The 107,515-nt window shown below is 38.0% G+C and overlaps 1 protein-coding gene across 3 annotated transcripts; it reads right to left on the reverse strand.

The window, feature by feature from the left end:
• Window positions 1-18,713: 18,713 nt before the first annotated feature.
• Window positions 18,714-86,624, reverse strand: LCA5 (lebercilin LCA5). Of its 3 annotated transcripts, XM_070223508.1 has the most exons (9): window positions 86,112-86,293; window positions 81,119-81,206; window positions 65,746-66,136; window positions 59,482-60,011; window positions 27,676-27,813; window positions 26,619-26,715; window positions 25,752-25,894; window positions 23,465-23,597; window positions 18,714-21,559 (listed from the first exon to the last, which is right to left on the reverse strand). In XM_070223508.1, the coding sequence occupies exons 3-9, from the start codon at window positions 65,942-65,944 to the stop codon at window positions 20,700-20,702; spliced, it is 2,100 nt and encodes a 699-aa protein (XP_070079609.1). In that variant the 5' UTR covers window positions 65,945-66,136; window positions 81,119-81,206; window positions 86,112-86,293; the 3' UTR covers window positions 18,714-20,699. The 3 variants fall into 3 exon arrangements, with proteins under 3 accessions (XP_070079609.1, XP_014589381.1, XP_070079608.1); XM_014733895.3 differs by lacking the exons at window positions 81,119-81,206; window positions 86,112-86,293 and adding an exon at window positions 86,401-86,624; XM_070223507.1 differs by lacking the exon at window positions 81,119-81,206 and having other exon boundaries at window positions 86,112-86,314.
• Window positions 86,625-107,515: the final 20,891 nt, after the last annotated feature.

Genomic DNA, 107,515 nt, shown 5'->3' on the forward strand with positions numbered 1-107,515 from the left:
CACCAGTTTGCATCCCCACCAGCAGTGTAGGAGGGTTCCTTTTTCTCTTCAACCTCTCCAACATTTGTTACTATTTGTTTTAGTTATTTTTGTCATTCTAATGGGTGTAAGGTAATATCTTAGTGTAGTTTTGATTGCATTTCCCTGATGATCTGTGATGATAAGCATCTTTTCATGTGCCTATTGGCGTCCGTATATCTCCTTTGGAGAAATGTCTGTTCATGTCTCCTGCCCATTTTTTGATTGGGTTGTTTGATTTTTTTGTTGTTGAATTTTGTGAGTGCTTTATATATTATGGAGATTAACCTTTTGTTGGATATATGACTTGCAAATATTTTTTCCCAATTAGTGGGTTGTTTTTTTGTTTCAATCTTGTTTTCCCTTGCCTTGAAGAAGCTCTTCAGTCTGATGAAGTCCCATTTGTTTATTCTTTCTATTGTTTCCCTTGTCTGAGAAGGCGTGGTGTCCAAAAAGATCCTTTTAATACTGATGTCAAAGAGTGTACTGCCTATATTTTCTTCCAGAAGCCTTATGGTTTCAGGTCTCACCTTTAGGTCTTTGATCCATTTTGAGTTTATTTTTGTGAATGGTAAAAAAGACTGGTCAATTTTCATTCTTTTACACGTGGCTGTCCTGTTTTCCCAGCACCATTTGCTGAAGAGACTTTCTTTTCCCCATTGTAGGCCCTCAGCTCCTTTGTTGAAGATTAGCTGTCCATAGCTGTGTGGTTTTATTTCTGGGCTTTCAATTCTGTTCCATTGATCTGTGCACCTGTTTTTGTACCAGTACCATGCTGTCTGGATTACTGGAGCTTTGTAGTATGTCTTGAAGTCAGGGATTGTGATGCCTCCGCCTTTGTTTTCTTTTCTCAGGATTGCTTTAGCAATTCGGGGTCTTTTGTTGCCCCATATGAATTTTAGGATTCTTTGTTCTATTTCTGTTAAGAATGTCATTGGGATTCTGATTGGAATGGCATTGAATCTGTAGATTGCTTTAGGTAGTATGGACATTTTAACAATGTTTATTCTTCCAATCCATGTGCATGGAATGTCTTTCCATCTCTTTACGTCGTCATCAATTTCTTTCAGCAAAGTCTTGTAGTTTTCATTGTATAGGTCTTTCACTTGCTTAAATTTACCCCGAGGTATTTTATTCTTTTTGTTGTGATTGTGAATGGTATTGTGTTTTTGAGTTCTTTTTCTGTTAGTTCATTATTAGAGTATAGAAATGCTACTGATTTATGTAAGTTGATTTTATACCCTGCAACTTTGCTGTAGTTGTTGATTATTTCTAAAAGTTTTCCAGTGGATTCTTTGGGGTATTCTATATATAAGATCATGTTGTCTGCAAACAGCAAGAGTTTCACTTCTTCTCTCCCTGTTTGGATTCCTTTTATTCCTTTCCCTTGCCTAATTGCTCTGGCCAAAACCTGCAGTACTAGGTTGAATAAGAGTGGTGACAGTGGGAATCCTTGTCTCGTTCCTGTTCTCAGAGGGATGGTGCTCAGTTTTTGCCATTGAGTATGATGTTGGCTGTGGGTTTGTCATATATGGCCTTTATTGTGTTGAGGTAATTTCCTTCTATACCCATTTTGTTCAGAGTTTTTTTTTTATCATAAATGGCTGTTGGATCTTGTCAAATGCTTTCTCTGCAGCTATTGAGATGATCATATGGTTTTTATTCCACAATTTGTTGATGTGGTGTATCACATTGATTGATTTGCGGATGTTGAACTATCCCTGTGTCCCTGGTATGAATCCCACTTGATCATGATGTATAATCCTTTTGATGTACTGCTGAATTCAGGTTGCCAAAATTTTGTTGAGAATTGTTGCATCTATGTTCATCAGCAATATTGCCCTGTAGTTCTCCTTTTTTGTGCTGTCCCTGTCAGGCTTTGATATCAGCGTGATGTTGGCCTTGTAGAATGCGTTAGGCAGTGTTCCATCCTCCCTAATTTTTTGGAATAGCTTGAAAAGGATAGGTATTAAATCCTCTCTGAAAGTTTGGTAGACTTCCCCAGGAAAGCCATCTGGTCCTGGGGTTTTATTCTTTGGGATGCTTTTGATTGCTGTTTCAATCTCCTTCCTCGTGACTGGTCTGTTCAGATTGTCTGTTTCTTCTTGACTTAGCTTTGGGAGGTTGTAAGAGTCTAAGGATTTATCCATTTCCTCTAGGTTATCCATTTTGTTAGTATATAGTTTTTCGTAGTATCTCTTATAATCCATTGTATTTCTGTGGAGTCTGTAATTTCTCCTCTTTCATTTCTGATTTTGTTTATTTGAGCTTTCTCTCTTTTTTTCTTTGTAAGTCTGGCTAGGGGTTTGTCAATTTTATTTATCTTCTCAAAGAACCAGCTCTTTGTTTCATTGATCCTTTTTACTGCCTTTTTTGTTTCAATAGCATTTATTTCTGCTCTGATTTTTATTATTTCTCTCCTGGTTTGGTTGTTCTTGCTCTAATTCAGTTAGGTGTAATTTGAGATTGCTTATTTGGGATTTTTCTTGTTTCTTAAGGTGTGCCTGTATTGTGGTGAATTTCCCTCTTAATACAGCTTTTGCTGTATCCCATATGAGTTGGTATGGCATGTTATCATTTTCATTTGCCTCCAGATATTTTATTTCTTCTTCAATTTCTTCAATGATCTATTGGTTGTTCAATAGCATATTGTTTAGTCTCCATATCTTTGTCCCTGTCTCAGCTTTTTCCTTATTAATTTCTAGCTTTATAGCATTATGACTGGAGAAGATGCTTGTTATTATTTCAATTTTTTAAAATTTACAGAGGCTTGCCTTGTTTTCCAACATATGGTCTATGCTTGAGAATGTTCCATGTGCACTTGAGAGGAATGTGTATTCTGCTGTTTTTGGATGGAGTGTTCTATATATGTCTGTTAAATCCAACTGTTTTAGCTTTTCATTTAATTCCACTGTTTCCTTGTTGATTTTCTCTCTGTATGATCTGTCCAATGATGTGAGTGGGATGTTGAGGTCCCCTACTATTATTCTGTGATTTTGGGTATCTTCTTTTAGGTTTAATAGTTGCTTTATGAACTTTGGTGCTCTTGTGTTGGGTGCATAGATATTTATAAGCGTTATTTCTTCTTGATGTAGTGTCCCTTTGATTATTATATATTGCCCCTCTTTGTCTCTCTTTACCTGCCTTATCTTGAAATCTACTTTGTCTGATATAAGTATTGCGACACCTGCTTTCTTTTGTTTGCCATTAGCTTGGAGGATCGTCTTCCACCCCTTCACTCTGAGCCTGTATTTGTCGTTGGAGCTGAGAGGTGTTTCTGGGAGGCAGCATATTGTTGGATCTTGTTCTTTAATCTATCTCACCACTCTGTGTCCTTTTATCGGAGAATTCATTCCATTTATGTTTAGGGTGTTTATCGATATATGAGGGCTTAATGTTGCCATTTTATCACTCATTTTCTGGTTCTCCTTTCCTTTCTCATCCTGTGTGTTTTCGTGTACTAATTGAGTTATGTAGTTTATGTTGAGTTTTTTTGTTTTCTCCTTATGTATTATTTGTGTCTCTGTTCTGCTTTTTTGTTTAATGGTTACCATGAGGTTTGTATTCAAAATCTCATGGATAAGATAGTCCATTTTCTGATGGCCTCTTATTTCCTTAGACTAAACTGATTCAGGATGCAGTCCCTTTCCTCTTCCCCTCCTAAGTTGTTTTTCTCACATCTTATTCCATCTTTTGTTGTGAGTAGTTAAAATGACAGGATTATCTTTGTTTTCAGTGTTTCCTTCCCTTTATCTTTAATGTTATACTTCAGTATTTGCTAACCTGTTCTGATGTATAGCCACACTTCTCTGATTTTGTCTACCTATTTATCTCCTTACTCTGTGCTATGTAACCCCTTTATCCTTTTTTATTTTTCATGTATGAGGGCCTTCTTGAGGATTTCTTAAAGGGGTGGTCTTGTGGCTACAAACTCCTTTAGCTTTTATTTATCTGGAAAAGTTTTTATTTCTCCATCATATCTGAAGGATATTTTTGCTGGGTAGAGTATTCTTGGCTGAAAGTTTTTGTCCTTCAAAGATCTGAATATGTCATTCTAGTCTCTCCTAGCCTGTAAGTTTTCTGCAGAGAAATCCACTGAAAGCCTGATAGGGGTTCCTTTGTAGGTTATTTTCTTCTGCCTTGCTGCCCTTAGTAATTTTTCTGTCATTCACTTTTGCGAGTGTCACTACTATATGCCTATGGGATCAAGGACAATTTTCCCATAACGATCATCAACTCAGTAATGCATACATGCATTGGATTTCCCTCATTTCCCTGTTTCACTCTCCCTGGTCTCTCACTCCTGTTTCCTGGTATCACTTCCCAAATAAATTCCTGTACACAAGCTCTTGTCTCAGGATCTCCCTTTCCCAGGAACAGAAGGTTAGTCAGGCATGGAAATCTCACCCTCAGGATGGCCTGGAACCTAATTCACCAGTCAGATGGCAATAAGAACCCCACTGTGGTGGAATGAACCCAAGGTAACTGAGAGACGACTGGGAACCTTACCACGAAAAGATTGCCTATGAGCACTGGAGATATTTAGCTACAGAATTAAGACTAAAGCAAATGCAGAATAGAGTATCAGATCAGAGTGCAAATGTTTTACACCCTAACATTATGGAAATTATAAAGCTAATAAAATTTGAGAAGAGAGAGAAATAGGAGGTATAGTAAGTACATTAACTACTTCTGTAATACTTTAGAGTTAAAAGATAGCATTTAAGGGGCTGGCCCTGTGGCTGAGTGGTTAAGTTTGCGCGCTCCGCTGCAGGCGGCCCAGTGTTTTGTTGGTTCGAATCCTGGGCACGGACATGGCACTGCTCATCAAACGATGCTGAGGCAGCATCCCACATGCCACAACTAGAAGGACCCACAACAGAGAATATACAACTATGAACCTGGGGGCTTTGGGGAGAAAAAGGAAAAAATAAAATCTTTAAAAAAAAAAAAGATAGCATTTAAAACTGATGACCCAAGAAGTAGAAATATAATAATATTTAACAATAAAAGGGTAAGAAAGATAATATTATCAACTAGAATCTGTTGTTGGAGAAAAGGGGTGAAGAGAAAGAAACATGCTAATTTTTAACACTGTTGGAAAGGGAATTAATAGATACTAGTCCAAATAGTTAATAGTCCAAAGTAGCAGAAGACTAATAGGCAATAGAAAAAAGAATCCTCACAAACCTTTCTTCATATCAACAAAAATACACACACACAGGTATACGCATGTGCAAAGAAAGCAAACTACACAGTGAAACACATTTGAAAAATTGCTATAAAGAGTATAATACAGTGGAACAAAGATTAAGCTTATCTGATTATCAATAAGTGTAAAGTTACTTAATTTATATATTGAAGGAAAGATTTTCAGACTGGACCACAAAGTAATACCTAACACTATGCTTTATATAAAAGACATATTTAAAACAAAATGATCCAAAAAGTTTCAAAACAAATACTAGGAAAACACCTCCCCAAACAAAAATAGGATCAGAATCCTAATATCAAAAAAGGTGGAATTCACACCAAAAAGCAGTAAAAAATACACAAAAATAAGGACTTTCTTAAACCAAATGGGCACAATTCATAGTGAGTGTATAATTATTAATCTTTCACGCACCAAATAATACGCCTGCAAATTTTATAAAGCAAAAATTACAGAACTGTAGCTATACACACACAAAAAATAGAAACACATTCTATTGATATAATTCATCACATTATTAGACCTAAAGAGAAAACCATATAATCCTATCCATTGCCACCAAAAAAGCATTTGGAAAACAACTGAATCACCATTCTTGATTACAAATATTCAAGTAAAATGGGAAAAGATTATTATTTGCTTAACATGATAAAATAAATCTATCTCAGCCCAAAGGTCAGCATCCTGCTTAAAGGGAAAACAACAGAAGCATTCCCACCAAAAATTATGGACAAAACAATTGTGACCAGTGTCACTACTATTACGTGCTGGAGGTAGGAGCTGATGCAATCAACCAGGAGAAAGAAATGAGAGATGTGTGAAACAGAGACAAAGAGCTAAATCTATCATTACCAAAATGATCACAAACCTGGAAAACTCAAAAAATAGCTTTTACATATACAAATAGTAATCTGATAAAATATATGATGAAAGTAAAGTTGCTATTTACAATAGCAACAAAAAGATTAAAAACCTAGGAATGGACTTAACAAGAAATGTGCAAGACCTATACAAAAACAACAACAACAAAACTTTAAAACATTACTGAGGGATACAGAAGAACTGAACAAATGAAAACACGTATTATATTCTTAGATAAGTCGGCCAAATATTATAATACAACTTAATTCAATTTTAATAAAAACATCAAAAACTTTTTGTAAAAAATTGGACAAGATGATTCTAAAGCTTATAAGGCAAAAAGTAACATATATCAAGGAAAACTCTGAGAAACATGAGATGAGCAATGGGGTGGGGATCTAGTGCCACTAGATATTAAACATAGTTTCAGAAGTTAAAAGTGTAATATTGGCACACGAATAGAAAGGCAACCAACGGAACAGAAATTCCAGAAATAGATCCAAATACACAAAATAATTTCATATATGATAAAGGTGGAATTTCAAATAAAAGTCCAAAGAAGGACTTTTAACAAATAATGTCAGGACAATTGGACAGCCATTTGGGAGAAAATGAAGTTGAAACCATATCTCACAGGATATACAAGTATAAACTCTATATAAAATGAAACTAAAAAATTGTTAGATGAAAATAATTTTTTTATAATGCTACAGTGATTCAGAATAAATAACTGATAAATTTTACATAAAATAAATTATGCATGTTGAAAACAAAAAACAAATAAGCAAAATCAAAAGACAAAGGACAAACTGGAGGGAAAAGTTTCCATGTCATGTCACAGATAAAGGGCTAATCTCTCTAACATCAATAATCCTAGATATAAAGATCAATAACCTAATAAAAAAATGGAAAAAGAATATGAACAGGCAGTTCAGAAATGTAAATGGCTCTTAAACACATTTGCACACTTAGTAAGGGAAATACAAATTAAAACTATATCAATATCTATCAGAAGGGCAAAACAGGCACTTACATTGCTGATGAGTGTATAAGTTGGTTAAAACCATGGAGGATAATATTGTAGTATCTGTCAAAATAACAAATGATATACCTCCCGGCCCATTAACCCCACTTCTGGGGATTTGTCCTACAGATATACTTAGATATACCTGAAACTGATGTACAAAGTCATTCGACAAAGCATTCTTTGTAAAAGCAAAGATTGGAAGCAATGCACATGCTCTGGTTATCCATAACAATGGAACACCATGAAGCTACTTTTAAAAAGTGAGGATGCTTTCTATCTAATGATGCGAAAAGACGGCAGTATTAGCTTCTCAGGGCTGCTTAACAAACCACCCCAAACTGGGTGGCCTTAAAACAACAGAAATTGATTCTCCCACAGTTCTGGAGACGAGAAGTCTGAAATCAAGGTGTTGGCAGGGCCACATTCCCTCTGAAGGGCCTGGGAAGGATCTGTTCCCGGCTTTTCCTAGCTTCTACTGGTTGCCGGCAATCCTTGGCACTCCTTAACTTGGAGACATCACTTCAATATCCACCTCCCTCTTCATATGGTGTTCTCATTTAGATTAGTGTTGGATTAAATAACTGGGTACCACAGCTAGCCAAGTTGACAAATAAAACTAACCATCACAATTGCCAAGAAATAAAGTGAAAAATAAATCAAGGTACAGAATAGTGTGTAAAACATGCTACCTTTTATTTACAAAAGAGGAAGAATAAGAATTTGTATTGCTTGTATTTGCATAAATTCTGGAAGGCTTCTCTCAGTTAAATGTGTGCTTGTGTAACTGGTTACATTACGGACAAGGAAAGGAACAAGAATTTACTATATACCTTTTTATATCATTTTGATTTTTAAAACATGGAATGTATTATCTAGGCAAAATGTTTAGTTAAAAAAAAATGATGTAACAGTAAGATCTGTGGTATTAGAATGGGAAAAGATCATCAGAACAAGATACAAAGTCCAAAAATAGAAATAAACATGCACGCGCGCACACACACACCCCCTAAAAGTGGTATTTCAAATAAAGGTAGAACTATATGTGAATTTTACGTTCTTTTGCTTATCTGTATTGTCTATTTCCTCAATGAACTTTCATCTGCAGCACTAGAAAAACGATGTAAATGTCTTTAATCCCTTTTGGGAAGTTTAGCAGAGGCAAACGACTATGGATCACAGCCTTTTGAGAATCAGAGAATCCCTCCCCTTCCTAAAAATGTTTAAAAATTGATAGCCTCTCCTACTTGTTGTAAAGATACATTTCTTACCTTGAAGGATTTGAAGGGAGGAAAGAAAGGAGAAAGGCCTAGCAACTTCATAAATTGTGCAGCTCAGGTATATACGAAACTCAGAATTAAAAGCGTGAAATGATCTTTAGGGAAACTGTTTGACGTGATTTTCTTATTTCTATTTATACTTTTTACACAGAGTGACCTTGTGCAGACCCGTCTACACATTTCATACATGTGGAGTGAGTCTTAAATCTTCCTTCCGTTTGCTGGACCCGTCCATAAGGACATCCCAAAACCAACTCAACATGCTTGCAATGAAACTCCTCATCTCACCTCCTACCTCTCAGATCTGTTCTTGGCATAGTCCCCATTTCAGTCCTTGTCACTGTCTTTTTTTTCCTTTTGGCCAGCCCTGATGGTTTAGTGGTTAAGATTTGGTGCTCTCACTGCTGCGGCCCAGGTTCATCTCCCACTCGGGGAACTACACCACCCGCCTGTCAGTTGTCATATTGTGGGGGCTGCATGCTGCTGTGATGCTGAAAGCTATGCCACTAGGAGTTCAAATACCAGCAGGGTCACCCATGCTGGACAGGTTTCACCAGAGCTTCCAGACTAAGACAGACTAGGAAGGAGGACCTGGACACCCACTTCTGAAAACATTGGCCATGAAAACCCTATGAAGAGCAGCGGAACTCTGTCTGATACAGCGCCAGAGGGGAGAGGATGGGGCAAAAAGACCGGGCAGGGTTCCACTCTGCTGTACACAGGGGCGCTGGAGTCGGAATCGACTCCAAGGCACTAACAACAACATTGTCATTTCTGCAGTTACTGGGGGGCCTTTTTTCTTTCCTCCTCTCCTGTATCTAATTGATTACCAAGTGCTGTCAATTCTCTCTCATAAATAAGTCTACAATTCATCTTTGTGTATGCCCATTGACTCATTATTTCTTTTTTCCAGTTTTACTGAGATATAATTGACATACATCACTGTATAAGTTTAAGGTGTATAGTATAACGGTTTGACTTACATATACTGTGAAATGATTACCACAATAAGTTTAGTTAGCATCCATCATCTCCTATAGGCACAATAAAATGAAAAAGAAAAAAGAGGAAAAAAAATTTTTTTCCTTGTGATGAGAATTCTTAGGGTCTACTCTCTCAACAATTTTCTTGTATACCATACAGCAGTGTTAACTATAGTCATCATGCTGTACATTACATCCCTGGTACTTATTTATCTTGGAACTGGAAGTTTGTACATTTTGACCACCTTCTTGCAATTTCCCCACTCCCCACTATTCACCTCTGGTAACCACAAATCTGATCTCTTTTTTTATGAGTTTGGGGTTTTTTTAGATTCCACATATAAGTGAGATCATACAGTGTTTGTCTTTGTCCAACTTATTTTACTTAACATAACGCCCTCATGGTCCATCCATGTTGTCACAAATGGTAGGATTTCCTCATTTTTTACAGCTGAATAATATTCCATTGTAAATACATACCACGACTTCCTTATCCATTCATCTGTTGATGGACACTTAGGTTGTTTCCATATCTTGGCCATTTTAAATCATGCTATTGACATGGTGGTGCATATATATAACTTTTCAAGTTAGTTTTTTCATTGCCTTTGGATATATTCCTGGAAGTAAAATTGCTGGATTATATGGTAGTTTTATTTTTAATTTTTTGAGGAACCTACATACTGTCTTCCATAGTAGCTGCACCAATTTACATTCCCACCAACAATGGACAAGGGTTCCCTTTTCTCCACATCCTCCCCAGCATTCGTTACCTCTTGTCTTTTTGATAATGGCCATTCTAACAGGTGTGAGGTGATATCTCATTGTGGTTTTGATTTGCATTTCCCTAATGACTGATGATGTTGAGCACCTTTTCATGTACCTGTTGGCCATTTGTATATCTTCTTTGGAAAAATGTCTATTCAGGTCTTTTGCGCATTTTTTAATTGGATTATTTGGGGTTTTTTGTTACTGAACTGTATGAGTTCTTTAGCTATTTTGGGTATTAACCCCTTATCAGATAAATGGTTTGCAAATACATTTTCCAATTCAGTAGGTTGCCTTTTTACTTTGTTGAATTGTTTAGAAATCCACTGATAGTTTGATGAGGCCTCTCTTGTGTGTAACTTCTCTCTTTTCTCTTGCTGCTTTTAAAATTCTTTCTCTATCTTTGACGTCTGACAGTTTAAGTGTAGTGTGTCTCTGTGCAGCCCTCTTCGGGTTCACCTATTTGAGGTCCCTTGGACCTGTTGGATCTGGAGGTCTATTTCTCTCCCCAGGTTGGGGAAGTTTTCAGCCATTACTGTTTTAAATATACTTTCTGCCCCTTTTTCTTACTCTTCTCCTTCAAGAATTCCCATAACAAGAATGTTGTTTCTTTTCACTGTGTCCCACAAGTCCTGTAGGCTTTCTTCACTCTTTTCCCTTCCTTTTTCTTTTTGCTTTTCTGTCTGGATAATTTCAAATGTCCTACCTTCCTGGTTGCTGATTCTTTCTCCTGCGTGGTTGTTTGCTTTTGAAGCTCTTTATTGAATTCTTTGAGTTACTGTGCTTTTCAGCTCTAGGGTTTCTATTTAGGTTTTTTGGATGGTTTTTCTTTCTTTGTTGAACTTCTCATTTTGTTCCTGCATTGTTCTAATTTCACTTAGGTGTCTGTGTGGTCTTGTCGTTCACTACATGTCTTTCAGAGGATTATTCTGAATTCTCTGTCTGACAGTTCACAGATCTCATTTCTTAGGATCAGCTATCAGAGCGTTGCTAGTCCCCTTTGGTGCTGTTGTGTTCACCTGATCTTTCGTGATCCTTGACTCCGTGCGTTGGTGTCTGCACGCCTTAGGCAGTGGTGTCCCCCTCCAGACTTTGCAGGTTCACTTTGGCAGAGCCAGTTCTTCCCCGGTCAGCTCAGTCTGGGCTTCTGGAGTGTCTGCTGGCTGCAGGGTGGGCTCTGCTGTTGCCTGGATTCTCTGGTCAGCCTTACTAGATGGTCGGGACTGGGTAATATACTCAGCAAGAGGTGGGGCTACGAATAAACTTTGCTGCCGTGGTGGGGCAGCCAGATGGGACCCAGGGCCCACAGAGCTTGTTGTTTGGGGCCCGGAACCAGACAAGAGTCTGCACTGAATATCCTGGTCAGGTGAGGCCATCAGTTTTGCTCTGCAGACAATGAAAGCCACAGGCTGTGCTGTCTGTTCAAGTGCCACCGTAAGCAGGGCTGTTGTGTGGGCTCTGCAGCTCCGTGTGCTCTGGTAAGGTTTCCTGGTCGAGTGGGCTGAAGGCTGTATTCAGCAGTAAGTGGGGCTACAAATTAGTTTCCCTGCCTGGTGCCGCGGGAGCAGCAGCTCCAAGGCCACTAAGGCTCTTTATGGTCTTGACTCAAGCCAGCCTGTGCCCCAAGTTCCTTGGTTGAACAGGCCACTGGCTTTGCTCTGGGGACCATCAGTTCTGCCTGCCCACCTCTTGGCTCGAGTGTTGCTGGGTTACACAGCTTCCAGGTGTTCTCGCTGGCCCTTCCTGTGAGTTGGAGCTGCCACACTCTGCAGCAGGTCAGGCTATGACTAAGTTCTTCTGCTGGCCATGGGCAGACCAGGCTCCAGGGCTGGCAAAACTCCTTGTTTAGGGGCCTGAATTAAGCAGACCTGCACCCTGCGGAGTTCCCTGGTCAGACTGCGCTGCCGACTTGGTTCTGCAGATGAGCCAAGCTGCTGGTTGGGATTACTACCTGGGCTCTGCGGGTAGGAAGTTGGTCTGCCCAGCTCTGAGTGCTGGTTGTTGGAAGCCCCAAGCCCCCTTCTCTGTCACAATCAGATTCCCAGAGGTTGAGCCCTGTAGAGTTCCCTGCCCTCCCAGTGGGGCAAAACCAGAGTAGGAGCCCTCACAAAGTGGCCCACAGTGCTGGGGGGGCTGGATATTACCTTGGGCTCTCTTTTCCCACTGGAGGAACCATAGCTGTGGTGCTGGGGCAGCCTGGGGGAGGGGCATTGAGGTCTGCATGTAGCTGTTCCTCTCACCCTTCTAATGCAGTCTGTCTTGGTCTCTGTGATGAAGGGGTTTTCAGTCTCACTCTCCTGTTCTGGGGCTCTCTCAGTGGTGTCTTGTCTGTGAATAGTTGTTCTTCTTGTGAGAGGGAGTGAAGTCAGGAATACTCATCTTGGTGGAGTCACTCTCTCATTATTCTTATGTGCAATTCCTGAATGGCTTAATCCATTTTCCACATTAGATGTTACAGTTCCAAAATGAAATCTTATGTCATCTAAAAATCGTCTTTTGACTTCTAGTAAATTGCATTTTATATTACAGAAGCTCCATAAACTCTTGTTAACGGAATGAATAAATGGACAACTGGATGATGGGCAGTGAGAAGATTCAAGCAGTCATTTTCAGACTTATGAGCCATAAAACAATTGTTAGAAGAAATGCCAACCATTTAAAGCCATCTGCTAGTCCTTAGCCTCAGAAACAACTGTCCATATCACATCAAACTATTATAGATGACATTGTTTTTCTTTGTAAGTTTCTTGATTTTATTTTATTAAATCAACCAGAGACAATGATCACACTTCATATGAAATTTTGGGATTGAATACACCAATAAATAATAATAATAAATCTTAACAGAATTTCTGCTGTACTACAGATACAATGGATATATATTTCCAAGCGGTAATTTAAAATTCAGAATTCTTTTAGCTCCAAATCCATACACAGTGTGCACCACAAAGGAATGCTTTCCCTAAAATAGAAGTGACTAATTCTCACCCACTAAATCGCTATTCAAAACACACTCTCTGTAAGTATACTAAACCTCTCTGTCAAGCTTTAAAAGCAGCCAGAGATATAAAGTACTCTTCTTGCTACAAATTTAAATGCAATCCTGACCTGTATTTTTATGAATAAAAATCTTACTTGGGCAATCTGGGTTTTGCAGTTAATCAAGAAAATTGTATCTTTGACGGAGTATCCTAGCAACCTCTCAGCAGCTAAGGAAAGACACAACTGACAAGATACACTGATTTAATTATGCTGCTGGTCTCCATCAAACTTTGCAGTTAATCAAAAAGATACTTAAAAACAGAACCACAGTTAAGCCACAGGTGAAAATGAGACCTAGTAGCAAAGGGGCATAAGAGAAGAATTTCCTAACTAAAAGAGAAGTTTTTACTCTGGAACATGTTTATCAATAAGCAGTGTAGCAATGAAATTGGTAGTTATGGTTCTGCAAAGGAATTGGTAAAATTATGATTGCAGTGGGGGTGTCAGAACCAATATATTAATTACTCTAAGAGATTGCTGGTCCCGGGGCCAAAATTACAGTGGGATAATCACAGCTTTATAGATATATTTGAAACTAGCAACCCCGCTACATTTTGAATGGCCCATCCAAATGTACACTTTCTAGTGGCAATGCATTTTATGGGAGATAAGCCTTGGATAAATACGCTTCTCTTGAGTGCACATTTGGAATACAGCTAATTTCATCACCACCACCTCCCTCAACCACCAGTCGCCTACCCCATAATCACCACCACTATTTTACAAGGCCCAATACTTGGCACCATCTTTATCTGTTTATATCTACATCCGTTTCTAACAGATTACACAGACACAGGTCTATCCTAGATGAGACGAGGTTTTTTGGTAATAGATGCATAAATCAAGGGAGCCAGAGAAAAACAGATGGAGACTTTCTATAGCAAACAAAATCCAAACTCATGCAAACATGATCTACTTTGTCTATAAATAAACACTTTCTCTGGATATATGTAAGAATTCTTGTTTATATATATCTGTCTTCACAGATGCTAAAGAGTGGACACATGACAAATTTGAATAGTTTTAATTTTTCTTTTAACATATCCCCTGTATATAGGCTAACTTCTTTTAGATAACTTTAACATTTCTTAAACCTCAAGCACAGAAACTACTTGCCTGGACTGTACACGCACACATACACCCACACACACACACTCTTCTCAAACTTTGAAAAAGCTGAACTTAAATTTAAGAAACTTGTTGCTCTAACACAATGCATGCTCACAAAGAACGCCAAATTTAAACCACATTGATTAGTTTTTCTTCAAGGAATACTGTAGGACAACGTTTTGAAGGTTTTTCTGGAAGCTTGGGGCTTATAGTCTGTGATGGAGGAATGACATATGAACTACACAATCGTTTTGGTGCTGGTTATTCCAATAGCATTTCTCTTTCCTGACTAATTCAAATCTTCTGATATATTAGTCACAGACAACTGACAGTTACAGACCATTACTGGTTGGAGCCATAAAGACGACAGTGGTTTGTTTCTAGCCCAGACAGCATGCAGTGTGAAGGGGCAAAGGCAGTCTGTACACTGCACCTGCACACTGCAACCCCGCGCCCTAGGTGCTGGATTTGAATTTGCAACACGCCGCAGGTAGCCATTTCTGTCTATGTAGGAAGGCCGCCCCGCTAGTGTTACCGTAAAGCAGTGGTTCTTGCGCCACATCAGGGTCCCCTGGAGGGCCTGCTGAGATACAAGCTGCCCCACCCCAGAGTTTCTGGGTCGGGCGGGGTCCAGAGAGCTGGGAATGGGCATTCCTAGTAAGTTCCCAGGGGACACTGCTGTGTCCCTGGGGGACACATTTTGAGAACTACTGCCTAAAGTATAAAGCAAATGTGCCTATTTAAAGGATGCTGAATCTGTTCTTCAAAACCGTGGATATTGTCCAGGGAAATACTATTATTTTCTGCTTAGGACCAAGGAATGCATTTTTATTAAAAATCCGAGTTCAGAGTTACAGGCCCCATTGATTCTGGACCCTGGTGATAATGTTTGAGGTGATAACATTAACAGATTTTCCTGGCCTAAGTTCTTTGGTTCCATAGATTCTATTTCTCTACTGAAAACTATTTTAGATAAAGAACAGATTTGTGCTGATTACTTCAAGGAGCTCTTCTGTAAGTCCTTAGGAGAGTAAGTAGTACACATGTCACTGAAATGAGAAGCAAATATTGAAGCCAAATTTAAGATTTGGGAGGTAGTTCTTACAGAAGAAAAAAGACTTCAATAAACCTCTGTTCCTAGGTGTACCCAGTAGTTTATGGTATCCATGACTGCCCATGCAGGCTAATTCTGGGGTTCTTTTCATCAGAGGGAAAAAACACCTGAAGTGTATGATGTTCTTTTATAGACGGTGTGAAAGCAGGCTAACCAGGATCAATATCAACTGGGAGAGGAATTCTGAAAATTGACATTCAGCTCACAGAGAGGAAAGGCCACCGCCGTTGGCCCTGCTGTGCAGGGCGTCCTGGCTTGTCCACGGGGAGGCCGCATCCTGAATCCTGATGCCCTGCCTTCAACATAGTATGGCCCTGATTTCTATCTGTCACTCCTCCATGGAGACGCCCAGTGAAGCAAAACCACGCAAATCAAACTGCTTCTCCCGTAGCTGCTTGTTCAGAGCTGCAGCACAGGGCCTTGTGTTCTAGAAGAGTGTAACCTCTGCAGGGTCTGTACAGACAAGCGCCATTTCAAAGATGGCAGAGTGTAGGGGAAAATAACATGTTTAGTTTTTTGAATTTCATATTGACAAGCTTCTGCTGTTAAAAAAAATCGGGTGTGTTGATACAGAAATAAAAGAAAATGCTGAGTAGGTGATGTCTCGTTATTTTACTTATTCTCTTCTGTCAAGAATACCTCACCTCATTTGATCCTCACAATAACCTCGGACTGTATGATCAGCACCACTTCACATCTGAGGAACCTTAAGAAAAGTTAAATTATTTGACCAAAGTTGTAATTAGTAAGTGGCAAATTCCAACCCAACTCCCGACCCAAAAGCCAGTGCTTTTTCTACCTTACCCTGGCTACCCATTTCTAATTTTTTTGTTCTGGATCAAGATAGATTATATTCATTTATATATGGATATGTATTTCACGAATGTAGCATTTAGTATGGGAAAATATATATCTGGATCTCTAAGCCTTTTCTAAGAACTTTAAGAAGTGTAGTTTAAATGTCTTGCATATTCATCTTACCGACTGCTGAAATTGTTCACCTTTTAATAACAAAATAAACTTGATAATACAACTCCATGGGGTAATCATATCTTATTATGGAAATGGCTTATTGCTAGGAATAAGGCATGTTGAGGCTTTCTCCATAAGAGACATTAACTTAAAACTTTTTAATTGGAAAATACAGTAATTTGGGGGGGGGGGGGCAGGATACCCAAACTTCTTGCTCAGGGGAAGATGCCTCCCACATTCCATAGAAATCCTGACCATTCCATGAAGAGGAGGAGGAGGGGGGAGTCCATCCTTCCCCTGCACAATGCCACCAGCCCTACAGGTGAGCAGTAACATAAACTAGCCAACCAGACTTCTGCCAGAGCTACAGGAAAGTGTTTCTTTTTTTGAGGTGAGTGCCAGCTGAAAGGATGATGTGGGTCTGAGGCCATCAACTGCAATATTGTTACCAAATGTAGAATTTTCCTGGAAATGACACCCAGCAAGGCTATGAGGTAGACAGAATAAGCATTATTATTTGAACCTCCAGACCAAACCACACTTTCTTGAGCTTTCCAAATTCAAGCTAAAAATAATTTCCTTATTTTGCTTAAGCTAGTTTTATTTGGGTTTCTGTCACTTACCACTTAAACAGCACTAATGCAAAACTTTCAGATATTTTATTTCTTTGGACTTCTTAAATTGAGACTATTGGATGCAGTCTACTACCTGTGTAATCTATCACTTATATAGTATAATCTATTAGCTTTAACTATAAAACGGGAGGAACAAGTAACTACTTTAGAAAAAACTTGGTGAGGATTAAATGAGTTAAAGCACATAAATAAAAACACCAACTCCCAGACCTAGCATTCACCGAACATCAGTTCTCTCCCCCTTTTCTCCATTACCTTTCAAAACACCAACAACAATTATCTGCACATTTAAAACTGTTCTAAGTGTTTTTCATGTATTAACCCATTTAATGTACTCAACCACCCCGAGGCAGGCACTGTCATTAGCCCCATCTTATAGCTGCAGGAGGCGGGGGTGCCCAGACAGATTTTGTAACTTATCCAAGGACACACACAGACATTGTGGGAGAGCTGGGATACAAATTGTCAGATTATGCAATCAAGTCCTGTGTTTTCTGGATTTCACTTTCTTTTTGCTGCAAGGCTGTTAACTCTCACCTCTCCTTATGTCACTGAATCTGTCTTCAGAAAATCTTTACAAAGTTTAGCTTTTCTACTCTCCTGTGGATTCGGAAACAAGCTCATCAACCTTACTGCACAGTTAATGCTGAATAAAGTAAGGAAAGTCTTAAGAGGCAAAATACATTTAGTACAGATGCTTTATGATAATTAATTTGGAGCTTTAGAAGCTTCTCTTGCTAGTGCAAGAGTATAGTGTCAGTGTTGTTATATACACATACCTATGCTCTATTTTTTCAATTATTGCCTAAAAGAAACCCGTAATTAGCTATGATAGTAACAGCTGATGTTTACTGAACGCTTATAATGTACCAGGCACCATCTACTTCTCATAACCACCTTAAGTAATCTTACAAGAGACCAGCACCAGCTGAGGAACCCCAGGACTCCCAGGGAGTGGGCTCGGGTGCAGGGATGTGACCGGTGCAGCCTGGCTCCATGCTCGGCAGCCACTTTGTGAGTGCATGGCCAGTGGGGGGTCTTACTCTCCTGGCACCTAATACAGAGCAGGGCACCCAAGAAGCACTCAAACAGTTAATGAAGGAATACATGCTCTTCACTAAAAGGAGAGCACTTTCAAAGGATATAAAAGGGGACTTCAACGTGAAAGAGGCATTCATTGTGTAGAAAGGAAAGAGCTTTAAAGGCAGATCCTTTCTTAACAATTTATGGTACATTCCTTAATCCTAAAAGACCCATACTGTCACTGTAATACAAATGTCTCTTCCCTTTTTCATCTGGCAGATCTGCATGCTCTGCCCAACTGACACCCACCCAGGGACACCAGAGGTTTAGTATGCCTGCATATGAGACGAAGAGGAGGGTTAGAAACACAGTCAGCCAGGAAACAAGTTTAGGTTATGATTCAATTTAATCCTCTCTACCCCCACCTTTTTTATATTTTAAGCAATATATACTATTATGATAGCTATTAAGGGTGAAAGGATTAATTAAAACTCTAATTATGTGATAAGACTAGCATACTGTCTAACCTGATTTAGGGCAAATTCATCTACTTCAAATAAAAATACCAGACAGAAAAAAAAGGTGAATAATGAATAAAAATTAACCGTGCAGGTACTGTTTTTATATATTTCCTAAGTGACCTAAGGTATCATTCAAACAAAGAGTCATAGTGCATTTTTAATTTTTATTAGTAAGAGTTGGGTACAAATAGCAAATTTAACTTGATATTTAGAAAAAAATGATTCACTCACTAAGGTCTTCATAAAGAAAAATCCATTCTGTACATTTTAATCTCCAATTTTAATTCTTAACACCATAATGCTTCTAAGTCTGAAACTTCACTTTAGGTTTAATTTTAATAATTCTGTCTTGTTGCCTCTGGTTAAAGAGATTAGAAACATCAGGTAGAAAAAAAGCATGAGACTAATTAAAATCACCTGAATATAAAACTTAACTAGAAAGTTTTTAAAAATCTTTAAAACCACCTAAAAATGAGAATACTTTTGGCAGAAAAATTAGCAGCTATGAACAAAATTAACATTACATAATATTTTATCAAGAACCGCATTACAATAATATTGTGGTTTACATATATTAGAATGATTTGCAACATACTAAATGCCTATTTATATCAAATAAAAATCTCTTTATTAAACTTTTTTTTTAATATAGTTTAGCTCTTTTGGGAGATTCAGTTCCCAATAAATGACAAGAACACAATTTAGAAGATGATAGGTGGTACATCTTTTAATTAGAGACCTAACCAGGTAAGTCTGGTCAAATGGTTGTGAAATTATATCCAATAATAAGCATCTATAAAAACTCAAGACAAAAGACTAATTCTGCTCCCCTCATCAGGATGTGTGCTCGGTGTCAGAAATCACACTATGAGCAAATACATAATAAATTCTTGAAACAACAGCTCGTTTTAAAATAAGTGCCAATCTACATTTTTTTTATTCTTCCCCTGACACAATTTCTACTACTCTTCATTTTAAGTGTTTTCTCCTTGGTTGGTGGTATATTACTGCTTCTTAAAGACCAATCATACACAGCATATTCCAAGCTCATTAATTCCTCCACAGGTGAGCTGAAGGGAGCTACAAACAGCAAAAAAACAATGGATTTCAACAGCAAACCATCCACCCTACTCAGGCAAGGCAAAGCCCCATCTCCAAAACACTTCCAACCAAGGTTGCCCTAAAATTAGTCCTGTAAGTCCAACAGTATTACACTCTCATTTTCTCTTTGGTTTGACAGTAAGTTCATATCTTAAAAGGATATATTAAAATTTCCAAGTTACACTACTCTGGAAACATAATTGAGTTGAAAATCCTCTATTGGGACGAAATTTCTTCTATGCTGTGTATTTGGTATGAAATCTCACACCCAGTCACTGAGTTACAAAGAATGTAGGAGAACAAGGAGAGGAATTACTGACTGCACTGTCTCCAGGCCTCTGGGAGCCAGGACAGGGGAACTGCCCATGCCAACAGACAAAGGTCTTCTGAATTCAACCTAATATGTTAGCACAGTTGTAGCTAAGTGATTTGATGAGACTTGTACTGGGAAATGAGTAGCATTTAACTGTGGTTCCTTCCAGAGATATGGGAAATCCCAACATTGTCACTGCTTCCACTTAAGAGTAGCTTAGCCTTGCCGTGTAAGACAGGCGCCCCTGCCCCCATGCACAGAAGACAGTTTTCCACCACCTGGGAGCCACACTTTCCAACACAGAGCTTCTCACTCTTAATGGCCATTCAACAATCAGCAGGAAGACTGAACTTAGCTCAATGAGAATATGACCAAAAATAAATTAATTAATAAATAGGGATAAAAATTGGAAAAGAATATGAACACCAATGGAGTAAAACTTCCCATACAGCTGATTCGAGAGAGAAAATCTATTTGTAAATAACAAGTCAAAACCAAGTAAGACACATCTCTGATTTTGGTTTCATTCAAAAGAATCTTTCATTCCTGGCCAACTAGCTATGTGGTGCAATATGATCTACTTCTTTTTATTTACACTCTATCTATTAAAAATAATTCCTTAGTAAGGACTTGTTAATATTAAAAAGTCTAAATGTTTATAATAAATACTGTATTACAATATTTTAATATTTACAATTGGGAAAAATGTGTACTCTAGTCAGTCATCTCAGTGCTACTTCTTCAATTTCCTCTTCTACAGAATCAACTGCTTTTACTGCTGGTTTACTGTTTGCAGGTTTTAATCGGTGTCTATTTGGATTAAAACTTCTTCCTTCGCCGAAGAAAAAGTCATCATCTTCATCATGTTCTCTACCCCTCCTGCTTTTATCCCCAGGGAGAAAACTGAGAGGGTCAAAGTCTCCTTTGCTGGGAGCCAGGGAATTTGGGTCACTGCTTTTAGAGGAAGTGGTACTGCTGCCACTGGCACCAAAGAGCTGTTCCATCAGATTAGCTTTTTTCTCTTTTCTTGTAATTAAATCTACACTGTCATTACTAAGTTTCTCTAGGCTGTTTCTTTGGAAATCCAAAAGGCCACTTTTTTGGCTAAAAGGATTTGACTTTCCTGATGTTTTTGCAAATGAAGGTACATAGCTGCCAAATGTAAGCTCATTTGGAGAGGCTGGGCTTCTAATATTTCCTGGATTCTGACCATCTCCTTTGGTTAAAAGGCTGAAGTCTTGCAAATGATGCCCGTTAAACAATCTCTCTGAGGATTCAGAGAACATGTGTGTTTTGGGGCTTCTCTCTGGGGAGCGCAGTTTTGATTCCAAATCAGGCAGCAATGGCAGAGGAGGACATTTTAGATTCCGAGAATCTTGGAGTTCTCTGTTGATTTCATTCAGTTTAGCAAGTAGCATTTCTCTCTTCAGTCTTTCTTCCTCCTCTTCTTCCAGTTTATCAATATTTTGAATCTGACACATTTCCATTTGGTATCTTCCAGTTTCCAACCCTGGTTTTTCTTCTCTCTCCAGCAAAGATGTCTTTTCTTTCTGCTTTTTAGCAAGCTCTTCTTTTTCCCACTCTGTATGAAATCAAATTTTAAAAATGGGATTTTATAGCAGTCAATATTTTTAAAAAGGAAAACAACTCTCATCTTTTACAAAACAACAGTCATTACCTAATTTTGGTATTATCAGTACATTGAGGATGGATATCACAAATTTCATCTCTATACTTGACATTCTGGGATTCCAAAAGAATATACTTGATGTGTATTGCATTTAAGATTCATTTACAGAAACAATTTTGTTCTTCAATTTAGGGGTGGGGAAGAATTTCTTGGTTCTCTGCCTATGTTTTATACCTAGTATAGGTTCGTACACTGAATGGAGGGTGGTGGGATGGATGCAACAAAGACTTTTATTTTAAACTTAAAAATAAATTGAAACTCTGGATGTCATACCCTGAGAAGGACACAACATCACTTATATAATATTCTAACAGAAGAAGCATTAAGCTGAATCTAATGAAGAGAAAACTTCAGATAAACCCCAAATGAGAAACATTCCTTTTAAAAAAATGAGTCTGTATTCATCAAAAATGTTAATCTCACAAAATATTTTAAAAACGCTGTGAAACTGTTCCAGATTAAAGGAGACAGAAGAGATGAGAACTAAATGTAATTCATGATTATATCCTGAAAGGAAGAAAATGCTATAAAGGACAACACTGTGTCAACTGACAAAATTGTAATATGAACGGCAGATTAGAGAAATGTGTTGTATCCAAGTTAAATTTCCTGAAATTGAAAACTGTACTGGAATGATATAAGAGAATGTCCTTATTTTGGAGAAATACATATGGAAGTATTTTAGGGTATGGGCAGGAGGTACACAACTTACTCTTAAATAGTTCTTTGGCTATTACTGCCATTTTGCTATAATTTTGAAATTATTTCCAAAATTAAAACATTAAAATATGTAAGAATACTATAATTGATAGCTTTAGTAAATAGCATACATTCTCACTAATGTCAGAAATCATTCCATGTAGATTCCAGGAAAAAAAATCAGTCAAAAATGACAAACAGAAGTGACAGTCTTCTGTTACTTTATTCCTTTTCCTGGTACCTTCACAGAACTGACCACAGTATCTAATTTTCTGTTCTATAGTTTAACATGTGAAAGCATCTCCCTTTGTGCATTAGCCAACAGTGACGTAAATATACCTTCTATTTCAGCTGTTATATTGTTTTAAATACATACACACACACACAAATATACAAATACTAATTTAAGCAACAATTAGGTCATGATTTTATGTTCCACTGACTTTAAGGAAATAAAAAAAAAAGGATTTCTCTGTAAGCAGTTACTTTATAACTATTAAAATACATTCAAAGGACTAGAGTCTGGCATCCCTCTCACCTACACCTTTAAGACATTTCATCCAGATGGAAATGAATTTATTCCTGAACTTCATTTCTAGTATCTGAAACTATGTGAGTTGGTTCACTAAACTTCCACACTAAATGGCTGAACATGTTAAAGATTTACTTTACATGTTAAAAACAAAGAAAAATTAAAGGAATATATTCAGGACCTCACAATTCATTGATTTTAAAGCTTGGGCTAGTCTACAGATTCATGAGTCTCAAGGTCAAGCCAACAAAGAGGCTTGTCTTTCAGTTATCTCTTCAACAAGCTTTAGTTAATACACATTTTCCCCCTTATCTGAATTTTCTGAAGTCACCTGTCCTTACTCCCTAACCCCAAACAGCAACTGACTGATAGTCTTCATTGTTTTCTCTTCCCTTGGCAACTTCATTCAAATGTTTGTGACTCCTCACAGACCATCCCCCACTTCTGAATCAACCTCTTGCTCTGTATGACCAAGTCACTGTTCAGCTGAAGGCATCAGGAGAAGCTAACCCTCTCCTTCCCCAAGGATGCTGACTCATCGTTCGCTCGAACAAACTCTTTCTTACCATCCTCCAGTTCCTCAACCTCTTGTTTTACAACTTGGAGTCCTTGATCTTTAACGAACTTTTCTTCTCTTTCCACAATTGAATTTAGAAGCCCTGCTTCTCCATGCTCATCCCTCTCTTGAGATTCCAGGTCCTATTACACATTTTTTAAAAAAACGCAAGTTCACATGTAGGAAAAGGGGAAGAAATTATCTAAATATCATAGATTTATCTCCCACTAAGCATGATACCAGGCTTAAGTCAGAAATAAAAGCAAATTTAAATTAATTTCAAATTTCAATGAATAAAGCATTAAGTCACAAGTTACCATCCCTTGAAAAGCACACAAAATTATTTCTTAGTTAAAATTTTTAAAAAGCATTTCTAAGACATATCAGAACCAACATAATGGAAGCAAAGCCAACACCTTACATAAAATTCTGAAGAGACAAGTTTCAGAAGTATCCTTGCTTTGTACATTGCACAACAAAATCTGATTAATTCAGTTAACTAGAAAAGGCTATTAACCAACTATGGAGGCCAAGTGAGATGGTACTGGAACTGTAACACGGGCAGTGACAACTGTATTGAATCTTTCAAGTTTACACTATACCCAAAGCCTCCAACTAATAAATTTTATAATATTTAAGTCAAATAAAAACGTAAACAAAATTCCTTGTTTCTTATGGTCCCTTTCACGTGCATGTACGTAATTTTTTAAAATAAATGTAAAATACCTATTATTAGTAGACTTATATAGTTGAGAACTGTCCCCCAGAATGCATTCTCTCCTTCTTCCTTTTAGATACAGAATCCCTTGAGTTTTAGCAGGGCAGACAGCTGTTCAACTGGAGACTACATTTGCTAGCCTCCCTTGCAGCTAGACAGGACCAATGGGATGTGAGTGGAAGTTACATATGCAACTTCTGATCACACTTATAAAAACAAAAGCTGCTTGCCCTCCACTTCCTCATTCCTTCTCAAAGGGGGGCTGAGCCAGTTGCAACCAGACACTCTTTAAGATGGAAGAGCAATAAGAGAGAGGATGATTATCATGGAACAAAGCTGTCTACCTGGATTTCCTACTGACCTTCAGCCTATAACAAGAGAAAGAAACTTGCATCTTGCTTGAACCCACTGAATTCTGGGTCTCTTTACAATAGCAACTTAGTTTCCATAGCTCCCATTTGCTGAGGCCCTTTAAAGTGGCAGGATCAGTCTTAAGAGCTTTACAAACTTCATAAACAGTTATAAGCACAACCCTGAAGGGTAAGCCACCCCTGTTCTATAGATTAGGAAACTGAGGCTCCAAGAAGTAACAACTAAAACGTTAGAACTAGAATGTAATTAAAAAGCAGTGCTAACTCCAAGACTACACTCTTTTCACTGTATCAGGTTGCTGTTCCTCCTGTTGAACCTTATAAAGACCAAGGTTTTTTATCCTTTTAAAGAATTACTTTGCTATCCTACACTTTACCTTTCTCAAAAAGACAAATTAGCTTCAAAGTACAAACATAGGAAGAAACACACTTAGCAGATAGAGCTAACTTGTCTAAATTGTAAAACAAAAATGAAATAAAGAAACAAATAAAAAACTAGAGTACACACAGGAACCAAATCAGTCCATCCTTTCTGTTTTATACCACAGGAAGAGATCTCGGGGTGACTGAAAAACGTACATGGCACACAAATATAAGATCATATGAAACACACAGGATCCCTGGTATATTGGGTTTTTGGGAGCTTAAACTGTAAATACTAAAGAAAAAACCTCAGAGAAAAGGAACTTCCAGTATTCAGTGTATAAGCCCCTTTAAATGAAGGTCCAACGCAGAACCTCTGAATTCCATTCTCATTTCATTGATACAAAGTCAGATTCCACTGGAATTACTTTGCTCAGCATTCAGTTAACCTATAAAATTCTCTTACATAGGAGGCCAAAAAAATTAAATGTAGTCAAATTCTAACAAATCATTTGAAAACTACTACAATTTGCTATTAAACATAAAAGCAAGGAGGATTTTTAGTGACTATTTGGGTACATAAAGGTAAGAACTTAGAAGGCAAATTTTTCTTCTCTTCTACCTCCAACCTAGAAGGAACAATCAACCTTTCTGAAGCATCTGAAAGACGCAATGTGAACTAAGAGTCAATCCAAAGAAATTTAACAAAACGCAGATACAACAGTTGCATATTTACACAGATAGAGCACTAGATTCACTGTTGAAATTTTTAAATGTTTCACATTGCGTTTTTAGGAATAACTTCAAACCTAGAGCCTAGTATCTGATCATATTGCTAAACTCACCAAAGTAAGATGTTCAGGTTCTTCCCGTTTGTTTTCATAACACATAACTGTTTGTGGTGATAGAGGAAATGCTTCCAGCTCCAAGTCTTCACTGGTTTGTACTCCTTTTGTACACTGGTCTGTAAAATCACTCTGGCATGCAGCTATCATAAAAATTATAAGAGATTTTTTCTAATCATATTGAACAATGCTAACATATATGGAATTCAAACTGCATTATGTTCACCATCTAAATAAGATAATCCATGTTTTGTTCAGCTCCACGACTACTCACCATTACTATTATTGTTTCTAGGATTTACTGGCAATTATGTAATTTGAAGGCAATTCTGACAGGTAAATCCTATTAAGCTCTTACAAAGTTCATGTTTTTAACATTTTATAATTCACAGAAGAGAGAAGTTTATACTTGTGTTTAAAAAAAGTAAAGATATGCATAACAATACCAAAATGTTTATGAGTGAAATGAAACAAGAGCTGGGATTTACTTTAAAATACTCCAGAAAAAAAGCAGAAAACATAGATGAAATAAAATTGGTAAAATATATAACTGTTAAGGCTAAGTGATACATAAACAAAGGTTCATCATGTTATAGTCTCTAGTTTGCGGTATGCTTATATATTTTCATAAAAGTTTAAGAATTATAATAAGAAAAATTTTTGAAAATTACGTAAAGCATAATGTTAACGGCCTCAGGAGAAAAAGCTGGGAAAGTTGAAAGGATTTCTGAAAATTAACTATAAGGAAATTTAAATTTATTTCAATGAAGTTCTTTCCCCTTTGCCTTCCTTCTACTTCAGAATTAATTTATTTTATTAATAAGTAATAGCCTACAGTATGTTTTTCACCCATAATAGCTACTATACCATTTTTTCTTGGTGTAAGTTCTTTTTCTTTCTTTGGAGAAGACTTTGGAAGACGATTAGAATATATGTTTTTTATATCCAGCTCTCTCTCCTTTTCCTGAAAACAAACCCAACATAATTAACAATGCAGAGTCTCAGTTTAAAACAAAACAAAAACTCTCACCTTGTCAACTGGTATTTTCCTGACCAAACTGGAATATATGTAATTCAGCTTCCCTTTGTAACTACTAAACTATAGAAACGAGTATCCCTGAGCCATTTAGGTTAGAGTAGAGCAATGACTCTCCCTAAAAAGTCCAACATGCACTGGCAGCAAGAAATTGAGAGCAAATACCGAAAAATTCATTTTCTACCCATACCACCTGTTAGAGCTAGTATTGTCTTAAACTGTCTTCCAGGCTTAGCCATAGAGACAAAGAATTTAGTTAGCATCCTTCAAATGTGGGTTCTGAATTACCAACGAGTTAAAAATTAGCCCATTTTTTTAAACACATATGTTCTTGACTATTTTGGGACTATGGCTTTCTCTAAGAATTTGATTAACAAAACAAAAATTCCACGTAAGATAATAGATAGAACCTCAATTTTGCTAAAAATTTCAACCCATCAATGACCTCTGGATAGAATTAACATCTGCTTTAACAAAATTAAATAATTTGAATGTTTCCTCTAAACACTATGTACATGAAGGACATTATTTGAAACAATTTCTAAAATAATCAATCATGGGGTTATCTGAGGAAGAAGACTGAATTATTCAACCATGAAACATAGAAAAACTCTAGTTTCCATAATTTTCTTCCAGGATTTTATCCCTCAGTTCAGTTATATCTCTCCTATTAGTGTATTTGATGTTTCATTTTTAGCACGCGTTGTAGTGATTATACTAAAAAACCTTTTCTTTCTAAGTGCCAAAGATAATGTTAGAATTTTGTAAACTACACTGTACCAACTTACAAATATGAATGGTAACAGTGTTTTAAGTATTGAGTTCTCATCTAATATATATTATAGTGAGAAATAATGCAATTTTTAAATTTATTTTAAAAGTGCTTACTTTTAATTTGTGATATAGACGTTGTAGCTCCTTTTGAAGAACTTTATTCTCATCATGAGCCTCATATGCCTTTTTCCTTTCAGCAAGCAACTGTCGTTGGAAACTGCTAGTACTCAGCTCAAGGTTTTTCGACAGTTCCTGTGATGTATATAAACACATAAAAAATAGTACTTGAAAAAAATTCAACTGTAAAACACTGCATTTAGCATCAAAATGACATTTTTAGTGGTACTGTACAAGACATAAAAATCAGGCTGGGCTTAGTGTTCATGAACATAAACTGGGAAATAGATTTACCAACAATTTAGTAAGGTACTTAGCCTATTATTCCTTTCTTTGTTTTTCACAGATTTGTAAATAAATTCTTAAGCATTTGCCTGAAATATATAAGAGCAAAAGACAGCCAAAGGATGTGATGAGAAACAACGGCTTTTGGGAATCATTGTTTGGGTAAACAAATACCAATAAAGCTGTGTAAAATAACACAGCACTATTCAAGGTACAGAGATTACCTTGTAAAACATTTCTAGATAAAAACAAGAGCAATTTCCATGGTCTTTAAACACGTTTTGTGAAGTTTATGAAAGAATTTAGGGCAAAATATTTTCTTTGAGGTGACATCAGCAGCATGGCAGTGTGAGTCATTTCTTTTTTCTCTCTCCTTTGATTTACAACTAATCAGACATCTATAACCAAACAAAAGCACCTCTGCACAGCACACCAGGACATCTGAGAGATCCATCCATCTGTGCACCCAAAGTGGGTGGACTGGAACTCAGAGGAGGCTGCAAAGCCAGGGGAGTGGTGGTGATAGAGGCAGGGGCCATGGGCCAGCATGACCTTTCTGGCAGAGGAGGTGGAGGGGGAAGGTAGTGAGTGAGGGTCTGCCGGGCATGCACGCTGCAGCTAGCATTGCTCAAAGAGAGACCACAACGACTGGAGGAGGAGAAAGAAAGGGATGAAGACAGACAATGCGTTTCCTGCTGTCTGCCCTGGGATTCTGGCAAGAGATCCACCCACAGACCTCTCAGACTCCCCTACTGGAGGACCCCCTACCAGGCCATGGGCACACCCAAAGCCCCAAGTCCTAAGCACATACCTCCCCCAACTCTGCTGCCACCCATGTTTTTCTCTCCACCTCCTTTTTTTTATGTACATGCTCCTAACCTCAGCAGCAAATCAGCTCTCATTAGAGAAACCAAAAACTCACGGTATTGTGCCACCTTCTGAAAAACAAAAGAAAGGCTCCTAATTACCAACCTGTTGAACTGTTATAATCAAAGTAAACAAAGCCTTACCTAAAGAAGGAAGGTGTTCGCTACTTAAAACACAGCAGCAGAGACACTTTTCATCAAACACTACAAAAAATTATAGTACAGTATTACAAAAAGAAAAGGACAATTTTCCAGCAGCCAAACCCAAAGACATGGAATATCACAAACTAACTGATAAAGAACTCAAAATAGCTGTTATGAAGAATGAGCTACAACAAAACTAAGAAAAGCAATACAATGATGTCAGAAGTAAAATTAATGAATAGAAGAACTTTACCAAAGAGACTGAAATTCTAAAAAAGAGCCAAATAAAAATTCTGGAGCCAAAGAACTCAATAAATGAGATGAAAAATGTATTAGGAAGCAATGGAAAGAGAGCAGATCAGATGGAAGAGAGGACAAGCAAGCTCGAGAATAAGAATTTAGAAATGATTCAGGCAGAAGAGGAGAGAGAAAAAAATTTTTTTTCTGGTGAGGAACATTGGCCCTGAACTAACATCTCTTGCCAATCTTCATTTTTTTATGCTTGAGGAAGACTGTCCCTGAGCTAACATCTGTGCCAATCCTCCTCTACTTTGTACGTGGGATGCTGCCACCGCATGGCTTGATGAGCAGTCTGCAGTTCCATGCCCAGGATCTGAACCTGTGAATCCTGGGCCACTGAAGTGGAGTGCGTGAATGTAACCACTACACCACCAGGCCAGCCCCAAGAACTAAAATTTTTAAAAAGTGAAGAAACCCTACAAGAACTATCAGATTCCATTAGAAGAGCCAATATAAGATTAATGGGTATAACAGCAGAAAAAGCAAGGGGGAAGAGAGCAGAGAACTTATTTAGAGAAATAACAGCTGAGAAGTTCCCAAATCTGAAGAAACTGGATATACAAGTCCAAAAAGCTAACAGAACACCTTACTATCTCAAGCAAAAAGATATTCTCAAACACACATTATATTAAAACTATCAAAGAATTGTAAAGGCAACCAGAGAAAAAGAGACTGTAACATACGAAGAAACCTCCACTAGGCTATCAGAAGATTTCTTAGCAGAAACTCTACAGGCCAGCAGAGAGTGGAATGACATGTTCAAAGTATGGAAAGATAAAAATTGCCAGCCAAGAACACTCTATTCAGCAAAGTTATCCTTCATATCTGAAGGAAAAATAAAGGCTTTCCTAGACAAACAAAAGCTAAAGGAGTTCACCGCCACCAGATGTGCCTTACAAGAAATTTGAAAGGAGCTGTTCAAGCTGAAATGAAAAGACGAAAGGACACAAAACTCTGATTAGGGTGAAAGACAGAACTAGAAATCTGTAACTCTTTTTTAGAATAATATATTAAATGGTTATAGCATAAAGGTTAAAGGAAAAGAGCAGTAAAAATAACAATAAAGAGCACTAAAAGTAAGTAGTATAGTTACTACAACTTGGTAACAAAATCACAGCACGAAAACAGAGAATTTCTGACAACAAAAAATGTAAAATAGGTTAGAGTAAAACAATGGGACTTTTATAAGTTGATGAAGATAAATTGCTTTCAGCCGTAAAAGGACTACTACATTGATGAGATGCTGTACGTAAACCTCACGGTAACCGCAAAGCAAAAATCTAAAGCAGAGACATAAAACATAAAAAAAGGGGAGACTGAGCAAATCACCATGGAAAACCACCCACTGACAAAGGCAGACAGAAACAGAAGGGAAAAGAAACAACGGAGAGAAAAAATAACCAGAAGGCAAAAGATAAAATGCCAGCAATAAATCCTTACATATCAATAATCACCCTAAATCTAAATGAATTGAACTCACCAATCAAAAGGCACAGAGTGGCTGAATAGATTAAAAAAACAAGAACCAACTATAAGCTCCCTACAGAAAATTCATTTCAGCTCTAAAAGCACACAGAGGCTCAAAGTGAAAGGATGGAAGATGATATTCCAAGCAAATGGAAACCAAAAGAAGGCAGGCATAGCTATTCTTATATCATACAAAACAGACTTCAAGCCAAAAAAGGTAATAAGACAAAGAAAATCATAAGACAATGATAAAGAGGTCAATACATCAAGAAGACATAACAATTGTAAATATATACGCTCCCAACACCTGAGCACCAAAGTATATTAAGCAAATACTGACAGATCCTAGGGGAGAAACAGATAACACAATAATATTAGGGGACTTTAATACCCCACTACCGGAAATACATAGATTTTCTTGGTAGGAAATCAACAAGGAAAGAGTGGAACTGAACCACACTTTAGAACATGGACTTAAAATACATACACAGAACACTCCATCCAACAGCAGCAGAATACACATTCTCCTCAAGTGCACATGGAACATTATTCAGGATAGATCATATGATTGGCCATGAAACAAATCTTAGGAAATTTAAGAAGAATGAAATCATACCAACTATCTCTTCTGACCACAGTGGCATGAAACTAGAAAGTAACAACAAGAGGGAAATGAAAATATCTACAAATAAGTGGAAACTAAACAACACACTTCTAAACAACCATTGAGTCAAAAAAGAAATCAAAAGAGAAATAATAAATTATCTCAGAACAAGTAAAAATGGAGATACAACATATGAAATCTTGTAGAATGCAGCAAAAGCAGTTCTGAGAGGAAAGTTTACCACAATAAATACATATATTAAAAAATTAGAAACATCTCAAATAAACAACCTAACTTTACACCTCAAGGAACTAGAAAAATAAGAACATATTAAGCACAAAGTTAGCAAAAGGAAGGAAAAAAATAAAGATCAGAGTGGAAATAAATGAAATAACAACCAAAAAAAACAAGAGAAAGAATCAATGAAACTAAGAGCTGGTTCTTTCAAAAGATAAACAAAATTGACAAACCTTAGGCTAGACTAAGAAAAAAAGAGAGAAGACTCAAATAAATAAACTTAGGAAGGAAAGAGGAGACATTACAACTGATAGTACAGAAATACATAGAATCATAGGATGCTACTACGAACAATTATAAGCCAACAAATGACATAACCTAGAAGAAATGGACACATTTCTAGAAACACACAACCTCCCAAGCCTGAATCAGAAAGAAACAGAAAATCTGAACAGACCAATAACGAGTAAAGAGATTGAAGCAGTAGTCAAAAAAACCCCAACACAGAAAACTTCGGGACCAGGCAGCTTCACTGGAGAATTAGCACCAATCTTCCCAAAACATCAAGGAGGAGGGAATCCTTCCAAACTCATTCTGTGGAGCCAGCATTACCTTGAAACCAAACCAGAGAAGGACACCACAAGAAAACAAAACTATAAACCAATATCCCTGATGAATACAGATGCAAAACTTCTCAAGAAAGTATTAGCAAACTGAATTCAAGAAAAGATTAAAAAGGATTATACAACATGGCCAAGTGGGACTTACCCCTGGGATGCAAGGATGGTTCAACATATGCAAATCAATAAATGTAATACATCACATTAATAAAATGAAAGAGAAAAATCATATGATCATCTCAACAAATACAGAAAAAGCATTTGACAAAATACAATATCTTTTTCTGATAAAAACCTTTAATAGTATTAAAGGAACATATCTCAACATAATAAAGGCCCTATACAACAAACCCACAGCTAACATTATACTCAATGGAGAAAACTTGAAAACCTTTCCTCTAAGACGAGAACAAGGCAAGGATATGCACTCTCACTATTCCTATTCAATATAGTACTGGAGGTCCTAGCTAGAGCAATTAGGCAAGACAGAAAAATAAAAGGATCCAAAATGGAAAGGGAGAAGTAAAACTGTCACTATTTGTTTAACTACTATATGCCTTGGAGAAGGTCTTTTTACACTGATATAGTCAGGAGAGCTATTGGATTCTTTCACTTGTATTTCTAGCTCCTTTGCCAGGTTTGGGAAGTTCTCAGCTATTATGTCTTTCAACAAGCTTTCTGCTCCATTCTCCTCCTCTTCTTCCTCTGGAATACCTATAACCCTTATGCTGCATTTTCTAACTCAGCTGGATATTTCTTGGAGAATTTCTTCATTTCTTTTTAGTCTTACTTCTCTCTCCTCCATCTGAAGTATTTCTCTATTTCTGTCCTCCAGACTGCTGATTCATTCCTCCATAATATCAGCTCTATTATTCAGGGAGTCCAGATTTTTCTTTATCTCATCCACTGTGTTTTTCATCTCCAATATTTCTGATTGGTTCTTCTTTATAGTTTCAGTCTCTTTTGTAAAGAAGTTTCTTATTTCATTGAACTGTCTATCTGTATTTTCTTGTAACTTGTTAAGGGTTTTTTTGTTTTGTTTTTGGGGGAAGATCTGTCAGCCCTGAACTAACATCTGCTGCCAATCCTCCTCTTCTTGCTGAGGAAGACTGGCCCTGAGCTAACATCTGCGCCCATCTGCCTCTATTTTATATATGGGACGCCTACCACAGCATGGCTTGCCAAGCAGTGCCATGTCTGTGCCCAGGATGCAAGGGGTGAACCCTGGGCCGCCAAAGTGCAACGTGTGCACTTAACTTCTGTGCCACCAGACCAGCCCTTCATTGAGTTTTTTTTATGATAGCTATTTTGAATTCTCCGTCATTTAGATTATAAATTTCTGTGCCTTCAGGATTGATTTCTGGGTGCTTGTCATTCTCCTTCTGGTCTGGAGATTTAATACATTTTTTCATACTGTTTGAGGGTGTGGATTTGTGCCTCTGCACAGTGATAGTATCTGGTCACAGCTTCCACCCGCCACCACTGGGTTGGGGTCAAGAGCTGTGTATTCTGAGCCTGTCATGATCCACGGCTCACTTGCTCACAGGCACTGCTTTTCTATCTGTGTGGGTGCTCTGGCCAACCGCTCAGCTGGAGTGTCAGGCTGGAGGAGGGGTGCTTTCTTTTGTCTGTATGATCCCAGAGGCATTCTCACTCTGCCCTTGCTATCTGCTCTCCTGGGGCGCTAGCTCAATGAAGACACCCCAGAAATAGCTTAGTCAGCTCTGTGTGGGTCTTTTGCACAGGTTGTGAGGAAACCTGGAGACTGAAGGCATTCCCCTGGAGGGATGCCCCTACCCCCTCTCCTCTCAGAGCCATGCAGTCCAGAGCTCAGGGTCGCTGCCACTGAGGGAGGGAGAGGAGATCCCCTTATCTCCTTCCACTTTCTTCACCTCCACCTTCAGAAGTTTGGATGCGTGGGTCTCTCAGCTGTCTTTTGTGATGTATGAATGTCCTCTGTTGGTATATGAATGTCCTTTTGGCTGTATCTTAGGGGGGAGAGTCTAAGGGGAGAGCTCATTCTGTCATGATTCTGACACCACCAAACTGTCGCTGTTTGTTGATGACATGATCTTATATACAGAAAATCCCAAATAGTCAATCAAAAAACTGAAAGAATTAATAAATGATTTCAGTAAAGTGGCAAGATACAAAATCAACATATAGAAATCAGTTGCATTCTTTTATACTAACGATGAAGCACCTGAAAAAAGAAATAGACAAAACTCTCTCATTGATAATAGCATCAAAAACAATAAAATACTTAGGAATAAATTTACCCAAGGAAGTTAAAGATCTGTACAGTGAAAACTACACAAATTTGCTGAAAGAAATCAAAGACAGAAACAAATAGGAAGACATCCCATATTCATGAATCAAAGAATTAATACTGTTAAAAAGGCCATACTACACAAAGCCATCTACAGAGTCAATGTAATCCCCATTAAAATACCAAAGGCATTCTTCACAGAAATACAAGAAACTATCTGAAAATGTGTGTAGAACCACAAAACATCCTGAATAACCAAAGCAATCCTGAGAAAAAAGAGCAAAGCTAGAGGTATTGCACTTCCTGTTCCAAACTATTCTACAAAGCCATTGTAATAAAAACGGTATGGTACTGGCACAAAAATACACAGAATACATATTCTGTTCCAAACCAGTAAAACAGAATAGAGAGCCCAGAATTAAACCCTGGCATATATGGTCAGCTAATATTCAACAAGAGCCAAGAACACATATGGAGAAAGAAGAGTCTCTTCAGTAAATCGTGCTGGGAAAACCGGCGAAAAATATGCAGAACAATGAATTTGGATCACTAATCTCAGATCACTCAAAAAATTAACTTGAAATGGATCAAAAACTTAAATATAAGACCTAATACCATAAAACTTCTAGAAGAAAATGGAGGGAAGAAGCTCATCAGTATTGGCCTTGGCAATGACCTTTTGGACATGATGACAAAAGCACAAACAAAAAAATGAAAAAAATGAACAAATAGGGGTGGGACCAAGATGGCAGAGTGAGTGGTCTTCTTTGTCTCTTCCCCTTCAAACCTACAACTAATTGGACATTCACCGGTTAACAAAGGATATCCAGATAGCATCTCAAGATGCCTGAGAGACTCATGCTGCTATACATCGGAAGGCAGACGGACTTCCCCCCGGCAGGAGGTGGAAATAGGTGAAAACTCTCTGAACCCCGACCCCCAGACAGACTAGTACCTGCAAGAGGCTCTCTTCCAGCGGACTCCCCCATAGCATCGCCACACACCAAGGGCAGGAGTGTGCACTCACCGGCAAAGCGATGGTGGAAACAGGTGACAACAGCCCTACCTAATCCCCCGCTATTACACCTAAGCCCAGGGGGAAACTCCAGGGTTCCGCACCCGCTGGCAGGGAAAGCCTCTGCTCGCCATTAGCAGAGAGGCTCCGCCCAGCATTAAGAACAAGGGGAAGCTCCCAGGGAGCAGATTCCCCGGCAGGGCACAAGCCCGCCAGCTGATGCCAGGCCCACGGGCTCCGGCTGTGCACGGGACAGTGCAGGAGGCACCCAGACTTCCGGTGGATGTGCTTGGGGACTGGGTGGAGCTCCAGCACCTGGCTCTGCGGCCCAGGGGGAAACTCCAGGGTCCCGCACCCACCGGCAGGGAAGGCCTCTGCTCGCCATTAGCGGGGAGGCCCCACCCAGCAGACAGAACCCCAGGAGACTCACAGGGAGTGGATTCCCAGGCAGGGCACCAGCCCGCCAACCGCTGCGGGGCCCACAGTCTCTGGCTGTGCACGAACAGTGCAAGAGGCGCCCAGACTTCCCATGGATGTGCTTGGGGACTGGGTGGAGCTCCAGCGCCTGGCTCCACAGCCCAGGGGAAAAATCCAGGGTTACGTACCTGCCAGCAGGGAAAGCCTCTGCTCGCCATTAGCGGGGAGGCCCGGCCCAGCATTTGGAACGTGAGGAAGCTCCCAAAGAGCAGAATTCCCTGCAAAGCAGCAGCCTGCCAGCCACCGCCAGGCCCACGGACTCTGTTTCCCAGATGAGGCAAGGGGCTCCCAGAGATTCCGTGAGAGTGGTGTGGGGCTGGGTGGAGCTCCAGTGGAATGGCTACATGGCCCAGGGGGGAACTCCAGGTTCTCACAGCAGCCTCAGTGAAAGCCTCTGCACAGCACTAGTGGAGAGGTCCCGACCGGCAATCACAGGATGGAAGGCCCTGGGGCAAAAGTAGCACAGCTAGGTGAGCTAACCAGAGACTGAAGAAGATACCCATAGCTCTGCTGGGACCTATAGTGGACAAGTGTGATCTTGTGGGCTCTGACAGCGACAAAGCTACGATTATATGTGATCCTGCTCCCGGCTACTGGGAAAGCCCATAACACCACTGCAGACCCCACGGAGGGAGCGTGTCTAGGTGGGCTGCAACAGTAGGCACCAGCAGCCTGAGGCCCCCTTGCGATTGCCCCCACAACTGGCGAGGGACCCCACAGGACCACTGTGATTATGAGGAGAGACCCAGGTCCAGTCAGTAACAGCTGACAGGGTTCCTGGTTGGTCCATTCTAAACAGCCGCTCTCCCCCCAACACCAGTTGCAACAAGTGGAAGCAGCGACTAAACTCTAGCTCTATGCGGAGGCACAAATCCATGCCATCAAGCAGTATGAAAAAATATATTAAATCTCCAGAACAGAAGGAAAGTGATAAGCACCCAGAAAACAATCCCAAAAACAATGAAATCTATAACCTAAATGACGATGATTTCAAAAAGCCATTATTAAAAAACTCAAAGAGTTAAAATAGAATTCAGATAGACAACTCAATGAGTTCAGGAGCTATGTCACAAAAGAGCTTGATACTATAAAGAAGAACCAATTAGAAATACTGGAGATGAAGAACACAATGGAGGAGATTAAGAAAAATCTAGACTCTCTGAACAGTAGCGTCGATAATATGGAGGACAAAATTAGCAATTTGGAGGACAGAAATATAGAAATGCTGCAGACAGAGGAGGAGAGAGAAGTAAGACTAAAAAGAAACGAAAAAACTCTCCAAGAATTATCTGACTCAATTAGGAGATGCAACATAAGGATTATAGGTATACCAGAGGGAGAAGAGAAGGAGAAGGGGGCAGAAGGGCTGTTCAAAGAAATAATGGCTGAGAACTTTCCAAACTTGGGAAGAGAGATGGAACAGAGATGTGACAGAAGCCAATAGATCTCCAAACTTTATTAAAAGACCAACCCCAAGGCATATAGTAGTGAAGCTAGCAAAAGTCAACGACAAAGAGAAAATACTAAGGGCAGCCAGGCAGAAGAAAATAACTTACAAAGGAAACCTCATAAGGCTATCAGCAGATTTCTCAGGAGAGACCTTACAGGCTAGAAGAGATTGGAATGAAATATTCTGCAGCCAAGAATACTCTACCCAGCAAAAATATCCTTCAAATATGATGGAGAAATAAAAACTTTCCCAGATAAGCAAAAGTTAAGGGAGTTCATTGCCACAAAACCTCCTCTTCAAGAAATGCTCAGGAAGAACCTCATACCTGAAAAATCAAAAAAAGGAAAGGGGTTACAAAATCCAGAACAAAGGAGATAAGCAGAAGGACAATAACAGAAAGTAGCAGCTCTCCATCAGAACAGGTTAGCAAAAGTTAAATAAAACATTAAAGATAAATGGAACGGAAACACCAGGAATAAATATAACCTAGTCATTTTAACCACAAACTCACAACACAAAAAAGAAGAGAAAAAAAAATTCTGACAATAACAACCTAGAAGGGGAAGAGAAAAGGGATCGAATGTTTTAATTTAAGGAAATAAGAGGCTATCAAAAAAAGGACTATCTCATCTACGAGATGTGTTATACAAACCACCTGGTAACCAATAAACAAATAACAAGAATAAAGACACAAATTACAAATAAGAAGAAAGCCAAAATTAACATCACCAATGAAGAACAGGTGCCTCCAGATGTGGTATCTTAAGGAGGAATAACATCACCTATTCAGTATTACGGCCTAGAAGGCAAAAATCACAGTCTAATAACAATGAAACAGAGAAATGCAAATTAAGAATACTCTATTAAATAAAAAGGGATGGGGTACCATATTCTTTAGAAATGTCAATGTCATAAAAAGACAACAAAAGTATAAGGAAAATTTCCAGATTAACAAAGGCTAAAGACACCTGGATAACGCAACACAATACTTGACTCTAGATTGGATCCTGTACTAGAAGGGGAAAATTGCAATGAAAGACCCTATTAAGTCAACTGAAAAAATTGTATTGTGGACAGGAGATTAGAGAAAATTACTGCATAAGTGTCAATTTATATTGTAATTGCACTATGGTTATACAAGGTTAGATCCTTTTTCTTAGGAAATAAAACCAATATGTTTATGGATAAAGGACATGATGTATGACATTTACTCTCAAATAGTTAAGAAAAGAAAATTATGTGTGTTTGTGTGTGTATGCATATTACAGAGAGAGAGCGTATCTGTGTAAGACAAATGAGGTAACATGTTAACAGAAGGTGAATCTGGGTAAAGAGTATGGGAGTGCTGTTAGTACTACAATATATATATATTGCAACTCTCTGTAACCTTAAAATTATTCCCATATAAAAGTGTATCCTTAGATATTTTGGGGCAAAACAGGAAACCCATTGAACTCAAAGAGAAAAATGTTAATAGCTACCAGAGATTTAAAAAAATACTTTCAAGTTCTAAATGATAATAACTGTCACCCTAGAATCCAGGACCCTGTAAAATTATCATTCAAGAGTGAAGACAAAATTAATTATTTTAAGATAAAGACTAGAAAATTTTACCACTCAGAAGCCCTCACTGAAAGAATGACCAAAGGATATACTTCAGTAAGAAAGAAAATGAACCTTGAAGGAAAGAAGCAATAATGAGCAATGGTGACATGCAAGAAACAACAGTGAGCAAAGAAACTTGGTAAACCTCATAAGTACTATTAAAAAACTGATAGGTTTCAAAATAAGGTAATTTAAAACAGATAATAATATAGAAGATGACATGAGAAGAGACAGAACAAAGTACTCTACTGTCCTGATAGCATTTGAAAAAAGGGAGATATTAACTGCTCCAGACTTCCTTAATTCAAGTACATATATCTTAAAAATTTAAGGATAAACTCTAAAAGAACAGAAATAGGATGTGTCACTTTGAAATCACCAGAAATGCAGGGCAAGGGGCACAAGGCAGGAAGGAGAAAAAAGAGGCAGAGAGAAAAGACGATAATTTTGTTTTTATAGACAACCCATGTAGACCCAAATATCTCAGTAATCACAACAAATGTAAATAAGTAACTTTGTTGAATAAGATACTCTTATGTTGGATTCTTTTTTAAAAAATTTAGTCAATATTGTACAAGCACAGAGATAAAACATTAACAAAAAAAGATAAACATTAAAGAAAAAATATATTAGGTAAAAATATTAACCAAAAGAAAATTAGTATAGACCAAATAGGCTTTAAGATTAACAAAAAGCATTATTAGGGAGAGATAAAGAGTTATTATTTAATGATTAAAAGAACAACTCACCAGAAAGGTAAAACAAGTGAACATGTTTTAAATTCAGTTCTAAAACTAAAAATAACACAGCTTCTAAACATGCTAAATTTTTTGGCAAGCTTTATCAAGAAAACAAAGAGGTACATATTAATACATTAGGAATAAAAGTGGTGCATACTACTACAGAAATGATAAACATTTTAAATGTCAAAAGTCTATGAAAAACCTAATGCCAACAAATAGAAAATCTGAGATAAAATGAACAATTTTCCAGAAAAATATAAATTACTAAAAGTAACTGAAAAAGAAATATATGATCTGAATCAATCTAAATGAAGTGAATAAGTAGGAAAAAATAAAAAGACAAAAACTCACAAATAAGCACTAGATCTAGAAGTTTCAAAAGTGATAACTACCAAATTTTAAGAAAGAGATATTCCCTATCTTTTACAATCTAGAAAAGGGAAAAGAAAAAAGGAAAAACTCTCCAAGTCATTCCTTATAAGAATTTTTATAATATTGATGCTGAAACTGGATAAGGACAGCTTGAAAAAATAAATCATACGCTATTCTTATATATGAATATTGTTGCAAAAATCTCAAGTATTAGCAAAAGGAATTCAGCAATGTACAAAAATTACACCACAACTAAGTAGGATTTATCCTAAGAAAGGCAAGGATAAGAGTAATTTAACAATGAAATTTAATTTTCCATGTTAATTAAATGAGAAAAAATACTTGCTAATTTCAACAGATGCAAAAAAAAAGGTATTTGAACATTTGATAAAATTCAACACTAAACATGATTTTAAAAAATACTAGCAAGTTACTAATAGAAGGAATTTCCTCACATATAATATATATAATACACACACACACACAGAGAAAGATCCAGAAGGATATACACTAAGATGCTAAAACTGGTGGTACCGGGGAGTAAGAATGTTAAGTTTTTATTTTAGTTTTTATTTTTCTCAAGGTTTTTTACAATGCACATGTGTTACTTATGTAAAAATAAGGACATTTCTAAAAATATATTTAAGTGAAAAGATAAAATAGGAAGGATATATATCTACCTACTTCAGAAAAGTAGTTATTTCTGAGGAGGGAGAGTAGAAGAGGGATATTTTGGAGAAAGTGTACAGGGGAACTATAAAGTAATACCTTATTTTTAAAAATACAATCTAAAGCAAAAGTAGCAAAATGTCAACATGAGTGTTTTAAATATTATTCTTTTCTGTACATTCAAAATATTTCATAAGAAAAAAATTAAAAGTGCTTTAAGAAATTAAAGATATTGAATGGAAAAAGAAGAAAATGTAAACATAGTGGTTATCTTCAGCTGGAAGGACTATGGGTGTTTTTCCCCCCACTTTACCGTAAATTTCAAAATGTCTTTAAACAAACATTTTAATAAGACAAAAAAAATTTTAAATACTTTGATTTTTTTCCAAAAGGAAATATCACAGAATTCTACCAATTTTTAAAAAGCAAACCCAAAGGATAACTAATCTTAACTTCACTTATTTTTTACCAAGAAATAAATAACATACTTAAATAACAATATTGCATTTGTTAAAACAGGTCTATAAATGTCAATTGTTTTAATCTCTTCTCAATGTTGTTATAACTCAATTCTGAGGACTTCTGCCCTTGTGTAAGCAAGGACCCTAGCCCATCTTACACAAACAGTTTTCACAATATTTCTAGTAGGTGGTCATTTAGCCTTTGTACAAATACTTCTGGTGGTAGAAAGCTCGATAATTCAAAGGGTATTCATTTCATTATCATCAGATAATTCTAGCTATTAGGAAACTCTTCCTTATGAATGAGCAGAAACCTGTTTCCCAGAACTATCCATTAGGTTTGTACTACCTTCAGGGATATTCAAAAGCATATCCACCTCTCTTCCACACAATAGCTCTTTAAATACTGAGGTAAGTTACCCTTAGTTTTCCCTTAATTTGAATCTTATCCATGGTTCCATGGTTCTTCCACTGTTTCTTATATGCCAGGTTTTCCTGCTTGCTCTTTATGTCAGTTTGTTACCTACAATTTGGTAGCTTTTATCAGATGTGATCTGGCCAGTAAAATTAGGACCTAGGCACCACCAATGCTTGGTTAACGGTTTTCTTCTTCTGTTAACACTTTAAGTAGCTATATGATTACTGCTTCATCAGCTAAAACCCTATACAGGCATACCTCGGAGATATTGCGGGTTCCGTTCTAGACTACCACGATAAGGACAGTATCGCAATAAAGCGAGTCACACAACCTTTTTGGTTTCCCAGTGCATGTAAAAGTTATGTTTACACTACACTGTAATCTATCAAGTATGCAACAGCATCATGTCTAAAAAAACAACGTACGTACCTTAATTAAAAAACGTTTTATTGCTAAAAGATGCTAACCATCATCTGAGTCTTCAGTGAGTCATCATCTTTTTGCTGGTGGAGGGCCTTGTATCAATATCTGTATCAGTTACCAGTATCTTGTATCAGTATCACAGAACAGTATCTGTGAAGTGCAATAAAGCAAAGTGCAATAAAACGAGGTATGCCTGTACTTTTTAAAACCTGAATTACTTTCAAGCCAGGTCTCCCCAGATGCTACCCATAAAAAAGATGGAAAAAAATTGAGGACTTAATAGTTAACTTGACTAAATTTTATCTTGTTTGTTTGAAGTCAGATTTTGAACCTAAGGAGATCAATTCAATCTTAATCTTGCCATCCATCAAATTAGCCGTCCCTCCTATTTCTGAACCTGCCATGAATGCCACTTTATTTCATTGATCCATCCATCCACTCATTCCTTTAAAGGACACTAATTCTAGCTAGATAGTGTGTCAAATGTTGCAAATACAAAATCAAATAAGACTTGTTATTGCCTTTGAGGAGGCTGGTCAAATTTTCTGATAATCAGGCTGAAAGGGACAGGGCCTAAGATGGTCCCCCAAAGCACCCACTTAGAAATGTTCTCTCCAAGCTGACAGCTGTTTATTTATTTGTACCCTCTGGGATCAGTTACTGATCCGATTGTAAAGCTTTCTAACATTATTTTTGACCAGTCTGCATGTCTCCATTAAAATACAAACATGAAAGATTTACTGTATCTACTATATACTATCTCTACGATATCAACAGTATATCAAGATATACCATATCTACTAGAATTGGGTAGATACAGTATACACCTACAGAATATAGATGTATAATGTACATATTATATACTATATAAGTGGTATAGTATGTAGTACGCACTATATCATATATGGTGTAGTATACAATTTAGAATATAGATGTATATAGTATATGCACATAGAATGTAATATAGTAAATCTTGATGTACTAATCCAGTAATCCTATGGGAGAAAAAATAAGGATAGTTCTAAGTGAGAAATATTTTCCAAAACATATTCAAAAATTTGGCAGAGATTAGCATTAAGTTTACTGATAGCTAACTTCTAACATCTACCTCTGCTTAACTTTAAAAACACTAGTACTCGTTTTTTCTCACTTTTCTTACCTCTCCTAGTATCAGTATCTGTATCAGTTATCAGTATCTTGTATCAGTATCACAGAACAGTATCTGTGAAGTGCAATAAAGCAAAGTGCAATAAAACGAGGTATGCCTGTACTTTTTAAAACCTGAATTACTTTCAAGCCAGGTCTCCCCAGATGCTACCCATAAAGCATCTGACAAAGGCTCTGAAATCACATTCACAGGGTTCTTCAGTCCTCTAGTGTATAATTGATCGGAATCTGGAGAGGGAGCTCAGTTAAATGAACTACCCATCTCTCAATATTTCTTTATCTGCTTTGAGCAGGACAAGATACAAGCAAACTTGGAATCCAGGAGTTATGCTTCCTTTGAGCATTACAAGTAGTGGGCTTTGGCTTATTACTTTAATGAAACCTCTGCTGTTTTTCTTTAAAAAGTTTTCAAGCCTTTGCTTACTCTGAGTTTTTGTCTTCCAACATAGCTAGATTTACTCCACAGTATTTACCACAGTTATCACCAAAAATAAAACAGACTTCAGAAGTGGTTGCTGCTCAACAAATTGCATATAGAAAATAAGCATGATATAAAAGATTTCAAAAAACTATTTCTTTCTTTCACAGCATGCGAAACTTTTTATCAGAAGATACGGTACTCCCCCCTTATCTGCGGGGAATATGTTCCAAGATCCCCAGTGGATGCCTGAAACCACAGATAGTACTGAACCCTATATGTACTACGTTTTTTCCTATACATCCATACCTATGATAAAGTTTAATTTATAAATTAGGCACAGTAAGAGATTAACAACAATAACTAATAATAAAATAGAAAACATAATATACTGCAGTAAAAATTATGTGAATGTGGTCTCTCTCTCTCTCTCTCAAGATATCTTACTGTACTGCACTCACCCTTCTTGTGATGATGAAGTACAACGCTGATGTGATGAGATGAAGTGAGGGGAATGATGTAGGCACTGTGATGCAGAATTGGGCTACTACTGACCTTCTGATATGTCAGAAGGAGGATCATGGAGCCATAACAATGTCGACAGATGGATGTCAGGAGCAGACAAGGTCTGCAGTTGACCACGGAAAGTGAAACCACAGATAAGGGAGGACTACTGTACTGACAAAACAGCCAGAATTAATTTTAGTATTTTAACTCATGCTGTCATTAAAAATTATGAAAAAAACATAAATGTATTACTATAATAGGAACACACTACTCAGCTTTTAAATACACGATAAAATTCCACATAGTTTACTACAATGATAATAGAATAATAAAAAGGGCAACAGAATGGGGCACAGAAGGCTGCAGCTGTAGTCCAGGACAGGTGGTTCCAGTGACCTGTGTGAGTCTCTGTGACCTAGAAGGCAAACACCGTCTCTCTGTCATGGCCTCCTCAACTGTGAAATGCTTGGGTTGGACTAGACTAGAGAGCTCCCAATGAGGGTGTTTCAGGAGCTGCCTCAGATTGCTGGGCAAGAGAGTTTCCCAAGCCCTCTTTACAGCTTAACTCACTAATCACCACACCAAATAGTTCAGTCTTTATCTGTTGCCTGTGAAGAACTGTTCAAATCTAAAAAATAAAAGGATCAAATCAGTAGTTTTATACTTTAAAAAAAAAAAATAGAACGCCTGATGTCCACTGAGCTCAATTTGAAAACGAACGCACTAAACCATTCCTATGGTCCTTTCAAACTCCAGAATACTACCATGCTGTGATGTATTTACTTTTAAATGATGTACTTTTCTTTAAGTGTATTTCTCTGTTTTTACAGACACTGAGCAAGACGCATTATGAACTTTATCTCTAACACCTGACAGCTTTTACAGCCTGGAAACTGAGGTTCAGATAATCTAAGTGACATAGCACATCATAAAGCTAGCCTGGTCTAGAACCACAATTTGAACTCTGTTTATATAATGTGTGTTTAAATTTTCAAGTTTCCTTAGGAACTTAACAGCTTAAGAGGTAGGTATTAGATAATAGCATAATTAAACTATAAACTAAATAATTTATTTGGCTTTGAATTCTAAGCCAATAATTCTGACAACCAAGTTGGCAAAATTCACCAGTTTCCATATTAAAGATGCTTCCATAAAAAGATTTTTTAAATATGTTTTAAAATCTTCTTGGGTGATATTAATCGCAAGGCAAGCCAATTTAATTCTAAAAAAATAGAAGAATTTAAGTATAATTACCGCAAGAAAAACTATTATCCAGTAGCATTCTTTACAACCCTTCTATTAACAAATAGCCAAAAATGATTTTAAAATGTTTTACTGACTTACACTTCCAGGAATTTTCCATTAGTATACTTACACATGCATGCAAAGACTTATGTTCACTGTCATATACATTTATACTACCCCTAAAAAAGACACTATTATATACATGAATACAATGGAATAGAACATAGCCTTTAAAAGGAATGAGGCAGGAGAGAGTGACATCACCAAGACCGTGCCATAGTTCATCTTGACTTGGCTCCACCTCACAAGAAGAACAAATAACACCTATTCATGGACAAGACACCATTGAGAGAGCCCCAGAACAGGAGAGTGAGACTGAAGACCCCCTGCATCACAGAGACCAAGACAGACTGCATTAGAAGGGTGAGAGGACCAACTACACACAGATCTGAATGCCCCTCCCCCAGGCTACCCCAGCACCACACCTGTGGTTCCTCCAGTGGGAAAAGAGAGCCCAAGGTAATATCCAGACCCCCAGCACTGTGGGTCACTTTGTGAGGGCTCCTACTCTGGTTTTGCCCCACGGGGAGGGCAGGGGAATCTACAGGACTCAATCTCTGGGAATCTGATTGTGATAGAGAAGGGGGCTCAGGGCTTCCAATAACCAGCACTCAGAGCTAGGCAGACCAACTTCCTACCCAGAGAGCCCAGGTAGTAATCCCAACCAGCAGCTTGGCTCATCTGCAGAACCAAGTCGGCAGCGCAGTCTGACCAGGGAACTCTGCAGGGTGCAGGTCTGCTTAATTCAGGCCCCTAAACAAGGAGTTTTGCCAGCCCTGGAGCCTGGTCTGCCCATGGCCAGCAGAAGAACTTAGTCATAGCCTGAACTGCTGCAGAGTGTGGCAGCTCCAACTCACAGGAAGGGGCGGCGAGAACACCTGGAAGCTGTGTAACCCAGCAACACTCGAGCCAGGAGGTGGGCAGGCAGAGCTGATGGTCCCCAGAGCAAAGCCAGTGGCCTGTTCAACCAAGGAACTTGGGGCACAGGCTGGCTTGAGTCAAGACCATAAACAAAGAGCTTTAGTGGCCTTGGAGCTGCTGCTCCCGCTGCACCAGGCAGGGAAACTAATTTGTAGCCCCACTTACTGCTGAATACAGCCTTCAGCCCACTCGACCAGGAAACCTTACCAGAGCACACAGAGCTGCAGAGCCCACATAACAGCCCTGCTTACGGTGGCACTTGAACAGACAGCACAGCCTGTGGCTTTCATTGTCTGCAGAGCAAAACTGATGGCCTCACCTGACCAGGATATTCAGTGCAGACTCTTGTCTGGTTCCGGGCCCCAAACAACAAGCTCTGTGGGCCCTGGGTCCCATCTGGCTGCCCCACCACGGCAGCAAAGTTTATTCGTAGCCCCACCTCTTGCTGAGTATATTACCCAGTCCCGACCATCTAGTAAGGCTGACCAGAGAATCCAGGCAACAGCAGAGCCCACCCTGCAGCCAGCAGACACTCCAGAAGCCCAGACTGAGCTGACCGGGGAAGAACTGGCTCTGCCAAAGTGAACCTGCAAAGTCTGGAGGGGGACACCACTGCCTAAGGCGTGCAGACACCAACGCACGGAGTCAAGGATCATGAAAGATCAGGTGAACACAACAGCACTAAAGGAGACTAGCAACGCTCTGATAGCTGACCCTAAGAAATGAGATCTGTGAACTGTCGACAGAGAATTCAGAATAATCCTCTGAAAGACATGTAGTGAACGACAAGACCACACAGACACCTAAGTGAAATTAGAACAATGCAGGAACAAAATGAGAAGTTCAACAAAGAAAGAAAAACCATCCAAAAAACCCAAATAGAAACCCTGGAGCTGAAAAGCACAGTAACTGAATAAAAGAATTCAATAAAGAGCTTCAAAAGCAAACAACCACGCAGGAGAAAGAATCAGCAACCAGGAAGGTAGGACATTTGAAATTATCCAGACAGAAAAGCAAAAAGAAAAAGGAAGGGAAAAGAGTGAAGAAAGCCTACAGGACTTGTGGGACACAGTGAAAAGAAACAACATTCTTGTTATGGGAATTCTTGAAGGAGAAGAGTAAGAAAAAGGGGCAGAAAGTATATTTAAAACAGTAATGGCTGAAAACTTCCCCAACCTGGGGAGAGAAATAGACCTCCAGATCCAACAGGTCCAAGGGACCTCAAATAGGTGAACCCGAAGAGGGCTGCACAGAGACACACTACAGTTAAACTGTCAGACGTCAAAGATAGAGAAAGAATTTTAAAAGCAGCAAGAGAAAAGAGAGAAGTTACACACAAGAGAGGCCTCATCAAACTATCAGATTTTTCAAAAGACACTTTTCAGGCTAGAAGAAAATGAGATGACATACTCAAAATATTGAGGGGGGAAAAACCCATCAATCAAGAATACTATGCCCAGCGAAACTGTCGACACTTCAGAAACAAAGAAGGAATAACAGCTTTCCCAAACAAATAAAAGTTCAGAGAATTCATCATGACTAGATCTGCCTTAGGAGAAATGCCAAAGGGGGTTCTTTGAGTGGAAATAAAAGGATGCTGATTAACATTATAAAAACACAAGAAGGGTATATAAAACTCACTGGTAATGGTAAACATAAAGTACAAGTGGGATTTATCCTAAATAAACAACCTAAATTTATGCCTTAAGGAACTAGAAAAAGAACAACAAACTGAGCCCAAAGTTAGCAAAATGAAAGAAATAATTAAGATTAGAGCAGAAATAAATGAAATCGAGAACAGGAAAATAAAAGAAAAGATTAACCAAATGACGAACTGCTTCTTTGAAAAGGCAGACAGAACTGACAAAACTTTAGCTAGCGTAACCAAGGAAAAATGAAAGAGGATTCAAATCAAAAGCCTATAAATAAAAAAGGAGACATTACACCTGATACCACAGACATATAAACATCATAAGAAGTCAGCATGAATAACTATACACCAACAAACTGGACAACCTAGAAGAAATGGAAAAATTCTTAGAAACATACAAACTACAAAGACTGAATCAGGAAGAAATAGAAAGTCTGAACAGACCAATTACTAGTAAGGAGATTAAATCAGTAATCAAAAATCTCCCAAGGAAGTAAAGCTCAGGACCAAATGGCTTCTCTGGGGGACTTTACCAACCATTTAAAGAAGAATTAATGCCAATCCTTCTCAAACGCTTCCAAAAAATTAAAGAGGAGGGAACACTCCCAAACTCATTTTATGAGGCCCAGCATCACCTAAACCAAAGCCAGAAAAAACACTACTAGAAAAGAAAACTACAGACCAACACCTAGTGAATACAGACGCAAAAATTCTTAATAAAATACTAGCAAACTGAATTCAGCAGCACATTAAAAGGATAATTCCCATGATCAAGTGGGATTCAGACCTGGGATGTAAGGATAGTTCAACATATGCAAAGCAATCATTGTGATACATCACATTAATAGAATGAAATAAAAAATCAACTGATCATCTTAATAGATGCAGCAAAAGCATTTGCCATAATTCAATACCTGTTCATGATAAAAAAACTCTTAACAAATTAGGTATAGAAGGAACATACCTCAAAATAACAAAGCCCATGACTAACATAATACTCAATGGTGAAATGTTAAAAGCTTCTCCTGTAAGATCAGGAACAAGACAAGAGTGCCCACTCTCACCACTCCTATTTAACACAGTAGTAGAAGTCCTTCACAGAGCAATCAGGCAAAAGAAAAAAAGAAAGAAAGAAAGAAAAGGCATCAGAGTTGGAAAGGAAGAAGTAAAACTGTCTTTATTTGAGGATGACATGATTTTATACAAAGAAAATCCTAAGGACCCCACAAAAAAACACATTAGATCAGTAAATTCAATCAAGTTGCAGGATACAAAATTAACATACAAAAAGCAGTAGTGTTTCTATAACTAACAATGAATTATCTGAAAAAGAATGAAAATCCCATTTAAAATAACATCAAGAACAATAAAATACTTAGGAATAAACTTAACCAAGGAAGTTAAAGAGCTCTACTCTGAAAATTACAAGACATTGATTAAAAAAAACAAAGACGACACAAATAAATGGAAAGGTATCCCGAGCTCGTGGATTGGAAGAACTAATATTGTTAAAATGTTCACATTACACAAAGCCATCTATAGATTCAATGCAATCCCTATTAAGATTCCAATAGCATTTTAGAAGAAACAATCCTAAAATTTATATGGAACCAAGACCCCGAATGGCTGAAGCCATCATGAGAAAGAAGAACAAAGCAGGCACATCACACTTCCTGATTTCAGGCTATACTATAAAGCTGTAGTAATCAAAACACTATGGTACTGGCATAAAAACAGAAAAATAGATTAGTGGAACAAAACTGAGAACCCAGAAATAAACCCAAGCATACACGGTCAAGTAATATTTGACAAGGGAGCCAAGAATACTCAACGGAGAGAAGACAGTCTCTTCAATAAATGGTGCTGGGAAAACTGGATATTCACATGTAAAAGAATGAAACTTGATTCCTATCTTACACCACTTGCAAAAATTAACTCGAAATGGATTAAAGACTTAAACATAAGACCTGAAAACCATGCAAGTGCTGAAAGCAAACACAGGAAAAAAGCTCCTTGACACGGGTCTTGGCAATGATTTTTTGGATATGACACCTGAAGCACAAGCAACAAAATCTAAAACAAACAAGTGGGACCACATCAAACTAAAAAGCTTCTGCCCAGCAAAAGAATCCACAAAATAAAAAATGAAAGTTTTTATGATACTGAATGGGAAAAAATATCTGCAAGTCATATATCTGATAAGGGGCTAATATCTAAAATATTTAAAGAACTCATAGAACTCAATAGCAAAAAAGAATAATAATTCGTCCAATTAAAAAATGAGCAAAAGACTTGAATAGGCATTTTTCCAAAGAAGATATGGTCATGTGTCTCTTAACAATGGGGATATGTTTTGAGAAAAGCATTGTTAGGCAATTTCGTCATTGTGCAAACATCACAGAGTATACTTATACAAACCTAGATGGTATAGACTACTACACATGGGCTATATGGTACTAATCTTATAGGACCACTGTTGTATATGCAGTCTGTCGTTCACTGAAACGTCATCATGCAGCAGATAACTCTATACAAAAGGTCAAAAAGTACATGAAAAGATGCTCAACATCATTAGTCACTAGGGAAATGCAAATCAAAACCACAATGAGATATCACCTTATGCCTGTTAAAACCACCATTACCAAAAAGACAAGAGATAAGTAATGCTGGCAAGGATGTGGAGCAAACGGAAGGAACCCTTGTGCACTGTTGGTGGGATTGTAAACTGGTACAATCGCTATGGAAAACAGTATGGAGGATCCCCAAAAAATTTAAAATAGAACTACCATATGATCCAGCAATTCCACTTCTGGAAATACACCCAAAGGAAATGAAAACACTAAGTTGAAAAGATATCTGCACCCACGTGTTCACAGCAGCCGAGACATGGAAACAACCTAAGTATCCATCAACAGATAAACGGACAAAGAAGTTGTGGTGTATATATACAATGAAATATTATTAAGCCATAAAAAAACAAGAAAATCCTGCCTTTTGCAACAACATGGATGGGCCTTGAGGGCATTACACTAAGTGAAATAAGTCAGACAGATAAAGACAAACACTATATGATCTCACATTTATATGTGAATTCTAAAAACAAAAACAAAAACCGAACTCATAGAATGAAGGTCAGATTTGTGGTTATCAGAGGTGGGGGATGAGGGAAGAGGCAATTGGAGAAAGGTGATTAAAAGGTATAAACTTCCAGTTAGAAGATAAATAAGTACCAGGGATGTTATGTACAGTATGATGACCGCAGTTAACACTGCTCTATGACACATATCAAAGTTAAGAGAGAAAATCCTAAAAGTTATCATCACAAGGAAAAAAATTTTTTGTCCTTATTTTGCTTTCTCTTTTTATTGTATCTATATGAGATGATGGATGCTAACTAAACTTATTTGGTAATTATTTCACAATAAATGTAAGTCAAACCATTATGCTGTACACAGTAAACTTACAGAGTGATATATATCAATTATATCTCAATAAAACAAAAAAATCAATGAAAAGAATGAGGCAGATTTTATATGTGTGAGTATATACATATATATATATATATATAAAAGAACGTGTGCACGTAGAAACAATTTCTTAGTGATTATTTCTTGAGAAGGGGCCTACAATGATAGCATAGAAGGGATACACATTTCATTGTATCTCTCTCTATTCCTTGAATTATTAGGCCCTTTTTTAGTGATTGTATTACTTTTTCAATAGAAAAACTGTTTTAAATATTAACACAAAATTGCTGTAACATTTGTTTTATCTAAATGAGTGGTTTCTAAGGACCCTGCAAAATTTACTCTCTGAAATGGTTTTAAACTTTATTCTTCAATCACAGATCTCACAATTGTAAATCTTCTCCCACAAAAGATAGTAAAAATATTTGTAAATAATAAAATCTAGCCAATTCTTTGAATTATTATACAATAAAAAATTAGTAGGCTCTCAATGAATGATATTTTATTTTACAAGAAGTTCCGTTTTTCAACATTAGAAATCTTTCATTTCTCCAGTAGTCAATAATAGATACAATAACAATTTTTTTAGAATATGATTTATGATGCTAAAAACACTTTTGGCACATGAAAGCTTTAAACATATGACTTAGAGTCATCAGATTCCAGAACTGAAAGTGCCTCCGAATCATCACATTTAACTCCTCAGATGAAGCAACTGAAACCTGGGTGTTACGAAAGCTAAACAAAGTCAGACAGAGTTGAACAAGACCAGAGCTGACCTCCTGGTTTGACCTCCATTATTGTGTCCTAATTAGCTTCGTTTTTTAGAAACAATGCAGAACAGGGAGGTGAGGCAAAGGCAGACCTTCTGGATTTGGTTTCTGAAGGGTGAAAGGGCAGAAAAGCATTTAGACAGATAGCTAGCTAGCCACTTGAATAAAGCATGCCACAGAAAGATGCAGGAAAAGGGACCTAGTGGCCCAATACCAGATAGCTCAATTCTAGTTCTGAATAAACTAGGAAAAGTTAAGGGAAGATAACGCTGCATCAATTCTTACTTTCGAAAACGGTTTAAAGTAGAAGACAATATCATTTTTATCAACACGAAATGAATACCTTCTTGAGGACAGCTCTAGGGTCAAGGGAATTTTAATACCAGTCTCTTACAGGAAAATCTATCAAAAGAAAAAGAAGTCTATTCAAACTTTCTTTCACAGCTCCAGGATACTCAGGCTACTCAAGTTATTCCCCAAAATCTTTAGAAATTTCTAAAAAGGGAAAGAAAGCTTTGTTAATAGTTTCATTATGTTTTTCCGACAAAGTAATTCACTCTGTGCTAATTCAATGTTAAAACAGAGTTGAATTTTTTTTAGGAAGATTAGTCCTGAGTTAACTACTGCCAATCCTTCTCTTTTTGCTGAGGAAGACTGGCCCTGAGCTAACATCCATGCCCATCTTCCTCTACTATATATGGGGGATGCCTACCACAGCATGGCTTTTGCCAGGCGGTGCCATGTCCACACCCGGGATCCAAACTGGTGAACCCCAGGCTGCTGAGAAGTGGAAACATGTGAACTTAACCGCTGCGCCACGGGGCTGGCCCCCAGAGTTGAATTTCTTTATGTATTAAATGTGTGCCCAACAGTTAACTGGAGTCCTTTTAATAATTATGTACATGCTATTCCATTTAATCTTTTCATAAAACAATTTCCCAGTTAATGATTACAGATTCTTATGATAGTTACAATTCATATTTACTTTATATACCGCTGGTCATATCTGTAACTAATTCGCCACTGCATCCCTGGATCGGGAATGCAACCACAACTGTGAGTCTTTCTTATGCAAGGTGACACTGGATTGGCACCTTTACCTTCAGCCCATATTGGAGGCCAGTCCCAAGCCCAGTAAGCAAGGGGGCAGTTTGGCAGTCATTAAAGGAAACTGCTTACTGGAGGAATCGCTAATGAAATTGCTAACAAAGAACTGCTTATATTAAATCAGTGATTCTCAAACAGTGGTGCAGGGACATGTAAAGGTCCCTGAGACACTGTCGGGAGTCTGCAAGGTCAGATCTATTTTATAATACAATATTATTGGCTGCTTTCACTCATCATCATGAGTGTAGACTGGAGCTTTCCAAAGGTTATATAACATGTAATATTATATATTATATAATGAAACACAAACATTTGGAAAATCTACCTAATGCAATGTACAAACATTTTCCAAATGATTAACGCATGAAATTACAAAATCATTCATGGGTAAAACATTCATTCAAAGGAGAAGAAAGATCAATGGATTTTAATGTGACAAAGTACAAAAAGTTCAGATATGGTTTCAGATTACACAATGCAAAAACACCTTTAAAAAATACTGCTGACTGAGTTTTAATGTAGTATCAGAGAAGAATATCCAGTTATCTGAAAAGGCTACTTAAAATACTCCTCCATTATCTAACTCCTGGAGACATCTATGTGAGGCTGAATTTTTTTTTGATATTTATCAACCATAACAACATATTGCAACAGACTGAATTCAGAAACAGCTATGAGGACCCTCTTGTCCTCTATTAAGACTGATGTTGAAGAAATCTGCAAATATATAAAACGATGCCACTTCTGTCCCAATTTATTTTTGGTTTAGAAAAGAGACATTTTTCATTAAAAGATTTCATGATAACATGTAGTGAGTTGGTTACTATTATTTTTAATTAAGAAATGTTTTTAAATATTCTCAATTTTAATTTCTAATAAATATCAACAGACACATCAACAAAAGCTTAATTAACATGTATAACTATTAATATTAAAATAAATAAACATACTAAAATGGAGCTGCTACTTTGACAGGATCCTATTCAATAAATTTATTGAAGTAAAAGCCAAAATAAAGATATAAAGCCAGCTGTAAATAAAGTAATAAACACGTAGTCTGATTTAGCTGTCTTCCCCTTTGTAAAGAACTCAGCAAGTTCAGCCCCATCAAGGCGTTCTTCATCCCTGGTACACGGCCCAGGATCGGGCAGACCACATCGCACAAGGTAGGGGGAAAACAGCTCTCGGGCGGTTGTCTCCACTCACACCTTTGGTTGTTTGTTTGTTTGGTTGGTTGTTTGTTTCTCTAACCACTTCTAAACTACTGTGCTCTTAAATTACCGAGAGTGTGCATTCTGTTACTTTCATCAAGTAACAAAATGAGCCTGAATCCAACTTACACGTTGATATTCAGAGGGAAGTTTTACCCAGCTCAATTATTTATAGATAACCCTGAAGAATGCTTTTTTCCCCCTCCCCTAAGAAGAAAATGTAACTCATAAGGAGAATAAGAATTGTGCCCTGAAATCCTTCCTGGAATGACACAATCTATAAACAAACAAAACTGCCTGCCATAAGTTCCAGCTTAAGAACAGACTCTTACAACAAAAACTACGCCAAATGAAAAACAGAAAAAACACCATACAGACAGGCATCCTTAGGAAAGAACAGCACAGAACTTACAGACAGCACTACTAGACTTTCACTGCAATCTCAAGGAATACTCGGGACTTTCTCAGGTTTTAGTTAATTTGCAAAATGAAACAACAATCGGGCTCCTAGATTTCCCCCTTACCCAATTAGTGGTACTGTCTATAATCGACTGAGTTCTAAGAAAAAAGATTAACTCAGTGTTGGATGGAGTCCACTCTGAATAACTGAATGAGGCATGAAAACAAAAGCTAAATTTCACACTAAATTAACAAATTCAAAAGTAAATATTTCAAATTCTGGATTGATTACTGAGATTATGGAAGACATAATTATATACAGTGGGCCAAAGGCTTTAGGAATATGAAAAGATAAGCTAAAAAGTGAAAATAATTTCCCTCAGGTGGGTTGCAGAGGCTCCTCCATTCAGAAGAGAGTTAGTATGGTGTGACAGATGAAATAAGAGTGATTTGAGAGAAATAGGTTCATAATAATATATTAAATGTTGATTCCAATACAATTTCAATCACAACAGAAATGAAGCAGTTTAGATCTCCCAACCAAACTTTGAGGCTTAGAGCTAACAAAATCAACACTCCTAAAACTTGAGAGGAAACATAAAATCAAGCCATTCTTGGTTTTATAATTATTATAAATTATATATAAATATAATAAAAATAATTACTACAACAAAAATAAGCTTTGAAATTTGAAAATAAAAACTCACAAGTAACTTTCTCATCTAGAAAGAACTGAGACTAATTACAATTGCTCCAAAGAAAATGAAATATTTAGGAATAAGTCTAACAAAATCCTAGGATTTGTATCCTGAAAACTACAAAATGATGATGAAAGAAATCAAAGATGACCTCAATAAATGGAGAAATATACTGTGTTCAAGAATGGGAAAGTTCAATGTAGTGAAGATGTCAATTCTCCACAAATTGATCCACGTTTAATGCAATTCCTATCAAAATCCCAGGAAGGTGTTTAGAGACACAGACAAGCTTCTTCTAAAGCTTAAAGGGAAAGGCAGAAGACCTAGAGCAGCTAAAATTTACAAACAAAGCGTAAGACGAGAGGAGTCACTCTGATTTTGTTAAGGCTTACCATGTAGTCTAATGAAGAGTGTGGTACTGGCAGACGGACACACATATAGATCAATAGAACAGACTAGAAAATCCAGAAACAGACCCACAAAAATATGCCCAACTGATTTCTGACAAAGGTGCCAAATTCAATGGAGGAAGGACAACCTTTTCAATAAATGGTACTGGAGCAACTGGGCCCACAGGCAAAAAAAATTGAAGCTCAACCTAAACCTCACACCTTATAAAAAAATTAACTCAAAATGAATCACGGACTTAAAAGTAAAATAAAACCATAAAACTTTTAGTTAAAACACAGTAGAAAATCTATGGGGCTACAGGCAAAGGGTGATAGGTATAGGCGAAGAATTCTTAGACTTGACACCAAAGCACAATCCATAGAAGAAAAATCTGATAAACTGGACCATATCAGAATTTAAAACTTTCCCTCTGATAGAACCTGTGAAGAGGATGAAAAGAGAAAACTACAGACTGGGAGAAAATATTTGCATACCACATATTTGACAAACAACTTCTATCTAGAAAATATAAAGAATGCCCAAGATCAACAGTAAAAGCACAAACAATCCAATCAGAAAGTAGGCAAAAAACAAGAACAAAATGAATAGAATCTACAGATGGCAAATATGCACATGAAAAGATGCTCAACATCATTAGCCATTAGGAATAACGCAAGTTAAAACCACAAGATAGTACCACACACCTATCAGAATGGCTACAATAAAAAAGAGTGATAACACCAAATGCTGTCAAGGATGAGGAGAAACTGGATCACTTATACATTGCTGATAGAAATGTAAAATGGTACTGTTACTCTGGAAAAGAGAATGGCACTTTCTTACAAAACCAAACATGCGCTTATCATACAACCCATCAAGTGCACTTTCAGGCATATATTCCAGAGAAATGAAAATTTATGTTCACACAAAAACCTGTAGAATACATGATTATAGCAGCTTTATTAGTTAATGGCTAAAAACTGAAAACAATCCAAATGTCCTTCAACAGGACATATCATAACACTCTATGATATATCCTTACCAGGGAATACCACTCAGGAATAAAAAAGGAACAAACTATTGATATTTGCGATGACCTGGATGGAGCTCAAGAAAAGAATGAAATCTGCTAAACTCAGAAGGTTAAATACTGCATGATTCTATTTATATAACGTTCTTTTTTTTGAGGAAGATTAGCCCTGAGCTAACTACTGTCAGTCCTCCTTTTTTTGCTGAGGAAGCCTGGCCCTGAGCTAACATGCGTGCCCATCTTCTTCTACTTTATATGTGGGAAGCCTACCACAGCATGGCTTGCCAAGCAGTGCCATGTCCGCACCCGGGATCCAAACCGGCAGACCCTGGGCCGCCGAGAAGCGGAGCGTGCTCACTTAACCACTGCGCTACCAGGCCGGCCCCTATAACGTTCTTAAAATGATAAAATTATAGAAATGGTGAACAGATGACTGGATGCCACAGGTTAGAGACGGGGAAGGCAGGAAGGTAGCTGTGCCTATAAAAGTTGGTAACACAAGGGATCCTTGTGATGGAACTGTTCTGCATCTTGACTATGGTGGTGGTCACATGAATCTACAAATGTGATAAAATTGCATAGAACTAAACATACACACACACAAACACAAGTGCACATATATAAAACTGGTGAAATCTGAATAAGGTTAATGGATTGCATCAATGTAGCACAACCAATTTCCTGGTTGTAAAATTATATTCTAGTTATGCAATACGTTACCACTGGGGAAACTGAATGAAGGGCATATGGGGTCTCTCTATATAATTTTCTTACAAATGCATGTCAATCTACAATTAACTCAAAATAAAAAGTTAAAAAGCCTTTTTAAAAAGTAAGAAAAAGAAGAATTGAGGACACTAAACAGTTAACAAGTATTTCAAAGACTTTGTATTAGATTGCTGATTTTCATGCTCCCAAGTGGGCAGCCACATAATTTACCTCCATCTACAACTTAAAATCCACAGACTTATTCTGTTTTTCCTTCTTTCTGTTTTCTCCTCCCTCTCCCATCACTCCATCAACCCCCTTCATAACTGGCTAGAAGAGAGAAGCACAGTAAATAGTGTGTATGTGTGTGTGTGGACGCACTGCAATTCCATGTTCTATTTTTATATAAAGACATAAAGAGGGTTTTTTTAATTGTTCTTATTAATTAGCATTCTGTGCCTTTGGTTCCTAATTTAAAAATCCACCATGTGGCACATTTAATACATTCCTTTAAAAATAATTTAAATGTCAGCTATTTGTTGTTTACGACAATAACTGCTTCCAGCCCCTACCTCCACCCCACCTCACAGGCCCTTAAAAAAAAGTTTCCACATGTTTGCTCTGCAATTTGAGTTGATCACTGGTGGAGCCTATACAATAGGATATCTTCAGTGTACTGAAACGAAGATAAGGATTGCTAATTTTAGAGAATAAGCTAGGCACTTTTTCTGGCCACTGATGTACACTGCATTAAACAAGCGACTGCCCCTGGGCATGGCATTGACATATGGAGCATGGTATATAATCCAGACTAAGAAGTACTATAATAAACCATGTATTAAAAACACCTAGTTAATACACTGCAGAAAGCTTATTAATTTCTAGTTCTGACTTTCCCTTGCTCAGAGAGCTTTCACAGCAGGCATCATTCCCACACTTTTTCTCTACTTTCCTTTCCAAACTACTTGCTAACTTTAAGCAATTCTAAGCGCTGGCTCAGGACTTCTGTTTGATGTATAGATATTCAGCAGGTAGCACCTAACATAAGTTCCCTATGTAACAGTCATGGGCTGGTACTCTTTTCCTCTCTCGTTTCAAGCAAAATAAAGTTTTAAAAGATCTGTTGTATTCTCAAAGTAGTAATTCAACTTTCTCCCACCCACCTCTCATAGCAGTTTTTATTCTAGGGAGTAGGGGTACACCCTGCCCCAAAAGATGCCTTTCACAAATGTTCAAAGAAATAAAAACAGAAAGTATTGTTCATGTGGCATTTCTTACACGATGGCCCCAAAATGTCAGTTTTATATAGTTACTATAGTATTTTCAATTTTAGAGAAACAATCAGATAATCAAATAGTATACTTCCCCAAAATGACTAAGCTCCACGAAATTAAACACTCATCCATTAACATGTAGCCCATTAAGGCATACAAGCTGTTGCATCTTGCTCTTAAATATACAATCTTAAATTTTTCCTAATCTCTTACTCACAAAGATAATCCGAAAAAGAACGGTTTTAATTTCCAAGAAAATGCTGAACTGCAATAAGCAGTCTTAACAGAGCACATTAAATGCCCAATGAAAAACAATGCAAAAAAGCACAACTAGAAGCTGTAGAAATTTTACCTTAATTCTTCTTTCGGTGTCATCTAATTTTAACTCTGCTGAAACTAGTTTCTTTGCCAAGTCATCTCGTTCAGGTAGGTGTCTAGCTTCAGAGATCTTTTTCAGTTTCTGTAAGGAAAATTTGGTCCTAGATAGTTCACCTTCTGTATCTTTCACCCTTTTCTCAGTTGCCCGTTCTTTCTCTTGAGATTTTCTTAAGCGCTCTTTCAGTGCTGTCATCTCATTGTTATGACGAGCAATAAGTTGTGAGATTTCATTTTCTGTGTCTTCAAATTTATTCAGGGCTTTCTCCTGTCTGTACTGAAGCCTTTTCAAAGCTTTATTTTCTTTTAGCAGCTCAGCTAACTTGACCTGGAGTTCAGTTACCTCATTCTGCAATTCAGTGATTTTTAGCAGTCTTGCAGAAAGAACCCGTTTTGTAACAAGATCAGTATCTTTCCGAAGCGGCTCCCTATTGAGGCTCTGGGAGCGAAATCCCACTCGGACTCCCTTTCTTTTGGGTGGGCCCTTAGGGCTTGGTTTCCTAGGGGCTAAAAGAGAAACAGTAATAATGTACAGTGAAAGCTGTACCAAACGCAGTATTATTTATTCATCCTAACACAAGTGGATCCTTTAGATATTTTGTTCCTTAAAAAATGATTTTACTAACTTTAGTTAAATAGCAGGTTTTATTTAAAGCTCTTGATATAATGTTTTTCTTAAGAAAGACTAGGAATATTTTAAGAAAGGTCAAGAATATTCTTATCCATCAAAATGACATGCCAGTAGTTTACAGGGAATTATTTTACATTGCTTTAAAAGATGGCAGTATCAGGCTTTACTGTTTTTTTTAAACATTGGCACCTGAGCTAACATCTGTTGCCAATCTTCTTTTTTTTCCCTTCTTTTTCTCTCTAAAGCCCCCCGGTACACAGGTGTATATTCTAGTTGTAGGTCCTCTGGTTGTGCTACGTGGGACACCACCCCAGCATGGCCTGATGAGTGGTCCCATGTCCATACCCAGTATCCAAACTGGCAAAACCCTGGACCACCGAAGAAGAGCGCACAGACTTAACCACTCGGCCATGCAGCCGGCCCCAGGCACTACCATTTTCAACTTTACAGATAAGATGGCAAGCCAGAATTCAAACACGGGCAGCATTAGCATGTGGCCTAATAAACACTGGAGAAAACATTGTAATATTCAAGCCATCTGTGCCAAGATATTTGGGATCATTATTTGAAATGTGGAAATGTATGTTTTCTCTAAATTAATTAGAACACTTTTTCTTTATTTGGGGAAACAGGATGACAACATGTTGTACAGTGAGAAGATTCACGTTTGGGACTCAGACTTCCAGTTAGTAACTCCTTGGGCAATTCGACTATGCTATTCCAGGTCTATTTTCCCTACCCATAGAACGAGGATACACCATCTATACAACAAGGTTGTTGTAAGGATTAAACGAAGTATGCACATAAGAAACACGCTTCTACGCAAATATGCCATCAGTAATAAGAACTTCATCCCATTTATCAGTGATTAAAAACAGAAACCAGTTTAGCAGTACAGATGTGATTCTAAATGCTTTCTCACGGGCTTTCTTTTGTGTGATGTTCAAATCAAAAACATCTGACATAAATTGAGAACAAAATAAAAACGAAAAACTACATTCTAAAAAATATAAGCACATGAAATCTTTAAAGTATACACATTAAATCACATTTCTCAAAAATTTGGAATCTTTCTCTTTTTATGTATGAAACCTAGACCTCAATATACAGAGCACCTGCCCTTTAAAAGAGGCATCTGGGGGCTGGCATAGTGGTTAAGTTTGCACATTCTGTTTCGGTGGCCTGGGGTTTGCAGGTTCGGATCTGAGGCACTGACCTAGCACTGCTCATCAAGCCACGCTGTGACAGCATTCCACATAAAACAGAGGAAGATTTAGACAGATGTTACCTCAGCAACAACCTTCCTGAAGCAAAAAGAGGAAGATTGGCAACAGATGTTAGCTCAGGGCCAATCTTCCTCACAAAATTAAAAAAGAAAAAAAAAAGGAGGCATCTGGAAGTCTGCCACAGTTGAGAATGAACTTTAATCTCCAAGGTGACTGCATTTTTTCAAGAAGGAGATACATTCCAGAGGAAAAAAGAAAAAATGAAGAAAAACTAGAAAATCCAACCTTTCTCTACTGATCTCCCAACCACGGATACCGATTCCATTATGTAAACAAGAAAAGAATAACAAGTAATATTCATTACTTAACATTACAAAGTTTCACTAAAAAGATGGAAGATTTTATAGAAGCTGTTTTGAATGTGTACTGATTTAGGATTCCTACTCCGTAAATGCTTGAATACGTGAAGGGAAGTTATAATAAAAAGAAATGAGGGAAAACCTACTGGCACCTTTGAAACTCTGCTATCCAGTACAATAGTCATGAGCCACGTGTGGCTACAGAGAAATCCGCAGTGTGGGCAGTCCAAATTGAGATATGCTGTAACGCTGAAATACACACTGGATTTCAAAAAGGACACTTAGTTCAAAAAAGTAACGCAGAGGGGCCAGCCTAGTGGAGCAGCGGTTAAGGTTGCACATTCTGCTTTGGATCCCGGCTGCGGATCCCGGCTGCAGACATACGCCACCGCTTGTCAGGCCATGCTGTGGCAGGCGTCCCACATAAAATAGAGGAAGATGGGCACAGATGTTACCTCAGGGCCAGTCCTCCTCAGCAAAAAGAGGAGGACTGGTGGCAGATGTTAGCTCAGGGCTGATCTTCCTCAAAAAAAAAAAAAGAAGAAGAATACACAATATTCCATACACAATGTTTTCTATTAACTATATTTAGAAATGATAATATTTTGGATATGTTGGGTAAAATAAAACATTATTCAAATTAATTTCACCTGTTTTTCTTTTTAATGTGGTTACTAGACAATATAAAATTACATGTGTGGCTTGCATTTCTGACTTGTATTATATTTCCACTGAACAGCATTGCTTCAATTTTAAAATGAAGCATCCATCATTGCAATTTTATTCTTTCCCAACATACTCAGTTAACAGAGTTTTGGTATCTATATCCTATTATGGAACATGTACTCAGCTCTTGGAATGACACAAACTTTATACATTAAAATGATTATACATAAAGATGAATGTCAATCGTTCCAAATCCGATTTTTATGTATAAAATTACATTGCTCAGCAAACAAAATTTCATATAAACAGAAACTTGTTTTATTTGAAAACTTAAAGCCTATATAATATGAGAATCGGGATAAAAATTTTCCACTAATATTTCAACTATTTAGTCATACAGAAAGGGCTTCTACAATCAACTTTTTGACATCCTAAAAATCTGAACATTTATTTTTAGCACATTCTATTAGCATGACTACAAACTGATCGTTAAAGGTACTCTTAGGGCCAGCCCCACGGCTGAGTGGTTAAGCTCGCGTGCTCCGCTTCAGTGGCCAAGGGTTTTGCTGGTTCGGATCCTGGGTGTGGACATGGCACCGCTCATCAGGCCATGCTGAGGTGGAGTCCCACACAACACAACCAGAGGCACTCACAACTAGAATCTACAACTATGTCCTGGGGGGCTTTGGAGAGAAGAAGGGGGAAAAAAACGAAGATTGGCAACAGATGTTAGCACAGGTGCCAATCTTTAAAAAAGAAAAAAAAAGATAGAAAAGGTAACCTAGTAAAAAAAAAAGAACACAATTTGAACTCAAAAATATCTCCCATCTTTCATCTATGTTTATTTTCATTTTTAAAACTATCAAGATGAAATATAGTGCTAATAGGAGTGAGAAGAAGAAAGATGACTGACTGTCATGTATATCATTCTTCATTGCCCCCTTGTAAAAGTCACCACCAAAAAGAGGGTGGGAAAATACTGCTTTTTTTCTTCCTTCAGAGATTAAAAACAAAATATGACTCATTTAAAAAACATGCAGTAAAGATAAACTATGCATCTACCAAAAACTCAAGTTGTTTTTATTACTGATAAAACAAGAAATATAAATATGTAATACACAAACATGAATAACCTATTATTACATTTTATCATTATACATATAACTTCTCATAGAGCACCAATTTCATTTTTAAAAATAATAAAATATGCTGAAAACTAAAAAGGAGGAGGAATATACTATCAAATATGCAATCCCACAAGTTCAAGTGTTCAAGATGCTATTTTAATCACGTTTGTTCTTCCCTTAGTTTAGCCTACCCTAGTGACTGCAACTTAAACCCAGAGAAATTAACTTAGCACTTAAGGAAAGGTTTCAGTTTGATCCTACTGCTTCATCTGAGATAGACAAACTGCCACAGACTTTAATTCAGAAGACAATGCAAAGCAAACAACAGTACAAGTCAAACTGAAGACGATAATTAAAATTTTTCTCGGTGATGCTGAAACTGTTTTTCATACCTTTTTCTCAACTATCTTCTCAAATAAGATAAGGCTTAAGAAGTTCTGACTCCTTAATTGGGTGGCCTCCTAAACTGCTTCTGGGGAAGAAATAAAAAATTAAAGTATTCCTACCAATAATTCCCTAGATATGTAAATTATTTCTTGGGAATCAATAGGACTTCTAAGGTTCAACTCTAATGTCTGTTTATTCTTAAATATATAGCAAAACTTTAATATCAGATCATGCTCTCAACCACAAAATCAAAACAAGAGGCCTGCACTGAGACAGACTTAGAGGAAGAGACCAAAAAACCTGCAGCTCCCTACGAAAGAAAAAAAAGTGCCCAATGGGTAAAAGTATGGACATCCCTGGGAAGCCAGACCAGGGGTCCACAAAAGGGCTGCTTTCAAAAGAACATATATTCTTTGTAGATTTTTAGAAAGCAAATATTACTTTTCAAAGTAAAAATTTATAAAGGCAAATTTAATTACACTCCTGCTTAAATCGTTTCAAAAGCTAACTATTCCCCCACAGAAACAGTCAATATATTAGCATACAATTCAAGGCGTTTCATGACCTGCCCACTGTTTTCCTTTTTAGCTCTCAAGTTTACCACTCCCTGCTGTGCAACCTAAACTCTCACCATTCTAAGCTACTGCTGTTATAGCTGTGCTGCATTTATTAACCCATGCTATAATCACCTTATTCACCTTAGCTTATTTCTCTATGGTGTACTTGTAGCCCTTACATATTTTGTTACTTAGTATATCAGGGTTTTCTTGACCAGGGATTTATTAAGATGAAGAAGAGATTTCTAGAACATTACCTAATCAAATACCTAGTTCCAGACTAAAAACATTTTAATAAGAAAAATTATGTATTTGTAATGATTAATCTTGCTTCCATTATAGAACAGTTTAACAGAAAACAGACTGGTGGTCCTGAGTCCCAAATTCCATTTCTAGGTTTAATTTGAACTTTTGCAGTAAGCACTGTATTACCTAGGGGAAGTAATTTTACTCAATCTACAGAAATACCCCTTAACCACTTTATATCAGTGCCTTTCACTACTTTTTTAAAATGGAGACAAAGAAAGGTACAAATGTTTTGTGATTTATTCTTTTTACCTTTATAAAACCTCAGAAACCCCAAGACAAGCATTTATTTAGGAAGAAGAGAAAACAAAATGAGAAGCCTTAGTTACAGTGCTTTCTTCTGTATATAGGATGACTTTGAATATAACAAAGGATAATACACAGCACCAATAGCACAGCACTAATACTAATAGAAGAGTTTCATTCATAAAGCTCTCAAGCACTCAAAACGAGTCTTCTATGGGCCGGCCCTGTGGCCAAGTGGTTAAGTTCGGGTGCTCCGGTGCAGCAGCCCGTGGCTTTGCCGGTTTGGATCCTGGGCACAGACGTGGCACTGCTCATCAAGCCACACTGAGGCAGTCTCCCACATGCCACAACTAGAAGGACTCACAACTAAAAACACACAACTATGTACCAGGGGGCATTGGGGAGAAAAAAGAAAAATAAAAAATCTTCTAAAAAATGAGTCTTCTAGGGGTCAGCCTGGTGGCGCAGTGGTTAAGTGCACATGTTCCACTTCTCAGCGGCCCAGGATTTGCCTGTTCAGATCCCAGGTGTGGACATGGCACCACTTGGCAAAAGCCATGCTGTGGTAGGTGTCCCATGTATAAAGTAGAGGAAGACAGGCATGGATGTTAGCTCAGGGCCAGTCTTCCTCAGCAAAAAGAGGAAGATTGGCAATAGTTAGCTCAGGGCTAATCTGCTTTAAAAAAAAAAAAAAAGAGTCTTCTAGATCTAGCAAACTCTTTTAAAGAAGACTTACCTTGGTGATGAACTTGGCTATCTGAAATTTGTCTTCTGGGATTTTTTCCCTTAATACTAGTAGGTGAAGAGGAATTGACCAGCGATGACCGGGCAGAAGATTGTGGAGTAGTTCCAAAATCAGATGAACAGTAAGAGTAGCGGTGTCGGCCTGCCTTACTTTCTCGATCAGTATCTGGACTTCTTTCTCTTTCCCCCATGGTTTTGAATAATGGTCTCTATTCACATAATTTCACAGATTATTTTCTCCAGAAAAATCCATGACAAGCCTGAAGAGCATTTTTTAGAGTCTTCAGATTCTGTTGATAATACTCCTGACTGTGCAGTTTGTTTTCTCTACAGATCCGTAGTCCACAATTCACAATAGCAACCAGAAGATACACTTTCTTCCTCTACAATTAAGGAATGGGGAGGGAAACATCATATTTCACGAAACAGATTTACACAGTTAATTACAATGAAAGACACCAAAAGTAAAATAATACACTGCTTACAAATTTTTTAAAAGCTATAATTTAATTCATCTATATTTTCACATGTATTTACAGTATTCAGAGAAAAGATCGATGGTCATTGCCTAGATAGAGAACATATAAAGTACCTGACATTTAAGTGCTTCTCAATAAATGTTAACTGAATATGATTCTCTTAAACCTTACGATTTATATCAACACAAATGCTGATTTTTAACAGGTGAATAATGATCAAATAACCAGTGTTTTATTTTTTGCAGGGATACTGGTGGCGGTGGTAAAGAACAGGTCTGCTAGTAAGGACAAAGAAAAATATCTAAGATTAACTACATAAAAATATATAACTAAAGTATATAAAATATTAATAAAATTAAAACACTTGATAAAAAGCATTTGTACCATGACAGAAAAATGGTCACCATCCTTAACACATAAATAAATACCTTATATTACTCCATAAGAAAAATATGAGGTCAAAAAGTTAAATGGGCAAATACATGTTAAGACCCACAGCGGGCACATAAAAATACTCAACCTCAGATATCATTTTTAAACCTATCAAACTATGAAAAATTTTTCAAAACAACACTCAATGTTGCCAGAATGCCTGTCAAGAAAAGATCCACAGAATTCTCGGGGGAAAAAGTTAGCAAGATGTATTAAAACTTTAGTTTCCAGGGTAATGTCAGAAACACAGTGGAGTGAGCTGTTTCCTTCACCTCTCCCCCTTTTGAACTACAACTAAATGGGCATTCACTGACCAATGGAGGAAGCCCACACAGCACAACAGGACGCCTGAGAGACACACACAGCTGCACATTTGAGGGTGGATGGACTGGCCCCATGGGACATGGCAGAGAGAGGTAAGCATGCCCTGCTCTCCCCTGGTAGCCCTGCGCACGCACATGAACGCTTTCCAAGCTGGTGTAAGCCCCTGGAAAGTGGGAGCACGCACTGGGGTGACCGTAGGAGGAGGCGGTGGTAACTCTTAGCCTACGCTTGTGGTCCCAGTGGGGAGGGGGAGCCAACTGCACCCCTATGCTGCCAAGGAGCAGCTGTAGCTCAGGTCCCAGTGAGGAAGCCCTGCCCGCCAAGCACAGAGGCCCCGTGGATGGCAAACCATAAACAGAAACCTCAGCAGATCTATGTGCTGGGGCAAACGCTTCCTCGGAGTGTGTGTGAGGGAACGTGTCCCAGGCAGCTGTGAGAATAGGCACAGCAGCTTTGAGCCCACTGGTAATCAATTTCTGGTGGGGTGGGGAAGCTTAGAGTGCCCCTGAGGCACCAAAGAGTGGCCCTAGCCCAGCGAGTAAGCCCACCCGACAAGGACAATCCACACAAGTGCCTGAACGCACCCCACAGGCTAGGGTAAACACCCATAATACCCGCACAGCTTGCAGCAGATGGGGTGGGGCCAGAAACGCTGCTCCAGTGTCACCCTAGAGGTAACAGGGAATCTGAATCCTAAGAATACCACAAATGCCCCGACAAAAGATTAGTTTGTCAAACACCATGAGAAACTGCAGCAACAATTCAGACCAGAAGAAAAATGACAATACTCAAGGAAGCAACACTCAAGATATAAAAATATACAACCTAAATGACAGAGAATTCAAAATAGCCATTATAAGGAAACTCAATGACTTACAAGAAAACACAGAAAGACAATTCAAGGAGTTCAGCAATAAAATGAATGTCTTCACCAAAAAGATTGAAAACCATAAAGAAAAAATATCAAGGGGGCCGGCCTTGTGGCCCCGCAGTTAAGTGGGCACATTCTGCTTCAGTGGCCCAGAGTTCACCGGTTTGGATCCCAGATGCAGACATGGCACCGCTTGGCAAGCCATGCTGTGGTAGGCATCTCACATATAAAGTAGAGGAAGATGGGCACGGATGTTAGCTCAGGGCCAGACTTCCTCAGCAAAAAGAAGAGGACTGGCAGCTGATGTTAGCTCAGGGCTAATCTTCCTCAAAAAAAAAAAAAAAAATCAAGCAGAAATTCTGGATATGAAAAACACAATTAATGAAATAAAAAATAATCTAGAATCATTAAGAAATACAACTGATCTTATGGTGGAAAGAACTAGTCTTCTTGAGGATAAAAATGCAGAAATTCTACAGGTGAAGAAGGAGACAGAAGTAAGACTTAAAAAAAGTGAAGGAATTCTTTGAGAAACATCCGACTCAATTAGGAAAAGCAACATAAGGATTATAGGTATTCCAGGGAGAAGTGAAGGAGAAAGGAGTCGAGAAGTGTTCAAAGAAATAATTGCTGAGAGATTCCCAAACCTGGGGATGGTTTTAGATTTACAGATTAATGAAATTAATCGAATGTCCAACGTGAAAAGACCCTCTCCAAAGCATATAATACTAAAAATGGCAAAAGTTTGGGATAAAGAAAGAATATTAGGAGCAGCAAGGCAGAAGAAAGTAACCTACAAAGGAAACCCTATCTGGCTTTCAGCAGATTTCTTGGCAGAAACCCTACAGGTCAGGAGAGAATGAAATGATATATTCAAAATACTGAAAGATAAAAACTTTCAGCAAAGATTACTCTATCCAGCAAAACTTTCTTTCAGATACAATGGAGAAATAAAAGCTTTCCCAGATAAACAAAAGCTGAGGGAGTTCATCGCCACTAGACCTCTCCTACAAGAAATAATTAAAGATGCCCTCACACTGGCAACAAAAAGGCAAAGGTCTACAGAGCTCTGAGCAAGGAGACAAACAGAGAGACATGATCAGAAACCTGCAGCTCTCAACCAGAAGTAGGGAGGCAAAGAATCAATTACAACTTAAAAGAGAAACCGAAAGAAAGCATCAAACATAACGATAAACACTTCAACTCAGCCACACACACACAAAATTCAAAACAGAACAATTTGCAACAGCAATTACTCAGAAAAGGAGAGGAAAGGGAAGGAACCTACTTAGGTTAATGGAGAGAAGAGGCTATAAGAAAATGGACTATCTCATCTCCAGTATCTTTCATACAATCCTCACAGTAACCACTAAACAAAAAATCAGAGCAGAGCCACAATTCACAAAAAGACAGAAAACTGAGAAATCTTCCTCAGAAAACCACCAAAATGAAATGGCAGTCAGCAATACAGAGAAAGAGAAACAGTGGAAACATAGAACAACCAGAAAACAAGACATAAAATGGCAACACTAAGCCCTCATATAGCAATAATCACTCTAAATGTAAATGGGTTGAATTCTCCAATCAAAAGACACAGAGTAGCTGAATGGGTTAAAAAACAAGACCTAACAATATGCTGCCTCCAGAAAATGCACCTCAGCTTGAAAGACAAGCATAGGCTTAGAGTGAAGGGATGGAAGACAATACCCCAAGCTAATGATCAACAAAAGAAAGCAGGTGTTGTCATACTTTTCTCAGATAAAGCAGACTTCAAGTTAAAAGAGACAATGAGAGACAAAGAGAGGCAGTATATAATGACAAAAGGGACATTCCACCAAGAGGACATAACACTTACTAATACATATGCACCTAACACAGGGGCACCAAAGTACATAAAGCAATTATTAACAGGCCTAAAGGAAGAAATTAACAGCCACACAATCACAGTAAGGGAGCTCAACACCTCACTTATTTCAATGGATAGATCATCCAGACAACACAACAACAAGGAAACAGGAGATTTATATAAAACACTTGACCAGACGAACTTAATAGATATATAGAGAGCATTCTATCCCAAAACAGCAGAACATACATTCTTCTCACGTGCCCATGGAACATTCTGAAATATAGAGCATATGTTGGGTAACAAGGGAAGCCCCAATATATCCAAGAAGATTGAAATCATCCCAACCATCTTTTCTGACCACAACACTATTGAAGCTAGAAATCAACCACAAGAACAAAACTGGGAAAGTCAGAAGTATGTGGAGACTAAACAACATGCTACTGAACCACCACTGGATCACTGAAGAAATCAAAAGGGAAATTAAAAAATACCTGGAGACAAATAAAAATGAAAATACAACATACCAAGTCTTATGGGATGCAGCAAAAGTGGTCATAAGAGGGAAATTAATAGAAATACAGGCCCACTTCAACAATCAAGAAAAATCTCAAATAAGTAATCTTAAAACACACCTAACAGAGCTAGAAAAAGAAGAACAAAGCCCAAAGTCAGCAGAAGGAGGGAAATAATAAAAATTAGAGCAGAAATAGAGACTATAAAAACAGTAGAAAAGATTAATAAGAGTTTAATAAGATTAATAACAGTACAAAATCAATTTTAAAAAATCAGTTGCATTTCTATATACTAACAATGAACGAGCAGAAAAAGAAATCCAGTGGGTTCTTTGAGAAGATAAACAAAACTGACAAACCCTCAGCCATACTTACCAAGAAAAAAAGAGAGAAGGCTCAAATAAATAAAAGGAGAAATGAAAGAGGAGAAATTACAACAGATACTGCAGAAATACAAAATATTATAAGAGAATACTATGAAAAACTATAAGCTCACTAATTCAATAACCTATTAAAAATGGAGGAACACCTAGACTCACACAACCTCCCAAAACTGAATCAAGAAGAAACAGAGAATCTGAATAGATCAATCACAAGTACAGAGATTGAAACAGCAACCAAAACCTCCCAAAAACAAAAGCCCAGGACCAGATGGCTTCTCTGGAGAATTCTACCAAACATTCAAAGCAGATTTAGTACCTATCCTTGCCAAACGATTCTGAAAAACTGAAGAAGATGGATGCTTCCTAACACATTCTATCAGACCAACATCACCTTGATCCCAAAACCAGACAAGTACAACACAAAAAAGGAAAGTTACAGGCCAATATTGCTGATGAACATACATGCAAAATTCCTCAACAAAATACTGGCAAACCGAATACAGCAACACATGAAAAGAACTGTACACCACGATCAAGTGGGATTCACTCCAGGGATGCAGGGATGGCTCAACGTCCACAAATCAATCAATGTGATACACCACATTAACAAAATGAGGAATAAAAATCACATGATCATCTCAATAGATGCAGAGAAAGCATCTAACAAGATCCAACATCCATTTATGATAAAAACTCTCAATAAAATGGGTATTGAAGCAAAGTACCTCAACATAATAAAGACCATATATGACAAACCCACAGTCAACATGATACTTGATGATGAAAAACTGAAAGCCATCCCTCTGAGAACAGGAACATAGTACTGGAGATATTGGCCAGAGCAATTAGGCAAGAAAAAGAGATAAAATGAATCCAAATTGGAAAAGAAGTAGTGAAACTTTTACTACTTGCAGATGATATGATTCTATATAAGAAAACTCTAAAGAATCCACCACAAAACTATTAGAAATAATCAACTACAGCAAAGCTGCAGAGTACAAAATCAATTTTAAAAAATCAGTTGCATTTCTATATACTAACAATGAACGAGCAGAAAAAGAAATCAAGAATACAATCTCATTTACAATTGCAACAAAAAGAATAAAATACCTAAGAATAAACTTAACCAAAGAGGTGAAAGACCTGTACACTGAAAACTGCAAGACATTACTGAAAGAAATTGAAGAAGACATAAAGAAATGGAAAGATATTCCATGTTCAGGGGTCAGAAGAATAAATATAGTCAAAACGTCCATACTACCTAAAGCAATCTACAGATTCAATGCAATCCCAATCAAAAACCCAATGACATTCTTCAAAGAAATAGAACAAAGAATAAAAAAATTTATATGGAATAACAAAAGACCCCGAATACCCAAAGCAATCCTGAGAAAAAAGAACAAAGCTAGAGGCATCACAATCCCTGACTTCACAACATACTACAAAGTTACAGCAATCAAAACAGCATGGTACTGGCACAAAAACAGACAAACAGATCAATGGATCAGAATTGAAAGCCTAGAAATAAAACCACACATCTATAGACAGTTAATCTTTGACAAAGGAGCCAAGAACATATAATGAAGAAAGGAAAGTCTCTTCAATAAATGGTGTTGGGAAAACTGGGCAGCTACATGCAAAAGAATGAAAGTAGACGGGGGCTGGACCCGTGGCCGAGTGGTTAAGTCCATGCGCTCCACTGCAGGCGGCCCAGTGTTTCGTTGGTTCGAATCCTGGGCACGGACATGGCACTGCTCATCAAACCACGCTGAGGCAGCATCCCACATGCTACAACTAGAAGGACCCACAATGAAGAATATACAACTATGTACTGGGGGGCTTTGGGGAGAAAAAGGAAAAAATAAAATCTTTAAAAAAAAAAAAGATTGAAAGTAGACCATTACCTTGCACCATGCACAAAAAATGACTCTGAATGGATTAAAGATTTGAATGTAAGAACTGAAACCATAAAAACCCTAGAAGAAAATATAGGCAGTACACTCTTTGACATGGGTCTTAGCCACATCTTTTTGAATACCATGTCTACTTGGGTAAGGAAAACAAAAGAAAAAATTAACAAATGGGACTACATCAGACTAAAAAGCTTCTGCAAAGCAAAAGAAACCATCATCAAAATGGAAAGACAACCCACCAACTAGGAGAAAATATTTGCAAATCATTTATCAGACAAGGAATTGATTGCCAAAGTATATAAAGAACTCACCCAACTCAACAACAACAAAAAACCCAACCCAATCAAAAAATGGGCAGAGGATATGACCAGACATTTTTCAAAGGAAGATATACAGATGGCCAAGAGACACATGAAAAGATGCTCAACATCACTAATCATCACGGAAATGCAAATTAAAATTACAATGAGTTATCACCTCACACCAGTCAGAATGGCTATCATTACCAAGACAAAAAACAACAAACGTTGGAGAGCACGTGGAAAAAAGGGAACCCTCATACACTGATGATGGGAATGCAAACTGGTGCAGTCACTATGAAAAACTGTATGCAGATTCCCCAAAAAACTAAAAAGAGAAATACCATATGATCCTGCTATCCCACTTCTGGGTATCTACCCAAACAACTTGAAATCAACAATCCAAAGTAACATAAGTACCCCTATGTTCACTGCAGCATTATTCACAATAGCCCAGACATGGAAACAATCCAAGTGCCCATGACTGACGACTGGATAAAGAAAATGTGGTACAGACATACAATGGACTACTGCTCGGCCATAAAAAGACAAAATTATCCCATTTGCAACAACATGGATGGACCTGGAGGGTGTTATGCTAAGTGAAATTAAGCCAGACTGACAAAGACAAATACCAGATGATTTCACTCGTATGTGGAATATAAACCAACACATGGACAAAGAGAACAGTTCAGTGGTTACCAGGGGAAGGGGAGTGGGAGGTATGCACAGGGGGTGAAGGGGACACTTAGGTGGTGACAGACAAGAAATAATGTGTAAATCAAACTATCATGAATCTCAATTTTTAAAAAAAGATGTATTAAAACTTTAATTACGCTTTTAACCTTTGATCCAATAATTCCATTCCTGGATACCAAGAAAAATAAGGGGAAATTTGTGCATAAATGTTTAATGCAGTACAATTTTTATTTTTTCATAAAAAAGAAGCAACCTAATGTCTAACCATTGTGGAATAATTAAGTACTGTAAAAATCAATACAGCATAATACACAGCTGTTAGAAATGTTTACAAAAAGTTTGTGTTAACAAGGAAAGTGCTTATATAACTATTATTGGAAAAAATAAAATTCAAACCAGTATATACAATATGATCTCAACTATACGTATTCACTGAAAAAATACTGAAAATAATGAATATCTTCCTATCTGAACTAAGGAACTGAAAAAAAAATTACAAAGCAAGAGATACATATACTCTAAAATAGTGTCTGGGCAGCATCAATTTTAGATGATTTTATTTCTCTCAATATATTTTTATTTTCTAGTAAAATGAAATTGCATTACTTTCATAATTAGAATAATTGGTTTTAATATTTAGAAGAACTAACAATCCCATTGATAAAATTAGTGTTAAAAGTACAGTGGTTCTAGTAACGTATGAAAAATGACATGCGCACAGCAGCACTACTCCTCTTCACTGCAGCACTACTGAAGTAGTAAAGGACTAAAACAGTCAAAATGACCGTCAATAAGGAACTGGCTACATCCACTACAAACGCCCACACCACGAAGGACAGTACTATGAAGCTATTAAGGGAATGAGGACTATCTGTATATTCTCTGCAGTCTGAAGTGATCCCCAGGATGTATGAAGAAAAGGAAGAGAGAGAAAAGTATGTATAGCATGCTACCATTTATCAGAGAAGGACAGTTATAAACTTACATATGTAATTTTTATATTTTTAAAAAGCAGAAGGATAAACTAAACACTTAAAAAGAAAAATGGGTCCTCTAGGGCAGGGCCATCCAACAGAACTTTCAGCAACAACAGGGGTGTTCTATAATCTGTGCTGTCCAGTATGGTAGCTGGTCACATGTGGCTACTGAACACTCGAAATGGGGCAAGTGTGACTGAGGAACTAATTTTTAATTCTGTTGAATTTCAATTAATTTAAATTTTAAAGGCCATGTGTACTGGCGATTAGCTGATTAACAATACAGCTGGAGGGGAAAGGGGGAAGCACAATTTAGGGACAGGGGTAGGCGCTAGACTTCTTTATCTATAACTTTTGTAGACTTGACTTTGGAAATTATAATTTTTAGAAATTAGATTTTTTAAAAGCAATTCTTATAACAAAAGGAAATGAAACAAATCTAACTACATACACAGTTGGTAAGATCACATAGATTAACCAGTTCAAATGACTTTAAAACACAATGATTTTACTTTATATCCCTAGTGAGATATATCTATATCCTACTGACAAAAAAAGCGCAGAAAGTCTTTTTATAAACTATTTTCAAAACTCATATTGTTGGTATTGTTATTCTCCGACTAGTACATATACATTGTAAAGCAAATGAGTAATTATGTTGCTGCGGTTAGACATTAGAATTTTCAACGTGGGAAGAAACAAAAATAAGCTAATATGAGTATTAAAACCAGTGAAAAATGTGAATTAGGAGTATCAGTATGAATTTATGATAGACTATTTCTTAGCTCTGTCCACTGAAAAATCCTAGAAATAACAAACTAGTAGCAACAAGCATTCCTAGCACCCAGATGTAGTGTCTAAATACTATTTCCTTTTAAAAGAAACTAGAGCTCTCTATAAAATGTCTTATTCCATTCCTGAGAATTCCATCCCATCTTGTACAGAAACATACAAGATGAAGCTAAGAATCTAGAAATTTGGTCACACTAGAAAGCAAGGAAGACATCAGACACTACTGATGGAGTGTCAAAAGGGCTCAGGAGCCAACTCGATGAAGCTCCTACTAGCTAGAGATGGGACAATCTCATAATCAATGAGAATTATATCACCAAAGGATTAAAACACATTAAATATGTTTAAATCCATGAGGCCATATGATATTTTAAGAAACTAGTTCCCTTTGGAAAATGCTAGGGAACCAACGCATTCATCTGAAAATCAATATGTAAAGAGAAAAAAATCAAACATGTATCTTGCCTACGCTGTTACAAGCTGTATCTCAAAACAACAAAATAGCAGATAACGGGCAGTATGTCTTAACAGAATTATACTAGCTAATAAATGAAAAAGGAAATATTAGAATAACAGAACTGGAATATTGCCATTTTGCAGTCACTAATGAAATAATGAAGCTAGACAATGATCACTAACAGCTGCTAACACCACAGAAAAGAAAAAACCAGACACTGCGTGCCTCCAGATAGGACACAATGATACCGGTGAAGTAATCTGCTCCTCCTACAAGAAAAATTAAGTCTGATTCTGATCAAATCTCTAAATGTAAATGACAAGTTACAGAAAACAGAAGGGAGAGATGTACAAGGAAGCAATTAGCAAAATCCAGACTGGCAAATTCTATAGGACAAACTGGTTTCTTTAACACATGAATTGCAAGCAGAAAAAGAAGAGATACAGTGATATCTATATATTAAGAAAGTCTTATGGAAAACAAACAATTGCAATCTGTGAACCTTATTTCAATCCTGATTCAAACAGAACATGAAAAAAATTATAAGATAACTGAGAAAATTTAAACATTGACTAGATGTTTCATGATATTAAGGAATTACTATTGCTTTAGGTGAGATAATGATATTTGTGGTTATTTTTTTAAAAAGAACTCTTATCTTTTAGAGATATATATTGAGATATTTATGGATAAAATTAAATAATGTCTGGGGTTTATTTCAAAATAACCCAAGGGGAAGTAGGTAAAGGTAGAGATGAAAAAAGATTGGCCATGAGTTAATACTTATGTAAACTGGATGACAGAGATCGCGGCTTCATTATTCCAGTATCTCTACTTCTGTAGCTGTCTGAAATTTTCCTTAGTAAAGAATATTTTTTTAAAAAGTAAGCAAACAGACAAAATTAGAACTCTGATTTTACTTCCTGCTTTATTAGTGCCTGGCAATCTCAGTCTGTTACAATTAACTACTGGATCTGAAATCAGCAATTCCAACAAATACTAATATTAAAAAATATATAAATTGGCCCGAATCTTTCACTCTGCAATTATCAAAGAAAATATTTACACATTTTTTAAAAACTATCTAGGGACCGGCCCAGTGGCACAGCAGTTAAGTTTGCAAGCTCCACTTCAGCGACCCGGGGTTCACCTGTTGAGATCCCGGGTGCAGACCTAAGCACTGCTTATCAAGCCATGCTGTGGCAGGTGTCCCACACATAAAGTACAGAAAAATGGGTATGGATGTTAGCTCAGGGCCAATTGTCCTCAGCAGAAAGAGGAGGAAGGGCAGCAGATGTTAGCTCAGGGCTAATCTTCCTGAAAAAAATAAATAAAAATTTAAAAATAATAAAACAAAAAGAAATTTTTAAAAGACTGTCTAGAAAACAAGGATGATGGATTAGAGCAATTAAGTGGCTCCACCACTTATTAGCTATGCAAATCTGGAGAAGTCACCTAACTTCTCCATCTAAATCTAAATCTCAATTTTCTCATTTATAAAATGGGAAAAACAATAGTAATTTCCTTAGAGAATTGTTGTGATGATTAAATGAGATAATTCACTAACTATCACACAATAAGCACTAAGTAAAGACCAACAATTATATTTACAATTCAAACATACAAAATGCTCAATAAGTTGATTGGTGTTCCTTGTTAAAGACTTTCAGTTTTAATTCAAATAACATAAGTACAAGTTGATTATATGGTATAGATGAAGATTATTTCTGTTTATACACGTGTATTAGAAACAGCTCCCTAACACCTGTCCCATCTAAGTCAGAGGTGCCACCTAACTTTTCACTGCAAAGATTAAGAATCCACAAAACATTACCTGCCACTCATATCCTATGTACCAGCACTCGCTCTCTCCCTCTGCCCCAAATATATGCATACAGTTTAAAAAAAAAAAGAAGAGGGGCCAGCACAGTGGCGCAGCAGTTAAGTTCACGTGGTCCGCTTTGGCAGCCTGCGGTTCACCAATTCAAATCCTGGGCCTGGACCTACGCACCGCTTACCAAGCCATACTGTGGCAGGCATCTCACAAATAAAGTAGAGGAAGATGGGCACAGATGTTAGCTCAGGGTCAATCTTCCTAAGCAAAAAGAGGAAGATTGGCAGTGGATGTTAGCTCAGGGCTGGTTTTCCTAAAAAAAAAGAAGAGGAAAAAAGGAAATACGCAGAGCCCCATTATGCAAGTCCTACTCCCTGGAGAACTATTTTAATGGCTTATATTTTTATGCTTATACTATTTTTTGAATTAGCAATTTTAGACTATGAAAGATGAGGATTTAACTCACATCTCATTTTAAATGGTTCAACATGCAACTACACATTGGTTATGCAGGAAATTTTCCTTATAATTCCTAATTGTCCTTTTTTCTTATTGAGAGGAAAAAACATCCTTCTTATCATATCACAGATATCTATCAGCTTCTTAGTCATTCAATCTACAGCCTGAAATCCATTCCATTCTTCCTCTTAAGGATATTTTTCTTGGAGACCAATGATTTCCTAATCTAACTTAAGCCAACTACTTTCCAGACCTGTTACACCACTGTCATTCTGGAATTACTTTTATTGTACTCCTGAGTTAATCTATTATTTCTAGTAGCCCATGGCATCATCTTTATTAGTTTTCATCATCATTTTACTGGTCCATATCCTCAAGTAACTTCTTGAGAAAGGGTAAATGGATTAGGAGGTAAATGTTCCGATTTCCCGTAGCCTGGGAATGTCTTTATTTTGCCCTCATACTTGATAGTTTTCATAGGTTCCAAATTCTATGACAAGTCATCTTCTCTCAGAACTTTGGAGACACTGTCTCACTGTCTTCTAAGCCCTCAGAGCTGCTAGTGAGACGTTACAGTCATTCTCTTAATCAACAGAGTTTTTTTTGAGCTCTCACTATGTAACAGAAATGAAAACAACAAATCTTTGCCCTTATGGAGTTTACACACTAGTTATGCTCATCTGATTCTCTTTCCTTTATAGGTTTCTTTTTTTCCCTCCCTAGGAGCTTTTAGGATGTTCCCTCCTGTAATAAGGAAATTTCACAACAATTTGCCCAGGTGTTGGTCTTTTTTTCACTGATTGTGTTGTCCTATTCTCCCCTTCTTCCTTTCAACCTAGAAACTTACATTTTTAAGCACCAGAAATTTTTTTTTAAAGATTTTATTTTTCCTTTTTCTCCCCAAAGCCCCCTGGTAGATGGTTGCATTATTTTAGATGTGGGTCCTTCCCGTTGTGGCATGTGGGACATGGCCTCAACATGGCCTGACGAGCGGTGCCATGTCTGCACCCAGGATCCGAACGGGCGAAACCCTGGGCTGCCACAGTGGAGTGTGTGAACTTAACCACTCAGCCACGGGGCCGGCCCCAGCACCGGAAATGTTTTGTTACTTTTTGATAGTTGATTTTTCCTTTACTCTTTTTGAAACTTCTACTGGTTAAATAACAGACCTGCTCTCTTTGTCTTTTTGCTATTTTCAAAGAGATTTACTCAATTTGTCTTCTAAACCATCCAGGTGCAAACATCTTAATTTCCAAGAACTGTTTCTTATTCTCATCTTTAAAATAATTATTCTGTTCTTGCTTTACTGAGGCAATATATCTTCATTTCTCTGAGAGCACTACATAGATATTTTATGTCTATTCTGTCTAATTCTGATCCAGGAACTATCTCTGTTTCAAATGGTCATGGTTTTTCTGTTTATCTTAGGCTTCTTATTTATATACTGCTGGTTTTATTTCTTTGAGGGTAATTTTTGGTTGGCCATTGACAGTTTAGAAAGAAGAGAAAGGAAGAAGAAATGGAAACTGTGTACATGTGAGTAGGGCTTTCCGACAGGCACACGTTGCTTTAGGATGAACAGCAGAGAATCAGCCATTATGCAGGGGCCTCCCTAAAAGCTAGAATCAGGAGGGATTATCTCCTAACACAAATGTCCACCATGGCAACTCTGCTTCTCCTTAGTGTTGTCTTTGTTTTTATTTCCTGAAGAAATTACCTCTGTCTTTTCTGATGCGAAAGGGAGGGAGGCACAAGGGGCAGGGAGTATTACACTGACCATCACTGTGCACGGGCTTGGGTGGGAAAGGAGGCACAAGTATTCCATATATAGTTTTTCAATTATTCTTCCTTCCCGTTTGCAATTTATCCTTTCTCTCTGACTTTTTAAATCCCAAGATTCTCTGAGATTCTGTTAGATACACCAGAATCTTTCTTTACTGCAGTTCCCTCTTAAATATTTGGGAAAATAGTTCTCTCCTCTGTTTCATCCATTGTTAGTCTTTGTATCTTTCAGAAATGTGTTGTAATCTCTCATCTACCGCAAAAACTCTATCATCCCTTCAACGTTATAGGTTTATTCTTTTTTCCTTAATATTACTTTAATGTTGCCTCCAAGGAGAGAGGAGACGAGAACATATGGTCAGATCTACATCTTTAACAGCAAATATAAGTCATTTTTAAGCCAATTATTTCTAACAATTATTCTCACCCTTTTAAAACAATTTGATATATGCACTTTTCCTAAATCCATGAAACTACTATTTAATTCATGCACTCATTGAGTCAACAAAAATTACTGACGATACAGATGCCATTTTAGACAATGAGGAAACCAAGATGAGCAAGAATACACCGAGTTCCTTTAGGGCAGGACCTGGCTCTTCCATCAAAGAGAGATAATTAAGAAAAACATTCCCAATAAGTTATTTATGCATCCTTTATATATTCCCTAAAAATATTACATGCTAATTACATGAAAACACTTTCTTAATAGTGATAACAAATTCAAGAATATCCCCAGAAACACTAGAGAATATTTTATCTTTGCCAGACTTCTGATTATTTAGGATTTATTCTGAAATAAGGCAGGTATTTCTAACCTACATATACTGGTATCACCGCATACTACGTTACAATTTTTCATGACAACAAACAAGTATTCTTTAGAAACTATAGCCACCCAAAGATGTAAGCCTTCCTAGAGAATGGAAATTTACACACTTGTGAAAATTCACTTTTAAAAAATTCATCCTTGATCCTTGTAGAAACACTGTTGCCTGGCTGACAGTGCTGTCAGAAAAACAGTTCAAACAAGCAAAGAGGCAAACAAAAGTTAACAAATTAAAGAAAAAAGGAAGACATGAAATATTATACCAAAAGAAGAAAGGAAGAAATAGATAAACATGAGGTAAGGCAACTATTAGAATAATAATTATTAATTTTTTAATAAAGTATAAACAAATAAAAAAGTGCTATAGCTTAATAAGATTACATAGCAATTTAGCACTGGAAGGAATCCTAGAGAACCACTCCTTTCTTTGCAGAGATTAAGGAAACTAAGGGCCAGAAAAACAAAGGGACTTACCCAAGATCACAATGTATCCGCGGTCACGGAGCTAAGTTAGTAAAACTTGAAATGGACTACAAGTTTTTCTGACTTTTAGTTGAGTGACCTATTTAATATTTCGAAATCAGCAACCAGATGAGCATGACCTCACCTCTGAAGCCACCTCCACCTGCATATATCCCACACCGTTGCGCTCCCTCTGCTAAAACTGAAGAAGCATTTCTGCTCCTTTTAAGAACTAAACCTTTCGCCTGTCTTCTTTCCCACACCTTCTCTCCGTCTCAAGGATTGTGCCCTCTCTACAGGATCATTCCTATCAACAAAGAGGCTCTAATAAACCTCTTGCTTGACTCCATGTCCTACCGCATCTACAACCCAATTTCTCTACCCCAATTTTCCAATAAATTTTTTTTGAAGAGTAATCTATAATCTAGAATGTTATCTCTACTTCTTTTCCAACCATTTTCTTCTGAATCCACACTAGTCACGTTTTCACCCCTACCATTCCACTGAAATAGCTTTTGTCAAAATAGACAATGATGGTCATTTTGGCTAAATCCAACAGCCAATTTTCTGTCCTACTCGTCCTTGACCTCATAGCAGGATTTGACACAACTAACCATTCCCTCTTTCCTGAAATACTCTCTTTTCTTATTTAGTTTCCACAGCCATCTGCTCTCCTGGTTTTCTTACTGTCTCACTGGCTGTCTCTTCTCAGGCTCCTCTGTTGAATCTCCCTGCTCTTCCTGATCTCTAAATGTTGGAATACACAAGGCACCACATATTGGCCCTCTTTTCTTTACCTACACTCTCTCCTTAGGTGATCTCATCTAGATTAATTTACCTTGACTTCCAGATTCATATACTCACGTTCCTATTCAACAACTCCATCTGGGTATCTAAAAATCATTTCAGAATTACAGGTCCAAAACCAAAACCATGATCTGTCCCCTCTCTACCCCCACCCTTTCCTATTTTTCTGATCTCATTAAATGACACCTCCATGTACTAAATTACTCATGTTGCAAATCTAAGGATCACTTTTGATTCCTTCTTAATCTTACATCCCAACCATCTGTAAAACCAGATGGTTTTATCTCCAAAATATATTCCAGATTTGCTTATTTCTTACCATCCCCACTGCTACTGCCCTAGTCCAAGCCACCATCTTTTCTCACTTGAACTTCCGCAACCGCTTCCTAACTGATATGCAGCATCATCCTTGCTTCACCAGTCAGAGAAAGCTACCTGACACAGACATTAGACAGCATTATTCTCCTGCTTAACACCCCTCAACGGCTTCCTACAGTCTTCAGATTCCTGAACCAGATCTGCAAACTCCTACAAGATCTAGCCTTTCTGTGTACTTCTCCATCCTTATTTCATGCCACTCGTCCCCTCACCTGCTTTTTCAGCCAACGTGGCCTTCTTTTGTGCCCCCAACATGCCAAGTTTTGTGCCCCCAACATGCCAGGTTTGTTGCCACTGCTGCCTGGCTACCTCTGCTGCCAGCAAAAGAGCTCATAACAGGCAACTAGACGTGTAAAATAAAAATGACCTTAGAGAGAAAGATATAAATAAGGAAATCTCTCTCCCCAAAAAGGAAAATAACTAACTAAAGAAAAGGAAAAGAACTAACTAAAGACGGGATAAAGATAAAAACAATATTGCTGCATTGAAACTGCAACCTCTTCTCTCCTATAAAGGAGAAAAAATGTTTAGAAACAAATAAAACCAAGTAGTTTTTCCACTCCTCTACTCATATGTTCCAGGATATTCCTGAGCATTTTCTTATCCTACATTTATTTACAGAACATCTGCTCTTGCTTAAACACAAAACTATGTTTACATTTTAAGGATGGTTTCCTAGACTTCAAGTCAGATCACAGTAAATTCTAGACTTAAAATTTAAGGCATCATCAGCTTCTTTTAAACAGCATTTTGAAATAATGGGTCAAATGAAAGCATCTTAACTACAGTGTATTCCTAAAGTTTAGTCAAATGAAAACACCAGAGAATATTCATTCATTCATTCATAAGGCATTTATTGAACAGCTACTAAGTGTCAGGCACTTAACTATGGATCAAAGTGGAGATACAAAAATAAGTAAGACACAACTGATCCCCTCGTTAAGAGTTAAGGAACTCCCCAGACAAGAAGAAAAGGTAATGCAAGAGTAAACGTACTAACGATAAAGGGAAGTTAAGGAAGCTAAGTAAACTCAAAACTAAGAACAGAGGACAGAAGGGAGTTTGGGAAGGTTTCCAAAGGAGGTAAGGCCTAAACTGAGTCTTTAGGTATTAGCAGAGGTTAAGCACAAGTATGATTTAGGTTGTGTGTTTGTGTTCTGGTGGGGTGGAACGATAGATGAGGCTAGTAAAAGAAGGCAGTTGGTGAGGGAAGACCCTATTTCAGTAAGACGAAGCAGCGTGTGCAAAAGTAAAAGGCATGAGATATATGTGGCATTTCATCAAAAGGCCAATAGTTTACAACTGTGCTGTCCAACACAGTGGCTACTGAGCACTGAAATGTAGCCAGTCAGATTGAGCTATGCTGTAAGTATAAAATACACATGAGATTTTGAAAACTTAGTGCATAGAAAAGAACATAAAATCTCTCGTTAATAATCTTTTTTATATTTATTATATGTTGAAGGAGTAGCTGAGATATATTGAGCTAAATAAAATATATTATTAAAATTAATTTCACCTGTTGGTATTTTCTTGTGTGGCTACAGAAAAAATGTTAAATTACGTTTTGGTCAACAACAAAACGCATATACGACAGCGGTCTCATAAGATTAGTACCATAGAGCCTAGGTGTGTAGTAGGCTATACCATCTGGGTCTGCGTGAGTACACTCTGTGTTGTTCACAACGGTGAATCACCTAAGGACATGTTTCTCAGAACATATCCCCGTGCTCAAGCAATGAAAAACTGCATATGGTTCACGTTACGCTTCTATTGGACAATCTTGGTTTAGAACTCCACTGGCTGGGGGGTAATGATAAAGAAATAATAAGTCAGGCACAATTAAGTGGAAGAGGCCATTAAAAGAAGGATCTTTACATCATACTAAGAAGTTGGGTGGAAACAAACCAAAGATCTTCAGTAGGATTAAAAAGATCAGATCTGACATTTACAAAGTCCATCTCCAACCCAAGAATTAGAGGGCAATAAGGCTGAAGAAAGAAGACCAGCTTGTCTTGAAATCATTTGACAAAGGATAGCGGTGTGAACTAAGGTAGGATAACTAGAGATACAGAGTGCAAAACTGAGTCAGAAATGTTTATCAAATAAAATAAACTGGACATGGTGAGAGATTATACATGGAGTACGAGAAGAGAGAAGAAACTAAATGAATTCCAAAGTTTTGGGCTTGCAAAACTGGGTGAATACGGTACCACTGAATAGGACAGGTTTGGTGGGGCAAGGGGATGGGTTCAATATTAGACAAACTAAGCTAAGGATGCCTGTGGGAAATCAAAGCTAATACAAAAAATTAGCTATATAAATTGGGAGCTAACTCAAGAGTTCCAGGACAGAGATAAAAAACTGAGACTACATCAACAAAATACAGATGGTGGAAGCGAAGACTACCAAACGCCTGAGGATGAACTAGCCGAGAAAAGAACAGAGTGAAGAGAAGGCAGAAGACTGAATTATGAGGAAACACAATAATTAAATGATGGGCAGAGGAGGAGGATCCCACAAAGGAGATCAAGAATGACAGGCAGGAGAACCAGGAGAGGGTAGCGTCTTTATCATAAAGGATTTCTACTGTGTCTTACAGAATTACAGCTACATGATTGTTTAACAGAACAGATGTGACTGACAAAAAAAAAAAATCTCTTTTCCAAAGTCACCAATTACTTTTTGATATTTGAAATAACACTTTGTCAACTGAGAGAATCAAAACAAACTCTTATTTTCTATTATGTGTTTGGATAATCGCATAAGTCAACATGCAACAAAAATCCCAAAGTGAAATATTTAGAATGGTAATATAAAATTCAAACATGGAAATACAACTGGAAAAAACAGAGATTAAAATAACAACCATGCTAGAGACAGTAAAGAATCTCCAGACCCATATCCTTTTTCAAGTTTTACTGTTTTCCAAACTGCATGGAGCCCCTCTCGCCAAAAAAAAAAAAAAAAATTTAAATGATGACTGTTGATCCTGAAGAAATATCTTATCCAAGTTCTTAACCTGAAGATAAAGGACGAACACAAACATGCACGTGCCCGTGTACTTTCCTAGGGAGAGGAGCCAAAACTTTCTTCAGACTTTCAGCGGGGGGTCCACAAGGGAAAAGATTAAGAAAATCGCCAGTCAATGCAGCCCACAGAATAGCTCACACAAACCAAAAACCAATAACAAATCCATCCAATTTTTTTCATTTACCTAAGTAACATTTCAATAAAATCAATCCTCACAACATATCTACAATTTCCATTCTCAAACGGAAAAAAAATATGGTTCTAGTAATTTGTTACTAGGCAGTAATTCGTTGCCAATTGATGTTAGTAATCTGTCCAAGGCCACAAAGTGAATAAGAGGTTTATACTCAGGTGAACTGGACGGGTGCTCTTCACAACTGTTAAACACTGCTCCTTGGTCCTCCCAAGGTACAAAACCGAGTATCTGACCACCTACGCCAACTCATCTATTCCAACAAGGCACATTTTTGCCAACCCTCTTTCCTCCTTTCATCTCATCCGTGAAGGATGTGGAAAAATTTCACAGCCAGGACAAGTGAGGTTTTCCACTCTAACCAGTCTTAATCTCCCCCTATTTATCATCCCAGAGCTACCAAAAGCCTCACAGCCTCTTCCCCTTCTTGGCCCCGTCCCTCCTGGCTCATCTTCAGTCTCCACAGCCTCTAGGGTTTTCTAATAAATCCTAACCCCTTCTTCCAGGGCCTCCTGCACCGCGCTCCCTTTCTCCTCGTCCCGATCTCAACCCTTCCCCAGCTCCTCCTCCGCCCCGTCACTTCCCGACCCCCACCTGGCAGTCCCTCTCCCCTCCTCCGGCCCGCTGCCGCTGCCCGGGTCTGACTTCCTTTCCGAGGACTGTCTTCTCCCCGCTCGCCACAGCCTCCCCGCCTCTAATCCTTTCATCCTTCCCGCTTGGACAGCTCCACTCGCACGCCGCGACCCACGACCACCGCCTCGCCAGCTCCCCACGCCCCGGCCGCGTCCCCTCGCACCGCGACCTCACGAGTCTCCACGCCCACCCAGAGCCCAGCGCCACCCCCCGACCCCCTCAGGGCCGACGCGGCGGCCCGCCTGCTTGCCTTCTCTCCGCCGACCGGACTCCCCGCCGGGGCCTCGGCGTCGGGCCCCCGAAGAGCGGGTGCCTGGCTCCTGCGAGGCTGCGGAGGCCGCGGGGCGGGCGCCGAGGTTGCCGGGTTGCGGGAAGTTTGAACACAAGGCCAGGGTAGGGGCGGGGACGGCAGCTCCCAGGCGGCGGAGGCGCGGCTACCTCGGCTCCACGGTAACGGAGGCAAAGACCCAGACTGCACTGCGGGGCGACCGCAGCCAATGGTGCCCGCCCTCGATCTCTCATTGGTGTCTGTCTCCAGGTTGCGCTTTCTATTGGCTTAAGTGGAACGGGAAGGCGGGACGAGAAGGACGAGAGAAGGCGGCCATTGGTTGGTCGCTCTAGCGGCCCCGGCGATCTACAGTAGGAAAGTCGTTCGCGCCGCCGCTCCTCAAAGCGGCCGGCCATTTAGGCTGTATGGAGCCAGGCGCGACGCGGGGCGTGCCGGGCCTGGCGTGGTGCGGGGAGTCCGTGAAGTGGACTGTAGAAACTTGTCGACTGCCTGGTTGCAGACGTGAAAATCGTCTCGAGTCCCTTTTTGAAATCGCTCGGTTTTAAATTAGAAATAAGTCATAAATAGCTAGTTACTTCTCGGGGTGAGCACTGAAACTGCTGATTTACAGGCGCGTGCGGACTGCGTGTGCTTCCCGTTAGCCCCCGCCTCGAGGTCCTGGCCTTCGTGAATCGCGGACGCGCGCGAGTGGCTGGAAAGTGATTTTTAGGTTTTGTAACCGGAGTGAGGTGGAGTGACATTTGAAACGTTTGCACACAGTCTTGAAACATGTGTGGTGCGTGTCAGTTATGTATGGGGAGCTGCTGTATGGCATATTTTCCCCTTTAAAAGATCGACGATGCATTAAATGGCATTAATTCTGGGAGGCAGGGAGGGTAAAAAGAAAATCCTCTCTTCGGTAAAGGTTATTTTAAGGCTTTCTGAGCCTTCTGCCTATCAAGATGGTTTAACACCGTTCTCCGCTGTTCTCGCCACTGTTAATTTCTCGAGAACTGGCTTTTACCTCCTTTCTGCAGAGAATCTAATTCTCGAAGGCAAATGCGTTCTAATGAATCTTCTGACCATGAATTATGGTAATTCCGTTTTTTGCTTGGCCTCGTTTTCCCACTTTGCATTGTTTCAAAGCCTTCATTTTATCCTGTCAATATATTTTACCTTTAAGTTACAGACTAACCCACCTAACCAATACCATAATTAAATGTAATTTTCCGTATGCGCAATGTATTGGTAAATGATCGCAATCATATGTTAGTGAAAAACAGGAATGAGTAATCCCTAAAACTGCGCTGAAATAATTTTGCATCCGTTTGCTTAAATCTCCTAATACTCTTCTTTATAATAGCTCACTGGTTATCATTGACTCCATTAGAGTTAATACTATGTAGTTTAATAAACGCATCGGCGGATTACTTTTAAAGAAAGTTGCTATAGAGTCAAGAAACACGCTGTATTTAGGGGAAAATACAAACGTCTTTCCCCTGAGAGTCAAGTGGGGGTTGCTTGCCCTCAAGGACACTTGAGAATGAAGCTAACGTTTATACAGCTCTCACAATGTGCTAGGCAATGTCTCATTCCATCTTCATTCGTGATTCTAGACTGGTATTGTTATTCATCCTTATACCCGAGGAAACAGATTAGGAGACGTTGAAGAATCTCCCAGGAGATACTGAAGTGGTAGGGCCAAGAGTCAAGCCTAAGTTGGCTAAGTTCCAGGTTTCAAATTTAATGCCTTAATGTGTTTCACCTACAGGTTAATAGAGTCGCTGGAAAGCAAGAAAGTATTTAAAAGGTCAGGATTCTCAAAAAAATTGTCCAATTGTATGTAACATTTTCAAGATCTTTACAATGTGCAGTTTTGGTCACTCTGTAATGTTTGGAATAACAGTGACTATCAATTTATTTGACCTTGAAAAAATACTAAAAGAATTTATAAACTTACAGAAGTAAAAACCACTTTATTGAACTAATTTTTAAAAGGTTACCCCAAACTATGAGATAATTTCAAATGTTTTATGTTATTTTACATGGATTTGATATCATCTTTTTGGATAGGATTAGAATTTTCTAAGATTATGCCATTTGTCATTTCATTTCACAGGAAACAAGCCAACAAAACTACATTTTTAGATTTTTGCCACTTGAATTATGTTTAACAGGAATCAGGCTTCTTATTGGTTTTAAAGATTATATTTATGAAAGAAATTATACTAACAACACTAAGCACTTTCGAGTTTTATTTTTAATATTCCTGGGCTTACACTGATATTGCAATATCACCAGATTTGTTATATTGCTTACCGAATGTTCATTTGCTACAGGACTTTTTTTTTTCTGCAGGACTTTGATTGTGTTATTTAATGCTGTGTCTTGATGCAGATAATATTAATTAAAATCTTCCTAGAAATGCTTACCAATAGAATTATTCCCATTTTCTGTATGGGGAAACTAAAGAGTTTAAACAATTTGTTAGAAGTTTCATAAAATCAATAGGCAGAGTAATAAGTAGACTTTCTAACTGTAGATAGTCTGGAAATTACAGTGACTATAATTTAAAAGGGGCATAAAGGGGGCCAGCCCCATGGCGTACCGGTTAAGTCCAACGTGCTCCACTTTGGCAGCCGGGTTCATGGGTTCAGATCTCCAGTGTGGACCTACACCACTCATCAAGCCATGCTGTGGTGGCAACCCACATATGAAATAGAGGAAGACTGGCACAAATGTTAGCTCAAGGCTAATCTTCATCAATCAAAAAAAGAGGAAGATTGGCAGCAGATGTTAGCTCAGAGCAAATCTTCCTCACCAAAATAAATAAACAAATAAAAGGGGCATACATAAATAATCATTCTTGGAAAGCACACTAATATAATTATCCTTCGCTAAAGTTCAATTGTTCATTTAATACCACTCAAAAAATAAAAGCACTGTCACAATTTTATATATTTTACCTAGATATGTGACAATACAAAATTCAAAAATTTTAAATCTAACTTCTTTGTGTCCATATTGCTAGAAAATTTTAAGTTTATTAATAAATTCCAGGTAAAACGTATGTTGTCAGCATACAAGATTAACTTTTAAACAATATCTAATATGCTAAGTATTTAAAAGAAATTGAATGGCTTAGGAAAATGAGTTGGGTGTAAAGATCAGTAAAATTGGAGACAGAAAGTGGTCTGCTCTTAATAAAGAAATTTAGTCTAATTGATTGTTATTATTTGCCTTTGCAGTACAGAAAGCTGACACTCTGATTATTGCTTTGTTTAGTTAGAAGATAAGTATTTTTTGATCACAATGAAATTTACAATTATTTTGTTAGTGGAGAAAGATAAAACTACTGAAATGTTTACTAATATTTTTCTTCTTTCATAATTGGTGAGTAATTGAGTTTCTCAATTTCATGGAGTTTATTTGAATTTGGTGGGCTTTTGCTTTTGTTTGCATAAAAAGATCTAAACCAAAAGTTGGCTTAAGCTAGTTTTTAATACATGTTTTCAGATTTTGTTGTTCCACAATTAAATCTTTAAGTAAATTGACCTACCAAGTACTATCTCCAAAGCAGGAGAATAGCATTGAAAGAAAACATAATTCTGTTTGCATTCACCTTGTTAGATTTGAAAGAGAGAAAGTCAGTACAATTGTCTTAGTAGAAAATTGCTTGTTTGTAACTGAAAATAATCCACAGAAGATTCTGTTAAAAATCAATGACTATGTTTTTAATTGACAGTAAATATTCTAAGTAAAGAAAAAGTGTTTCTACTACTTTGGAATTGTAGCATAATAAAATAGCCAGCTATTTCTCCAGTGAAAACAGGAAAATGGCACAGCAGAATTGCAATGGAAAATTTCTAAGTTCATTCATGAAATACATATTGAGTACTTATTAGGTACCCTTGGGAAATAGAGATGAAAAATGAAGTCCTTGTCTTCCAGCTGCTCACTGTCTAATGAACAAGAAAGATAAGTTTCTCCGATGGCAGGTGCTGTGTAATAAGGGCAATTATAAAGGTAGGCCTAGGGTGCTAAGGGGCCTTGGAGGAGGGACTCTTAACTCAGCCTTGTGGTCCAGATAGACTTCCCAGAGGAAGTAACTCTTGAATTGGCGTTTATGTTACATAAAAGCTAACCAGAGGGGAAGATATATGAGATAGAAACAATTCAGTACACACCCAGGCACTAGAGAGGCAGGGCAAGTCGTTTAGGAAGACATGATGGGGGAAGACGTGATGGACAAAGGTGGGGGTGCACTGGGAGAGGGAGTGGCAGAGAGGTGGCAGGAGCAGAGGCAACAGCTGGACGTCAAATGCCTTTTTAAGAAGCTTGTATTCAGTCCCAAAGCCATAGGTAGTGACTGAATTTTTGAACACAGGACTGATATGATTTGATCTGCATTTTAGAAAGATTATCCCAGTAGATCATGCAGGCTGAGACAAGAAGCTGAAAGGTCAGCTAAGACCTTTAAAACTTCAGGAAGGGACCATAACAGAGGCAAGAAATGAGGAAGACCTGAATCACCTAATATCTACTGAGCACCTTCTCTTCCTCGCCCGGAGCTGATCATTTTACATACTCATTTTAATCTTTGCTACAACCAATTTTAATCCTTACCACAACTCTGTGGGGAAATAGTACTTCCATTATTATTTCTTTGTTACAAGTGAAGCCAAAGGCTGCTTGGCCAAGGTTCCCGTTACAAGTAGAGGACTAAGGATTGAAACCCTCGTCTCTCCGCCTCCAGGATCTCAGCTTTCCACCACCTATTTCTCAGACTGTGGTTGTAACTCATGAATAAATCAGTAAATCAATTTATAGTTTATGACCACATTTTTTAAATGGATATAGAAAATATCAGTGTATACCGTATATAAGAAGTATCATTTTATGCAACTTTTTTCAGTTATTTTTTATATACATGTAATATGTATTTTTTTACTATGCCCCAAAGCAAAAAATGTTTCAAAATGGCTGTATTATGTTACACTGTAATTCCAGTGAGGAAAGAAAGAAAATAGATATGCACTACGGTGTCACAAGACTGGGTGACTGATTGTATGTGGGAGGGTGGTGGCAGAAGAAGGGGCCTCGGCTGACCCCAAATTCCTGGCTAAGACACGTGGCACTCTTCAGCAAGACAGTGACTTCAGAAAGGCAAATGTGACATAAAGGACAGTAGTAAGCAGTTTGGGGACTATGTTTGAGGTATCTCTGGGACAGCCAGGTGAAAATGCAGATGGCATTTCTTATGAAATTAAACATACGTTTCTGGGGCTGGCCTGGTGGCGCAGCGGTTAAGTTCGCACATTCTGCTTCGGCGGCCTGGGGTTCGCCAGTTTGGATCCCCGGTGCGGACATGGCACCACTCATCAAACCATGCTGTGGTAGGCGTCCCACATAGAAAGTAGAGGAAGATGGGCATGGATGTTAGCTCAGGGCCAGTCTTCCTCAGCAAAAAGAGGAGGAATGGCAGCAGATGTTAGCTCAGGGCTAATCTTCCTTGGAAAAAAACACAAAAAACGTTTCTAACATGAATTAGTAATTTCACTCCAAGGTATTTACACAGGAGAAATAAAAGCATATATCCAAAAAATACTTAACAGTATTTATAGCGGCTTTATTCATACTAAGCAAAACTGGAAAAACCCAAAGATCCATCAATATGACAATAAACTTTTAAAATATAGTATATACTTGCAATGTAATGCTGGTCATCAACAGAATTAACTACTGATCAACATGGATGAATTTCAAAGACATGATGTTGGACAAAAGAAGTCAGAAAAGAATATATTCTATATATTTCCATTAATAATCAGTTCAAAAACAGGCAAAGTTAATCTATACTGGTGAAAATCAGAACCATCAACTAAGGGGATAGGGTAGGGATTGACTAGAAGGGCATGAAAGAGTGATGTATCTGTACTATATCTTGACTGAGGTGGTAGTTAAAAGAGCATTTACTTTCTACAATTCACCAAAATTTATACTTAAGATGGATGTTTTTCATTGTATGTGGACTTTACCTCAATTTTTTAAATGGCTTAGTGAAAAAAATGTTTTTATTGCCTTATATAATAGAAAAATCTAGAAGTAGACCTGGTTCCAAATATAGTTGGATCCAAGTGCTCAAAGTCATTAAAATTTCTTTTCCTCTTTATCTCTTGCATATACTTTCCTATGTGTTGGTTTTATAACAGGCAGGCTTTCCCTGCCAGGTATGACCACCAAAGCTGCCAACTCACATCCTATTCACCTAGTTTTTCCCACTGGAAGCAGAACACCTCTTTTCCAATGGGTGCAGCAGCAATCTTGGTATTAACTCTGATTGCTCATACTGGAACAAGAACTAATTACTGTGGCCAAGTGGTTGCTTGGTGTGAGGGATGGGTGGGCATGATTCAGTCACCTGAATGTTCATGTTCTCCCAGAGGAGCTTAGAGGGCTGGTTCTCAAAGGAAAACTGGAATGCTGTTAGTAGAAGAAGGAATATTGGACAAAATCAATAGATGTCCGCAAAGGAGGTGATGATAATTTTATTCAAATAGGTTCATAGATGAGTCTAATGTACTTGTTTTTAAAATTCAATTAAGAAAAACACATGTAATTCTAAGCTCCCCAGTCTGTAAATACAGGTAAGATCAACCAAATTTTGTTGTCTTTTGACCCCGTCTACTTTATAGTAGCTCCACTGTCAAAAGATTTCCCCACCAACAATTTCTTGGACTTCCAGAGTGACTCTCATACTTTTAAACTCATCCACCTTCACCCGTGATGCCTGCTAGGAGAGACAGCAGGACTGCCGTTCTGTCACACAACAGTCTATGGCATTTCTCTTCAGAACCCAGCAGTTTCCTTTGGTAGCTGTCACTGATTCTCTTAATACCACCACTTATGCCAAAGCTGAACTGGAATAGTGCCAGTTATATGCTTATTCTCAGATCCTAGCCTGCCTTTCTATATTCTATTATGTGACACTGGGGCGAGAACTTAGCAAACTACATTTCCCAGACTCCCTTGCTGGTTGGCTCACTGTTAGGTTCTGCCAAAAGGAGGCATTAGGGAAAGGTTGGAAGGTGAGTGTTAGGGAGAAAGAAGTTCCTTCTTGATTACTGCAGCAGCAGCAGGTCACTCTAGTCTCACGTGTCTCGTGCTGCTCCTGGGACTAGATTGCTAGAGCTATCCCCTAGGGGTGTAGACCCAGCTCTGTGGGGCCTTTTTCTGAGTTCCTAGGTTCCAGTGACTCCACCTCTATTCTTTTGTTCCCTTAACCATGCAGGTTAACTGCTCACTGAAGTTACAAATTTCTGGGTTATTTCAGTGTTCCCTTTGTGATCTTTCAGTCTTTCAACAGTTATGTAACAATTCCCTACATTAAATACCACCTGTTTAAACCTAGTGTTGTTTCTGTTTTCCCAACAGCATCCTGACTGAACTAGTATCCTAGAAACGAATTTTGGAGGTAAAGGTGAAATGCCTCCTTCCCTATGTGTTACTGCGTTAGATGGGTCCCAGTGAATTGTCACTTGCTGTTACAGACTGAATCTTTGCGCCCTCTAAAATTCATATGTTAAAATCTGATCCCCATTGTCGTGGTATGAGGAGATGGAGCCTTTGGGAGGTAATTAGGTCATGAGGATGGAGCTCTCATGAACGGGATTAGTGCTCTTATAAGAAGGGCCAGAAAGCTAGCTCTCGGCTCTCTGACATGTGAGGATACTACGAGAATACGGCCGTCTGCAAACCAGTTAAGTAGGTCCTCGCACCAGACGCCAGATCTGCCAGCATCTTATCTTGGACTGCCTAGCCTCCAGAACTCTGAGAAATAAATGTCTGTTATTTAAGCCCCCCCATCTATGGTATTTTTGTTGTATAGCCTGAACTGACTAAGACACTTGTTATGCCCAGATATTTTACATAATTTAGTGAAACTGCTTTCATTTCTCCTGCCTTATGACATAAACACAGTGGGGAGCAGGCCTGTAATTGATCTGAGTAACAGTCACTGGCTATAGTCACTCTCTACTCTGACAGCTCTTGATGGAGATAGCTGTACTTGACTTTTTTCCCCTTGGAAAAGTTCTTTCCCAGAAGGATTCTGAGGTCTATGGCTCAAGCTGAGATCCTCACTGCATGGAAGTAGCATCTACCATCTATATGGCTCAGTACTGAAGCTAATGACGGACTCAGCACACACACGGAAAATAAATGAGAAGACTGAATGAGTGTGCTCATTATCAGGTTTGTAACCTACACTATTACTTTACCTCCTCCTAGACTCGCCCCAGAAACGTAAACAACAGCAGAAGAAAAAACTCCACAAAACGTTTCTTACCATCTTCCAGGGAGCAACTAAAACAACAGGTGACCAAAGCAGTATTCAACTGCCTTGGAATATGAGCTTATATTCGTATAGCAGTTTGCAGAGCACTTTCACAAAGATTACCTCATCTGATTTGAAAATAACCTTGAGAAATAGGAACAGCAGATATATTCTACTTTTAATAGATGAGGAAACTGACCCTGAGGTTAAATCTGATTTGTCTAATGGAAACGTAATGTAAGCCACATACGTAATTTTAAATTGTCTAGTAGTCACATTAAAACAAGTTTAAAAAGAGAAATTTCTATAATGTTTTGTTTAACATATCTAAAGCATCATCTTTTCCATATGTAATCAATATTTTAAAATTATCAATGATATATTTCACATTACTCTTTTGTATTAAGACTTGGACACAGTGTATATTTTACAGTTACAACACATCTCAATCAAGTCACATGTGGATTGTGTCTACGCTTCTGGACAATATAGGCTTAGATTACTTATTATTTAGAGTCGTTTAATAGAAAGTAGTGGTTCCAGGTAGCCAAGCTTTTGAAAAAGAGAAATAATGCCCTGGAAACCTAGAGACCTGAATTCCAGACATGAGTCTACCCCTTAATGGTTGTGGAATAGTGGATAAAGCACTCTTTTAATGCTTGGTTTCTGGTTTGTTAAACAAAGCAAATAGTATTAATCAGATGCCTTTACTTATTTCCCCCACCCCGCACAGCAGAAGACATTCCTCAAATGCAGTCTTGTATGGAAGCCCAATGTTTACAACATAGGAAGCATATTTAAAACATAAAAGCTGCTTCTCTGTTGAAGAGAGCATGGCAGCGGGGGAAGGGAGGGGGCACAAGGGGATTACAACCTGTTTAGTGTATACACGTGTTTACACACACACACACACACACACACAAGGGCACCATCTGAGAGGGCTCTGATGAACCCTTCAAGCATATTTGAAAACTCTTGGAGGAAATCATCTCTAGGATCCTTCTCATTTTAAAAACATCTATAATTCAGTGGATGCAATTCCTCAGGCATGGTTGACTCTTTCAGCCAGTGTTTAGTTTTAGATTTAACCAAGAAAGAGAAAGTACCATTGTCAGTACAGTACTGTCCACAGACATTGGTGTATCGATGTTTGACTCACATTTTTAGTTTCATATAATCATCAATTTTTTTTTTGAGGAAGATTAGCCCTGAGCTAACATCTGCTGCCAATCCTCCTCTTTTTGCTGAGGAAGACTGGCCCTGAGCTAATATCCGTGCCCATCTTCCTCTACTTTCTATGTGGAACGCCTACCACAGCATGGCTTGCCAAGCGGTGCCATGTCCGCACCCGGGATCCAACTGGGGAACCCCAGGCCGCCGAAGCAGAACGTTCACACTTAACCACTGTGCCACGGGCCGGCCCCAGAATCATCAATTTTTATAAATGAAAAGGCTCTTTAAGATCAATTATTCAAGCAGTTTTCTGATTTTTTTTTCCCCTCTGTAATAGAAGCTTCTCTTCAAACAGTACCTTACACAGAAATCTAAAACACTCTATGACAGGGTCAGGACAGCTCTGGAAAGTTGAAGTTCCAAGATATAAAGAGCCAGAATCCTAACAGCTCAGCACCTCCCAAATACCCCCTTCCAGAGCAGCCCCCAAGAATCCTCTCTGAAGCCACCAAGGCAAGACAAGGCACAATTTTTAACCACCAAAGTTTAAGCCCAGCTCCAACCCTTTCATCCCATGAGGAACGCCAGGCCCAGTGAGGTGGGCAAAGTTCCACCACTAGTTTGGTGTCAGAGCTGGCAGAGAACCCAGTTCTTGACATGCTAGAGCTCCCCAGTACTGGCTCACAAGAGCCAATTGTTACATTTTCAGAAATTGTGCAAGCCAGTTGACATCACTCTGGTAAATGGAAATAAGCCATGGTGAAAATATTGACACCATAGAAATTAGCAAAAAGTACAAACCAGGGCTGCCCCAGAGAGCCGGCTGTTAACCTCCCCCAGCACACCTCTGCACCCAGCGTTGCCGAGTCCTGGTCTCTACGAGGCAGCAGCCTGACAACAGACGCACTGCTTTTAGGAAACACAATTCCGTTAATAAAAAATTTAAAATAAACTACACTAAAAATTGTGCTTGTTCACGAATAAAAATACCTAAAATAGCAATTTTTCCCAATATTTACCACTGTCTATTGTTCTGCAGGTACTGGTTCATTTGATTCTTTCGAGCTGTTCCTTCGAGTCTTCAGCTACTTTGGGGATTGATTTTTAATATTAGGTGAGCCAGACAGGTCAAAGCTTTAGAACATTAGTTAAAATTAAAGTCTAAACATACAGAGAACATGAAAGAAACTATCGAAACTGCCGTTGGAGGAGCAAATGGTCTGATACACCTTTTCTCTCCATCTCCCTCTGCTTCTATTTCTGGCTAAGAAGGTATTAAAAGGTCGGTGTAAACAACTGCGGGTCTCCAAGCTTCTGGGCTCGCCTCGTGCCGGCTCGCGTTTAATCCTCTCCACTGAACTCCTGATTCATCTCCCGAGCACGCCTCGCTCCCTCGCGCCGCTCCCTGCCCGCGCTCCTGCCGCCCTTTGTGCGCCGCTGCGCCCCTCCGCCGGGCCTGTTTGGGCATGCTTGTGATGTCAGACGCTTGCACTTCAGCTGTCCTTTTGTATCCATGGTGATGGATGAAAAATAAGCCGCTTTGCAGCGATTTGAACTTTAATCCTTTCAAATGATGCATGCTTTATTACTCAGGTGGCTTTCCCCCCATTTCTTCCAGATCACTAAAATCTTGAATTATTAACGAGAAGGAAAACGCTTTTTCTTTTCCTTTCTTTCTCTCTCTCTTTTTTTTAACCTTTTATGCCTTGGTAAATTCAAATAATCTTCCATCTCAGCCCCTGAAAATTTTTCCTTGATAATTAAATCAATAGGAAAATAATTTCAGAAATATGATCCCAAAGGAAACGAAATTATAAAAGGTATTTAAAGTGCCTTCTCACTACATGTGTATAAGTAACTTGTATTAAGCTAAGTCACGCTTGGAGGACCCACGTAACAGGAGGGAAAACATGACAGAAACTGTCAAACATTCACAAAGTAGTGTTGCCCCAAACGTTGGCCCCTTAGCACTGTCTTGAAATTGCTCTAGTGCTCTATAAATAGAGTATTAAATAACTGACTTCCAATTTTTCTGAATTCAGGAAACAGAAAATTGCAGACTCAGTAGCCTTTAGGACCTTGCTAATACTTGCTAATAATTTTTTTTAACAACAAGAGCAGACTTTTTGTACACGACCTTTGCATGCAATAGGTTTTAACTAAAATGTAATAATTATGCTTAACTTCTGTCAATTTTCATAGTTTTCTTCTGTTTATAAGCAACACAGACTTTCCAGTGATTGTAAAGTTTCCTTATATTGAAACAATGATGTAATCAATACTATAAATGGTACAAACAAATAGCAAAAATCCTGAAGGTAATAGTCACAGGAAACTCAGTACTCAGTACTCTATAGTCAACAGCCAAGATTTGCCTCTTTGGGGGAAGGGGGCATATATTTATACACTTTTCTTAAGTTAACTATTATCTATCATATTTTCCTGCTTCAAAAGCCTGGACACTCAATGATCAGTGTATCTGGAGGTGAGTAAGCCTTGGGAAAAACATTAATGTTATATGAAGATTAGAGTAGGCAAACCCATAGAGACAGAAAGTAGAAGAGAGGTATCTAGGGACCGGAGAGAGCGGGGAATGGGGAGTTCTCGTCTAATGGATACAAAATTTGTTTGGGATGATGAAAACGTTCTGGAAATGAACAGTGGTGATGGTTATACAACCTTTTGAATGTACTTAATGTCACTGAATTGTACACTTAAAATGGTTTAAATGATCAATTTTATGTATATTCATGTATAGTTTACCACAATTTTTTAAAATATTGCAAATGTATGGCTGTTATCCTTGGTGAAAGAAGTTTTAGTGGCTTGACATAGGCAGAAGCTAGTGTTGGGTCACAGTCTGGCATTAGAGTTTAGTGAAGCTGACGTGCACAGGATGCCCCTCCTGAAAATTCAGAGGACATATGGCAAGTCTGGGCTGTGGTTGAGTATCATGATCGTGCAGTTCACTAGGTTGGATCCTGAGACGAGAACAGGGGACCTGGCTGTGTAGGGTGAGGAAGGAAGTCAGACAGCAGCAAGCAAGATCCCACTTGCCCTGTTTGGCATCACTGAACTCTGTTTCTTCTTATCGAGGGCATCGTGGCCAATTGCCTGCTCTTAGTGACAGGATAAGATCGGGTCGAGGTCATGGTATCTGGAGCAGACAGCAGGGGAAGGAGAACAGGGTAGCAATTTCATATGCCTTCGTCTAGTCTATAACACCAACATTGACAACTGGGAACAGAAACCAGCTAGGCTTTAATACTATAACATTACTCAAGACATTTAGGAAACTGGTAAGAGTTGGATGAATTAAGAGAATTTTTTTCAGATACTACAAATTAAACAATACAAATAGTCGGGGTAAAAATTATTAAACTTTAAAGTGTCTCTAGCCTTCCCCTTTCCCACTAGCTGCTAAGAGGAATGTTGCCTGGGATTTTTCCTGTTGCCCCAGAATTGTGGCTACTGCCCAAAGCTAAGATCATTCTCTAAAGAGCCATAAATAATTAGGACTCCAAATCTTCCACCCAGGGCTTATTAAAAAGTGCAGAACAACCTTGCTACTATCAACCACCACCCTAGGAAATTCGTCTTTTCATCTTCACCTCACCAAAGGAAACATCTAGTGGTTAGGGGTGAGGGGAAGAAATCCAGGAGAATAATGCACAGCGATTTGTAAGGTACCTTGAAGAAGGGGAGCCTGGCACCTTGCTCTCTGACTCATGCCTGCTAACTTGCAGCCCCTTTGTAACTTTGTGCTGCCGTTGGAGTAAAGCACTTGAGGCAGTTCTGGGGAGAGTTTTTCATTGTTCACAGGGCATTCAAAGAGACTAATGTCCATTTTAGTCCAGAAATTTCTGAAGATGGGAGTGGAAAGGCCACTGCCAAGAGAGCTTAAATATATAGTATGCCTAGAAGAAGATGAGGCCTCCTGTCCGCAGTCTAGTTTGCCATGACCTTAAAGAACATGGCAAGGACGTCTGAGGTTTCATGATTCCATGTGGAGGAGCGGGGAGTTAGAGGAGAAGCAGAAGAGCACAGGGCTGCCCAGAAGGCTGCTGGGTGGTTGATGATAACCCAAAGAAGAAGCTGGCAGTGTGAACTGCTGGTCAGCCTGGAGGAGGTCTAGTTTGCTCCCTCTCTTCCTCACAGCGAAAGAGAGGACCTGGGTAAAGCTGAGCTTTGCCCTAAGGGAACCACACCTTGCCTGCCTGGAGACTGTCCCATTCTCTAGGGTGTTGGCGTCAGACAAGAACATGCTGAACCGGTGTGAGGCCAGTGATGCCTCCCCACCTCTGACCCAGGGGCCATCCACATAAGAAGATGGATGTTTTCCCCTCCTCCAGAGCCAAGGGCACTGACTCCCCTGCTTCAGTTGTGTTCAGAGTCCTAGCTTCTACTGCGTGGGGGAAGGAAGAGAGATTGAATCAGAAGTCAGACTGAAGTGTTAAAACTGGACTATATCTCAAAATTTGAAAGTAACCTGAGTGTTATGGAATCTGTCCAAGATGTTAATCTGAAATTCAGTAGAGCACAGGTGAAAGCAGTGACTGGAAAAAAAATGATACTATTTTTATAGTATCCCACTGAGCTGAGACAGCTCAATTAACAGAGTCAATTAACATACGAAGTCAAACTATATACATAATTTTATATCATGATTTTTCGCTTAATAACAATTTTCTCATCTTAAAAAATCTTCATAAATATCATTTATGATAGTCTCATATCTTCATTTTATGGATATATCATAGTTTATTTAAACGTTACTCTATTATCGGACATTGGCATTATTTTCAAATTTTAATAATTGAATTATAATTTTAATTTGTTCCTTTAAAAGTGATTATTATTATTAAATATCCACCGATCTATGGACAAAGAGATCCTGACTACCTAGTAATTTATTAGAAGACAGTTTCAGGCATTGATATGCCAGCCAGGAGTTTTCATGATGTGTTTACTAAGCTGACAGCATTGGACATTTTTTTCTTACAGTGTTTGCCGATTTGTGTGGAGCTGATGGCTGCAGTCCTATAGGGTATAACATATTCCTGCCTTCTAGAATATAAGCACCACGGGGCGGGAGTTTGTCTCTGTTTCATTCCCTGCTATATGCCTATCACCTAGAACAGGGCCCAGCACAGGGTAGGCACTAAAAAAATACTTTTTAAAAAAATTAATGAATGTAATTTTAAGTAAGAGTGGGACAGAATTACTCCTCAATTTCCCTTCGGTTTTTGTCGAGTGGGTTTATGAGAACCTCATAAGTAGGTGGTTAGGGCAAGAATGGATCTAACAAGAAATAAAGAAAGGAGGCAGGGCCTATAGCAGAAGACAGAGACGGGGAAGAGGGATCTTCAGAGTCTGGCGTTTGAGTAAATGTTGATGTGATCCTATGGCTTTTTTATTAAAATCTAAACTCATGAATCCAATTAGTAAGATATGAGGCTCATAATGAGGTGTCTGAAGCCAAGCAATGGCCAAAGGGGGGGAATTATTCCTAGTGTTGTCAAGTGGCGGATTGGACAAACACGTCCGACCCCCAGCCTCCCCCAGTCCCAGTGAAATAACAGAAGAGCCGTTAAATAAATTCTTTAGCATGCTTCTTAAATATTAAAAATAGCATTAAGGGAGGGCGGTATGGAACAAAGGCAGCGGTTGACCAAAGGTCTGAGGAAATTCTGGAAGACAGAAACCAAAAATGATCAGACTGAAGGAGCAAACAGAGGAGTGAAAAACTGGAGTCCAGCCGCTCAGGGGCGGAGGAGGCCTTCCCGGGAGCCCCAGAGAGCCCAGAGCGGGCGGGGCCTCGTCAGCGCCACCGCTGAACGACGTGGGGAGCGGCGCGGCCTTCCCGCTCCCTGCTCCCTGTCCTTGCCCTGGGTTTACGTTTCCAAACTCAGAGTATAAACACAGCCTACGGAAGCTGCTTAAAGCCCTGAGACAACGTCAACATTGCAAACTTTAACAATTAAAAAAATATCACAAAAATCAGGCAGGACAAGGGTCCGTATGTGTAAGTCTTAATTTCCTCATCTTTCATAACATTGAGAGGATGAATACTGCCATCCTCTCAAGTAATAGTCAGGAAATAGCAATGACATGTCTTGTTTGAGGTTAAGGCGTACCACCACAAACAAAAAATTCCTGAAAAACATGCAGTGGCTACTGAGGAAAACGATTCTTTCTGGGGCGAGAGACTTGGCATACGAGGTGGGGGGAGGGGCAAGGAGTCTTACACACATTTGTATGATTTAAAGGGTTTTCTAAGTTTTGATGTTGCTTTAATAAATACTAATTTTCAAAGAGGAAAATGTAAAGAAATACACTAAAATGTTGAGTGGTTGTTTCTGAATGATACGAATTATGGACTTTTTTTTTGGTTTTCTACAATTCTACATTTTCCAAGTTTCCTTGCTTATATAGTACAAAAAAAATTACCTATATAGTAGAAGAAATACCATTACTTATATGGTAGAAAAAATTCCTATCAAGGAAATATCATGACCATGGGGTTGCTGTAAAATGTTATACGTGCAAATAAAGTTTAAAACAATACTTAGCTGAAGGGAGGAGGATCAAAGAGGCCAGGAGGGAGGGCTGGAATTTGCAGATCCTGGAAAAGGGAAGACACAGAAGTTGGAACTGAAGAGAGGAAGCTGGCACCCGTTTCAGAAAGGAGTCATTTCTGAATGTGCACTGGAATGGAGAGTTTGACCAGCCATGGAGGTTACTGAGCCACTCCTGGGTTTTCCCCCACAGTTCTCCTCTGCTAATCTAGATTTTTCTGTATGATGAGACATGCATATCCATTTTTCCTCCCTTATTTATCAAAACCAGATAAAAATCTGACCAGCACAGAGATCACAAGAGACCTTCCCTGTTGGACATACTCTACCTGGAGCTGCTGCCTCCTGCTTTTGGGCTCGCTGGTCATGTCCGCCACAAAGCAGACATGATCTTATAGAGTTAGCTTCATGGTCACCTGACTGCTGCTTCTGCTTGGTCAAGGAGTAAGGGCTGTGCAGGCTGCTGAGTTCTTCTATAGGAGGGTCCCCACATAACGGTGTGGTTAGTGCAGAAGTTAGCAGAAAGTAACTGGCTGCTATAAGAAGGCCTCTGCCTCCATGCAAACCTGCCTGTAGCAACCCCGTCTTACTTGTACGTCAATGTCATGACCATGTCGTCTGTCTTTCTGCCTTTCTTTTAACGCTTTTTCTGCCAGTGTCCCAGAAGTGCATATTCTTTCATGTGATATCTAGCAGAGATTTTCTACAAAAGTCAGTGGTCAAGGATGCAGCGTTAATTGAGCATCAAAAGGGTAGCATGCTGGCCTACAACAGGGCAAGAGCCCCTTCAGAAATATCCACCATTTCGGGGAGCTGTGATGAAGCCCATTGGAGAATTTTTATGCAACACTTCCAAAATTTGAAGGACAGCTACTTTTTGAAGGACCTTTTTTACTGGTCCCTGTGGTGGGCTTTTTCCGTTAAAGACTGTAAAGACATTTTAAACTGTGTACAAGTTCTTTGGGATTACAAAGCCTCATCCCCAAATTCTTTACTATATAATGGAGCAGTAGAAGCTATTGAAATAGTAAGGGAGCCATGGCTGCCTTCTCAGTGGACTATCTAAAAGTCAGCTGGGATCTTTTTTGGCCAAAGTCTTCCTTCTCAAAGTTGGGTCCACGAACAAGCAGTGTCAGCATGGCTGCCAATTATTCAGAATCTCAGGCCGCACCTCATACCTACAGAATAAGAATCTTTATCTCAGGTGATTTGTATGCACAGTAAAGGTGGAAAAGTACTGGCCTAGGAGAATCCAAGGTTGCTTTGGAAGTGTTCTCAGCTGTCAACACAGAGGCTCTACATCTTGTGAATTTCATATCTAACTTCTGAGTGTATTATACTGGTTATTTGATATTCCAGGCATGTTAGGTGGTTCTCATAATGGTAGCAGTATTTCACATCACAGTTACTCTAAGCATGAGACGCTATGCCCTGGGGTTTGGAATCAAGCCCTTCATTGCCTTGGTGATTCAGACCCTTTTGATTGTGATTGCAGTAGACCAGAGAAGATTCCATCTCCAAAGAGGATTCGGTTTTGGATATGAAAGCTGCTTTTCAGTCATTGCTAGAATTTTCCTTTGAAAAGGAAAAAGCACTTACATAATCTATACAGCCAAATGAAGAAAGAAAAGACAGTTTATAACTAATGTGAGTCAAGGAACAAAGTTCTGGTTTTACCATCTTATCTGCCATGGCCTCTGAGTTTGTACCTGCCAGTCCCAATGTTACTCTGATCAAAAATACAGAATGCTAAGGAAGATGGTGTTTATATATTTTCTTACACGTGGAAATACTTTGCAAGACTGGATTCCGATGAACCTCTTCAAAATCACAGCAAAACCTCAGTTTTAGACAAGACACACACGCGTTCAAATGAACTGACTGCAGAAGGAAGAGTTTATCATCTCAATGAAAATAATCCATGCTTGTAGCCCCAGTGAAGAGAAGGGACCCAAAAATTTAGTGTGTGCTTTGTTTTGGGTTTGTTTCTTTGCTTTTTTCCACTTGAATGAACATGCAAACATGATATATCAAAACAAGAAGGGTGAGTCCTGCAGCCACGATGACAGAAACCACCAGAACGCCAAAGATCCTGGGTGACTTAATTTTGTAAGACTGACCCATTCTCCTTCCTCTTCCGTAAGAATCTTTGAGAAGGTACAGTTTCTTGAAAAAATTATATGGTCTGGTCCCATTTTTTTAAGGACTCTACTTCATTCTGAAGAAATGCTCCAGCTATTGTTCATAAGCTATTATTTAATATGTCATCATCCATTTCTTAAAAGTCATTTCTTTATTATGTGCTCAGTTGAGCTGTGTTGAGAAACTTCAGCTCATGAATGCAATTCTCAATGACCTCTTATTTTTCTTGTTCTGACTACAGTAGGTATATTAATACTATGTCATTATGATGGTTGTCTAGTGTATAAAAAAATTAACTAGGAATTTCTAAAAGAGTCTAGAGGCTTTTTTATATAAGAAATTCCAGGGGTAGGAGGGAGACGTAATTTTTAAATCACAAAGTTTGGGCTAAGGACATAATATATGCAAAAATATTAATAGAGCCTTTCTAATCTTCTTTTGACAAATTCTACTGACAGTCATTTGAGAGTTCTTGTTTCTGGAGTATTCTTTGAAATTCAATAGAGGATTTATTGAGGAGTCAGCAACAGGGAATAAAGAATGCTGATTTGAAATTTGTAATTCAAATGTACTTTTCTCTAAATCCTAAAATCCAGTCAATTGGACGATGTTACAAATATAAAATTTAATAGCTTTCATATTGCAGAGTGATGTGGTTGAGAGCACAGACGTTAAAGTCAGAGGTCAGACAGACTTGGCTCTGTCACGCAGAAGTTGCAAATGGGGGCGAGTTACTGAGACTCTCTAAATTTTAGTTTCCTTATTTGTAAAATGGAAACCATAGTGTCTGCTTCCTCAGATTGTTTTTAAAATTAAGTAAGATAATTGCTTAGTAAACCCGCAGGCCAACGAATTAGGTATTATTATATTATTATTATATATCTGGCAATATCCATTTAGACAATGAAAAAGATAAGTATTATATAGATGAAAATTGTTACTACAGATATTGTTATTATATGTCTACCAATATCTGGCTAGATAATGTAAAAGACAAGCTATTTCATTCACAATAGTCACATTCCATGACCTACATAAAGAAAAAACTAAAAATAGACCATGTCCCTGGAAAGGAAAACTGAATAATTTTAAAGGTGTCATATCACCCCAGGTTGATTTATAACGGACATTCCAAAAACCATTTCTTTAAATTTTCCAAATGATCTTAAAACACATTTACATGAATAAACACTCAAAGTAAGTTTAAAAGTGAAAGATAATTATTATGAGGAGAGATAGAACATGTGCAAATATTAAAATATTATAGTGCTACAAAAATTAAATATACAATAAAGAAAACTTCAAATCAAAGGAAAAAGAAAGAGTCATTCATTAAATGATTCTAGGACAAGGCATGAGTGTAGGGATCTTTATTTATAACCTGTACCTCATACCATTTAATCAAATACATATCAAGCGAATGTGAGAATTCAGTGTAAAAAGACAAAATTAAAAAGCAAGCATTAAATCAAATATTTATCAAATTTCTGCACGGAGGAGACTTTCTAAAAGTAAAAATGGTGAAAGAAGTGTCCAGTGAACCCATGAACGAGGGATACGAATAGACAATTGCCCAGAGAGACAGTAACACAAATGTGGAACAGTCCAATATGGTTAGAAGCCTTTAAACAATTTCAGAATGAAATTCTTAGAACTAAGTAGGTTCTGCTTTCGTGTCTCCAGTTATTTCATGTTTCAAGAATAAAAATACGGATGCTAGTAAGGAGGTAATAAAACAGGCTCTCAGGGAATAACTGGTTTAAACCTTTTTGTTAGTAATGTATTAAAAGTCTTAAAATGAGTGTATCCCTTAACCCAATAATTCGACTTTTAGAATTATTCTCCTAAAAGGAATTCTAAACACAAAAATTGTAAAGTGCAAACATACAATTATCACAAAATTATTTATGAAAGAAAATTGAGGATACCATAAATAGTAATGTGATTAAATATATTATTGTTTATGGTTAAATTTTGGAAAACATTAAAAATCTTTTAAAATTTATAATGATCAGAGGAAATAAATATAATAATTTTTTAAAAAAAACAAACGAATATAAAAGTATAATAAATATGCAAAAATATTAACTCTTTGTCTTTGGGTGATAGAACCACAAAAAATTTGTGTTTACTTTTTAAATATATGTCCTGATTTGTCTAGAATGAACATATTTAACTTTTATCATTAGAAAAAGATAAAATACTTTGAAAACTCCAAAAGTATCATATTTACTTTTACAGCCATTCACACTTTCTGCCTTTGTGAGAAATAAACAAAATACCAATTATCAATTTATATTTCTTCCTTGACCACGTGCATAATTATAGACTCCTACACGTCCAAGTAGAATGATATTATGTATATTTCAACAAAGTTTGACCAAAAAATGAAATTTTTTTAGTTAGTTTTAATCAGTGGATAGAATATCTGCAATTTATATTTTTTATAATATTTTATAGATCATTTCAAAACTAAGTGATAAGATGATTGGAATAAAAAGAAGAAACACAGAATTGTAACTGTCAGTCAAATTTAAATTTTTATTAAAATTAATACCTATCTTTAGTTCTTTGGCCTTTTTAATTCATGATCATTTTAGTGGTTTATGACAGGAAAAATTAAAATTTGTGACTATGGAAAAGATGTTGAATTTTCCAAATTATTATTAAAATATAAGACTTAAATTCTTATTGAGCAACCAAAAACATCCAGCACAGGTTTTCAAAGAACATATGTAACGTGGAAAAAACAAACAAACAAATGTAGGGAACTATTAATAGAGAATGAGAGAACTGGAGCTATTCCACTGGGAGTGTTCTCAGATTGTGGCAACCAGCACCGTGCAACAGACTTCCAAGGGTAATTATG

The sequence above is a fragment of the Equus caballus genome, chromosome 10 (assembly GCF_041296265.1).
Source record: "Equus caballus isolate H_3958 breed thoroughbred chromosome 10, TB-T2T, whole genome shotgun sequence".
NCBI lineage: Eukaryota > Metazoa > Chordata > Mammalia > Perissodactyla > Equidae > Equus > Equus caballus.

What these genes read in the sequence shown, in the direction of transcription:
- LCA5 (XM_014733895.3), bottom strand. Translation starts at nt 65,944, where the DNA reads ATGGGGGAAAGAGAAAGAAGTCCAGATACTGATCGAGAAAGTAAGGCA. An exon ending in TAGCCAAGTTCATCACCAAG is followed by an intron (nt 60,012 to 65,745) that starts GTAAGTCTTCTT and finishes TTTCTCTTTTAG; the next exon opens with CCCCTAGGAAACCAAGCCCT. An exon ending in GTCTATATCACAAATTAAAA is followed by an intron (nt 26,716 to 27,675) that starts GTAAGCACTTTT and finishes GTTTGTTTTCAG; the next exon opens with GAAAAGGAGAGAGAGCTGGA.